Source organism: Zea mays, chromosome 4 (genome assembly GCF_902167145.1).
Source record: "Zea mays cultivar B73 chromosome 4, Zm-B73-REFERENCE-NAM-5.0, whole genome shotgun sequence".
Taxonomy (NCBI): domain Eukaryota; kingdom Viridiplantae; phylum Streptophyta; class Magnoliopsida; order Poales; family Poaceae; genus Zea; species Zea mays.
This window is the reverse complement of record NC_050099.1, coordinates 120,534,944-120,679,122: the sequence shown is the minus strand read 5'-3', so window position 1 is coordinate 120,679,122 and position 144,179 is coordinate 120,534,944.

The following is a 144,179-nucleotide window of genomic DNA, read 5'->3' as shown; positions in this document are numbered from 1 at the left end:
CAGATATCAAAGTAGAAACATTTCCGGCCTGAGATTCTGAAGGTGGTGGTGCCTTCTCTTCGGTCACTTCGATCTCTTCTTCGTTTTCTAAATATAACCATATAGGTATATATATAAGAATGAATGCCATGTAATGCTCATGAGAATGCAAAGATAATAAGAATTTATTATCTAAGTCTTGAATACAACTTTCCTTCACGGAACTCCGAGAACTTAGGGTTTTCGGAGTCAGTAAAGGAGTTCAAAGGGCAGGGGTGGGGGTTTTGGGTTCTAGTTATCAAACATGGTCCAAATCAAACCAAATTCTACCCATGGCTTCTAAGTAATGTTTTAAGTTCATATAAAAAGTTTGGGCTATTTTCTAAAAATCCAGAACCAATAGTTTAAGCTATTTTAAATACTCTAAAATTTCCTATTTGATCTAAAAATAATGAAACTATTTTTATTAAATACTATAGAAAATAGGAAGTCTAAAAAATTGGTTTTATAATTTTAGGATTTTTCTGCAATTTTATATAATTGTTGGAGTTCTGCTGGAAAAAGAAAAAGAATGAACAGTCCTGGGCCGATTTCAGCCCAGGCAGCCCAACACCAGAGGGAAAGCGCGCGCGCCAGCGGGGAAGACTTTGCAGAAGAGCCCTCAGGGTTTTGGCTAAGTGGAGATGGGTTCGGTCACTGTTGCACTGAGTCGCTGACGTGTTACAGAAAAGACCCCCGGTTTCTATTTCTTCGCAGGGGGAGGTCCCCGACGGCGTTGAATGCGGCCGAGCTCCGGCGAGCTTGCAGACCGACCGAACGAGGCCATGACCGGCGCTACCGAGCGGCGGACACGAAATTGGATCCACCCCGACCATTTCCCCCAACATAATTTCACTAATGGTCACACGGTTTGTTCTAGCCATGGTGACCGTGAACATGGCAGACTGATGAGCACGTTCCTGTGGATTGGTGATCCCCTTGTCCAAATTGGTGGTTCGGCAAGCATCATAGACATATGAGAAAGCTTAAACGAGGGAGAGGAGAAGATGAACTGACCGGAATGGCGCTGGCCGCGGTGAGGTGGGTTTCGGGGTGGCGGAGAACTGATTTGGGGCGAATTCAAAATTCGCGAGCTCTAGCAAACGATTGCTAGCGATTCACGGTGGCTGGGTGGGTGATGACCCTGCGGGGCTGGTGGGGGCTTCAATTTATAGGGCTCAACGGCGGTGGCCGGGAATTTTAATGGGGACACGCGGCGGTTGGAAAGGGCAGGGAGTTATTGGCGCGCATGAACCCGTGGCTATCGTCGTGGCGACCTCACCGGCGACGATGGGACGGCCACAGAGAGTCATGGCGACGCGGTGGAAAGGCAGAGCCACACGGCACAAGGCCGAGAGGCGGTGATCACCGGCGTACTTATCCAATTCCGCCGCGGTGAACGCTTGTACGGTGGCCGGAATATTTTACTGGCCGGAGTTATCCACGGCGATGATCTCCAAGTGCTATCCAGTTGATTTGGTCACGAGTCACGGCGGTGATGGCACGAATCTTTGCGCAGGGAGGTCGCCGGCGGTGAGTTTGCCGTGCTGGCGATCTGATCCACGGGACACTGTACCATGGAGAGCACCCATCAGATGAACTGACAGAGCGACTTGGAGCACGATTTTCTCTCAATTTTCAATGGTAACATACTCCATCCTCTGCAGCAAAATTGTAGAGCTATAGATCAGCTACAAGTTTGTCACAGCAGCCATGGGCAGATTCTTGCTGGATCATAGTTGAATTTATGCTCAAAGTCGTAGTGATTGCACGGTCTGTCTGAAAATTCAGACCCTAGTAACCTGATAGTCCAACTTTAGACTTAATTATCTCTAAATTCTTCTTAACAACTGAGCTCACATTCTTAAGCAAAGTTGTTCTCCTATGATTGGTCTACAACTTTGATGTGGTGACATAGGGCAAAGACCCTAGAGTTTGAAAGTTACAAGGCTCAAAAGTTGAGCCCACAAATCTGAAATTCAGACTTTGAGTGAAATCTCAATTGGGGTCCTTTTTGCAAATGAATCCAAACCTTAGGGTTTGGCTTGTAAATCTTCCCAAATGTGAACCAAAGGACTTAATATGCATTAATACTATTTTTGCACTTAAGTTTTTACACTTAAGTCCAAATGTGCACTATTTTTGCACATAGGCCCCTAGGGTTTGGACTTAGGGTTTTCCAGGGTTCCAATGGGGGTTTTTGGTATCTCAGGGGTATAAATGTGATTCAAGTTTATTCTTGGGAACATTTTATGACTATTCCCCTAAAGCTTTTAGGTTTTCTCAATTTGGGTTATGTTTTCCCCTTTAATCCCTATTTAGGGTTAAGTTCCCTATCCAGGGTTCTATTTGCAAAATGCTATAACAATACAACTTGTTTGAAATTTTTACGTAGTGAATGCACTCTAGGTGTGTCAAACATATGCAATGCCAATGTTTATGATGCCATGCTCAAGTTTTAGTTACAGTAACACCAGGGGTGTTACAGTCACCACTTTAAGCCAAAGCTATCGTCCTTCGGCCGTAGCTTCGACATTCATTGTTAACGCCCTTAGATGATGTAACACCCAGAATTTGGGGTATAAAATTTCTTCTCTAAATGCCTACCAAATTCAGGTGTTACCCTTTGTCTCTCTCTGTAGTCTCTCCCTTTCTCTCTTCCTTTTGAGTAGAGTTAGGTTAATTTAGAAAGGGGTTTATTATTTATTTTATCAAAACTTATGTGAGTCATGATTTGTTGCATCATGCTGAGCCTAAAATATTCTTTGAATTGATGCACATGTTTGATTTGGTTTGAATTTGAAACTTGGTTTGAATTTGATTTGGAAACCATAGAGAGAATAAAAAGAAAAACAATTAGAAATTCGAAGAAAAAGGGAAAACCCATTTCAGCCCAAGCCGGCCCAGTGCAGCCCAGCGGGGCCGCGCACGCGCCCGCGCCGCCTGATAGGTGGGCTCCACCTGTCAGCGGCGGTTTCCTTCCCCACTTGCTCCCTCTCCCCCTCCCTCTGCCCAGTGGGGCCAGCGTGTTGGCGCCAGTCGCCCTCGCCCGCACGCCCCCTTTCCGTCTCTGCCTCGTGGGCCTGTCTCGTCAGCGCGATGAGTCGTTTCCCCCGCGCACCCGCTCCCTCTCTCTACAACGTGGGACCGCTCTGTCAGCTCCGCCTTCCCCGCGAACCTCCGTGGACCACTGCGCACGCACGCCGAGAACCCCAGCCACGTCGCCTGGCCACGCACCCTAGCTCCCTTTTTGAGCACCGCCCACACCTGCTCTCTCTCCCCTACCTCATTTCGCGCAAGCTCACCCTCTCTCGTGCTCTGCTCTCATCGCTTGCGCTCGCCAGAGTTCCACGCCCATGGTGACGGCCATCCAGCCCGTCGAAAGGCACGCCAAGCCACCCCGAGCTCCGTCCCGAGGTGAGAAACCCATTCACGTGCTCAGTTTTCTTTATTCGCGTCTGACCTTAACCAATTCGGCCTTGCCGGAGTTTATCCGCACCGGTTCGTCGTGCCTCACGCAGTGTCCGGCCAATTCAGCCCCGTCCTGTGCCCCGGTGTTGGCCCATGGCACTCCCCTACCCTCGCTGGAGCTAGTCCGAGCCTTATCGCACCCGATCACCCTCCCCATGGCTGGGATTCTTCGCTGGAGTTACCCCGACCCGCCTGGAGCTCTCCCTCTGCCGTTATCCCATCTCTAGCCCTGGTCTCGTGCCTAGAACCCCACCAGTGTGTTTGCGGGGTTCTCCTCGTTGATCCTGACCAACCCCGGCGACCTCGGAACCCCTGTAGCCTACACCTGCCCTAGCTTCGGCGACTTCACCACCAAGGAGCAGGAGCGATGCCGCCCGCAGCGGAACCCCCCTGGCGTTGATCTCAATCGCCCGATCTTGATCACACGACACAGATCTCGGGATACTGCTTCGCGCACGCGCGCCTAGCGCCTGGACCCATCTGTCGGCCGCCTGTGCCCCTGGCACTGGGCCCGACCGGTCTGTCCATTTCCCCGCCCTCGGTCGCTGACCGCCCTGGCCCGCTGGTAAGGGTGCTGTTGGGGACTCGTTCTCAAATGCTATGAATCAAGAACAAGGCAACATGAAATGTTAAATATCAAAGCCATTCGTCTTTCAAATCATTATTTCCCTTCGGATATAATGAATTTAAGACGAAGGTCATGAAGGACATACCTCCAAGATCATAATAAAAGATAAAGAACATTTAAATAAAGTACAGAAAATAATGTATTTCGTGTAAACATTATTATTAATCCAGTTCTATTTATATTACTCATGCAAACAATAATAAATTACAAATGTACCTTCGGCTTGAAGGAAAGAGAATATAAGCGTGACGCAAAAGTGAATGCCAAGTCAGCGTGAACAGTACGGGAATACTGTTCACCTATTTATAGGCACGGGTCGCAGCCCATGCAAAACTACATTAATGCCCTTTACATTTATCAATAACTCTATAGTAATTCTTCGAGGTCTATTTTGGCTTTTCATCTTTAAGTCGGTTTCCCCTTCCCGCCGTGATGCCGAAGCTCTTTTGCATATAGCTTCGTGATCATCTTATCCTTCGTCGTGATCGACGTCCCAGTCAAGCTTCGTCTTGACCATGCTTCTGTATACCCGCAACCTGATTCCTGATTTCGAAGATACCTGCTCGCATACTTAGAAAACATTGTCAAATCATGTTTTTGAGGACCTTCGGAAGCCGAAGGCCCCCAACAGTAGCCCCTCGCAATATTAATTTGCTGTAAAGATAAATTTATATTGCGAAATGGACGAAGGCTATGAGCCGAAGGTCCGAAAAAACACCTTCCTTTTGCTAGAATAGCAACAGTCATTGACAAGCGGGACCCTCCAGTTTCCGACATAATGGGTGTATAAATAGGTGCTCGCTACAATTTATTTGGCACGCTCTCTTGCCAACTGTTTTGCCTGCTCAAACAACTTTCTGCCCACAAATATTTGGTTGCCTCCCTAGTTTTAAGCTTCGGAAGCGAGAGGCAGAAATTCCGAAGAGATGTCTGAGGAGAAGAAGGTTGCTGCCGAAATGAAGCTGAGCCTTTCTGAGGAGAAAAATCTGGGCTTCATTGAATCAATAGCAAAAACAAATACAGAGAAAATTACTAGGGAGATTTTGGAAGGCTTATCTGAAGATACTGGTGAAAGTGATAGTTATGATGCAGACAGTGGGGGTGAGGATTCCGAAGATCGACCATGGCGACCAAGCCATTCAGTCTTCGGAAAATCAATTATTGGGCAAAGTCACCTTGAAAACATGAGGGGGAGATATTTTCGAGATATGTCTATAGTGAGGGCAGATGACGGAGAGAGGACTGTGCCGACTCCCGAGGATAATGAAGTCGTTATCTTCCGAAGCTTTTTTAAAGCTGGGCTACGATTTCCTATAAGCAGGTTTGTGGTAGAAGTTCTGAAAATATATCAGGTTTACCTCCATCAACTTACCCCTGAAGCAATAATAAGAATGGGAATCTTCGTCTGGGATGTGAAGAGCCAGGGCCTAGAGCCAAGTGCGAAAAGCTTTTGCAATATACATGAATTATTATACGAAACGAAGCCCTGGGGTAAAGAGCAATATCATAACAACTTTGGTTGCTACAGCTTCGGTGCTCGCTCTGGATCAAGCTGTCCCGTGCCAACCTTTCGGAAGAGATGGCCGGGAGAGTGGATGAAAGAATGGTTCTATGTAAAAAATGATTTGAAGGTTCGAGAAGATATTAAGGATGTCATCATGTGCCCCATCTGGCAGCGCTTCGGACTCCGAAAACCGAAGGTAGAAATGGATGAAGTAGCCGAAGAATGCCAACGGGCCTTCGGCGTAGTCTGCTCTTTTATTGGGACAAGGGATTTAATACAAGAACACATTGCCTTCAGAGTGTGGCCTCTTGCAGATAATTGGGAAATGCCGAAAGAAACTGTTAAGGAAACTGACGAAGGTGGGCTAGTCAGGCTGAAGTATACATTCACGTACGGAGACAAGTTCTTTGAACCAGATGATGATTGGTTAAAGAGCATTGAGACTGTAAGTGATGAATTGCTTGGGGTATATTCGAAAGCCAAAGACACTGCATTGTCAGCGGCCTTCGGAGGCCGAAACAAGAAAAGACTCAACCGAGTGTTTGATGCAATCGGGTTTGTCTACCCCGACTATCGCTATCCAGTGCGGGGGCGAAAAAGAAAAGGCACAACTTCTGCGAAAGAAATTGCTGCAGCTGCCCCTAGCGAGCGAGCGCCGAAGAGAAAAAGGGTAAAGGTTCTCACACACCGGCCACGCTATATTGAACCAGCCACGGTGCCTGAGTTCGCCGGTGAGACCTCTTCAGCGACCGAAGCTAAAGAGCCAACCCTGCTGCCAGAAGTCAAAGAAATGGCCGAAGTGCCAGCAACAGAAAAGGTGGAAGAACCAAAGACAGAAGAAGCCAAAGCATCAGCTGAGGGAGTGAGAATATCAGAAATTTCAAGTCCTTCAGAAGAAATTGAAGCAGCAAAAATTAAAAAGGGGCCAACAGTGACCCCAAAAAGAAAAAGAATGGTTAATGTGTTAGATGTTCTGGAAACAATTAAACTTCCAAGCACAACCCCAAGGAAGACTGCTGAAACCTCTGAGGCGCTTGCTGAAGCCATTGGTGCTGAAGCTTCGAAGCAACAAATTAAAACTGAAGCTGGGCCTTCAGAGGCAGCCAAGGTAAAACCTTTTGAAACCGAAGAAACGAATATTGCAGAGGCAACCGAAGAAATAAAAATACCAGAACCAATTTTGGTTGAAGAAACTGACACTGGTGCCCCCGAAGCACCTTCCAAAATATGTGATTATATTGTACGGCACGCTTCGGGGAAGAAATTGTCCGAGGAAGAAATTTTTGAAGCTAATCACTATGCTAGAGAATTGAAATATCCGAAGGGGGCACTAGTGTTCAATGGGACAGACGAAGATGACTTCCTATACTGCCTCCCGGACAACAAAGAATTATCCGTCTACCGGGAAATGGGTAGAAGCATGGGGTTTCCGAAGCTTGAGGCTGGATTATGCGCTATGACGAAGGAGGATCTTGCGGATAGCCTTGCATATAATAGCCTTAAGGTATGAGAACTGTGTGTTTGGAAATTTTATAATTTGCAACTCATTCTTTTATTCTTATACCAACTCTTTTACATACAGGGTTTAATACTAAGCAACGCGTTAAGGGCGCAAAAGAATGCCAAAGACGAGAGCTATGAAATTGCTTTCAACAACCTACGATCAGAGGTTATTAAACTGAGAAACGAAGCTTTGGAAAAGGATAAAATTCTGGTTACATTGGTGGACAAGATAAAAGAAGACGAAGCTGCCTCAAAGGCCCAGACTGAAACCCAAAAGCGCGAAATTAAAGATCTCTAGAAACAGCTAGCTAGAGCTAAAGAAGAACGTATACTTGAAGAGACAAAACGAGAGCTTAGTGATCAATGGGCTGATCATTTGGAAATAAATGTTAAAGAGCTTCGTGCATCCCAGAGAAAATGCTATGTTGAATCCATAGAATGTGTTAAGAAGATAAAATCCAGCTTCGCCAGCGTTGGCGCATTTTCTAGCGAAGAGAATTTCTCAAGGGGCAATCCTGAAGGTCCGATTAAATGGATCAGTCACGAAGCTGAGGCCTTCGAGGAAATTGTGAATGGCCGCGGTGACATATGTGCTTTTTCGGGTGCTAGAGGAATTGCTACTGTTTTGGAGAAGAAAGGTTGCGAGCATGTAAAATCCTTAGCGCAGTCCGAAGCTACTTTGTCCTCTGAAGACATTAAAGACCCCTCAGCCGAAGCAAGCATGGTTGGCGGAAAATTCTTCGCCGACATCTGGGACAACGGCGGCCGAGAAATGGCGCAAGAAATTATTCAAAAGAGTGAAAAAGGCATCCACGATGCTAGAAAGGTAGCAGAAGCTGCCGAGAAAAGTACAGAGCCCGAAGGGCAAATAGGTATTAATTAGTGGTTTTTTATTATGTTGTAATTTTTAATTCCAGACTTTGTTCGCGGTTTGTAATAGTAATATAGCTGTATCTTCTCTTCCCTCAGAACCTGCTGAGGCATCTCCAGGTCCCCACCCGAAGGGGGACGATGAAATTAGAAAAATGGCCGAAGCCATTATGGACAAGGTTGTCGACCAGCTATTGAATGAAGCTGCAGAAAATAGTGCTTAAGGAGGATTGAACGTTATTGTAGAAACATTTGAAACATAACATGTATAATATATTGTAACTTTGAATGTAATATATAATCTATAGTTTAAGTCTTTACGATGCATGAAATTTTGCATACATACCATTTTTTGAGCCTTCGGCGAAAAAACACCTTCCCTTCTTTTCATGCTTCGTGAAGAAAATCCTTTCTATATCACAAGAATTTGCTTACTTCTCTGATGAAGAATATTCAAGCTTCGTGAAATATTCTCCGAAGCTAAAAAAAGTTTTGTGTTACCTCTCTACTGAAGGTGCACTTCGTGTCGATTTATCTTGTGCCTTAGCACGATTTTCTCTTTTCCAAAATATTCTCCGAAGATCAACACTATATCCCCTTCTTGTTCCACATGCAATATGTCGTATGATGCTTATGTTATGCAAAAATGATGTGATGATGTTATGTTATGCAAAATGATATTTGTGCCACAGATATAAGTCCCTGTAATAGAGCACACATACTTTTTATATCAGCGCTGACTTTTCGTTGTAAGCCTCCCTTAGGAGCTTCTTCACCTTTTACTTTCAGCGGAATCAGCGTTTATTTTTCGGGGGAGGGCTGTAACACCTCAGGTGTTACCATGGCTAGAGCACACCTTGGTGCTTAGGACTATGATCACATGTGGAAGAAACTTAAGGAGCAAAAGTGTAAGGGCTTTGGAAACTAGGTTTTAACCAAGAGATGTGAATGACCAAAAGCATTACCCTATTTGAGTGCAACTATCACTTTGGACAAGGGGGGAGAAAACCCTAGACCTCTCTTGAACCCTATCTCCCAAAGCCATGGATAAGAGGGGGGAGAGGGTGAGCAATTGTGCAAAACATGAGTAACCTTTAACCAAACCTTAAGTAACCTTATAACTAGCAATTAGGGGATGGAAATATTGCAAAAAGGCCCCTGGAGAAACCCCAAATCCATTCCCTAAGTAGAGAGAGAGCTAGAGCTCTCTAATTCTCTCTAAGTTAAAAACTACACCTACACTAAAGATCAGTCGTGTTCACCTCGAAGCTGGCACCAAATCCACCTATGTTCTATACCAAAAATGTGGCATACCACCTAGGGCACCCACTGGAAAAAACTGAGCCCGAGACCCTGACGTTTGACATGCCTTGGCATGGTTTTTGTCGCGAGGTGGGCAGTGTGACACACCCGATTTTGCGACCGAAGATCTCCCTACCTAGGCCATATCTGCCATGGCAGCTCACGGATGAGAGACAGCCCTAGGTTCTAGGAAAAGACTCGCGCCAGATTTTTGCCAAGATTCGCACGTTTGCGACTTGGGTGAGATGTGGAACACGGGCAGAAGGAAAGCTCCACGTGTTCGACGCGCTCTGTATGCGCCAGAGCACGCCCGCGCGCGCCCCGCGTCGCGCCAACGGCCAGCCGACGCCATGGCCCTCGCCCGCGCCTATAAAGCCCACTCAGGCGTCGACCACACTCTTCCGCGCACGCTCAAACCTCACCGGAGCTCAGTTCACCATCGTTTGCCCGTGCGCGACGTGTCCGCGGCCACCCGAGCCACTGCCGCCGTAGACCGGCCAGCCCAGCCCTTCCCAACCTTGTCCAACCCTCTGAGGCGAGTGTGCACGCCCCAGTGAAGCTCCCCGAGCAAGGAATCGAAGCCTGCTTCGCTGGAGAGGCCAGTCCGCGGTCGCCGGAGTTCACAACCCCGCCGGAGTGCGTGGACCGGGTAATCCACTAACCATTTTTCCGATTCCTTGTGCACACGGTCTCTACGTCACCCCGTGAAGCTCACCGTGCCCTTGGATTGAACCAGATCGCCGTGATTTAGCCGACACACCCGCCGCCGACGAGAACACCCGCCTGCGCACGAGGACCGAGCAATTCCGGCCATCCCCGTCGTCGAGCCGTACATCGCTGTGACCACCATAACCTCCCCGAGCCAACCCCGCCCCTCGCCGGACCTCTCTCGTCGCCGGTAAGCCGCGCCGCCCTTTTCTTTCCCACGGGTACTGTTTACATTAGGGGAAGGACCTCGCGGAAAAAGGGAAGGTCAGGGGGCTTTTTGAACTGTCAGCGACTCAGGGGAATAGTGGCGCAGGGGTAGATTTGAGTGGGTTGATTTAGTTTTAACCCAGGGACCTCGGTGTAAACTGTTTTTTCAGAAAACCTTATTAAACCTGATTTTAAACTTGAACAGAAACTTTGAAAATCCATAACTTCTGTTTAGTTCATCCAAATTTGGTCAAACAAATTTTGTCAGACTCTAAATAATGTAACCTACTTAAGAAAAATATGAAACCCCCTATGTACTATAGAAAACTTTAAGGTTCTGATTTAATTATAGTTTTGGCCAAAAGCTCAATAATAGAAAGAAAAATAGTTGTGCTATTTGGCTGCGGTTAGAAAAATTTGGAGAAGTTTATGTCCACCTACTGACCTAACTAAAAATGCTAAACCTCTGTCCACCCCATTAAGTTAGTTTTTACCCCTTATTTTACAATATGCTTAAGGTTAAGAAAAATAAAAAATGTGATTTAAATAATGAACCAGAGGGCACCCCTATTTTTGTTAGGATACTTATTCAATGTAGTTCACTGGAAAAATCTATCATACCCTGGTTTAGTATAAAATAAGTAAGATACCTTTTATTCTAATAAAACAAGGAAAACTTAGAAAAACCCTACAAAAATAACCCCAAGGTGAAAACACCCCAACCCTTCGGATAACTAATGTTTTGTTAATAAGAACTTAGGAAAAATATGAAATTTGCTGTTTCACATTTTTCAAATAACAATGTAGTAGAAAGTGCCTTTTTGGCATTTAACTTTAGAAAATCATAACTAAATGATCATTCCTTAGCTTTCTGTGATTTTTAACACAAAAGCCTATTATTACTGTTAGATGCCAACAAAAATAACCCTTAGGGCAGAACTCACCCCTAATTAAGAGATGTAGTGTAAAGTGGCCCATTTTACACCACTCTTGTTATTTTTGTCTAAAGCATAGCCTTTATATTTTAAGCCTCAAATTCTTAAAACAGGCTAGAATAGCAAATGGCAACCCACTGTAATTTTTACAGAATTTTTGGAAAATATTAAACCACTGTCGTAGTTCAAACCTACACTAGAAACCATAAGTAGAAAATAAAGGAAGGGAAAGGTGAATAATAGGAAATTAGTGTCATCCTAAAAACTCTTTATAACTTGTCCACTGAAGTATATAAAGGCAATACCAATTCCCTATGTTTATCCTCAACAAAAACCTAAACCTAAAAGTGATAAGCATAACCCACTAGAAGCCCCGCATGACCAAGAAACCCTAAGTTACTCCTTAACTTAGTTTTCTTCTTAGCAAAATGTTATTAAATCCTGCATAATCATGACATACCTGTTCATTGCATTCAATAGACTGTAACCTTGCTGACGGAGAGTACGTCCTCGTGCCGGAGCAAGGAGCTGCTCAGGAGGTGGCCCCAGATCCAGCACCAGAGCCTGCACCAGAGGACCTGCCTGCCACTGCTTTGGAAGGCAAGCCCCGGTTTATGCATAACCTGTTATTTATGCTATTTTACTATACTTAATGATTGTAGGATTGATTGTGCACTTAGGTGTAGGAGTTGTTTAAAACTCTAGTTGCATGATCTCAGGAATCCTTTTGAAATGGACACTAGTATGATAGGCCGAGTAGTTGCTTATTTAATTAGGATCTCGGTAGAAGACGAGTGATTTTTCCAGCACTCACGCGAGATCAGGAAATTGGTTGTACCCACTTTCATACTATCATGATTTTAGTTGTGGACAACAATCCATGGGGATTGGTTGTTTACGAGATGGGAAAATGGAATAATGATTAACGTGCAGATACCTGTGTCAAGCGTTTGAACGTACTAAACACATACCGAGAAATATGGTAAATCGGTAAGCCTAGTACCTGAGTGAACCTGCCCGCAGACATATCCCCTCACACGACCTGAGACGAGGTCTCCCATTCCGGTTATGGTGGGTACAAGTGCGGTCACTGCACGACAGCAGTCGGGGTCAGTGAGGCATTGTATGCCAAGGCGGTGAGCCCTGATCTGTTGCCAGGGAATCGATGGGGACGATTGATGTGTGTGGGGACGGAGTGCCTCGCCACGTCGTGTGTTTAGGTTTACCTTGCAAGGATAAAAACTCGATTCGAATCGTCTGCTTCTCGCAGCTAATGAGACTGCTTGATCCATTGTACTGCATTGAGTAACAAGTGGAAATATGATGAGTTGATATAAGAAGTTGATTGCTAATAATGTTTGCTACCATGTATGAGTAGATAGTACACATTTAGCCTTAAGAGAGTCACACTTAATTTGACAAGTTAAAACTGACTTAGAAACTCAGCTAGTGCTTTTGGCAACCAAACCCCACAGCCAAACAGCTGCATGTCTAGAGGTAGAGGAGTAGACTCCTCACACCGGGTAAGTCTAGCTGAGTATTAGTATACTCACCCTTGCTTGTGGCATAATTTTTTACAGGTTCTCTGGAGGACATGGTTGCTGGAGTGACTTGGCCGTCCATCTTGCCACCGGGTTGGACTGTCGAGTGGGACCCTACCTCGGCTGAGGAGGAGCATGAGGAGTGATGGGACAGGCTTCCCCATCTCTCTGTTTATTTACCGTTAGTTTAATTCCGCTGCACTTCGAACAATGATGACTACTTTTGCGAAACTCCGATGATGATGTAATAATTTAATACTCTTTAATGCATGGTTTTATGCTTTATTGTATTTGCTCTGTGACTGACCATCGAGTGAGATTGTGGTACTTGATCCTGTCAGTGGCCGTGTCGGACTAGATCCGAGGGATTGACGGGTTATTCCCATTTATGTGTGGCCTAGCCTCTAAGGCGGGACTTAGGCACTTAAGTTGGAATAATTCGGGCAGTTCCGCCACAGCTAGTATCGGAGCTTGTACCACCACAGAGGAATCAATAAAATGTGAATACCATCATTTTCCAAAATAAAACTTGATAGAAACAATGTTCGATAGATAGTAGGACGAGCAGGATAGACCTAGGACGTGAAGCCTTAGGGTGATAGAAGGGTAGCTAGGTGGCTACGTAATTAGGCCCTATAGGCCACCTTAAGGTATGGGAGTTCTTCCCTATCCCCTTATATTGGTGAGGTCGTTCAGGACGAGCATGCATGCATTGCTAAATTAAACAAATGGATAATTGAGTAAAGACTTAAAAACAAGATGATAACCAACTAAGTCCCCAGTACCATTTTATTTAACTAGAGAAAGGCTGAGTTTTATTTTTCTTGTTCTTTTTTTAAAATTCTTTTTCTTTTACTTATGCTTAACCGTACACAGATGACTTCCCACGGATCCTCAGAGGACGGAAATGCACTGTCCCACAATGACGGGCTTACACGAGAGGGCTTTCCCCGCATTTTGTGGGAGGTACTTCAGGGGGCCGGATACACGACACCCCCTCAGTACACGATGCAACAGTTCGAGAAGCACCGAGTGCCCCGCTGTAGGGTGAGGATGACCTTGGAGCCTCATCCCCTGCAGCCAGGCTGGTGCTCATTGGACTCCGAGTCTTTTGGATACCGAGCTGAGGACACGATCGAGGCGATCGCTCTGCACGGGTTGACCACTTTCTGCGGATTCCATCCTTTGGAGCTGGCTACCCACCCCATTGGTTTGTTCCCCGCCGAAAGGGAGGACGACCCAATGTGGAAGGATCGGGTGGAGCATGCGAAGGATATCTGGGCCATCTACCCAGGACAGACTGCGCACTTGACCGTACGGTGCATGAATGCTCTGTACCGTCTGCAAGTGATGCGCCAAATTAATCCTAGAATGCCCTGGAAAAAGTTGACACCTACCCTAAGACGTTTGACACAACTTGGCACCATTTTTGTCTCGGTTTGGACATCTCTGACATAGCCGACTTCCCACCCCCATATCTCTCTAACCCGACCACATCTACCCTTGGAACTCACATGAACTAGGTAGCTCTAGGTGCAGGGAAGAGATCTCTCACAAGCTCTAGGGCAAGATTCGTACGTTTTGGCCGCTCAGCAGAGGGAAGAACACAGGCAGAAGCAAAGAGCCACGTGTTCGACGCGCTCTGGGCTCGCCAGAGCACGCCCGCGCGCGCCCCCGCGTGCCCCGCGTCGCGCCAAAGCCAAGCCAGGGCCATGGCCCGCGCCTATAAAGCACCTAGGGACCTTGACCGTACCTCTCCGCACGCGCTTGACCTCACCGGAGTCCAAAACCACCGGCGTTTGCCCGTGCACGGCGAGTCCGCGGCCGCCCGATCCTCCTGCCACCGTAGACCGGCCAGCAAGGACCTTCCCAACCCCGTCCAGCCCTCGGAGAAGACTGAGCACACCTCGGTGAAGCTCCCCGAGCGAGGAATCGGAGTTTGCTTCGCCGGAGAGGCCAGTCCACGGTCGCCGAACTCCACCCGACCGCCGGCGAGCGTAGACCGGGTAATCCTCTGCTCCATTCTTCGATTCCTTGGGCACACAGCCTCTACGTCACCCCGTGAAGCTCACTGTGCCATTGGATTGAACTAGGTCGCCGTAGTTTGGCCGGCACACCCGCCGCCGATGAGAGCACCCGCCTGCGCACGTGGACCGGACGATTCCGGCCACCCCTGTCGTCGAGTCGTACACCGTTGTGACCGCCAGAGCCTCCTGGAGCCAACCCCGTCCCTCGCCGGACCTCTCTCACCGCCGGTAAGCCGCGCCGCCCTTTTCTTTCTCGCGGGTACTGTTTAAACCTAGGGAGGGACCGCGGGGGAGAAGAAGAGAAAGCTAGGGGGTTTTGCTCAATGTCAGTGACTCGGATGAATAGTAGCGTGAGGGTATAACTGAGAGAGTTAGTTTGGAAATAACCCAAGGACCTCGGTGCAAAGTGGTTTTCCAGGAAACCTTTAATTAAATCTGATTTAAAATTTAAGCAGCACTTGAATAATTTATATCTTCTGTTTTATTCATCCAAATTGAGTAAAACCAATTATGTCAGATCTTAAATAATATAAACTACTGAAGAAAAATATAAAACCCCTATGTGCTACAGAAAACTTTAGGGTTCTAAATTAAATACTGATTTGGCCAAAAGCTAAATAATAGGAAGGAAAATAGTTGCACTATTTAACTGAGGTTAAGAAAATTTGGAGAAGTACATGACCACCTACTGACCTATTTAAAAATGCTAAACCCCTCTATACACCCCATTAAGGTAGAGTTTGCCATTTATTTCACATTGTGCTTAAAGTTAAAGAAAATAAGAAAGGTGATTTAATTAAGAAACCAGAGGGCACCCTTATTTTTGTTAGTCTACTTATTCAATATAGTTCACTAGAAAAATCTATTATACTCTGGTTTAGTACAAAATAAACGGGATACCTTTTATTTTAAGAAAATAAGGAAAATTTAGAAAAACCCTAGAAAAATAACCCCAAGGTGAAAACACCCCAAACCTTGGGATAATTAATGTTTTATTATTAAGAACTTAGGAAAAATAGGAAATCTGCTATTTGACATTTTTCAAATAGCAAGGTAGTAGAAAGTGCCTTTTTGGCATTACACTTTGGAAAATCACAACTAAATAACCATCCCTTAGCTTTCTATGATTTTTGGCACAGAAGCTTATTATTACTGTTAGATGCCAACAAAAAATAACCCTTAGGACAGAACCCACCCCTAGTTAAGAGTTGTAGTACAAAGTGGCCCATTTACACAACTTTTGTTATTTTTGTCTAAAGCATAGCCTTTTTATTTTTGAACCTCAAATTCCTAGAACAGGCTATATTGACCAATGGCAAGCCACTGCAATTTTTACAAGATTTTTGGAAAAAGTTAATTCACTGTTGTAGTTCAAACCTACGCTAGAATTCCTAAATAGAAAATAAAGAAGGGGAAAATGAATAATGGAAATTAGTGCTATCCTAAAACCCTTTTGTAAATTGTCCACTGAAATATATAAAGGGAATACCAATCCACTATGCTTATCCTTAACAAAACCTAAACCTAGAGTGATAAGCATAAACCGCTAAAAGCCACGTACGACCAATGAACCCTAAGTTGCCAACTAACTTAGTTTTTCTTCCTTTAGCATAATGTTATTAAATCCTGCATATTCATGACATACATATTCATTGCATCTCGATAGATTGTAACCTCGCTGACGGAGAGTACGTCCTCGTGCCGGAGCAAGGAGCTGCTCAGGAGGTAGCCCCGGATCCAGCACCAGAGCCTGCACCAGAGGATCTGCCTGCCACTGCTTTGGAAGGCAAGCCCCGGTTTATGCATAACCTGTTATTTATGCTATTTTACTACATTTAATGATTGTAGGATTGATTGTGCACTTAGGTGTAGGAGTTGTTTGAAACCCTAGTTGCATGATCTCAGGAATCCTTTTCAGATGAATACTAGTATGCTAGGTCGAGGTAGCTGCTTTATTAATCAGGATCTCGGTAGAAGTCGAGTGATTTTTCTAGCACTCGCGCGAGGTCAGGAAATTGGTTGTATCCACTTTCTTCTCATAATGATGCTGGTTGTGGACAACAATCCATGGGGATTGGTTGTCCACGGGATAAAAATTTGAATAAGGATTAAGGTGTGGTACCGTGAGTCAAGCTTTTGAACGTACTAAACACATACCGAGAAATATGGTAAATCAGTAAGCCTAGTACCTGAGTGAACCTTCCCACAGACTTTACCCCTCACGCGACCTGAGACGTGGTCTCCCATTCCGGTTATGGTGGGTACAAGTGCGGTCACTGCACGACGGCAGTCGGGGTCAGTGAGGCATTGTACGCCAAGGCGGTGAGCCCTGATCTGTTGCCAGGGAATCGATGGGGACGGTTGATGTGTGTGGGGACGGAGTGCCCCTACATGTCGTGTGTTTAGGTTTGCCTTGCAAGGATAAAAACTCGATTCGAATCGTCTGCTTCTCGCATCTAATGAGACTGCTTGATCCATGCTGCTACATTGAGTAACAAGTGGAAATATGATGAGTTGATACAAGATGTTGATTGCTAAAAATGTTTGCTACTATGTATGAGTAGTTAGTACATATTTAGCCTTAAGAGAGTCACACTTAAATTTGACAAAGTTAAAACTTGATTTAGAAACTCAGCTAGTGCTTTTGGCAACCAAACCCCACAGCCAAACAACTGCATGTCTAGAGGTAGAGGAGTAGACTCCTCACACCGGGTAAGTCTAGCTGAGTATTAGTATACTCAGCCTTGCTTGTGGCATAATTTTATAGGTTCTTTAGAGGACATGGTTGCTGGAGTGACTTGGCTGTCCATCTTGCCACCAGGTTGGACTATCGAGTGGGACCCCGCCTCGGCCGAGGAGGAGCATGAGGAGTGATGGGACAGGCTTCCCCATCCCTCCATTTATCTATCGTTAGTTTTATTCCACTGCACTTCGAACAATGATGACTACTTTTGCAAAACTCCGATGGTGATGTAATAATTTAATACTCCTTAATGTATGGTTTTATGCTTTATTGTATTTGCTCTGTGACTCACCTTCGAGTGAGATTATGGTACTTGATCCTGTCAGTGGCCTCGTCGGACTAGATCCGAGGGATTGACGGGTTATTCCCATTTAAGTGTGGTCTAGCCTCTAAGGCGGGACTTAGGCACTTAAGTCGGAATAATTCGGGCAGTTCCGCCACACTTGTCCTTTCTTCCATTCTTTTATTATAAACTTCGTCATCCGAGAGGCATTTACCCTGGAGGAAAGATATGATTTCAGTCATCCAATCTTCACTATGCATAGGTGATATTGCAAGCACTACTCTTTCGAGAAATTCGACCGAAGGTGCTTTTATTGTCTCAAAGAATACTTCCGAAGGTAGAGGGAGCCCCTGTGCTGCTGACTTGGCTAGCAAATCTGCATGCACATTTTCCCCTCTTGGAATGTTTTTTACAGAAAACCTTCGAAAGAAGCCTCCAACCTCCGGACTGTGTCCAAATATTTTTCAAGCTTCGGATCCCTTGCCTTGTTGCTTTTGTCTAAATGGCCAGAGATAACTTGGGAGTCAGTTTTGAGGATCGCCCTTCTTATTCCCATTGCTTTTAGCTTCCGAAGCCCCAACAGGAGTGCTTCGTATTCAGTAATGTTATTTGTACAACTAAAGTCCAGCCTTGCTGCATAGCATGTTCTGACCTTAGAGGGCACAACTAGAACAGTGGACGCTCCTGCGCTGAAGGTTCCCCAAGAACCATCACAGAAGACTGTCCAGGCTTCAGCGTCTTTTGTTACTTCTTCTTCCTGAGCCCCTAGCGTCCAATCAGCAATGAAGTCTGCTAAGGCCTGAGACTGAATTGAGGATCTGTGCACATAATCAATAGAGAATTCATTGAGCTCAGCAGCCCTGTTGGTACCCTGAAACAGGGGTACCCCTTACTACAGTGTGAAGGCACGGTGCCCGCGCGGCTATCTCTAGTCGCGTGGAGAACAGCACCCGACCCCACCACATGGATGGCTCCAGGGCCGCCACGTGGCCAGAGAAGACAATATCCTCCAAGGTATCAATGGTGGGTCCGGACCCCCATGGGAAAGTGCCAGACCCCTGCATATACGGACCGGACCTTGGGGCAGGGTCCAGGACCTCTACGGGTACAGACCGGACCCCCGAGACGGGTCCCAGACCTCTCTGTGTGGGGTCTAGGCCACTCTCAGTAGGGTCCCGGGATTTTGGGACAAAGAGTACCCGGACCTTAGTCAAGGCCAGGTGGGGGTCCGGAGCCGACACATGTTCGGACCATACCATGTACGCTTCTGCTCCCCGCTCAGGCGGAGACCCGATGCTGCCACGTGGCCCACTGCCCGTGACGTAAGCCAGCGGGCGGAGCCTGACGTAAGGCCTCTAGGCCACACATCCTCTGCATTTATTGCGGATAATGTGGCAGAACCACCCGAATTATTCCAGCTTAAGTGCCTAAGTCACGCCTCAGGGGCCGTAACACACTTAAATCGGAATAACCCGTCAGTCCCTCAGATCTAGTCTGATAGAGCCACTTAACCAGGATCAAATTCCACAATCTCACTCGAAGGTGAGTCACAGAAGAAATACAATAAAACAGGAAGCCTCAAATTAAGTGCTGGATTATTACATAGATCGGAGTTTTTTTGAGTAGCAAATAAAGTTCACAAAATAAAGTGCAGCGGATAATCGATGTCGTCGGTATCGAGGAATTGGGCAAGGCCTAGCCCACTACTCCTCGTGCTCCTCTTCTGCCGGAGCAACATCCCACTCGATCGTCCAACCCGGTGGCAGGGTGGTAGGCCAAGTCACACCATCAACCATTTCCTGAATGGTACATGCAAAAATTGTGCCACAAGCAAGGCTGAGTATACTAATACTCAGCTAGACTTAACCGGTGTGAGGAGTCTACTCCTCTACCTCTAGACTATGCAGCGGTTTGGCTGAGGGGTTTGGTTTGCCAAAAGCACTAGCTGTTTCTAAAATCAATTTCTAGCTTTTCAAATTCTATCATCATTAACTTAGCTAGATTTGCTCCTTCTAAGCATACATGGTGACAAGAATTTAGTTCAATCAACAAGTTATCTCATGTAACCTCATTTCACTTCTTACTCGATGCAGTACAAGGGGTCAAGCAGTCTCATTAGCTGCGAGAAGCAGACGATTCGAATCGAGTTTTAACCTTGCAAGGTAAACCTAAACACACGGCATGTCAGGGTACTCCGACCCCACACATGACAACCGTCCCCATCGATTCCCCATTCACGTCCAGGCCTCACCGCCTTGGCATACAATGCTCCACTGACCCCGGCTGCCGCCGTGCAGTGACCGCACTTGTACCCACCATAGCTAGCATGGGAGACCCAGTCTCAGGTCGCATGAGGGATAAAGTCCGCGCCCGGCTTCAATCAGGTACTAGGTTTACTGGTTACCATTTTTCCCGGCATGTGCTTAGTACGTTCAAAAGCTTGACTCAGGTATCCACACATTAATCCTTAATTCCTTTTCCCATCTCATGGACAAGGCATCCTCCCTGGATCCAAGTCCATAGACTAACATATATCCCGTTATCAAGATGAATACAATCAATTCCTGACCTCGCGCGAGTGCTAGAAAAATCACTCGACTTCTACCGAGATCCTGATTAGCAAGCAGCTACTCGACCTAGCATACTAGTATTCATCTCAAAAAGGAATCCTAAGTTCATGCAACTAGAGGTTTCAAGCAACTCCTACACTTAAGTGCACATTACAATCCTACAAGCATTAAGTGTAGTAAAGTAGCATATAATAATACAGTTATGCATAAAACCGGGGCTTGCCTTCAATTGCTGGGGCTGCGGGGAGATCCTCAATAGTAGCCTCTGAAGCCTGCTCCTGGTCCTCCTCTTGGACAGGTCCTTGCTCGGGGATGAGCACGTACTCTCCGTCGGCAAGATTACAATCTAATGAATGCAACGCGTAAGATATATGCATGATATGATATGTGCTTTTAGAAATTACAACTTTGGAGGTGTATGATCTACTTGAGTTAAACAAGGTTAACTTTACTTATGTAAGACCCTTGGGTGGTATACTTGGTAAATTGGGTTAAACTTAGCTAAGGTAAGTGGTAGGTTTATTTTTGGGGTTCCACTGAGTTCCTTTTAAGTCTTAGTGAGAGTTGATAAGTATTCAAGTTAGACTTATTGGTGTGGGGTTTATTTCTTCGTCCCTTTTCTTTTACTCTCTTAAATGTTTTGGAGTGGGTTTGAACTACAAGTTGCTTTTATAAAATTCTAAAAATTCTGCAGAAATTACAGTGGCTTGGTACTGGTGTATGTTTCTCTGTCTCAAAATTTGGTGATCAGAAAGGGAATAGTTTTCTCTGGACAAAATTATTCAACTCTAGGGCAGAAGGGGTGCTTTGAACTACAACTATTATTTAACAGTGGGTAGTTCTCTAAAACTTATTTTTGCTGGCTTTTAGGTGTTATAACATGACTTGATACAAAGTTCTAGTCATTAATACCTTTTAATTATTTTTCTATGGTTTTCTCAAGTTTCTAGCCAAATGGGTGTTTTCTACTACCACTATATTTGAAAAATATCAAACAACAGAGTTCTTATTTTTCTTAGTTATTATTTTGCGCAAGAGCAATCATTCTGAAGTTTGACCTCTTTTTGCTCAAGGGAAGGGGTGGTATGCATTATTTGAATTAAGTGGCCTTTCTCATAAAACACTAGTAATAGGTAGGAGTTTGCTTCTTTTTCATAGGTTTGCATTTTTCTCTGGTGGTTTATCTCATTATGGACTTAGATAATTTTTGGTTGCCCATTATCACATTATTAGGGGTTGTTCATGATTTATTTGGAAAATGCCTCATTAGCATTTTATATTTATTTTCCTTACTTAAAAAGTTGGGCTGAGGTGTTCTTTATTTTTGTAGTGGGGCTCTGGTGGTTGTAAGTCCACTGGATTTTTATTATCCATTTTTGGTATAGTTTTGTAATTCCAATAATTGATTCTCAGTTCAAATAAGGCTAAATAAAGCATTTTAATTTAAAATTGATCTGGACTAATGGTCTCTTTATTTTTCCTAGGTTCTCTGTTACATAAGCAAACGAGGAAAAATAATTTTACTCACTGTTCATCAATTTCTAATGCATTTCTGGTTTTTTCTAAGTTTTGGGCAAAATAGCTTTAAATGAATATCTACATCATATTTTCCAATGCTGGGGTTCCTACTATTTTTAAACAGTGTCTAAATGAGGTTTGAAAACCACAAATTTTCTTAAGTTCAGCACAGAAGAAAAACTAGTTTTCCTTAATTAAACTAGGTTTGGTAAGTTTCTGTTTTTAATTTTAAACTCTAAAATTTAGAACAGAAAGCATAGGGTTTATCATTTTTAAATGATAGTTCATAATATTTAGGATTTAGCAAAATTAGTTTGACAACTTTTTATTAAGAATTCATCAAGTTATGGGTTTTCTAAGTTCTCTGGTTATTTTAAAAAGATTAACAGAATTGATTTAATGGAAAACCACTTTGCACGGGGGTCCCTGGCGGGTATTTTAAGTTTTCCTCGCGGATCAGTCCTTAGGCTACTATTCACATGGGTCACTGACGTTACAGAAAACCCCTCGGGTTCTTCTAATCCTAACCCGAGGTCCTTCTCCTAACTTAAACAGTAACCGCGGCGGAACAAAGGGCGGAGGGGCTTACCGGCGGCGAGATTGCTCTAGTGAAGTGGTCGAGGACGTAGGGGAGGTCTCGGGGATCACAACGGTGTGTGGGTCGCCGTCGGGGATGGTCGGAGTTGGCCGGTCCACGTGCGCAGGCGGGGATGCTCGTCGGCGGCGAGGAGTCCGGCCTGCTCACGGCGAGATAGTTCAATTGGACGGGTCAGAAAGATTCACGGGGTGCCAGAGAAGATATGGGTGCAAGGAATTAGACGGAGACTCACCGGTTAGCTCTGTCCACGCGCGGCGGCGAAAGACCGAAGTCCGGTGAGGTCGATCTCGGGCCTCCGGTGAAGTCCGGCCTGGTCCGAGGGCTTGGAAAGCTTCACGGGCCACTGGCGGAGCTAGCCGAGGCACTGGCTCGACTTGGGGGTGGCTGGAGTGGGCTGGCCACGGTGGCCGAAGCTCTGGCGGCAATGGCGGGCGGAAATGAGCTCGCCGGAGCTAAGGAGAGGGGGCTGGCCGGTGAAGGTGAGCGCGGGGTGAAGTGGGGCGCGCCCGGGGAGGCTTTATAGGCGCGGGCGAGCACGGCCGAGGGCGGGGCTCTGACATGCGCCCGGGGCGTGCGCGGCGAACGCCAGTGCGCGCTCTGGCGCCTGGCACACCGTCGAGCACGAGGCAGCGCAGAGAGAGGTCAAGTTCAAACGCGGATTAGGCCCAAATCTTTGAGATTAAGGCCACGATCCCGTTGAAAGATATCTTCCTCTCAGGTCCCTTTGTCGTTTGTGTGTGGAGGCTAGCAAGTTTCGCTGACTGGATTAAGAGACAGAGAGGGGAGAAATCATGTTTGTCTCACTGCCACACACAGGGAGAAAATCTCTGGTTTGACGTGTCTGAGGCACGCGTCCCAATGCCATCTCCTGGCACATGACAGAGGGGTTAATTAGGCACATTTTTGTTAATGGGTCCATTTGGATTCGAGTTAGGGATCAAGGTGAACATCCCTGATCTTTGGCTCAAGGTCTGAATTTCAGAATTCTGAAATTCAGAATTCCCATTAAGTCCCCACATGAGAAGCTTGATTTGGGGTTTTATTTGAGTTATTTTGGCCAAGCTTTCTGAACCTTTCTTGTTGCTTATTTAATATACTTCAATTTTTATAATTGGCTCAAGTCATAATTTTAAATTTTCCATACCCTTTTCCTTATTTTCTTGAATTTTGCTCATGGGGCTTACTTAGGGTTTTTATTAGGGTTACAACATTATTACCTTTTTGAAAGACCCATTTGCTTTGATCATGATACTTTTAAGTATATGCTTGGTGAATTCTTTATTACTTAAGTTAATTTGATGCTCATGCTTACTTTGGTTCACATAAAATGATGGCTCTTGGTTTGGCATTTTGAGAGAAACCCTAGGTGACACTGGGGTGTCACAGCCTTCCCCCCTTAAGGGAATCTCGTCCCGAGATTCGGGCCAGAGTCCTCCCAGGGTGAAGCGAAGGGTGAGACTTATAGGAAATGGGTGATTATTGTTATTATTAGGGTGAAACTGCTCTTCGAATGTCATTCTCTTTGCAACTTCAGAAGGAAGCCCTTTTTAAGTTTTACTTCATAGTTACTTCATTCTGAATTAAGATCATATTTTTGGAAATTAGATTCGAAGGGCAGGAGGAGGGGTTGGGTGTGGTTACGTACCAGCTTCCTTAGGTAGGCAATCGGGGAAGTTGGATCTCAGGAATTCCTCGGTTTCCCAAGTAGCTTCCTCCTCTGAGTGATTACTCCACTGGACCTTGTACATCTTGATCGATTTAGCCCGAGTTGATCTTTCTTTGCAATCCAAAATCTTGGAGGGGTACTCTTGGTACGATAGATCTGGCTCTATCTCCAATTCTGGCTCTGCTATGATCTCGGTCGGCAATCGAACACACTTCTTCAGCTGAGATACATGGAATACACTGTGAATGGCAGACATTTTTGAAGGTAACTTCAGCTTGTATGCCACGGGTCCACATGCTTCTATGATCTCATAAGGTCCAATGTAATGAGGGGCTAGCTTGCCTTTGATCCCAAACCTCTGCACTCCCTTGGTGGGTGATACCTTGAGGTATACAAAACTTCCCACCTCGAACTGGAGAGGTTTCCTTCTTCTATCATGGTAACTCTTCTGCCTGGCCTGAGCAGCTTCTAGATTCTTCCTGATTAGTTTGACCTTCCTTTCGGCTTCAGTCACTAAGTCAGGTCCAAAAACTTCTCTTTCTCCAGGTTGAGACCAATTGAGTGGTGTCCTACACCTTCTTCCATAGAGAGCTTCAAAAGGTGCCATCTTTAGGCTGGATTGATAACTATTGTTATAAGCAAACTCTGCCAAGGAGAGGTGCTTATCCTAGTTCTTGCCACAATCGATTGCACAAGCTCTCAGCATATCCTCCAGGATTTGGTTTACCCTTTCTGTCTGACTATCAGTCTGTGGGTGGTAAGCTGAACTCATGATTAGCTTGGTTCCCAAAGACTCTTGCAATTGTTCCCAAAATCTGGCAACAAATTGGGCTCCTCGATCAGAAACAATGGTCCGAGGTAATCCGTGCAAACACACGATCCGGTCAATATACAATTCTGCATACTTCTGAGCCTTATCAGTGGTGTGCACAGGAAGAAAATGTGCCACTTTCGTCAGTCGGTCCACAATAACCCAAATCGAATCATGATGACGAGAGGTGTTGGGCAGACCCACAATGAAATCCATGCTGATGTCATCCCACTTCCACGAAGGTATGGACAGGGGTTGCAAAGCTCCAGCTGACTTCAAGTGGCTTGCCTTTATCCTCTGACAGGTGTCACATTCTGATACATACTGGGCTATCTCCCTCTTCATTCTGGTCCACCAGTACAAAGGCTTCAGATCATGGTACATCTTGGTGCTTCCTGGATGCATAGAGAATTTGGAGAGATGAGACTCATCCAAGATTTTCCTTTTGAGGTCCTGATCTTTAGGAATCACCAATCTGCTTTTGAACCATAACACACCATTTTCATCCTGGCGGAAACAATTATACTTCTCAACCTTCTGATGGAGATTCTTCTTGATAATTTGCACTCCCTTGTAACTGAGCTGGGCCATGATAATCTGGTCTTGCAAAGCTGGCTCAACAGAAATGTGAGACAAAGAACCAGAAGGAATCACTTCAATTTGCATCTTGGTCAACTCATCACACAAGGTGTTAATGCGAGAATCCATCAGAATACAGTTGCATTGCAACTTCCGACTCAAGGCATCTGCTACCACATTAGCTTTTCCTGGGTGATAATGTACCTCCAGGTCATAATCCTTGATCAGCTCTAGCCATCTTCTCTGCCTCATGTTGAGATCAGCCTGAGTAAAAATGTACTTAAGGCTCTTATGATCAGTGAAGATGTTGCAGTGGGTTCCCCTTAGATAGTGCCTCCACATTTTTAATGCATGAACCACTGCTGCCAACTCGAGGTCATGAGTGGGATAGTTCTGCTCATGAGGCCTGAGTGCTCTTGAGGCATAAGCAATGACTCGGTTGTCTTGCATCAAGACACAACCAAGCCCGGTGCCAGAGGCATCGCAATATACATCAAAAGGCTTGCTGTTATCGAGTTGCGCCAATACTGGTGCTGTGGTCAGATGCTGCCTCAATGCATGGAAGGCATCTTCGCACTTCTGACTCCAAACAAATTTGACTTCTTTCTTCAGCAACTCAGTTATAGGCTTCGCAATTCGAGAGAAGTCCGGAATAAATCTTCGGTAGTAACCAGCTAATCCTAGAAAACTCCGAATCTGACGAACAGTTGTTGGTGGCTTCCAGTTCATCATCTCTTGCACTTTATCAGGATCAACAGCTATTCCAGCCTGAGAGATAGTGTGACCCAAGAATTTGATTTCCTTTAGCCAAAAATCACACTTGGATAACTTGGCATAAAGGTGGTGCTCTCGCAGACGTTGAAGCACTACATGCAAATGCCCGGCATGTTCTTCTTCGTTCTTTGAGTACACCAAAATATCATCGATGAAAACCACTACGAACTTGTCCAATTCCGGCATGAAAATAGAATTCATCAGATACATGAAATATGCTGGTGCATTTGTCAGCCCGAATGACATCACCAAGAATTCATATAGCCCATATCTGGTTGAGAATGTCGTCTTCGGAATATCACTCACTCGTATCTTGATCTGATGGTAGCCAGAGCGAAGGTCTATCTTGGAAAACACCTTGGCCCCGACCAATTGGTCAAAAAGAACACCAATACGAGGCAAAGGATACTTGTTCTTGATAGTTACCGCATTAAGAGGGCGGTAATCTATACATAGCCTCAAGCTTTCATCCTTCTTCTTTACAAACAGTGCTGGACATCCCCAAGGCGAAGTGCTTGGGCGAATAAATCCCTTATCCAGCAACTCTTGCAATTGCTTCTTCAATTCTGCCAACTCGGCGGGCGGCATTCGGTAGGGACTCTTGGAAATTGGGGCCGTTCCCGGTTGCAACTCGATGGCGAATTCAATATCCCGGTCTGGTGGCATTCCTGGCAATTCATCAGGGAAGACATATGCATACTCACAGACCACTGGGATCTTCTTCAGAGGTAACTCCGTCATAGAGAAAGCACATGACTGAGTAGAACCCTGACTAGGCAGAATTAAGGTGAAGTTCCCACAGAACGGAGAATTAACTTCCACGGTACGGCTGGCTATATCAAGCACAACTTGGTGCAAGGTCATCCAATTAGCTCCCAGAATAATGTCCACATTTTCCAATCCCAACACAAGAAGAGTGGTTTTGACAATGTGGCTTCCCAGTTGAATAGGCACACTTTGGTTTAATTGATTAGTTGCAATTTTACCCCCAGGTGTGACTATCATGAATGACCCTTTTGAGTGAGAGAATGGCAGTTTACATCTAGCACTGAACTTTTGGCTAATGAAACTATGAGATGCACCAGAATCAAACAGAATTAAAGCAGGTTGATTATAAACTGAAAAGATACCGGTCATGATAGGAGCTCCTTCAGGTACTTTCTCCAGAGTAGTGAAGTTGAGCTTCCCTTGCCTGACTTGCACCTTCTGCTTTCTTCCCTTGTCTTGATTTGGTGCTGGCATCTGCCTCTGCTGGTTCTTGGGACAATTCTTGGCATAGTGGCCCACATTGCCACAAGTGAAACACTTGTTCCCATTGCCCTGGCGGAACTACTGCTGCTGCGGAGGCTGATTGTTCCTTAGGGCGGGAGCTGGAAAGCGGTTGGGTGCCGGCTGCTGCTGCTGAGGTGGCCTGATCACCCATCTGCTTGCCTGCTGCTGAAAGCCCCTGCTCTGATTGTGAGAAACAATCCGGAACCTCTGAGCCTGAGCGGATGGTGCTTCCATTGGTGCCTTTCTCTTCTTCTCTGCCCGGTGAGCAACAATGCAATCCTCCTGGGAGATGGCCATGTTGACCAACTCATTGAAGCTATCAGCCCGGACAGTGTTGAGTCGTTCCCGCAGCTTGGTATTGAGACCCCTGCAGAAGCGATCCCTCTTCTTTTCATCAGAATCAGCATGGTACCCTGCATACTGGGATAAGTCATTGAAGGCTTGCGCATACTGCAGTACCGTGCGGGTTCCTTGATTAAGGGCCAGAAATTCATTCAACTTCCGATCAAGAATGTCAGCTGGGATGTGGTGTCCTCTGAAGGCAGTCTTGAATTCCTCCCAAGATACTTCACGATCAGCGGGGAGCATAGCACGGAAGTGGTCCCACCAAGTCTGAGCAGGGCCGCGAAGCTGCTGTGCGGCGAAGCGAGCCTTGGCCTCAACAGGGCAGTCTCCTGTGAGGAGGGGAAACTTGGACTCAACGACGCGAAGCCATACGTCGGCGTCCAACGGATCCTCTTCCTTGGTGCGTGCTCAGAAACTCCTGGTAAGTTGCCATAGCCGGAGGTCGCTGATGCTGGCCTCCACCATGCTGCTGAGGGTGGGGCTGGCGCTGCAAGAGCTGTCGCAGAATCTCATTCTGCTGGGCCATCAGCTCCTGCAGTGTGGGAGCTGGAGGAGGTGGCGGGGGAACCTGCTCGTTATGCCCGCGACGTGCCTAGCTGCCATCTGAAAACAGAGATTGTCGCCATTGTTATCCCAACTCACAGTTTCGAACGACAAGATATCATCTCATATGGAAGGAAAAATGCCATAATCATAATATTAGGTTCGAAATGAAGATAACATGGTGACAAATATCCCACAGATTTCAAAAGTTCACAGGGTTACATCAATCAGGGGAAAGTACCCATAAGCCTAGTCCAAAATCCGACATTAACTAAGCTCGCATAGGTTTCTATCCGCCTAAAAGTGTCGAAGCGACTACTTAACCCTGAGCGGTGGAAGCGACACTGGATACGGGTGAAGGAGGCATCGCGGAGGTAGTCCCATTGGCACCAGGGGCTGGTCCTAGCTCCTCGGGAGCCTCTTCTCCCTCGCTTCCTGCTTCATTGGCCTCCATCTCCAGGAGGTGCATGTCCAAGTGGTCGTTTGCTTCTTCGAGTTCCCTCTGCACATCGTGAAGCTGGTTCTCCAAGACATCAATAGTGTTGTCTCGGATCTCCACCTGCTGCTCCAAGGTGGTGATGCGCTGGCTCAGCCTCTCCACCTGCAGATCCTTCTCTACCAACTCGGTGGATAGATCGACCACAAAATCTTCCCGACTGTCGAGAGTGAGCTTGGCAGTTTGAGCGGTGTTAGCAAGGAGTGCCATAGCATCGCTCTGAAGGGCCTGAAGGCGGTACAGCGCACTCATGCAATGAACAGTGACCCTCCCAACCAAGTCAGGATACATCGCCCACACATCCTTCACATGGCTCATGCGGTTACACCACATGGGATCATCCTTCTTCTCAGTAGGGAAGAGTCCCAAGGGGTGCATCACCATCTCCAGGGGATGGTAGCCACAGAAAGTCGTCAGAGTCTTCATGGCTGCTGCTTCGACGGTGTCGTCCGTCCTGAGTCCAATCGTCTCAGAATCAAGAGAACGCCAACCCGGCTGAAGGGGATGAGCCTCCAAAGTCAGCCAGACCCGACAACGAGGTACCCGATGCTCCTCATACAACTGCACCGTGTACAAAGGGGGCATAGGGTAACCGGCGGAGTTAAGCACTTCCCACAAGATGGAAGGAAAACCATCGCGAGAAAGGAAGTCAGAACTGAAACGAGAGTCTCCTCCACTGGCGGGGGTGGGTGAATTCATCTGCGGAAGGGAATCAATGGTAAAGATTATGGTGGAAGGAAAAAAAGAAAAAGAGAGCCCGAATGGTTCTAAAGAAAGTGGGTTAGCTCAATTTTTAATTCCTCTTTGTGTTTTATAATGCATGCATGCTGGAAGTAACGTTGCCTCTCAAAAGAAAATAGGGTGCTTTTTAGGGCATCCTTAAAAATATAAGTACTGGCCCACGGGGCCTAATTAATTAGCCACCTATTTCTCCCTCTATGCCTAAGGCCTTTCGTCCTAGGTCTAGCAGTCTAGTCCTGACGATCTGTAGCAGTTTCTAGGCAAGTTTTAGATTTTAAAAATTGGTATTCATGGTTTATTGTCCTTCTCTGTGGTGGAATTTGCTCCGATACCAGCTGTGGCAGAACCACCCGAATTATTCCAGCTTAAGTGCCTAAGTCACGCCTCAGGGGCCGTAACACACTTAAATCAGAATAACCCGTCAGTCCCTCAGATCTAGTCTGATAGAGCCACTTAACCAGGATCAAATTCCACAATCTCACTCGAAGGTGAGTCACAGAAGAAATACAATAAAACGGGAAGCCTCAAATTAAGTGCTAGATTATTACATAGATCGGTGTTTTTTTGAGTAGCAAATAAAGTTCACAAAATAAAGTGCAGCGGATAATCGATGTCGTCGGTATCGAGGAATTGGGCAAGGCCTAGCCCACTACTCCTCGTGCTCCTCTCCTGCTGGAGCAACATCCCACTCGACCGTCCAACCCGGTGGCAGGGTGGTAGGCCAAGTCACACCATCAACCATTTCCTAAATGGTACCTGCAAAAATTGTGCCACAAGCAAGGCTGAGTATACTAATACTCAGCTAGACTTAACCGGTGTGAGGAGTCTACTCCTCTACCTCTAGACTATGCAGCTGTTTGGCTGAGGGGTTTGTTTTGCCAAAAGCACTAGTTGTTTCTAAAATCAATTTCTAGCTTTTCAAATTCTATCATCATTAACTTAGCTAGATTTGCTCCTTCTAAGCATACATGGTGACAAGCATTTAGTTCAATCAACAAGTTATCTCATGTAACCTCATTTCACTTCGTACTCGATGCAGTACAAGGGGTCAAGCAGTCTCATTAGCTGCGAGAAGCAGACAATTCGAATCGAGTTTTAACCTGGCAAGGTAAACCTAAACACACGGCATGTCAGGGTACTCCGACCCCACACATGACAACCGTCTCCATCGATTCCCCGTTCGCGTCCAGGCCTCACCGCCTTGGCATACAATGCTCCACTGACCCCGGCTACCGCCGTGCAGTGACCGCACTTGTACCCACCATAGCTAGCATGGGAGACCCAGTCTCAGGTCGCATGAGGGATAAAGTCCGCGCCCGGCTTCAATCAGGTACTAGGTTTACCGGTTACCATTTTTCCCGGCATGTGCTTAGTACGTTCAAAAGCTTGACTCAGGTATCCACACATTAATCCTTAATTCCTTTTCCCATCTCATGGACAAGGCATCCTCCCTGGATCCAAGTCCATAGACTAACATATATCCCGTTATCAAGATGAATACAATCAATTCCTGACCTCGCGCGAGTGCTAGAAAAATCACTCGACTTCTACCGAGATTCTGATTAGCAAGCAGCTACTCGACCTAGCATACTAGTATTCATCTCAAAAAGGAATCCTAAGTTCATGCAACTAGAGGTTTCAAGCAACTCCTACACTTAAGTGCACATTACAATCCTACAAGCATTAAGTGTAGTAAAGTAGCATATAATAATACGGTTATGCATAAAACCGGGGCTTGCCTTCAATTGCTGGGGCTGCGGGGAGATCCTCAATAGTAGCCTCTGAAGCCTGCTCCTGGTCCTCCTCTTGGACAGGTCCTTGCTCGGGGATGAGCACGTACTCTCCGTCGGCAAGATTACAATCTAATGAATGCAATGCGTAAGATATATGCATGATATGATATGTGCTTTTAGAAATTACAACTTTGGAGGTGTATGATCTACTTGAGTTAAACAAGGTTAACTTTACTTATGTAAGACCCTTGGGTGGTATACTTGGTAAATTGGGTTAAACTTAGCTAAGGTAAGTGGTAGGTTTATTTTTGGGGTTCCACTGAGTTCCTTTTAAGTATTAGTGAGAGTTGATAAGTATTCAAGTTAGACTTATTGGGGTGGGGTTTATTTCTTCTTCCCTTTTCTTTTACTCTCTTAAATGTTTTGGAGTGGATTTGAACTACAAGTTGCTTTTATAAAATTCTAAAAATTCTGCAAAAATTACAGTGGCTTGGTACTGGTGTATGTTTCTCTGTCTCAAAATTTGGGCATCAGAAAGTGAATAGTTTTTTCTGGACAAAATTATTAAATTCTAGGGCAGAAGGGGTGCTTTGAACTACAACTAATATTTAACAGTGGGTAGTTCTCTAAAACTTATTTTTGCAGGCTTTTAGGTGTTATAACAGGACTTGATACAAATTTCTAGTCATTAATACCTTTTAATTATTTTTCTATGGTTTTCTCAAGTTTCTAGCCAAATGGGTGCTTTCTACTACCACTATATTTGAAAAATATCAAACAACAGAGTTCTACTACCACTAAGTTTGACCTCTTTTTGCTTAAGGGAATGGGTGGTATGCATTATTTGAATTAAGTGGCCTTTCTCATTGTTCTAAATTTTAGAGTTTAAAATTAAAAACAGAAACTTACCAAACCTAGTTTAATTAAGGAAAACTAGTTTTTCTTCTGTGCTGAACTTAAGAAAATTTGTGGGTATTCAAACCTCATTTAGACACTGTTTAAAAATAGTAGGAACCCCAGCATTGGAAAATATGATGTAGATATTCATTTAAAGCTATTTTGCCCAAAACTTAGAAAAAACCAGAAAGGCATTAGAAATTGATGAACAGTGAGTAAAATTATTTTTCCTAGTTTGCTTATGTAACAGAGAACCTAGGAAAAATAAAGAGACCATTAGTCCAGATCAGTTTTAAATTAAAATGCTTTATTTAGCCTTATTTGAACTTAGAATCAATTATTGGAATTATAAAACTATACCCAAAATGGATAATAAAAATCCAGTGGACTTACAACCACCAGAGCCCCACTACAAAAATAAAGAACACCTCAGCCCAACTTTTTAAGTAAGGAAAATAAATATAAAATGCTAATGAGGCATTTTCCAAATAAATCATGAACAACCCCTAATAATGTGATAATGGGCAACCAAAAATTAGCTAAGTCCATAATGAGATAAACCACCAGAGAAAAATGCAAACCGCAAACCCATGAAAAAGAAGCAAACTCCTACCTATTGCTAGTGTTATATGAGAAAGGCCACTTAATTCAAATAATGCATAACACCCATTCCCTTAAGCAAAAAGAGGTCAAACTTAGTGGTAGTAGAACTCTGTTGTTTGATATTTTTCAAATATAGTGGTAGTAGAAAGCACCCATTTGGCTAGAAACTTGAGAAAACCATAGAAAAATAATTAAAAACTTGAGAAAGCACCCATTCGTCACAGTCATGCTCCTCATCGTGTATGCTTTTAACCTGAGTCCGAAGGTACCTGTCCATAAACCATGCTTGGAAGACATTGTTAAATTACGTTTTTGAGTACCTTCGGAGGATGAAGGCCCCCAACAGTAGCCCCTCGCAGTATTAATTTGTTTAAGATAACAAATTTAGACTGCAATATGGACGAAGGCCTTAAGCCAAAGGTCCGAAAAAACACCTTCCTTTTGCTAGAATAGCAACAGTCAAGGATAGACGGGACCGTCCAATTTGGGGCGTGTCGAGCGTATAAATAAGAACTTGCACCAACCACATTTGGTATGCTGCTTGTGCCATTTGCTTTGTTTTCTCAATTTTACAGCTCTTGCTCACTAACGCTTGCTAGTTTCTCAAGCTTTCTAAGCTTCGGTTTGAAGGACACATTATCGTCATTTCTGAAGGAAAAATGTCTCAAGACAAGAAGGTTGTTGCTGAGACGAAGCTGTCTGAAGAGGAGAAGCTCTTTGAAGAGAAGAAGGCTGCAAATCCTTACATAGCTGGGTTTATCGAGTCAATGGCAACGTCAAATACAGAGAAGATTACTATGGAGATCGTGGAAGGCCTGTCTGAAGATACCGGTGATAGTGATGATTATGATGCTGAAAGCGGGGGAGAAGATTCTGAGGATCGGCCGTGGAGGCCAAGTCATACAATTTTTGGGAAATCGACAATTAAACAGAGTCATCTTGACAATATGAGAGGAAGGTACTTTCGAGATATGTCTATTGTAAGAGTTGGTGGAGACAACAATGTCCCTGCCCCTGAAGAAGACGAAGTTGTGATTTACCGAAGTTTCTTCAAAGCTAGGCTTCGATTTCCATTGAGCAGGTTTGTGGTTGAAGTGTTGAAAATTTATCAGATTTACCTTCATCAGATAACCCCCGAAGCTATTATCAAAATGGGGATTTTTGTTTGGGATGTGAGGAGCCAAGGGCTGGAGCCAAGCGCGAAATGCTTTTGCAGCATGCATGAACTTGTATATGAGACGAAGGCCATGGGCAAGGAACAATATCATAATAATTTTGGCTGTTATGGATTTATCGCCCGCCCCAATGCAAGCTACCCGGTGCCAACATACCTGAAAAGGTGGCCCGGGGCCTGGAATGGTTTTACGTGAGGAATGGTTTTACGTGAAGAATGACTTGAAGGCAAGAGAAGATATTAAGGAAGTTATTATGCGCCCCATTTGGTCCCGCTTCGGCCTCTGAAGGCCGAAGGTTGAAATTGACGAAGCCGCCGAAGCATGTCAGAAGGCATTTGGTACTGTCTACTTCTTTATTGGTACAAGAGATTTGGTTCAAGAGCACATAGCGTATAGAGTATGGCCGCTTATAGAGAGCTAGGAAATGCCGAAGGAGACCATCACCGAATCTAGTGAAGGTGAACTGGTCCGACTGAAGTACGCATTCAGATATGGAGATAAATTCGTCTGGCTAAAATGCATCGAAGTTACCAGTGATGAACTGCTTGGATCATAATCCAAGGCGGAAGACAATGCACTATCCACAGCCTTTGGAGATCGGGGAAAAAAGAGATTGAATAGAGTTTTTGATGCCATTGGTTTTGTCTACCCCGACTACCGCTATCCACTGCGAGGCCAGGGAAAGAAGGGGAAAACTGCTGCTTCGGCCACTCTTGTCGAGCCTGCGCATAAGGGCAAAAAGTTGAAGGTCCTTACCCACCGGCCACACTATATTGAACTGGCCGTGGTGCCTAAGTTTGGCGGGGAGACTTCTTCAGCTGCTGAACCGAGAGAGCCCATTCCTCCTACGCAGAAGGCTAGAGAGCCGGCTACAATGCCGAAGGAAGCTTCGGTTGATCTAGCTGAGTCGAAAACTGAGGAAGATAAAGCTGAAAAGCCAAATATTGAAGAAACAAAAGCGCTAGAAATTTTAGGCCCTTCATCAGAAGTAACAGTGCCGAAGGTACAAAAAAGTTCTGCCGCAACTCCTAAGAGGAGAAGGATGGCAAATGTACTAGATGTGCTAGAAACAATAAAGACTTTGAGCTCTACTCCTTTAAGGAAAATCGCCAAAGTTTCAAAAGCGCAAACCGAAGCTGAAACAAAGCCGGCCGAAATTGAAGCTGCAGTAATCCAAGCTGGTACCGAAGATGGGCCTTCAGAGCTCGCTGAGAAAAAGCCTTCGGAAATTGAAGAAAGGGCCACAGAGCAAATTTTGCCTGAAAAGGTTGCTACTCCTGCTCCCGAAGCTTTAAAAGAGAGCATTGATTACATCATCCGCCATGCTTTGGGAAAAGGACTCTCTAAGGAAGAAAAACGAGAAGCTCAACATTATGCTCAAAAACTAAAATACCCGAAGGGGGCATTAGTGTTCAATGGCAGCGGGGAGGAAGATTTTTTGTACTGTCTCCCGGACAGTAAAGAGATATCCGTCTGCCGGGAGATGGGTAGAAGCTTCGGATTTCCAAAGCTAGAAGATTGGCTCTCAGTATTATCAAAGGATGAATTGGCTGATAGTTTAGCATATAATAGCATAAAGTATAAAAGTTAATTTTGTATTTTGAAAGCGAGTTGTTTTATTTGCTTATATTTAACCCTATCCTCCTCTTGTAGGGCTTAATCCTTAGCAATGCTCTTAGAGCACAGAAAAACATTGAAGATGAAGGGTAAACGATGGCTCTGAACAACCTTCGTTCGGAGGTGATTGAACTAAGGAACGAAGGTCTTGAGAAAGACAAGATATTAATTTCATTGGTAAACAAAATAAAAGAAGACGAAGCTAGTTCCAAAGCTCAAGCTGAGGCCCAAAAGAATGAAATTGAAGACCTTCAGAAACAATTAGCAGAGGCCAAAGAAAAATGCGCTGTCACTAAAGCTAACCGAGATGCCAGCGAATATTGGAAAAACTATTTAGAAAAGACAGTTGAAGAGCTTCGCGCATCAAAGGAAAGATGTTTTGAAAAATCTCTGGACTGCGTGAAGAAGAAGATAAAGACTAGCTTCACCAACATGGGCGCCTATTCAAACGAAGATAACTTCATACGAGGCGACCCTGAGGGTGTTATTGAGTGGATCAGCGGAGAAGCCAAAGCTTTTGAGGAAATTTTAAGTGATCGTGGGGATGTATGTGCGTTCTCTGGTGCAAGAGGAGTTTCAGCTATCTTGGATAAGGCGGGTTGCAATCATGTTAAAACCTTAGCCCAGGCCGAAGCTGCCTTCTCCGTGGATGACACAAAGGATCTGTCGGCCAAAGCAAGTTTAATGGGCGGCAAATTCTTCACTAACATTTGGGAAAATGGCGGCCGAGAAATGACTCATGAAATAATGAAGAAGAGCGAAAAAGATATTCATGACGCTCGAGAAGCAGCGAAAAAAGCTGAGAAAGTTGCAGAACTCGAGAGATGGATAGGTATTGTTTAATGGCTTTTAGCTTCATCATTTGTTTTCGTGGCTTTGAACTGATTGATTTTTTCTATTACAGCTGAGTTACCTCCTCCACCGGAGCCATTCGACCCTCTGGCCGATCCAAACACAAAGAAAGCAATAGAAATTATCAACATAGTCGAATCTATTGTTGACAAAGTCGTCAACAAACTGCTTAACGAGGTTGCAGAGAAAGTTCTGAAGGAAGAATAGTAGTTACTGTAAAAACATTCTTAGCTGATTAATGTAACATTTGTCGAACTAAGTCTGTAATATTTGATGTGTATAGTTTTGGATCTAATATGTAAACTATTTTGCAATTCACTTATTTGCGATGCATGAAACTTTTATATACATACCATTTTTGAGCCTTCGGCGAAAAAACACCTTCCCTTCTTTTCATGCTTCGTAAAGAAGAATATTTATGATTCGATAGAATATCCATACTTGGTAAAGAACATCCGAGCTTCGTAAAAACATCAATGCTTCGTAAACAATAGATCTCTTCTTCCATATCAGAGCTGATGAAGCTGTAATTCTCAGTTTTGTGCGTTAGCACCTTTTCATTTTTGTAAAGCATTTTCCAAAGATCGACTTCGTTTCCACTTCGTGTCATTGGTGTGATATGATGTATGATGTGATGCTATGCGATATGATGCGATGATATGATGCAAAAAATGATGCAAACGTCGAAGGCACACACCCACGCTGAAACACACAATCTTTACGTCCCCTTGGGAACGATCAAAATCTCTTTGCCGTTTATTTTTCGGCTTCACCGCTTATTTTTCGGTGTAAGTTTTGCATCCCCTTAGAAACGTCTTTTGAACTTCTTCGCCTTCTATTTCGGCGGTATTTTTTGCGTTGACTTTTCACGCTTTGCCTTATATTTCGGCGGTATTTGGCTCTGCATTCCCTTTGGAACGACTTTTGAGCAGAAAACTTACACTGCGCTCCCTTAGGAACGACTTTTTTGTAGTTTCGACAAACTTATGCTGCGCTCCTTAGGAACGACTTTTTGTAGCTTCGGTGAAACTTGCACTGCGATTTTTTGCTCTGCATTCCTTTAGGAACGTCTTTTGAGCTTCAACAATTTTTGAGCTTCGTAAGTCTGGGAAGAAGATATATTTCATTCTGATAAGAGCGAAGCTATTACAAGAAATTAAAAGTAGGTTTACATTGATCGTTCCTTATTGAAAACAAAATAGCAATGAATGTAAAAATGTTTCAGAGGTAGGATATCTCTCAATAGATGTGCTTTGATTCTGGCACAGTACTGTTGACTGTGCGAGCTTCGGATTCCTCCCTGAATTCCCGTTGCTGTTGAGAGTGCTGACGCCCTTCTGGCTACTGGCTCCGAGAATAGGTCCGTTGTAGTGGTGGCGGAGGCAGGAGTTGTGGCCAGGGAGCCTGTGAATGGCTAGCCGAAGCGACAGAAGCTGCAGGATGATTGTTCACATACTCTGGTATGTAAGGAGAGTGACACGAAGCAGTGTGTAGGACCTGCTTCGGTTGGTTCTGCCGGGCTTCAGCTTCTGCTATTTCCTTTTGTTTCTGAATGGTGACATGGCACATTCTTGTAGTATGGCCCTTGTCCTCACCATAGAATAAGCAGTAAATCTTTCTAGGCTGATCCCCAAACCTTCCTCCGAAGCCCCTGGCGCCTCTGCCCCTTGAAGCTCGTGGCCTGAAGGAGCTTTGTTGTTGCCTCGAAGATTGTGAGGTATATTGTGACCTCTGAGACTGACTTCCTTTGTCATCACTTTGAGTGGAGTTATGGATTGACCTAACATGCCTCGGATGGATTCTTCCTCCGAAGCCCCTGGTCATTTTGGAGAATCTGTCAGCTTCCTCCCTTCTTTGGCGGAAGTCGTTATCAGCTCGGATGTACTCATCCATCTTCTGAAGCAGCTTCTCCAGAGTTTGCGGGGGCTTCCTTGCAAAGTACTGAGCCGTAGGTCCTGGCCGAAGGCCCTTAATCATGGCCTCAATGACAATCTTATTGGGCACTGTAGGCGCTTGTGCCCTTAGTCGCAAGAACCTTCGTACATATGCCTGAAGGTATTCTTTGTGGTCTTGCGTACATTGGAACAGAGCCTGGGCTGTGACTGGCTTCGTTTGAAAGCCTTGGAAGCTGGTAACCAACGTGTCCTTAAGCTTCTGCCACGACATGATGGTACCTGACCGAAGAGAAGAATACCATGTTTGGGCTACATTCCGGACGGCCATGACGAAGGACTTCGCCATGACTGCAGTGTTGCCCCCATACAAAGATATAGTTGCTTCGTAGCTCATCAGAAACTGCTTTGGATCTGAGTGCCCATCATACATGGGGAGCTGAGGTGGCTTGTATGATGGGGGCCATGGGGTAGCCTGCAGTTCTGCTGCCAAGGGAGAAGCATCATCAAAAGTAAAGGCATCATGATTAAAATCATCATACCATGCATCCTCATTGAATAGGCCTTCTTGACGAAGCTCCCTGTGTTGGGGCCTTCGATCTTGTTCATCTTGAACAAGATGACGCACTTCTTCAATGGCTTTGTCGATGTTCCTTTGAAGATCAGCCAGTCCGTCATCTTCTCCTTCTTCCTTTATACCTGCTGATGAATGATCTCCATATCCCTGATCTCTTGGTCCAACTCCTCCTCCTGGAGTGTTGGACTGGTGGCTTTCCTCTTCTGGCTTCGAGCCTCTCGAAGAGAAAGAGTTTCTTGGTTTGGGTCCAGCGGCTGCAGTGCAGCGGTCCCTGGTGCTGAAGCTTTCTTCGGCGGCATGCCGAAGGTGGTCGAAAAGGGTTCACCGAAGGTGGGCGCCAATGTTGGGGACTTGTTCTCAAGTGCTATGAGTTAAGAACAAGGCAACACAAAAATATTAAATGTTAATGCCCTTCGTCCTTCGAAACATTATTTCCCTTAGGATATAATGATCTTCAGACGAAGGTCATGAAGGACATACCTTCATCATCGCAATATATGTTAATAGAAGGAGAAGCATATGAAATGTACGAGATAATATGAACAATTATATAGCATTATCAACTCATTCCCATTTTATTATCATGGAAAAATAGAAATGATATTGAATTACAAATGTACCTTCGGCTTGACAGAAGGTAAAAGTACAAACATGACGCACGAGCAAGTACAAGTCAGCGTGAACAGTACGGGGGTACTGTTCATCTATTTATAGGCACAGGACACAGCCTGTGAGAAATTACATCCATGCCCTTTACATTTATTATTAAATTATATACAAATCTATGGGGACTAAACAACCTTTTCCCTTTTAAGTCGGTTCCTTTTTTCTGCCATTTACCCGAAGCTCCCCTTCGCGTAGCTTCGGAGCAATTCCATCCTTTGTCACAGTCATGCTCCTCATCGTGTATGCTTTTAACCTGAGTCCGAAGGTACCTGTCCATAAACCATGCTTGGAAGACATTGTTAAATTACGTTTTTGAGGACCTTCGGAGGACGAAGGCCCCCAACATGACCCATCCGTCAAAACAAATTCTCCCCACCACCAAGTATAGATGGTCCAATGAGTATAAAACAAGTGTTGAATAGCCTGGCATGAGATGAAGTATATATCGTACTTGCTCTATATTCTTCCTTCCTTGCAAAACTGGGTGATCTGCTAGCTTTCTGCACCTAACTGATTTTAGAAACTAATTGCTCCCTCAAGCTTTTCAGTTTTTCTAATGACAGCAAGAACCAGCACAATAATTAGGTTACTAACTGAACAAAGAAATTAAATTACCTTCTATGTTTGTTTATCTCCCATAGATTACTTAAATTGTTCTATATTGTGACTATTGTTTGTGACTGTTCTGTTTTATTTTCATATGCTAGGTGTTCCTGTAGATGGACTACCACCATTGGGGATAGGGTGTGGCTATGGAAAGTGAGCATCATAGGATTCACAGGGATCTATTCGTTCAGTTCGTGGACGTGGGCGTGGCCATGCTTCGAGCTCACAATCCTACAACCCTCCACGTTCTACTTCGCTCGATGTGGATCTGAACCTTAACTCCGAGCCCACCGCTGATGATGATGTCGAAGAAATGATTCATAGCACCATGGTATATGCTTGTACAATTGGTTTTTATTCCATCATGAATTGCTATAGTTACTATTTAGTATTCTAAATCATTATTTACATATATGTTTTATGAATGAATAGAAACAAATTTATGACAAAGCTGCTTGGACATTCGACAATAGTAGAATTTTTGTGAAATATGCATCCAAGAAATCAATGCTAGGAATAGGTCTAATGGTATCATGACTTCCCGAGGTTACGACAACATAGCTGAGAAGTATAAGATAGCAACTGGGCTGCGTCATTCAAAAGTGCAATTGAAGAACAAGTGGGATTTACTTAAAGGCTTGTATGGGTTCTGGTTACAACTGCATAAAGATACTGGACTTGGGTGGAATGCAACCTTGGGAACATATTCTGCATCCGATGAGTACTGGAATAGGTTGACAAAGGTATGCATCATTTTGTTCCTTATTTTCAATGTTTTCTTAATGAGTTCAGTTTAACTAACCATTCTTTTACTTGCATGCAGGGTCATTCAAACTGGAAAAAATTAAAGAAAGGCCCACCAGAGCATGAAGAATTGTTACATGAAATGTTTGGTGGCATTGTTGTGGATTGATCTAGTGCATGCACACCTGGTGAAGTGCTTGGAGGGAATGATGAAGAAGATGTTGCTATTGATGGATGCTATGGTAGAGATGACAGTAATACATTTGCATCACCTGCTACTAGTTCCTATGCTCCAAAAGGAAGCTTCCCCCGAAATTGAGCAACTGCTAGTACTGCTACAAGTCCATTGAAGCCCAAGAACCAAATGGTCAAAGTGATGCAGAATATTCATGCCACTCTAAAAGAAAATTGTAAAATTGCAAACAAAGTCGTGCTAGGTGAGCATCTAGATGAAGTAATTAGGGAAGTTCAGTCTATGGCGGTTCGATGTGGGGCAAAGGAAGGATCAGCTGAACACTTCATGGCAACTGAACTTTTTTGGAAAGCTGAGAATCGGTCCTCCTTTAAGGCATTTGAGACAGATGAAGGAAGGCTTCCTTGGTTGAAGCGACACTATGCACGTGCAGGACTCATGTAGAAGAGCTTACTATGCTAGTTATAATTGTCATAAACCTTATTATGATCAGCTGAATATTAGCATCCTACTTCTTGCTTAATGAACTTTTTATTTCTTGATTAGGATGTCCTTTATGTTGAATTGAACCATATTACAGATAATGTCATTTATAGTATACAATGGTTTCCTTGTAGATGGATGTTTGTTCAAGTGATGATGATGATGATGATGATGATATGTCCATGACTGTTGCTCTCAACTGAGTTGAGACTTTGAGGAATTTTGAAGCAGTTGTTGCAGGAATAGGTATGTTCTATACTGAAAATTACTTGAACAAGACCATTAGAAGACAACCTATTATGTGTGGCTTTGATTGGGTTATGAGAACACTAAGCGATCCTACCGAATGTTATGAGATGTTTAGGATGAGTAGACCATTATTTGATAGATTACATGACTTGTTAGTGTCATCTTATGGCTTGGCATCTAGTGGTAAAATGACATCTATTGAAGCCTTGGCAATGTTTCTATGACTATTGGTGCACCTCAATCATTTGTTGAAGTGAAGAATCGATTTCAAAGGTCAAAAGAAACCATTAGTAGGAAATTCAATGAAGTGTTGGATTGTGTATATCAAATGGCCAAAGAGATTGTGAAGCCTAAAGATCCAAACTTCATAACAACGCATCAAAACTTGCTAAGTGATCGGTATGTGCCTCATTTTAATAATTGTATAGGGGCAATAGACGGTACTCACATTCCAGTTGTTGTACCCGCATCAAAGGTTGTTCAACATGTGGGTCGTCATGGATATCCAACTCAAAATGTTTTAGACATATGTGATTTTGATATGAGGTTCACCTTTGTTGTTGCAGGATGGCCCGGATCGGTGCATGATATGAGAGTATTCAATGATGCTTTGCGCAAGTATGGCACTATTTTCCCTCATCCTCCACCTGGTACAATTATTTTAATGCAATTTAATTTTGTGTTGTTCATAATTAAAAATTGAGTGTCTCATATTTGTTTGAAATTTTTTAGGAAAATTTTACCTTGTGGATTCGGGGTATCCAAACCAAAAGGGATATCTTGCTCCATACAAAGGAGTGAAGTACCATTTACCAGAGTTTAGAGCAGGACCACGTGCAACTGGGAAAAGGAGGTATTCAACCAATTGCACTCTTCTCTTCATAATCACATTGAGCGTTCTTTCGGTGTTTTGAAGATGAAGTGGAGAATTTTGTTGAACTTGCCAAGTTATCCGATATTGAAGCAATAAAAAATAATACATGCATGCATGGCTCTACATAATTTCATTCGAGATAGTAAAATGGCCGATGATGAGTTTGATCGTTGTTATCAAGACGAGAACTATATGCCGATTCCTCCAAGTCATCACAATGCTGAAGGCCAATTGGGAGACGAGGTGGGAGACATGAATAACTTTCGAGATCAAATTGCCAATGCACTATTTGATATGAGAATGTAATTTTATATTGAGTACTTTGGTTTGGACAAAACATGTATGAATTATTTGTCTTTTTTTTAATTTCGCATTAATCAATTGTTGGACAAAACGTGTATGAGCTATTTGGAAAAAGCATGTATAAACATGTATAAATTGTTGTGTATAAACTGATGTAGTGCCAACAGATGAAACCAGACAAGTAAAACAACCAACGGTATTGTTGTATTTGTATGCATATGAATAATAGGCCGAGTCCAAATAAACTAAGCTAACAAACAGTAGCACCTAGCTTATTTAATCCAGAGCAAATAATCCAGATTATATAATCTAGATTATAATTTAGATTATATAATCTATAAGTTGAAACAAACAGGGCCTAAATGACTATGTTATGTTAAAGACTTTGTGGATGTCTTGGACATCTTGATGTAATAAAGTATCCTTTCTGCTATTTACCTTGAGCAATGTGTTATAATATCCAATTATGTAATCATTGTGTACGTGAGTTTCTGATCCTGGCACGTACATAGTTCGCATTCGGTTTGCCTTCCAAAACCGGGTGTGACAAATGACATCTTCGTCTTAAGGACCTCCAGCAGGGAAGAGGATCCTCAACATCTCTTTGCCAATGACACCTTCGTCTTGAGGACCTTCGGCGGAAATGAAGACCCCCAATAAGAGCGGCCCGAGCCAGTGGGGAAGGAGGCTTTACCGTCTCCTTTTGGCTCTACATGTCCGTCTTCGCCAGGCCGTCCTCAGTGATCCTCCACCAGATCACAGCGGGAGATGACACCAAGTTGTTGTTTCATGCTTTGGGTGAAGGAAACAAACTGCTTCTCTTCCCGTTGATGAGTTTGCACTGGGTAGGCCACCGCTTTTGACCCAATTGCTCACCGGAGCATGGAACCTGCCATCTGGCGGCAAGAACTCATGGGCGAGGCCACTGCTGCCACCATGTCCGGTAAGGGTTCCCTCGCTTGCTTCGTTGACTTCCTCACTACGTCTAGCTCTTGTCCGTTTGTGCGTTGGAGGGTTGGGTTGCCGGATCACCTAAACGCCGGCGTGGTGGCTTCCGTCGTGGGGGTTGCTCGCACCACTGTGTTTTTCTTGGATGAAGAAGATGGGTACTTGACCATTGATCGGCGAGCCAGTGGATGAGATTAAATCCCTAGCATACCCTTTTGGCATGGTAATCCTGACCGTTTGATTTGATCGATCGGATCGGAATGAATCTCAGGTGCTTAAAATCTAAGCCGTTGGTAATTAATCTATGGGTTCCTGGTGTGTACTCGTTCAGTGTGTGAATCGATTTAATCTGGGCCACCCAGAACCAATCTATCGGCCCATATCCAACGATACCCCTTCGCTGATCTCATTTTTGCAAATGAGCCCTCGGGGTATTAATAAATCAACCCGCCATCCTCTTTTTGTGTAAGAATATTATAGGAGTGTCCTTGGACTTTGCAAATAAACCCATGGACTTTCTAAATAGACCCCTAGGATCTATTTGAAGGTATAAAATTAATGTAAAAATGAATAGAAACTTGCAAAATTCCGTAACCTACTCATTTTAACTCTGATTTGACCCACTCGAGTTGTGTAATGATTTTGCCTACACTTTAGTATCTCAATTTTTGTCATGAAACATTCGCAAAAATAAACAATTAATTTGTTTAACCTCTAGTTATCAAATAAACTTTTCTAATGCAAGTTAATTGTGATATTGTAATTGATTCCTCGATAATTGACTAAAATATGATTTCTAATCAAGTTATAATCCGGATTAAAGTTAAATTTAATTATTTAGAGTATACTTTCTCATATGATTTATATTAATCAATTTATAATATAGTTTAATATTTAATCACATAGATCTTCCACAAACCATATCTTTTAAACCGTAACTCAGAATTTAGTGATTCTCGAACCTACGGTCTCGTAGCAACGCATAAAATATTCTTACGATGTTTGTTCTCATGTTTGGTGTACTATTATTTTTATATACTTCTTGTTATTTGTATGTATTGCTACGAGAAGCAGTGAGGTCACGAGAAATTTGAAGACTAATTTGGTGAAGTACCTGAGAGTCTCAAGTCTAAAGCAAGTTGTGCCCTTGATCACTCTTCTTTACCTATAAATGTCCCTGTTAATCACTGTGACATGCTCAGGTTAATTTGATGGGACCCAATAGGTTTATCTAGCATTGTTTATCCCACACCTTGCAAACAAAAGAACTATTGGGTAGATTTTCTATTGCTCTATCTGGTTTTGGGAAATTAATGTTATATTATGATCATGTTCCAATTTTGGTATTGTTTTAATTATTGTTCATGACAAGATTAATTTGTTAATTGGAACATGGAGTGACCACTTGGGAAAACAGTGCTACCACAAGGGTGGTATGGGATGCCCTTGGCCAAGTAATTAGGAAAACTAGGGAGAGATTAGCTTATCCGAAAGGGGCAAGCGGGGAGTAGTCGCTGCAGAGAATAGGGAGGTTCTCGTGTCGAACTGTTGCGATGGCATTTCAGACGAGGGATTCATATGCTTCCTTCTTCCTGAAACCGTAGTGGGTTTTCTCGAACTAGTGGAACTTTGGAAAGGCCTCGTAGTGCTACTGTCACACCCGGTTTGGGAAGGTAAACCGAATGCGAACCATGTACGTGCCCGGATCAGAACTCACGTTCACAACGATTACATAATTGAACATCATCACACAATGCTTGAATTAAATAGCAGAAAGGTACTTAGTTGCATCAAGATGTCTGAGACATGCACATAGTCTAATACATATATATAGTGTGCAACAATAATATCAAAGTGCGGAGTAATAAAACGTAGAAGATAAGCCTACACAGGCAGCTGACTGGGGGTTTGCCACTAAAGTAAACTAGAACTCGTCGTAGTCCTGGAACTCCTCAAAGTCCTCCATGTTGCCAGCTTCACCTCCTGAGCACTGAGTACAATGGGGACAACCTGGGGTGGGGTGGTTTGTAAAGCAAGGGTGAGTACACTTCAACGTACTCAGCAAATGTCCGGTTTGGCTAAAGTGGACTAACTGTATGTGGAGTTAAGGTTAAGCAGTTGCTTTTAGTTGGCCAAGTTTTATTACTATAAGTAGAGCCAAATTTTAGTAATAACCTAGTTATTACCCAGATGTACTCCCTCCAAGAGGAAATACCAGAGATCAGAATTATAATCATCATTGCTAATCATCATCATTGAAGTAATCAAAGTTCTTCTAATCAAAGAGGATCCCAAGGCTACTCTTAACCATGAGCACGGCTGATATACCAGTTTCTAACACTCTACAGAGGTTGCACACTTTACCCACAAGACGTGATTCCCATTCTGCCCGGGGTTCTAGCCTCCCCATTGATCAGTACCAAGGTGACCTAGCAAGGTCTCACTACGTAGCCTTTACAAAGATTCCCCAAAGGCCATAGTCACCTCTTAGGTTTCTCCAGTTTGATAAACATAGTACATCTCCCCAAATGAAGGGTGACTAACAAAACCAAATCAAAGAACCTCTGCAACCAGCCTCGGCAGAGCATGTACTGTGCCCGAACCCCATTGACGGCCCTACGGTGAAGCCAACTACTCCTCTAGTTCCTCTAATTAATCAGCTAAGGGTGTCCCATTCCACCCTCATGGTTGCACTGTTATCCCGGGTTGTCACTCCCCAAACAGGTCCTTACGGAGAGGTACTCAGGAAACAGCCTGAGCCCACTAAAGTAATCACAAGGATCTCATCAGGATAACATCATGTTCATTGATTAAGTTAAAGCAATAGCATAAGCTAACCATGATTAACCCAAAAAGGTAAACAAGGGTAAGGGAAATACAGACTAGTCAAACCTTAAGTTTCAATAATGTAATGCAGGACAGTGAATTATAAAGTAAAGTAGGGCATGATAGGTTTGAGGACACTTGCCTTCACTAGGATGTTGCTCAGCGGGATCTTTGGCAACACACTCAGGAACCACGAGCTGCTTGTTGTCTCAATAAAGTGAGCATACATTCAATACATTTGGAAGGTAAAAATGAACATCACATCAAACATGTACAAACATTGGCACACAACTCAAAAAGGTATAGTATTAAGTACAGGGGAATGAGATCAAGTTATAAAATGGACTAATCTTAATTGGGGATTGATTACTCTCTAAGTGTTGAAACATAATTCAAAGAAAAGTTTAGTAATTATACTAAGAAAAGATTAAATTATAAGATGAACTACTCTCATTTAGTAATTTGTTTATCCTTTAAGTGTTATCCATAATTACATACCTAATTCTATTTATCTCATTAAGGCCTAAAGGTTAAACCAAAAATGAATCCATGTAATGCATAACACTAATCTCACAAGCTTAAATATACTTTAACTCCTAGGATTCTCCTTTTATTTATTTCATTAAATGAATAAATCAACATATACTTTAATCCTATATTCTAAGTGTAAAATTAAAGTATACAGATTACAGTTGGTCATATTTTATTTGAACAGAGAATAATTTTGTGAACATTTTTCAATTTGAACCACTAAATTTGGAGTTCATATGAAAAAGATATGAAATAAACAAGTTTTAAAGTTTGAAATATGAAATTAGGGCTAAATCTGTGATTAAATAAAAGTATAGGGGGCTATTCAAAAAGAAACCAGGGGCCTACACGCTAAAACAGAGGACGGCGGGTTGATTTATTAAAACCAAGGGGGTTCTTAAGCAAAACTCACACGCGAAGGGGTACGGGGTAATCTCGGCCATCGGATCAGAGATCAGCGGCCCAGATTAGATCGCGCGGGCGCAGGTGCGCGGACGCGGCTGACAAGCGGGGCCAGGGCGTCAGCGGGTCAGGGCGGACCGACTAGCTGGTCCCAGAGGTAGAGACACGGGGGAGGCGGAAGAGAGAGAGGCGTTTGGATCCAGATCGAAGGGCTGGGATTAGATCCACTCGGGTTAAATCTAAACTATCCGATCTCGGACGAACGACCGGGATTTAACGGTCAGGGGTGGACTTGGGCGCGGTGGCGCCGCTCGGTCCCACGGCGAGAGATCGCCGGAGACGAGAAGGCTGGCCACGGCGGGGCACTAGAGGCTCGGGGTTTAGCCTAAGCATGATCGGGGCTGTCTGGCGGGTTCGGCCAAGGCCCTCACGCTTGCGCAGGGGCACCAGAGAGCGCAGACCACGTCAAGGCGGGCTAACGGCGGCGCTGAATTGCTCCGGCGAGCAATCGCGCGAGCAACAAAGCGGGGATGACCAAATGAATGGTACGGGCAGGTTGCTCATCTTGAGGGGAAGCGCTGGTGTCGCGAAGCAACGACGGAGGCGCAGAGACTCGACGGGGCGACGGCGGCGGGGCTCCGGCTGCGCGAAGATTGCTCCGGTGAGCGCGGATCGGACTAAACAGAGAGGTAGAGGGCACACCGAAGGGTGTCCCAAGCAGCTGACAGCGAGGCGGAGCTCACCGTGGCACTGGACGGGGCGCGGACACGATGGTGGCCGCACAACAGGCAGCGATCGACGGCGGGCGGTGGCGGAGCTCCCTGCACGCGTGGGCAGAGCGAGAGAGAGGGCGAGAGGATTTGGCAGAGGGCGCAAATGAGCGAGGGGACGTGGGCGAGCAGGGCGTGCGGCTCAAAAGGGGCGCGGGCTCAAGGACGTGGCCGAAGAAAACGCGGTTGTGGGCGCGTCCACGGCGGGGAGATCGTGGGCGAGAGGTTAGGGACGGCTGACAGGTAGGGACGGAGGGACAGAGAGAGAGAGCGGGCGCGCGAAGGAAACAGCGCCGACAGGTTGGCCCCACAGAGCAGCGAGAGAGAGAGAAGTGAGCACCGCTCAGGTTTGCGCCGACAGGCGGGGCCCGCCTGTCAGGCACAGGGGGAGTTCGGGCGTGCACGCGGGCTGGGCTTATTGGGCTTGCTTGGGCCGAAATGGCCTTTTCCTTTTTCCTAGAATTTCTATTTCCTATTCTATTTATTTTCTTTAGGGTTTTCAATTAAATTCAAATCAAGTTTCAAATTAAAACCAAATCAAATATGTGCAACAATTCAAAGAATATTTAGGCTCAATATGATGCAACATTCCATGACTCATATGTTTTGCGAAAAATAAAATAAATAATCCTTCACTAATTCAACTAACCCTAATTAAAAGAAGAAGAGAGGGAGAAAACTAGAGAGAGAGAAACTAGAGTGAGATAGAGAAGAGTAACACCTAAATTTGGATGATCATAAGAAAGAAATTTTATACTCCCAAATTCAGGGTGTTACAGCTACCTTGCCTCGCTTCCTCGGTAGAGGTGTATGGGGTCTGTACAACCATGTGGCAAATGAGTAACACGACTTCTGGATAAAGATGCACAACCTCTGCAGAGTGTAAAACTAGTATATCAGCCACGCTCACGGTCATGAGCAGTTCGGATCCTCACATGATTAATTTATGGAATTAAATTTAATTTGTCATTTGCATTGCATTGTGGGTGTTATTATTAATTGTGATCTCTTATTTATTTTGGTTGGTATCTACTTATACTCAGTAACTGCTAATAAAATTTTGACCAACTTTAAAAAGAAATGCTCAGCTTTAACCATCCTCTTTGTAAGCCTTACACTTCATATGAGCCCCACCGTAAGAGAGCTCATGCACATTATTCCCCACAACCTGTTGAGCGATGAACGTGTGTGAGCTCACCCTTGTTGTACTCGCATCCCCCTAGGTCAAGAACAGGTACCACATGATGAGTTCGTGAGAGGTCTAGACCGACGTCTCCTAGTCAACTATGGGTGCTGGGTCGTTGTCTTCGTATGATGTAAGTATTTAACTATTTTGTACAGAACTCCATTATATATTAAAGATGTGACATTCGTTTTTGTACCATGAAGTCATCATATGTGTGAGACTTGATCGGAGCACACATTTGATTCGCGCCCGGGTTTGCCCCTTAAATCCGGGTGTGACAGAAGTGGTATCAGAGGAATATTGACTGTAGGACATAACCTAGATAGAACTGGACAACCCTACCTACTTACCTTTTGTACGTTGATTCTTTATAAACTTACCTTAATCTTTTCTCATCTATTGGTGCTTTACTCAAATTACTCTTACCTTTCCTCTTCTAAAGACAAAAGTGGATTTCACACTTTGAAATCATGTACCTAAAGTGACCTTTAGGAATAGGAGACCTAATCTTAGGAGCAAAAACAAAACTATTTTTGTATATGCTTGAAAGTTTGTTCTTGTGATACCTGTTGGATTTGGTAGTTTGATTGACTGTGCTGAGTTGTGGAGTAATGTCCACAATTGCATCTATGTATAAATCAACAAAAAATGGATATTCAACTTAAAATTATTCCAATTAGAAGGAGATAGATAAAAAATGACTTATCTTAATAGATCACCGTATCATAATAGATCTATCTTATCTTAATAGATCCATCTTATCTTAAAAGATTCTCTCTTTTCTTAATAGATTCATCTTATCCTAACCACTTTGCTTATCTCATCCTAGAGTAACAACCATGATCTGATCCCAAAAATAATTAGATCTTATCTAGTCTAATCTAGTCATACCAATTTAATCTAGATCTTATCTAATCAAATCAGATTTAATCTAATGCGAGTTACTTAAACATGTTAGACAATACTGGTAAAATAGATTAGACCCTACTCCTATATATATGTTTTAACCTAAATTGGTGCCTTAGATCAACTCGACCATACACAACAACCTGACCTACATAATAGGTTACATAACCTATCCAACCAATCCAGAAGAAAACAACCAAACCAGATTCTGACTAATCTGATTTAACTCATAGCCACATATTAAACTAGCTACTCTACCTACTAAGTTGTTACCTACGAAGTTGTCTTAACCACATGTCCCTAACTCGAATGGAAGCACCATGACCTGAGAGAAGATAGATCAATCCCGTCAGCAAAGGATGGAAGTCAGATCAGATCTCCAAGGAATCAGGATCAACAATCCGGAATGGAGCCTTTCCTTACCATAATCTTTCTTACCACAAGCGATTCTTGCCCTAACCTACCCATCTTTCATCCTACAAAAAAGGGTTATACATATATATAAACCCATGCCTTCATAATCACCTACTAATTTGTGTTAAAGACATGAGCAAAAAAATCTTTTGGTAATGAAACCAATTGGAAACTAAAACATAGACTGCAAACCAATCTTTTTGCATCCCTTTTCTACTAATCTCGAGGACGAGATTATTTTTAAGGGGGCAGAAATTGTAATACCTAAAATCATATTTTGGTGGTTTAGAAAACTCTCCAAAAAGGTTTGAGTTAAAAACAACATTTAATAATGATTTCTTATCTTTATAGAGTGTGCTTCCCAAAAAATACATAAATTTTGGTAGTTCAAAAGTTAGAGATAAATCTTGAAACTAGAGTTTTAATTACGAAGTTCATAAAATAATAAAACATTTAGACTTTCAATTGTTTATATGAATGAATTGTTTTGTTCATGGATTTTATACACTAGAGATGATTTTCCTCAAAAATTTCTATTTTTGACTATAGGAATTGCACATTTAAAGCATTTGCTTAAACATAGGTAATGAATAAATAAAATTAATTAAAGTAATTTTTCATTTCATACTGGAGTTTCTTGTGTATTGAGACAGAACCTCCCAAGTCATTAGGCCCACCTACAGTTGTCCTTGTCCATCGGACCTCAAACAACCCATCAGGTGCACCTGATCACTGGACAAGTTTGGTATCTGAATTCTTTACCTTGCCCAAGAGCGTTTCACCCGTCACGTAGATATTACAACACATCGGAGGTACGAGTATGCGGAAGCAGTTACAACAACTTATTTTATATTAAAGTATAGAACGAGTAGTATTATTACAGACCAGTAAAATATAAGAGTGCTGGAGTAATATTATTACAATCCTGGGAGGCAAAAACCGCTCCCGATTAACAGTAAAAAGTTTTTAAAGGAGGACACTTCCTCCCGAGGATTCAGTCTTGGTTTTCTTCCTTAGGCACTACCTTGGAACAAAAGCAACAAAATTTTGTTGCTTCCTCACCTACAACAACATGGGTTCGAAAACCCTGAGTACGGAGTGTACTTTCGCAAGTCTTACCCGTCAAAATAAAAGACTCTCAAGGATATGCTGGCTTTTGGGAATCAAGGTATGCCTTATCAAGAATCAAAGACTTTGTTTGCAGAAATGCTTACTAATAGTGGATCCTTAAAAATCCAGTTTTACTTGTCAGGTTAAGTAAAGTTACCTGCATCTGGAGTTCTTTCTACCCTAGTTCAAGCACTTGACCTATACTAGCCAATTTCTTATCAACCCTTCTTATTCACTGGAATGCTACATGTAGGGCAGTGACCAAGTCTTCATGTCCGAGAAGTAACGGCGATCCGAATCGATTAATACTCAACTGAGGATCTCCAATCACATGACATATGTAGCACTTAACCCTTACATATGTCAACTCGCCACCGGGGTTCTTAAGACCAGATCAGGTTCACGCCAACCAAGAGCACAGATACACCACCGTCTAGCCTCTTGCCACGGAGGGTACACGCTACTCTCACCATCTCTCCACTCCCATTGTGTGTTATCTTATTCTGGTATCAGTCTGCCCGAGGCAAAACTTACCCATGATGAGGCATGTGACCAATTAAAGGGTACTCGATCATCAAGCCTACATCGACAAGGTCCTTAATCGACTCAGACGGAGACACTACACTGAGACTCCCCTCTCATGCAAGTCAACCGCCCGGTCTCAGCTTTATTATTTTCAACCCAAAGTTTGGTAACTGGCAGAGGTACATCTTTTCCGATGTTGAACCCATCACGGCCATGATGGATCCATCATCAAGTTTTATTTTGAAATCATCCCACCCACTTGAAGCAGCATCTTTTGTCAAAACAAAACATTTTGTTTTTCTAGAGCAAGGCTAAGCATAAGAAAAACCTTTTTTGTAAAACAGGGGATCAAGGAAAGGTAATCAAATTCTCAAGGAAGGAAATGCAGCAATTTGTTTAGCACACAACTCCTATCACCTAATGCATCAAACAAGTGAGAAAAATTTTAAATTAGCAAGGAGGTGGCAAATGCACCGGGGCTTGCCTTGTGTGACGGGTGAGTCAGGCTCTGCTCCACAGATGTCAAAGTAATAGCAGTTCCTAGCCTAGGGTTCTTCAGGTGGTGGTGGTGTAGTCCTTGCTTCTTCAACTTCTATCTCTTCTTCGTTTTCTATATATAGCCATATATAACCATGAATGCTCATGAAATGCAAAGATAATAAAAGTACATTATCTTAGGTCTTGAATACAATTTTCCTTCACGGATCTCCAGGAAACTAGGGTCTTTGGAGTCAATGGTGGTGTTCATAGGGCAGGCTTTATTAGAAGACTAGGGTTTTGGGTTCTAGGTACCAAACATGATCCAAATCATACCAAACTTTACCCAAGGCTTCGAAATAATATTAAAAGCTTTTCTCAAAAGTTTGATGATTTTTGGCATTATTAATTAATTTCTAAAATTCCACGGGTATGGGTTTTGGCTATTTTAAATACTCCATAATTCCCTATTTGGAATAAAAATCATAAAACTGTTTTTATTAAATACTATAGAAAATTAGGAACCTAGCAAAATTGGTCTTGCATTTTTAGCATTGTTCTACAATTTTCTAGGAATTCTCTAGTCCTGGCAGAAAAAGAAAAAGAGAAAGATTCTACAGTATTGGGTTGAAACCGGCCCAATACAGCCCATGCCCAGGCGAAACGCGCGCGCCCGTGCCCGCACGGCGGTTTTGCACCGAAGCCCTCGAAGGTTTGAAAATCTAGCAAGGAAGCCACGCACTATTTGCTTGGGTCACTGACAAATGCAAATAAGCCCTCACACTTCTATTTCTTCACACCCCGAGGTCCACGACGGGGAGTGGCAGAGAACCGAGCTCCTGCGTGCCTACACCGGCCAGATTACTCAACTACCGGTGCTCCCATGTGGCAGACACCAATTTGAACCCTTAACAAACATTTCCCCTCGCTTAATTGCTGGATTTGAGCTCTACATCACCCTATCCACGGTGACAGCAGGCACAATGGACAACATGGAGTGTTCCAGGTGATCTAAGGGGTCCTAGCCTAATCGGTCGAGTCGAGAAGCATCAGGGGCAGGTAGGGGTGCTGAAACAAGAGGGCAGAGGACATGAACGGACCTGAAGTGCACTGACCACGGTGAGATCCTTTCTACGGCGGCGGAGAACCGATTTGGGGGAAATCATGAATTGGTGAGCCCTTGTGGATGATTTGAGGCACGAGTTGCAGGATTAGGTGCTTGACTACCTAGCGGAGCCGAGGGTGTGCTCAATTTATAACGTGCTTGAGCGGTGGCCAGTGAATTCGATGGAGACGCGCGGCGGTCGGAAAGAAGAGATGAGTCACCGGTGTGGTTTACCGTGGCACTCACCGACTGAGGGGCTACGACGGTCATTGGCGAGCTGTTGCGATTAGTAGCGACGTGGTTAAAGGCCTAGGGCATGGCACAATCGCGGTGAAGGACGCCAACTCCGGTGACGGCCGTTAGGCCACGTCGCCGACGCAAATGGTCGAGGGACAGCGTGACCACAATGTCCCGAACACATCCACGACAAGATCTTTATACGGCCAAACGCAATCCACCTCCAGGCGACACGAATCACGGCGATCGACACGAATCTGATCGCACGGTTAACCGGCAGCGAGGTGCACTGCACTTGATCTCCTTCAGTGCACTGTACCATTAGAGGCTTCATCAGTTGGTCTGACAAAGCTGGTTTGGGGCGAATTTTCTCCAGATTTTGTTTGGTGACTAGATTGATACTCTACATCAAAGTTGTAGCTTATCAATCCAGCTTGAACTTTGTCACAGGGGTTTTTGCCAAACATCCATTAAACCAAGCTCCACAAGGTCCCAAAGTTGATCCTACACACTGTTAATCAGTCTTCAGACTTTGACAGCCTAACTTTGAGCCAAATTATCTTCAAAATTTTCATGACACCAAAGCTTAACCCCTATAGCAAAATTGTACTCCTATAGTAGCTTTACAAGTTTGGTGTGTTGACCCTAGGCACAATCTTTGTATTTTTAGATCTACAAAGCTCCAAAGCTAGTCATATTGACTGATTTTTATACTTAACCATACATGAGCACTAGAGTGGCCTTTTTGCAATTAGGCCCAAATCTCATGGTTTCATTTGCAAATCTTTAAATACGTGAACCATATGACTTAAGGTACCCTAACTTAGGTTTTTGCACTTAGGTCCAAAAGTGTGCATATATAACCCCCTAGGGTTTCAGTCCAGGGTTTTAAGTGGTCCCTTTTAGGGTTTCTGGCACTTCTAGAGTTTGGATGCTATCAATTCTTATTAGAGTTGATATCTTATGACCATTTTTAATAAGTTTTGAGAATTTTAACTCATTTGGGCTTTATTGACACCCTAAGCTTAATTTAAGGTTAAGTACTCTACCCTTGGGTTTCACCCATGACTAGTCACATCAATAGAACTTATTTGAAATTTTTGTCTATTGAATGTATTCTAAGTGTAACAATCACATGATATGCTATTGCTTATGATGTTATGCTCAAGTTTTTGTGATAGTAACACTAGGGTTGTTACATCCTTCCACCCATAAAAGAATCTCGTCCCGAGATTTAAAAGTCCTAGGGCAAGTAATGGAAAAGGAAACGTGTCACATTTTTCTTTCCTTATTTTTGGTACAAGGCAGGGGTGTTATGGGGTTCATTCTTTTGTTACAACAAGTGTACATATTTTACAATTTACATGAAGCTAAAAAGCCTGGGAAATTCTTTTCTAAAAAGTCTTGAGTTTCCCATGTAGCTTCATCTTCCGTGTGTTGGTTCCATTGTATCATATAAAACATGAGAGTTCTCCTTCGGGTAATCCTGTCCTTTTGATCCAAGACTCGAATAGGATGTTCTGAATATGTCAAGTCTGGTTCTAAGGCAACATCCATCATTTCAACGGTTTGATCTGGAACCCGAAGATACTTCTTCAATTAAGATACGTGGAACACATTGTGCACCGCAGACAATGTATCGGTAATTGGAGTCAGTATGCCACTGGTCCACATTGTTCAAGAATAGGAAAAGGACCAACGTACCGAGGTGCAAGCTTTCCTTTTACCCCGAAACGTGATACACCCTTCATTGGTGAGACTTTCAGGTAGACATAATCTTTAACTTGAAAGTACAAGGGTTTGCGTCGCTTGTCTGCATAACTCTTTTGGCGAGCTTGGGCTTCTTTCAAATTATGTATTATTCGTTGAACCTTCTCTTCTGTTTCTTTTACCATATCAGGCCTGAAAAACCATCTTTCTCCTGGTTCAGACCAGTTTAACGGAGTACGACACCGTCGTCCATACAAAGCTTCAAAGGGTGCCATTTTGATGCTCTCTTGATAGCTGTTATTGTATGAGAACTCCGCTAATGGTAAGCAATCATCCCATTTCTGTGGGAATTCCAGAACACACGTTCGCAACATATCTTCAAGTATCTTATTTACTCCCTCAGTTTGCCCACTAGTTTGAGGATGATAGGCCGAACTGTGGAGCAACTTAGTACCCAAGGATTTGTGATGTTCTTTCTAGAATTTGGATACAAATTGAGGTCCACGATCCGACACTATTGTCTTCGGAACACCGTGCAAACTAAGAATGCGAGCGATATACAGTTCCGCATATGTGATTACTGGATACTTTACTTTGACTGGGAGAAAGTGGGCGAGCTTCATAAGTCAATCAATGATAACCCAAATAGATTCAAATCCTTTTGATGTCCTGGGCAATCCCACAATAAAGTCCATGCTTATATCCTCCCATTTCCAAGTTGGAATCGGTAAGGATTGCAATGGACCAGCAGTTTTCATATGTATGGCCTTGACATGTTTGCAAGTGTCGCATCTCGCCACATAGCGTGCAATTTCAATCTTCATCTTCGTCCACCAATAATGCTGCTTTAGATCATGATACATCTTAGTGCTTCCGGGATGAATAGAATAGCGACTAAGATGTGCTTCGTCTAAAATTTGCTGGCGGATCTCATCATTCTTGGGCACAACTATGCGATTGTTAAACCATACAATGCCTTGATCATCTTCTCTAAAACAGTTTGCCTTACCGGCCTTTATTTTCTCATGAATGTGTTTCATACCCTCATCATTTCTTTGTGCATCAATTATTCTCTGCAGAAGAACCGACTCAAGCTTCAGGTGATTGAAAGTTCCATGTTGAATCATTCCCAGGTTCAACTTCTCCATTTCTTGGCATAATGTAATGTCAGAAGCCTTCATCGTAAGACAATGACAGGAAGCCTTGCGACATAGTGCATCTGCCACTACATTAGCCTTGCCTAGGTGATAGTGAATTTCCAATTCATAATCCTTAATCAGCTCAAGCCATCTCCTCTGCCTCATATTCAGTTCTGACAGAGTAAAGATGTACTTCAAGCTTTTATGATCTTTATAGATATGACAGATATTCTCCAGCAGATAATGACACCATATTTTCAGGGCATGAACCACAGCAGCTAATTCCAGGCCATGAGTTGGATAATGTTCCTCATGCCGGCTTAACTGTCTTGAGGCGTATGCTACAACTCGGCCTTCTTGCATCAAGACACAACCTAAGCCACTGCCTGATGCGTCACAATACACATCAAATGGCTTTTCAATGTCCAGTTGAGCTAATACCGGAGCAGTGGTTAATAACACCTTGAGCTGCTCGAAGGCTTCATTGCATCTTGAAGACCAATTAAATTTGGTATCGTTCTTTAATAAACTTGTGATTGGTTTCAGAAGCTTAGAAAAATCTGGAATAAAATCGGCGGTAATAACCAGCCAGTCCAAGGAAACTTCAGACTTTATGTACAGTGGTTGGTGGTTTTCACTCCAAAATATCCTTGACCTTGCTGGGATCAACCGCAATCCCCTTGGCAGACAATACATGTCCCAAAAATTGGATCTCCTCCAGCCAAAACGTGCATTTACTGAATTTAGCATATAATTGATGCTCCCTTAGGCACGTTAATACGATCCGTAAATGACGAGCATGCTCCTCTTCATTCTTGGAATATATCAAGATATCATCAATGAAGACTACCACGAATTTATCCAACTCGGGCATGAATACCGAGTTCATAAGATATGTGAAGTGGACAGGAGCATTTGTTAATCCGAAGGACATAACTAGATATTCAAATAATTCATACCGCGTAGTGAATGCGGTCTTGGGTATATCTTCGGGTCGGATACAGATCTGATGGTAACCCGACCTGAGGTCAATTTTGGAAAATACCCGAGCTCCGGTAAACTGATCAAATAAGATATCAATCCTGGGAAGAGGGTACTTATTCTTAATTGTGACCTCATTAAGGGGTCTGTAATCCACGCACATCCGAAGCATTTGGTCCTTCTTCTTGACAAAGATGGCTGGACAACCCCATGGCGACGAACTTGGTCGGATGAATCCCTTTTCTAGCAGATCTTGTAATTGTGTCTTGAGCTCTGCCAACTCATTCGGAGGCATTCGGTACGACCTTCTAGAAATAGGAGTCGTACCGGGCTTCAACTCAATCACAAATTCTACATCTCTCTATGGAGGCAATCCAGGCAGATCTTCCGGAAAGACGTCTGGGAATTCACATACAACCGAAATATCTTGGATCTCCGGTATGATGGCTTCATGTACTATGCCAAATGGTTTAGCTGTAGTAGCCACGGGAATGGACAAGAGAACCTCTTCCTGTCCATAGCTCAACCTGATGGTTCTCAGATCAGTGTTGAGGATAGCTTTGTGTTGGGCTAACCAATTCATGCCTAGAATTATATCTATATCTTGGCCTTTTAGAACAATCATATTTGTGGGAAAGTCCCGTTCAGCCAATGTTATGGGCACATGGAAAGCCACTTCTTTAGTGAATATTTGTCCCCCATGCGAATGAATAATGAACCCTTCCCTTGATTCAATGCATGGAATGCAATATTTCTCCACAAACTTCTTGCTTATGAATGTATGTGAAGCACCAGAATCCAAGAGAATGACTGCAGGGTGATTGGCCACGAGAAACGTACCAATCATGACTGGCTCTCCCTCCGGTGTAGTGGCCACTTGTGTATAATAGATTCGCCCAGTCTTCTTCATATTCTTGCCCGCTGCATTATTTGTCGTGTTTCCCTTGCCTTGGCTGGAACTCTCGGGGTTCTGCTGATTATTAGAGTTGTTCCGCCTCGGATATGGGCAGTCTTTGATAAAATCTCCAGACTTCCCACTATTGAAGCAACCAGTTGATGAACTCGGGAGTGCGGGGAAACGAGTACCAGGGGCACTCGGCTGAGTTGTTGAGGTGGGGCAGTAGCAGGGCGAATAAATACAGGCTGTTTAAAGGGGTAGGAGGGTGGACGAGGTGAAGAACGGTTTTGATTGAAAGGTCGGATCACCAACCTTTGTCGCTTTTGAGGCCCCTAGTTGGACCTGTCACCTCCAAAGCCCTTTGACTTCCCTGGGCCTGCATACTTGGCTTCAACTGCCAGCCGTGCTGACAGCCCTGCTGTAGGAGAGGTCGAGGTAGGTGGTCATCTTCCGGTGTAGCCGGTCATTAAGGCCTCTCATAAAACAATTCCTCTTTTTCAGGTCAGTGTTGACCTGGTCAATGACATACTGAGACAAATGATTGAACTTGTTGAGATACTGTGTATGAATTCTTCTTGCTTCATATGGAGCACTCCTTCAGGAATGTAGTGCTCCCGAAATGCCAATTTAAATTCGTCCCAGGTGACTTGATGGCCGGCAGGCTGGATGGCCACATAATTTCCCCACCAGGTGCTGGCAGGGCCTCTTAACTGTTGCGCCGCAAATAATGGGTTCTAGGTCTCCGTGCATCGGAGGAGCCCAAATTTCTGTACAATGACTCGAATCCATTCATCAGCTTCAATGGGATCTTCAGCCTTGACAAATAGTGGGGGACATGTTTCCAAGAAATCCAAATATGAAGTTTCACGAGGTCCTTGCGGATAAGCCCTCCCGCCTTGCTATTGAAGTTGTTGTCCCACCATTTCACGAAGGAAGCGGGTGTTGTCAGCGGTCGTGGTGACTAAGGCGGCGATAGCCTCGGCCAGCGTGGGTGGAACCGGCGGTGGATTGGGGGTATCATCTTGACCACGGGATGTTCCCGCGCCGTCATGTGCACGAGTTTGAGATGGCATCTGAAGCAAAGAAATATTTGGAAAATATCACATGCTGATACATACCATCATTTTACATTACTTAAGATGTAATGCTACAAACTCATAGTACAATATGACTACATTACCTATTCTATATTAACACTATTTCTACACTATACTGCTACTAGCATTTGTTATCCTTAGCAGCTTCGTTGTCGGGTGTAGGGGTCCATTCATCAGCCAGGTTCATTGAAGGAGGGGGCTTGAAAAGATCCAGTTCCCACCAAAAGCTTCACCTGTTATTCCAGAAGGTCCAGCTCCCATTCCGACAGGATCTGCAGGTACGTCAGGTTGCAGTCGCAAATACAATTCATGAACTTCCTCATGTAATGTATTGCAGTACACCTGCAAGTTATCAACGATCGTGCTAAGCTCCTCCACATGGGCTCGAGCTTTGGCCTCTTGGTCCCAAGCAATGGAACGCGAGTTGACGGCCCAATCGAGTGCCAAATCTCGTTCGGCAAGCTCATCTTGCAGATGTCGGATGTCAGTTCTTAACTCATTTATGTGCTGACCATCCTCGACCCACACACTGTTCCTGTAACGGAGCTCCGTTCGAAGCTGCTCTACCTGAGCATCTAGATCTCTAATGGCATCATTGCTGCCGCTGCTACTATCCTCATGCCTTGGAGCTAGCTGATGGCGTGGCACGCCAATTGATCCAGTGGACTTGCGCGCGGTTTTCCTTGTGCGCGGCGGCATATCTCCATAAGGGGGAAAACTTTTATTAGTATAGTTTTCATCATGATGCATGCATAATTACAGAATCAACCTTAGTTGATTCACAACCTTCTATACATCACACTCTACTATCTGGTCTTAATATAAGTATTTCAGAAGGTAGTTAGATAAGAAGGAAAGAATTTTTTTTCTTAGGTAAGTCTTTGAAAATTCTTTTTTTCTTGAAAATGCCTCATAACATCTACAGAGATGGGCTTCGCTCCGATACCAGCTGAGACAGAACCTCCCAAGTCATTAGGCCAACCTACAGTTGTCCTTGTCCATCGGACCTTAGACAACCCTGCAGGTGCACCTGATCACTGGACAAGTTTGGTATCTGAATTCTTTACCTTGCCCAAGAGCGTTTCACCCATCACGCAGAAATTACAACACATCGAAGGTACGAGTATGCGGAAGCAGTTACAATAACTTATTTTATATTAAAGTATAGAAAGAGTAGTATTATTATAGACCAGTAAAATATAAGAGTGCTGGAGTAATATTATTACAATCCTGGGAGGCAAAAACCCCTCCCGTTTAACAGTAAAAAGTTTTTAAAGGAGGACACTTCCTCCCGAGGCTTCAGTCTTGGTTTTCTTCCTTAGGCACCACCTTGGAACAAAAGCAACAAAAATTTGCTGCTTCCTCACCTACAACAACATGGGTTCGAAAACCCTGAGTACGGAGTGTACTTTCGCAAGTCTTACCCGTCAAAATAAAAGACTCTCAAGGATATGCTGGCTTTTGGGAATCAAGGTATGGCTTATCAAGAATCAAAGACTCTGTTTGCAGAAATGCTTACTAATAGTGGATCGTTAAAAATACAGTTTTACTTGTCAGGTTAAGTAAAGTTACCTGCATCTATAGTTCTTTCTACCCTAGTTCAAGCACTTGACCTATACTAGTCAATTTCTTATCAACCCTTCTTATTCACTGGAATGCTACATGTAGGGCAGTGACCAAGTCTTCATGTCCAAGAAGTAACGGCGATCCGAATCGATTAATACTCAGCTGAGGATCTCCAATCACACGACATATGTAGCACTTAACCCTTGCATATGTCAACTCGCCACCGGGGTTCTTAAGACCAGATCAGGTTCACGCCAACCGAGAGCACAGATACACCACCGTCCAGCCTCTTGCAACGGAGGGTACACGCTACTCACGCCATCTCTCCACTCCCATTGTGTGTTATCTTATTCTGGTATTAGTCTGCCCGAGGCAAAACTTACCCATGATGAGGCATGTGACCAGTTAAAGGGTACTCGATCATCAAGCCTACATCGACAAGGTCCTTAATCGACTCAGACGGAGACACTACACCAAGACTCCCCTCTCGTGCAAGTCAACCACCCGGTCTCAACTTTATTATTTTCAACCCAAAGTTTGGTACCTGGCAGAGGTACATCTTTTCCGATGTTGAACCCATCACGGCCATGATGGATCCACCATCAAGTTTTATTTTGAAAACATCCCACCCACTTGAAGCATCATCTTTTGTCAAAACAAAACATTTTGTTTTTCTAGAGCAAGGCTAAGCATAAGAAAACCCTTTTTTGTAAAATAGGGCATCAAGGAAAGGTAATCAAATTCTCAAGGAAGGAAATGCAGTAATTTGTTTAGCACACAACTCCTATCACCTAATGCATCAAGCAAGTTAGAAAAATTTTAAATTAGCAAGGAGGTGGCAAATGCACCGGGGCTTGCCTTGTGTTACGGGTGAGTCAGGCTCTACTCCACAGATGTGAAAATAAAAGCAGTTCCCGGCCTAGGGTTCTTCAGGTGGTGGTGGTGTAGTCCTTGCTTCTTCAACTTCTAACTCTTCTTTGTTTTCTATATATAGCCATATATAATCATGAATGCTCATGTAATGCTCATGAATTGCAAAGATATTAAAAGTACATTATCTTAGGTATTGAATACAATTTTCCTTCACGGATCTCCAGGAAACTAGGGTCTTTGGAGTCATTCGTGAAGTTCATAGGGCAGGCTTTATTAGAAGACTAGGGTTTTGGGTTCTAGGTACCAAACATGATCCAAATCATACCAAACTTTACCCAAGGCTTCTAAATAATATTTAAAGCTTTTCTCAAAAGTTTGATGATTTTTGGGATTATTAATTAATTTCTAAAATTCCAGGGGTATGGGTTTTGGCTATTTTAAATACTCCATAATTCCCTATTTGGAATAAAAATCATAAAACTATTTTTATTAAATACTATAGAAAAATTGGAACCTAGGAAAATTGGTCTTGCATTTTTAGCATTTTTCTATAATTTTCTAGGAATTCTCTAGTCCTGGTAGAAAAAGAAAAAGAGAAAGATTCTACAGTGTTAGGTTGAAACCGGCCCAATACAGCCCACACCCAGGTGAAACGCGTGCGCCCGTGCCCGCGCGACGGTTTTGCACCAAAGCCCTCAAAGGTTTGAAAATCTAGCAAGGAACCTGCGCACTATTTGCTTGGGTCACTGACAAATGCAAATAAGCCCTCACACTTCTATTTCTTCACACCCCCAGGTCCACGACGGGGAGCGGCGAAGAACCGAGCTCTGGCAAGCCTACACCGGCCGGATTACTCAACTACCGGTGCTCCCGTGTGGCAGACACCAAATTGAACCCTTAACAAACATTTCCCTTCGCTTAATTGCTGGATTTGAGCTCTACATCACCCTGTCCACGGTGACAGCGGGCATAATGGACAGCATGGTGTGTTCCCGGCGATCTAAGGGGTCCTAGCCTAATCAGTTGGGTCGAGAGGCATCAGGGGCAGATAGGGGTGCTGAAACAAGAGGGCAGAGGACATGAACGGACCTGAAGTGCACTGGCCACGGTGAGATCCTTTCTACGGTGGCGGAGAACCGATTTGGGGGAAATCACGAATTGGCGAGCTTTTGTGGATGATTGGAGGCACGAGTTGCTGGATTAGGTGCTTGACTACCTAGCGGAGTTGAGGGTGTGCTCAATTTATAGCGTGCTTGAGCGGTGGCCAGTGAATTCGATGGAGATGCGCGGCGGCCGAAAAGAAGAGATGAGTCACCGGCGTGGTTTACCGTGGCACTCACCAGCTGAGGGGCTACGGTGGTCATTGGCGAGCTGTTGCGGCTAGTAGCGATGTGGTTAAAGGCCTGGGGCGTGGCACAATCGCAGTGAAGGACGCCAACTCCGGTGACGGCCGTTAGGCCACGTCGCTGGTGCAAATGGTCGAGGGACAGCGTGGCCATAGTGTCCCGAACACATCCGCGACGAGATCTTTATACGGCCGAACGCAATCCACCTCCAGGCGGCACGAATCACGGCGATCGACGCGAATCTGATCACACGGTTAACCGGCCGCGAGGTGCACTGCACTTGATCTCCTTCAGTGCACTGTACCATCAGAGGCTTCATCAGTTGGTCCGATAGAGCTGGTTTGGGGCGAATTTTCTCTAGATTTTGTGTGGTGACTAGATCGATACTCTGCATCAAAGTTGTAGCTTAGCAATCCAACTTGAACTTTGTCACAAGGGTTTTTGCCAAACATCCATTAAACCGAGCTCCACATGGTCCCAAAGTTGATCCTACAAACTGTTAATCAGTGTTCAGACTTTGACAGCCTAACTTTGGGCCGAATTATCTTCAAAATTTTCATGACACCAAGGCTTAACCCCTATAGCAAAATTGTACTCCTATAGTAGCTTTACAAGTTTGGTGTGTTGACCCTAGGCACAATATTTGTATTTTTAGATCTACAAAGCTCCAAAGCTAGTCATATTGACTGATTTTTATACTTAACCATACATGAGCACTAGAGTGGCCTTTTTGCAATTAGGCCCAAATCTCATGGTTTCATTTGCAAATCTTTAAATATGTGAACCATATGACTTAAGGTACCCTAACTTCATGGTTTTTGCACTTAGGTCCAAAAGTGTGCATCATTTACCTATAACCCCCTAGGGTTTCAGTCCAGGGTTTTCAGTGGTCCTTTTAAGGTGTCTGGCACTTCTAGAGTTTGGATGCTATCAATTCTTATTAGAATTGATATCTTATGACCATTTTTAATAAGTTATGAGAATTTTAACTCATTTGGGCTTTATTGACACCCTAAGCTTAATTTAGGGTTTAGTACTCTACCCTATGGTTTCACCCATGACTAGTCACATCAATAAAACTTATTTGAAATTTTTGCCTATTGAATGTATTCTAAGTGTAACAATCACATGATATGCTAATGCTGATGATGTTATGCTCAATTTTTATTGATAGTAACACCAGGGGTGTTATATGTATGCATTAAGGACTGAATTTAAAAAAAATCAAAACAAATCTGATTTAAGGTTTGAATTGAATAGGAAACAAAACTGGAAAAATTAAAAAGGAAAATTTTTCCTGTGCTTTGGGCCAAAACTCTAGCTCTTCGGCCCATCCCCGCCTCACCCAGCATACCCCACGCGGCACAGCAACCCTCCGCACCAGCCCACCTTAGTATCCCCTTTTCTTTTTCCTAGTGTGGATGACACGTGGGGCCCTACTGTCAGTTGTTTCCCCTCCACAGTTGTCTATGGTTTGTTACCACCATCGCCGTGCACACCGGGTGCAGGCACGTTCTCCGCCGGTAGGTGGGGCCCGGACACCTGGTCCCTCTCCGCGCTGAAATCCCGCAACAGCTCGTGCTCGCCATGGTCGTTGTCGGGGATCTCAGGGTCTTCTTCCTCCCCCTGACCGCATGCTGCAATAAACTCCAGGCTAAATCCATCCAGATCATTCGCCTTGGATAAAGATTCACCAAATCAAACTCGATCTTTCCCCATTGGCGCCTATAAAACCGAGGCCATGAACCCCCCGGGCATCCGTACCATGTCGAACGATGGTCGACGGCTGAGGCAAAATCTTCACCTGCCTCCGTGGGGGCGAAGGCGGAGTCGGAATCGGAATGCGGCGGGAATGACGGCTATCGCGAGCTCTGCGGCGTGCGCGTCGACCCAGAAACGGGAGCGGCCTGAGCCGGCGAGGAAGGAGGCTTCGCTGTCTCCTTCTGGCTCTACCTGTCCATCTCTGCCAGGCCGTCCTCGGTGATCCTCCACCAGATCACAGCGGGAGATGACACCAAGTTGTCGTTTCCTGCTTTGGGTGAAAGAAACAAACTGCTTCTCTTCTCGTTGATGAGTCTAGACTGGGTAGACCACCGCTTTCGACCCAATTGCTCCCCAGAGCATGGAACCTGCCATCTGGTTGCAAGAACTCATGGGCGAGGCCACTGCTGCCACCACATGTTCGGTAAGGGCTCCCTCGCTAGCTTCGTTGACCTCCTCGCTACGTCTAGCTCTCATCCGTTTGTGCGTTGGAGGGTCGGGTTGCCGAATCACCTAAACGCTGTCATGGCCTCCATTGTGGGGGTTGCTCGCACCATTGTGTCCTGCTTGGATGAAGAAGATGGGTACTTGACCGTTGATCGGTGAGCCAGTGGATGAGATTAAATTCCTAGCATACCCTTTCGACCTAGTAATCCTGACCGTTTAATTTGATCGAACGGATCAGAATGAATCTCAGGTGCTTAAAATCTAAGTTATTGGTTATTAGTCTATGGGCTCCTAGCGCGTATCGGTTCAGTGTGTGGACCGGTTTAATCAAGACCGTCTAGAACCAATCTAACGGCCCATATCCAACGATACCCCTTCATTGATCTCATTTTTGCAAATGAGCCCTCAGGGTATTAATAAATCAACCCATCATCCTCCTTTTGTGTAAGAATATTACACTAGTGTCCCTGGAATTTGCAAATAAGCCCCCGGACCTTCTAAATAGACCCATATGATCTATTTGAAGGTATAAAATTAATGTAAAAATGAATAGAAACATGCAAAATTCCATAACCTACTCATTTTAACTCTAATTTGACCCACTTGAGTTGCGTAATGATTTTGCCTACACTTTAGTAACTCTATTTCTTCATGAAACATATTCGCAAAAATAAACATTTAATTTGTTTAACCTCTAGTTATCCAATAAACTTTCCTAATGCAAGTTAAATGTGATATTGTAACTGATTCCTCGATAATTGACTAAAATTTGATTTCTAATCAAGTTGTAATCTAGATTAAAGTTAAGTTTAATTATTTAGAGTATATTTTCTCATATGAGGTATATTAATCAATTTATAATATAGTTTAATATTTAATCACATAGATCTTCCACAAACCATATCTTTTTAACTGTAACTCAGAATTTAGTGATTCTCGAACCTACGGTCTCGTAGCAGCGTATAAAATATTCTTACACTATTTGTTCTCATGTTTGGTGTACTATTATTTTTATATACTTCTTGTTATTTGTATGTATTGCTACGAGTAGCAGTGAAGTCACGAGATAAATGAAGACTAATTTGGTGAGATAACTAGGAGTCTCAAGTCTAAGGCAAGTTGTGCCCTTGATCACTCTTCTTTACCTAATAATGTTCATGTTAATCAATGTGAGATGCTCAGGTTAATTTGATGGGACCTAATAGGTTTCCCTAGCATTGTTTATCCCACACCATGCAAACAAAAGAACTATTGGGTAGATTTGTTATTGCTCTACCTGGTTTTGGGAAATTAATTTTATATTATGATCATGTTCCAATTTTGGTATTTTTTAAATTATTGTTCATGATAAGATCATTATGTTAATTGGAACATGGAGTGACCACCCGGAAAAACATTGCTACCACAAGGGTGGTATGGGACGCCCTTGGCCAAGTAATTAGGAAAACTAGGGAGAGATTACCTTATTCGAAAGGGGCAAGCGGAGAGGCGTCGTTGTAGAGTATAGGGAGGTTCTCGGGTCGAACTGCTATGATGGCATTTTGGACGAAGGATTCCTATGCTTCCTTCTTCCTGAAACTGTAGTGAGTTTTCTCGAACTAGTGGAACTTTGGAAACGCCTCGTAGTGCTACCCTGCCTCGCTTCCTCGGTAGAGGTGTATGGGGTCCATATAACCCCATGACAAATGGGTAACATGATTTGTGAGTAAAGATGCACAACCTCTGCAGAGTGTAAAACTGGTATATCAGTCGTGCTCATGAGCAGTTCGAATCCTCACATGATTAATTTTTGGAATTAAATTTAATTTGTCATTTGCATTGCATTGTGAGTGTTATTATTAATTGTGATCTCTTATTTATTTGGGTTGGTATCTACTTATACTTAGTAACTGATAATAAATTTTTGACCAACTTTAAAAGAAATGCTCAGCTTTAACCATCCTCTTTGGTTAACCTTACACTTCACATGAGCCCCCCTGTAAGTGAGCTCATGCACATTATTCCCCACAATTTATTGAGTGATTAACGTATGTGATCTCACCCTTGCTATACTCACATCCCCTTAGGTCAAAAACAGATATCGCATGATAAGGAGCATGAAGGATACAATGATGAGTTCATGAGAGGTCTAGGTCGTCGTCTCCCAGTCAACTATGGGTGTCGGGTCGTTGTCTTCGTATGATGTAATTATTTAACTATTTTATATAAACTCAATTATATATTAAAGATGTGACATTCGTTTTAGTACCATGAAGTCATCATATGTGTGAGACTTGATCCTAGCACACATTTGATTCACGCCCGGGTTTGCCCCTTAAATTCCGGTGTGACAGAGACTAAGGAATATGACTATTCGTAGTGCTAGCTGAATACATATGAGTGAACTAATTATTTGGAAATATCTCAATTGATCCTTCGCTATTCTCCAATTTTTCTTCAATAGCTTGCTGGGATTATAAGGCGTAGGAGCAGGTTCACATTCTCTAAAGCTAAAGCGACTCAAAACCTTTTCCACATAATGGGACTGTACAAGTGTGATCCCACAATTGCCTTCTCTCAGTAGCCTAATCTTAAGAATAACATAAGCTTCTCCCAAATCTTTCATTTCAAAGTTATTGGCAAAAAGACTTTTGTTTCTTTAATCACATCAAGACTAGTCCCCAAGATTAGAATGTCATCAACATATAGACACAAAATTACTCCCTCGCCCCCACCATACCGATAATATACACATTTATCTGCTTCATTTAAAACAAAGCCTGCAAAAGTCAAAGTGTAACACCCTAATTCCATCAATTAAAGGTAACTTAGACTATATTATGAATTTCCAGTAGAAAGGAAAATATTTATGTTTTCAAAAAATGAAATGGTGATATAAATTGTCGGTGGGCAAATCCACCGGCCGGGTGGTGGAATGCACCCGCCCTAATCCTAAGATGAGGAGGGGGCCCAAGCGGTTGCCTATTTCGTGAATTTGGGATGAGCACAAGAGGACACGAGGGATTATAGTGGTTCAGGTCGCCGGAGCGTAACACCCTACCTCCACTATGTGTAAGTTGTATTGAGTATGTAGAGCATGTCCTTTGTAACGTTGTGTGCCTTCCCTTTTATAGTTTAAGGGAGGCACATACAAGGATGCTAAGCCCCGACATGCGGGCCTAGGAGCATAATGGAAGAAATACATTATGGGAATAACTAATGCTGATAGAGTAACGTATGAGTAATCAGCGGAAGTCATGATGGCTGCATTCCATGCAGCATTGATAGGCAGTAACTCGCACGAGTAATGGTGAGTCATTGCCCTCGATATGGTAACGTGTGAGTAATTGCGCGACCCACGTATCGTGGACTGGGCATGCCGCCTGTCAGTGGAATGGATAGGCGCACGCCTTATCTGTAATGAATGTGAAGGCGCGTGTAGCCCAGAGGCGTCATGCCAGGTTCCGCCCGTTGGCTTATCTCGCGCGTAGTATGCCACGTGGCAGCGTCGGGTCTCCGCCTGAGCGGGGAGTAGGAGTGTATGCGGATAGGTCCGGATCCCACCAGACCAGGTCTGGACACGTGTCGGCTCCGGACCCCCGTCTGGGTCCTGATTAAGGTCTGGGTATGTTCTGTCTTGGAACCCTGGGACCCCATTGTGGGCAGCTCGGACCCCATACGGGGGGTCCGGATCCCATTCTAGGGGTCTGGTTCGCACATGTGGAGGTCCTGGGCCAAGTCAAATTGGAGGCTTGGACCGTATGGGTCAGGCATGGGTCCGACACTCTCCCATGGGTGTCCAGACTCATTGTTGATGCCTTGGAGTATATCACTTTCTCTGGACACATGGTGGCCCCAGACCCGCCCATGTGGTGGGGTCAGGCGCTGTTGCTGGCCCAGAGTAGTCGCTCGAGGCTGGGGCGAGTCATGGCCTGGTCCCACATACAACTCTTTTACCATGTGACTAAAGATAGTCACGTGGGTACTGCGTCTTTATACGGTAGTAAGGGGTACCCTAGTTTCAGGGTACCGATAGTGGCCCCCAGGCCCACGTCAGGGGAGGATGCGAGCCTACAAGTGGGGCCAAAGCTTGTACTTTACCTCAACATGGCCTGATTAATGATTGGCGCGCAGTTTCAGCGTGTCTGCTAACGCACCCACCGTCAATCCACCTTCGGTCACGCCAACTGCCATATCTGTCCCCGCGGCTGACTGACCCACGAGCCCACGCCTGGTGGTTTCGCCAGGCCACGCGCGGGGCGCCTCGTTGCTGCTACATTGGTTTAAAAAATTAGCTTTTGTCTTCTGCAGCGGCCCCAAGGAGGCACACTACAAGCGCGCGTGATGGTTCGCTCTTTCCGCACCCAAAGTCCGGCACACAAACCATATGACTTGTGGACCTGGGCCCCCGTGACACGGACTGGGTTACCTTGGTCCTTGGTGCCCGTCGAACGAGATTTCCGGTGGCGATTCAAGGATGCTCGGAGGGGTTTCCCTGAACAAGGATTCAGGTTTCCTTGAAAAAAGGTTCACCCCGCGTGCAGCAGTTACCTTTTCGCATTCTCTCCCAATCGCTATGCCCCTTTGCCTTCATGCTTCCCTGCTCCACGCCCGCCCGCCGCACTCGCCATGGCTTCTCTTGGTCATCCTGACCGTTTTCAATCTGAGGAAGCGCTTAACCTGGTGCGCAGCCTGCTTGAGTGGAGCGCGTCGGGGCTCGCTGGAAGAATCCGTGTCAGCGCTGCCCCCTCGGCGATCTCGCCGCCGAGGAGTTCGTTCTGTTCACTTCCTACATCTCCTGCAGGTTGGCGCTGCCAATTTCGCCCTTATTTCTGCTGCTGCTGGAGGAGTTCATGCTTTAGCTTCAGCACCTCACACCCCACTCCGTCCTCCAGGCAGCCATCTTCGTCCACCTTTGCGAGATGTTCGTAGGTGTGGCCCCCTGCACTTCCCTCTTCCGTTACTTCTTCGTGCTGGTCAAGTTCGGGAAGACTAGGGACCACATTGGTGCCTACTACTTCTAGACAAGGCCAGATCCAGCCGTCGTCTATATCCCCACCTTTGGCGGCGCGAGGTGGGAAAATGGCGCAGCGACTAGGTGATTGCCAGCGTCGAGGCCAACGACCGCCTCGTCCTGCCGAGCGATGGACCAGCGCTCGACTGCAAGCAGTGGAGGTCCAAGCCGTCCCTTTCGCCAGAGTTCCTGCCTGTATTGGACAGGATCAAGGGCTTAGCTACGGGTGGCCTGATGTCGATGCACGTGGTCGGCGATCTCCTGAAGCGCCGGAACGCACCGCTGCAGAGGAGACCGCGCCTGTGCTGCTAGTTCACTGGCCCGAACGACATTGGCAGGATCCAGTGCGGGCCAGGCACCGACCTGTCCTAGGACGAGCTAGCAGTTCTGGTGGGAGGGATTACTGGGGAAACTTTCGTCCCTGAGTTCCTAATCCTCCCCCAGAACATCCTTGCACTCTGCGACGACCCAGGCCTGAGGACGGCGATCTTGGCCACACTTCTGACCCTCGACGAGAGCGGCGTGGCGGTTCGCCAGACCGGCGGCGGGACCCCCACCGCGAGATCTAGATCTCAGATGCACCAGCTGGAGGTCCCCAGCCCGTCGGTGTGGCTCCCAGTGCCAACCCCACCGTGGACCCCAGCCCCTTGGACAAGGGTAAAGGGGCTGCAAGCAGCGCCTCCGCCCTGGTGGCTCCGGGGGGTCAGAGGAGGAGAGGCAACGCAGGTTGCGTCGTGCTGACGGGTCGCTCGTTTCGGAGCCCCCTCAGAAGCGCTAGAGGACTGCAGGCGGGGCCGAGGAGGCTAGCTCTAGGGCCCACGGCGCGCAGAGGCGCGTGAGACCTCCGGTCCCACCGCCACCACCACCGTCTAGGGGTGATCACCCCCAGGGGCACCAGCAGTAGCCACAACAGTAGCAGCAGCAAGAGCAGCGATCGCCTCGCTTCCAGGGTCACTGGAAGGTCCAGGGCCCAAACTAAGTGTAGTCCCTTTTTCTTTGAACCTAATCATTATGCCAACGGGTCTTAACCCATCATCTGTTTGCCAAGGCTTCTCTCCCCCTCTGCTCCCAAGGCCACACCTCCTTCGCCAGATACCAGGCCCACCGACGGGTCTGACTCTAAGCAACATGCAACTGCTGGGAGTGGTGCCGCCGATCCACCCCCGGCTGCTGCCAAAACAGTGCCAGCAGCTTCCCATGCCCCAGCCGAGGATCCGATGACAGCAGCGCCAGCGTCGGGCGGCGTCACAGCGGCGGAGGAGGTCCTAGCTGGGGGATCCGCGCCCACTTTCGAAACTGGGGGTGACGAAGGAGGTTCATCTAGCTCTATCCCTCCGCCTGCTTCGGAGGAGATGGAGGTGGTGTTTGGGCGGCGCATCCAGTCGGGTGCCGAGCAAGAAGCGGCGCCAGTCCCCCTGCCTTGCATGTTGTCCCGTGCCCACCAGGTCCTTAGTGACACTGGGGCAGCGATCTTGCGGGAGTGGGAGGCGCTTGAGGCTAAGCACCAGCGCCTCAGTGACTGGCGCACCCAACTGGAGGAGCGCACCAAGATGGTGTCTCGCCAATTCATCTGCGAGCGGTCCCAACTCGAGCTGGACCGCAAGGAGTACAAGAGGGACCTCTAGAAGGTGTGCGCCAGGGAGCTAGAGGCGTCCCGGAGGGAAAAGAAGGTGGCCAGGAGGGAGGAGGCCGTGACTCAGCGAGAGGCTCTCACGACAGAGTATCAGGCCAAGTTGAGCGCCCTGGACCAGACTCTGGAAGCCCAGCGGGCCCACCAGGTCAAGGCTGTGGAGAGGCTGCAAAAGTGGCAGCAAGAGCTCGAGGGCAAGGCCAGCGACGCCACCCTTGCCGAGGAGAACCTTAAGGCGAAGGAGCAGTCCTTGGACAGGCGGGAGACAGACCTCGCCAGGCGAGAGACGGATCTCATCTTCAGGGAAGAAATGCTCACCCGGCGGGGCGAGTTGCTGGACGAGAATGAGCTCAAGGCAGAGGAGAAAGAGAGGAAGATGGAGGAGCAGATCCGCCAGTTCAACACAGCGCAGGTGGCGCCGGGTCTCTAGGCGGTGGAGGCCACCAGAAAGGCCCTTGAAGATCTCCAAGCGGAGCACCACGCCGGGGTCCAGCGTATTGCTGTGTGGGCCGGCGAGGCAAGCACGACACTGGTGCCGCTAGGGATGTGCCCCATCCCAGTGTCGGAGCTGCCAATGTCGATCTCCGATGCACTCCCGGTGCTGGACTCCGCCGCCGATCGCCTCCGATGCCTAGACCAGATCCTCGGGGCCCGCCTGGAGGCAGAGGGCGGCAAGCTCTGCCGGGCGGTGGTTGAATACATCTTGACGTGCTTCCGGAGTCAGCCATATCCTTGGCGTCGGTGATCGCTGGTCCGGTAGCCACCACAGAAGATGCCACCCGGGAGAGCGTACAAGACACTGTGGAGCTGGTGGCCGAGCGCTTCTATCGCAATCCTGCTGACGACCTATAGAGACAAAGCTAGGGTTCCGCTGGGAAGCAGCTGTAACAACTTTTGGTCTTGTGTAACATACTTTAAGAACCATCAATGGAGTTGAAACTAGAACTTATAGGTATGTTATTTGCCCTTACGATGTGTAGCACTATCAACTTCTCTCTAGTATTTGGCCCCCTAGTAGGTAGGCTTCACGTGTCGAGGCTGGATACCAGAATACCAAAGATAAAACTGGTGGTCCGGCCCCTAGGAGGTAGTCTCTACAGTTTGAGACTACCTACTACTGGACTGGGACCTGGACCTACACACAGCTTAGGCTTTTGAAGTTTTAGTTGCACACCCATAGGACCCATCGTCTGGTATCTGCCATCCTTTGATTCATGCAACAGGACCTGCAGGATTTAGCCTGGGAAGCCAAGCCATATGTCCAGACCCTCAGGATCACAGTTCCAAATACTAGGACACCCATTGCAGAGCGGTCGAGCGTGCAGACTTAGGGTACGGGACAAGGCTAACCAGCTACATGGCTCCGGACCACTCTAGGAGACGAGCATCCATTCTCTAGAGCTGGACCCCAGGTTGTCGAATCCCCTGCAGCAGTAGAGGGGTCCTGAACTGCAGGCTTGGCTACTCAATTCGGATGTCATCATAGCAGCAAGGGTGGGAAACTGTATGGGTGGGTTAGATAAAAAAGAAAGCTTGTAAACTGAAGTAGAATAAAACCATCACAAAAGCACATCTGGGGGGTAAATCATTTCCTTAGAACTTGATATACATGGGTGTAGACCAACAGACTGGGCTTACGAGGGCGGACCTCACTGGATTGACGTACACATATGCGCAACCTAGTTACAAAGAAAGAAATCTCAACCCTCCCAGTTTTGCTTTTATGGGTAGAACTTACGGAGATGCTCTATATTCCAAGGATTGGGAAGAGGTACTCCTTCTGTTGTTGCAAGGCGGACACACCCAGGCCAGCATATTTCCATCACCTTGAAGGGTCCTTCCCAACTGGGGGAGAGTTTGTGGAGCCCTTCTCGATTCAGTACTCACCTTAGGACTAGGTCCCCGACAATGAGCTCCCTACTATGCACAAACCGTTGGTGGTAGCGCCTGAGCGCTTAGTTTTAGTTATATCGTGCATTTTGGATCGTCGCTTGCCATCTGCGTTCATCGATGAAGTCCACGTCCTCACGCCATAGCTGTTCCTGCATAGACTCATCGAAAGACTGGACTTGTGGGGAGCCCATAATGATTTTCGAGGGAAGGCAGGCTTCGGCCCCGTAGACCAGGAAGAACGGGGTCTCCCCGGTAGCTCAGCTGGGTGTGGTCTGGTTCCCCCATAGTACGGACGGAAGCTCATTGACCCTATTTGCACCATGCTTTTTTAAACAGTCATAGGTGCGTGTCTTGAGTCCCCTAAGGATTTTTGCGTTTGCCCTCTTAGCCTGGTCATTGGTCCTGGGATGAGCCACAGATGCAAAGCGGAGCTGGGTGCCGATGCCCTCACAATACTCTTGGAAGAGCCGACTTTTGAACTGGTCCCGTTGTCCGTAATGATACGGCTTGGGACCCCAAATTTGTAGACAATCAACTTGAGGAAGGCAACAGCAGCACCTTCGGTGATACTGACCACAGGGGTAGCCTCTGGCCACTTTGTGAATTTGTCGATGGCGACGAAGAGAAAACGGTACCCGCCGATGGCCCTAGGGAATGGTCCCAGGATATCCACCCCCCATACAGCGAATGGCCAAGAGGGTGGAATCATTTGCAGAGCCTGAGCCGGTGTGTGTATCTGCTTTGCATGGAACTGACATGCTTCGCAGGACTTTACCAACTCAGTTGCATCCTGGAGAGCTGTTGGCCAGTAGAAGTCGTGCCGAAAGGCCTTAACAACCAGTGTGCAGGATGATGAATGACTTCCGCACTCTCCTCCATGGATCTCCGTGAGTAGCTCATGGCCCTTCTCCTGGGTGATGCACCGCATGAGAATGGCGTTGTAGCCACGGCGGTATAGATCCCCTTCTACCACCGTGTATCGTTTAGCCAACCGCACTATGCGCTCTGCGAACACATGATCTTCAGGAAGGATATTCTCTTTCAGGTAGTCCCGGATCTCGGAGATCCATGCATCGGGACTACTCTGAGATACTAGCTGTGGTGCTAAGAGGTTGGCAGGGCCCTCTATAGCACACAGAATCCTTGGTGGGTTCTACAGATGGAATGCCACCGGGACTGCTAGCTTCGAGGTACTAGTCTCGCCCCCTTCACCCGGTTTGGCAGGCTGGGCGGTAGGTCACAACAGCCGTCTTTCGAAGCCACCCTCGGGCATGGGTGCCCAAGTTGATGCCCTCGTGGAGAGTTCATCTGCCGCTGAGTTGTTAGCCCGAGGAACATGTTGCAGTTCCAGGGCAATGAAGTCCTTTTCCAGCTTCCTTATGTGGAGGAGATAAGTTGCGAGCCTGGGCTCGTTGCAGCTACATTCTCCGTGGACCTGCTTGATAATCAGCTGGGAGTCCCCCTTCACGAGGAGCTGGCGAATCCCTAGGGATAGGGCCGCAGACAAGCCGAAGATCAGTGCTTCATACTCCGCCATGTTGTTGGTGGCCTTGAACTCAAGGTGCACCATGTACTTCACTTGATCTCCGCTTGGGTCGATGAGGACAACTCCAGCACTGCCACCCTACTGGCAGGCGAATCCGTCGAAGAAGAGTGTCCAGTGGGGCTCGGTGAAGACCGAAGCCATGGGCTCCGCAGGTGTGGGATCCAAATCGAGATATGGACCCCCAAGAGCGCTCGAGGTCCACTCCATGATGAAGTCAGCCATGACCTGGCTCTTGATGGCGTGGCGAGGCTGGAACTCCAGTTGGAACTCAGCAAGCTCCACGGCCCACTTGGCAATGTTGCCTGTGCCGTTAGAGTTGTGGAGAATGGCCCTTAACGGGTAGGAGGTCACCACCACAACCTTGTGTGCCTAAAAATAGTGGCGCAACTTCCTGGACACAACAAGTACAGCATAGATAAGCTTGTGCATCTCCAGGTACCTGGCCTTTGCCTCATGGAGGACCTCGCTGACGTAGTAAACCGGCTTCTGGATGGTTCGTACCCCTGTGGTTGGTCCCGAGTCCTCAAACTCTTGGCCTTCCGTCAACATCATGGTGGTTGGACCACCACCTTCTCCTGGGGGAACTGGTTGACTCCCCTAGGGTTGTTGTGCCATCTTTTCGGCGACCAACACCATGCTCAACGCATCTGTAGCCGCTGCAATGTATAAGTACAACGGCTCCCCTACCTCTGGAGCTACCAGTATTGGTAGGGACACAAGGTGCTGCTTCAACTCTTGAAAGGCTCGTTCTGCCTCATCGGTCCAAGAGAATGCCCCGAACTTCCGCAATAGCTTGAAGAAGGGTAGCGCCCTCTCAGCCAGTCTTGAGATGAAGCGGCTAAGGGCGGCCAGTGACCCCGCAAGCTTCTGGACGTCCTTGATGCGGGCCGGAGGCCTCATTGTCTCAATTGCCTTGATCTTCTCTAGGTTTGCTTCAATGCCCCGGTGTGAAACCAAAAACCCCAGCAACTTCCCTGTAGAGACACCAAAGACGCACTTGTCCAGGTTCAGCTTCGCGCGTGTTGCACGTAGCTTGTCAAAGACCAGGGTTAAGTCTTCCACTAGGGTCGACCCTTTTTTAGTCTTAACCATGATGTCATCAACGTATACCTCTACCCTGTCCCTAATCAGGTTCCCGAAAGTCTTACTCATCGCCCATACAAATGTTGGCAAGGCGTTTTCAGACCGTAAGGCATTACAACATAATAGTAAAGCCCATCCACAATTACAAAAGCGGTATGCTTCCTATCTTGCCTAGACATCTGGATCTGATGGAAACCAGAGTATGCATCTACGAAGGATAGGAGGTCGCACCCGGAGGTAGAATCCACGATTTATTCTATTCGTGGAAGTGGATATGTGTCCTTGGGACAGGCCTTATTGAGGTTGGTGTAGTCGATGCACATCCAAAGCTTCCCGTTAGCCTTGGGAACGATGACTGGATTGGCCAACCATACTAGGTTATGGACCTCTTTGATGAAGCCAGCGTCTAGCAGCTTCCGGACCTCCTTACGGATGAAGTCCTGCCGCTCAATGGACTGTCTCCGAGGCTTCTGACTCACCGGTTTGGCGTCAGGGTGGATCTTCAGATGGTGCTCGATCACCTCCCTAGGGATCCTAGGCATCTGCGATGGTTCCCATGCGAATATGTCGGCATTTTCCTAGAGGAAGGTGATGAGCGCAATTTCCTATTTCTCCTCTAGATCACCCACTATGTGAGTGGTCTGGGAGGAATCCGCGCTGAGCCGGATGGTCATGATGGGGACGCTGTCTTCCCCAGATGGTTACACCTTAGGCACCTTGGTAGGCGTCTTGGTACAGGAAGTCGAGGGGTCCCTCCCTCCGTCATTTGGGCAAGCAGCTTCTGCTGCTAGGGCATGCAACTTCTCGACAACTGCAAGCGCAACGGGGTGGTCACCCCGCACGGTGAGGACCCAAGCAGGGGACGGCATCTTGAGGACCAAGTACCCATAATGGGCAATGGCCATGAACCGGAAAAGGGCCGGTCTGCCAATGATGGCATTAAAAGGGAGGTTAACCTCCACAACATCAAACTGGACGTTCTTAGTGCGGAAGTTTTCCTCAGTCCTGAATGTAACCGGGAGTGCGATGCTCACAAGGGGATACACCGGCTGAGGGCCCACTCCGGAGAATGGGCGAGAGGGTCCCAATCGGGATCCTGGGATCTGCAGCTGCTTGAACACAGCGTGGCTGATGACGTTGAGCCCAGCCCCACCATCAATCAGCACATGATGCAGCTTCATATTGGCGATGACAGGGGTGGTGATGAGTGATAGTATGCTAGCCCCTTCCATGTTTTCGGGGCAGTCGGATGCCCCGAAGGATATAGTAGTGCTCCGCCACCGCTGATGTGGGGCTGCCTTCGGGACCCCTGGGGTCGCCGAAAGGACCTCTCGGCGCAGGGACTTCACATTCCTACGGGAGGTAAGTTCCCAGCTTCCTCCATACATAACGTACAGCTTCTTGCGGCGGTCGTTGTCATCACTGGAGTCAGAGTCTCCAGTGAGGATTTCCTTGAGAACTTGCTCGGGAGCCTGATACCCGAGGTCCCATTCTCCCGTGGCCAGGTCACCTTCGTCGACCTTGTCCTTTACAGGCGGCGACGAGGCGGCGAGCCATGCTTGGAGGCCTGCTCGCGCCGCTCGCTGATGCGCTTCGCGAGCTTCAGGATCTCTCGGCATTCCGAGGCGCTATGGAGACTGTTGGGGTGGTTAGGGCATGACCCACTGTCACTTCCCTGTTGCCGTGGGCGCTTGCTGCGCTCATCCCGGCCCCCAGCCGTAGCTACGGCGATTGGAGCACCAGACTGTGGCGTATCGTGACCGCAGTTCTTCTTCTTTTTCTTGCCACCACCCTGGGCGGTGGCACCTGAGCTGCATGTCTGGGTAACTCCAGTTTGCGGCACCGAGTGCCATGCACGACCCTCGGTAGCTCTGGCACATTTGTCGACCAGAGTAAAGTGCGTGGTGACGGTTTCCATGTCATGCGTCGCCAATTTCTCCAACATCTTCTTATCACGCACCCCCTGTCGGAAAGTAGTGATAATGGAAGCATCAGAGATCTGAGGTATAGTCCCCTGTACCTTGGTGAAGCGGGAGATGAAAGCCGGGAGAGTTTCCCCGGGTTCCTGCCTCACTGCATGGAGGTGAGCCTCCATGCCATACTGTTGGTAAGCACTAGCAAAGTTCGTTGTGAACCGTACACAGAGCTCTTCCCATGAGTAGATTGACCCCGGGGTAAGGTTCATAAGCCAGGTCCGGGCCGGCCCGGTCAAGGCTACATGGAAGTAGCTTGCCATTACAACAGTGTTTCCACCAGCTGTCGTAATGGCGGTGACGTAGACCTGCAAGAATTCCGACGGATTTGTTTTACCATTGTACTTCTCCGACAGGTGTGGCCAGAACTTGGGTGGCCAGGTCGCCGTGCGGAGATCATCCGCTAGTGCGGCGCAGCCCACACCGACCAATGGGACACCCGCCTGGATTCGGAAATCCCTTGGAGTTTGTGGTGAAACTGGAGCGAAGTCTTGGTTGGGGTTACGACCCTTGAAGTTTTGCCGGCGCTCAAGCGCCCTATCCAGAGAGACTCGAGCATCCTCGCCCGCACGCCTATGGTTGAGTTCTGCCCGCAGGTCGTCAGCCCTCTCCAGAAAGATTCGAGCATCCTCACCCGCACACCGGTGGTTGAGCTCTGCCCGCAGGTCGTTAGTCCGTGCAGCCCTCACTGAGGGTGAGCGCATAGATGCCGACGCCTCGCGTTGACGCCGGAATGACCGAGGCCTGGACCTAGCCGAGCCAGAATGTGCCATGCCGAGGAGACGGTCGACATCTTCACGCCACTGTCTCATGGCCCTCGGCGAGGCTGTGGAACTTGGTGGGTTGCACAGCAACTCCCTAGCTGCAGACAACGCCCCATAATGACCAGCCCCCGACGGAGCCCTGGATGTCTGCGCGGGCGTGTGCTGCTGCGCAGTGTGCATAGCAGCAGCACCTGGCGCAGGGCGGTGAGAGCCCCGTGGCATAGAAGATGTTGCCCCTTCCTCCATCAAGAAGTCCTCGGGAGACAAGTCACGGTGCTCGACGATCTGAACCATCGTGTCGAGCAAGAAAACAGGCGAAAAACCTAAAGCCAAAGCCACCTACCTGGCGCGCCAAATGTCGGTGGGGAAATCCACTGGCCGGGTGGCAGAATGCACCCGCCCTAATCCTAAGATGAGGAGGGGGCCTAAGCGGTTTCCTGTTTCATGAATTCGGGATGAGCACAAGAGGACACGAGGGATTATAGTGGTTCAGGCCACCGGAGCGTAACACCCTACCTCCACTATGTGTAAGTTGTATTGAGTATGTAGAGCGTGTCCTTTGTAACGTTGTGTGCCTTCCCTTTTATAGTTTAAGGGAGGCCCATACAAGGATGCTGAGCCCCGACATGCGGGCCTAGGAGCATAATGGAAGAAATACATTATGGGAATAACTAATGCTGACAGAGTAACGTATGGGTAATCAACGGCAGTCATGATGGCTGCATTCCATGCAACATTGATAGGCAGTAACCCGCACGAGTAATGGTGAGTCATTGCCCTCGATATGGTAACGTGTGAGTAATTGCGCGGCCCACGTATCGTGGACTTGGCACGCCGCCTATCAGTGGAATGGACAGGTGCACGCCTTATCCGTAATGAATACGAAGGCGCGTGTAGCCCAGAGGCGTCATGCCAGGTTCCGCCCGTTGGCTTATCCCGCGTGCAGTATGCCACGTGGTAGCATCGGGTCTCCGCCTGAGCGGGGAGTAGGAGTGTATGCGGATAGGTCCGGATCCCACCAGACCAGGTCTGGACACGTGTCGGCTCCGGACCCCCTCCTGGGTCCTAATTAAGGTCCGGGTATGTTCTGCCTTGGAACCCTGGGACCCCACTGTGGGCGGCCTAGACCCCATACGGGGGGGGGGGGGGTCCGGATCCCATTCTAGGGGTCCGGTTCGCACACGTGGAGGTCCTGTGCCAAGTCAAACTTGGAGGCCTGGACTGTATGGGTCCAACACGGGTCCGGCACTCTCCCATGGGGGTCTAGACTCACTGTTGATGCCTTGGAGTATATCACTTTCTCTGGACACGTGGCGGCCTCAGACCCGCCCATGTGGTGGAGTCAGGCGCTGTTGCTGGCCTAGAGTAGTCGCCCGAGGCTAGGGCGTGTCATGGCCTGGTCCCACATACAGCTCTTTTACCACGTGACTAAAGATAGCCGCGTGGGTACTACGTCTTTATACGGTAGTAAGCGGTACCCTAGTTTCAGGGTACCGACATAAATAAACTGGAAAATTTCTTGATTAGATAAATGTTGGGGACTTGTTCTCAAATGCTACAAAATAAGAACAAGGCAACACAGAAAGAAGTTAATGGTTAATGCCCTTCGTCCTTCGAAGCACTATTTCCCTTAGCATATAACGATCTTTGGACGAAGGTCATGAAGGACATACCTTCATCATCACAATTTATATTGATGAAAGGAGAAGCATATGGAACATGAGAGGTGTAACACCCCAGGTGTTACCAAGGCCATGACTCCCTACTTGCACTCATGACATGTTATCTCATGTGGTTAAGTGGAGGAGAGGGAACCCCAACAACCTTGGAAAATCATCTATTAACTAAGAATGTTAATGACAAAAGCATTGCCCAAGCAGTTATGCAATTATCACCTTGGGCAAGAGAGGATTAAACCCTACACCCTTCTTGAGCCCTTAACTCCTAAAACCCTGGTTTATGGGAAAGGTTAAACAAATGTGCAAATCATGAGTTAACCCTTAACCAAAGTTTAAGTAACATGATAATCTACAAAATTCAGAGGGGAAACATTACAAAAAGGCCCCTCAAAGACCCCAAATCCATTCCCTAAGTAGCAAGCACACTAGAGCTCTCTAATCTTCTCTAAGTCAAAACTAAACCCTAGTTTAAAGATCAGACGTGTTCACTTAGTAAATGGCGCCAAAACCACTTGGTCTGAATACCAAAAAGGAGCCAAACTACCTAAGGAACCCACTGGAAAAGTTTGAACCTGAGCCAAATTCGTTGACATGATTTGACAACACTTTTGTCTCGGGGTGAACAGTGAGACAACCCAGATTTGGCGTCCGCATATCTCCCTACCTAGGGCGTATCTGCCATTGGAACTCACATACAAGAGACAGCCCTAGGTGCCAGGAAGAGGTCTACGCTGGATTTTTGCCAAGATTCGCACGTTTGCGATCTCAACAAGCTTTTGAACAAGGGCAGAAACACACCTCCATGTGTTCGACGCGCCCTGACCTCGCCAGAGCACGCCCGGCGCCTGACCCCGCGCGCCCCGCGTGGCGCCAAGCCGAGCCTGTGCCATTGCCCACGCCCGTGCCTATAAAGCCAGCCAAGGCTTCAACCGTACGCCCCCGCTCGCTCTCGACCTTGCCGGAGCGCAAGATCACCGGCGTTTGCCCAGCGCACAGCATGTCAGCGGCCACCCGAGCACCCACCACCATAGACCGGCCAACTGAGCTCTTCCCAGCCCCGTCCGACCCTCGAGAGAGACTCTGCGTGCCTCGGTGAAGCTCCCAGAGCGAGGAATCGAGCTCTGCTTCACCGGAGACACCAGATCAAGGTCACCAGACTTCACCCGACCACCGGTGAATGTGGATCGACCTCCACGGTGAGCCTTTCTTCAATTCCTTGCACGGGTAGACTCCTTAGCACCCCGTGAATCTACCCATGCCCTTGGATTGAACTATATCGTCGTGGATAGGCCGGAGCACCCGCCGCCGACGAGCTCGCCCGCCTACTCACGTGGACCGGCCGATTCTGGCCATCACCGTCGTCGAGCCGTACCTCGCCGTGACCGCAAAGACTTCCTAGAGCCAACCTCGCCCTTCACCGGACCTCCCTCACCGCCAGTAAGCCGCGCCGCCCTTTTTACTTCCGCGGGTACTGTTCAAAAGGCGGTAGGGACCTCGGGGAAGAAGGGATAGAAGTCAGGGGGGTTTTTGAATTGTCAGAGACTCAGGTGATTAGTTGCGCAGGGGTATAAGTTGAAGGATTGTTTTAGGAAAAGCCCAGGGTCCTCGGTGTAAACTGGTTTTCCAGAAAACCTTTTAAACATTTCTTATTTAAATACAAACAGAGCTTGTAAAATTCATAACTTCAGTTTTATTCAACCAAATTGAGTCAAACCAATTTTGCTAGGTTGTGAATAATGTGAACTACTTAGGAAAAATACAAAACCCCCTAAGTGTTGCAGAAGTATTTAAAGTTTTGAATTAAATAGTGGTCTGGCCAAAAGCTAAATAAAAGAGAGAAAAAAAGTTACACTATTAGACTGGAGTTAAGACAAATTAGAGAAGTACTTAATCGCTCCCTAATCTGTTTAAAAATAGTAAACCCCTCAGTGCACCAAAGTAAGCAAGGGTTTACCATTTAAAATCATTTTAGCCCAAAGTTAAAGGAAATAGAAAAGGTATTTTAAAATAAGAACCAGGGGGCAACCACATTTTTGCTAGCTCACTTATTCAGTATAGTTCACTGGAAAATTTTGTTAGACCCTTGTTTAGTACAGAAGCAATGCATTACCTTTTATTTTATAAGAACAATGAAAACTTAGGAAAATCTTAGAAAAATAATCCTAAGGAGAAAATACCCCAAACCTTGGGATAACTAATATTTTGTTGTTATGAATATAGGAAAAATATGAGTTGTGTTGTTTGATATTTTTCAAATAACAAGTTAGTTATAAGTACCTTTTTGGCATTGAATTTTAGAAAATCACAACTAAATATCCAGTAGGTCTTTTTCTGTGATTTTTAACACAGAGGCCTAATATCACCTATAAATCTTGACAAAAATAAATGTTGAACCAGAAACCCCACAGAATCTAGAACTATAGTGTAAAGTGTCCTTTTACCCTTACTTTTGTAAATTTTGCACAAGTAGTGTTTGAATTAATTTCAGCCACAAACTTCCAAAATAACCCACAATGGTAATGTTTACCCACTGTAATTTTTTATGTCATTTTTGAAAAATGTAATCTGACCATGATAGTTCAAAATGCTTATTTAAAAGCACAATGGAAAGTAAAAGGAAAAGGTTGGGATGATTAGATAATGTACAACCAAAACCTTTCAAGTACCTCATGGAACATAAACATATAATTAAAAAGTGTAACTTCATTCAAAATCTCAAAGGTGGAAGTATCAAGCCCTTAAGTATACCTAAAAGAAACCCTAGAACACCACTACACTTAGTACTATTTTACCAAGCATAATCTTTACAATTCATCATGTAATTAATAAGCATATATCTTATTCATTGCATTCGATAGACTGTAATCTCGCTGACGGGGAGTACATCCTCGTGCCGGAGCAAGGAGTTGCTCAGGAGGTAGCCTAGGATCCAGCACCAGAGCCTGCCATCGAGGACCTACCTGCCCCATCTTTGGAAGGCAAGCCCCGGTTTTATGCATAACCGTTTATATATGCTATTTTACTACATTTAATTTTTGTAGGTTTGTACTGTGCACTTAAGTGTAGGAGTTGACTGAAACCTTAGTTGCATGAACTCCAGATTCCTTTTGAGATGGATACTTGTATGCTAGGTCGAGTAGCTGCTTTACTAATCAGGGATCTTGATAGAAGTCGAGTGATTTTTCTAGCACTCGCGTGAGGTTAGGAATTGGGTGTATCCATTTTTTATATCGTATTGATGATGGTCTGTGGACAACGATCCATGGGGATTGGTTGTTTACGAGACGAAAATTGGAATAAGGATCAAGGTGAGGTACTAGGTGTCAAGCGTTTGAACGTACTAAGCACATGCCAAGAAATATGGTAAATCGGTAAGCCTAGTACCTAAGTGAACCTGGCAGCATACTTTTCCCCTCACGCGACCTGAGATGTGGTCTCCCATTCCGGTTATGGTGGGTACAAGTGCGGTCACTACACAACGACAGTCGGGGTCAGTGAGGCATTGTACGCCAAGGCGGTGAGCCCTGTTCTGTTGACGGGGAATCTATGGGGACGGTTGATGTGTGTGGGGACGGAGTGCCTCGCCACGTCGTGTGTTTAGGTTTACCTTGCAAGGATAAAAACTCGATTCGAATCGTCTGCTTCTCACAGCTAATGAGACTGCTTGATCCATGCTGCTTCATTGAGTAACAAGTGGAAATGTGTTGACTTGGCAAAGACATGTTGAATGCTAAATGCTTGATACCATGTATGATTAGATAGGTACACATTTAGTCTTAAGAGAGTCACACTAAAACTTGAAAAAGTTAAAACTGGATTTTAGACTCAGCTAGTGTTTTTTGGCAAACCAAACCCCTCAGCCAAACAGTTGCATGTCTAGAGGTAGAGGAGTAGACTCCTCACACTGGGTAAGTCTAGCTGAGTATTAGTATACTCAGCCTTGCTTGTGGCACAATTTTTTACAAGTTCTCTGGAGGACATGGTTGCTGGAGTGACTTGGCCGTCCATCTTGCCACCGGGCTGGACAGTCGAGTGGGACCCTACCTCGGGAGAGGAGGAGCATGAGGAGTGATGGGACAGGCTTCCCCATCTCTCCGTTTATTTATTGTTAGTTTTATTCCGCTGCATTTCGAACATCCTTTACTTAAAAATTGGGTAAGAACTTTAAAATACATGAAAATGAAAGATTAAGTACACTCTGTGACCTTATCGTAACCTCGGTAGGCCAAGCCTTGATTCCCTTTTATTTTTGTAATTCTTTTTCTTTTCGCTTACGCTTAACCATACACAGATGACTTCTCACGGATCCTCGGAAGGAGGGAACGCACATTCCCACACGAATGGACTTGCACGAGAGGGTTTTTCCCGCATTTTGTGGGAGGTACTGCATGGAGCTAGTTATGCGACGCTTCCCCAGTACATGGTGCAGCTGTTCAAGGAGCACCGGGTGCCCTGCTGTAGGGTGCAGATGACCTTGGAGCCTCATCCCTTACAGCCAGGCTGGCGTTCATTGGACTCCGAGTCTTTCGAACACCGGGCTGAAGACACTATCGAAGCCATTGCTCTCCACGGGCTGACGACCTTTTGTGGTTTTCACCCCTTAGAGCTGTCTACTCATCCCATTGGCTTGTTCCCCGCAGAGAAGGAGGACGACCCAATGTGGAAAGACCGAGTGGAGCATGCCAAAGATATATGGGCTCTTTACCCAGGGCAGACTGCTCACTTGACGGTGCGATGCATGAATGCCCTGTACCGCCTACCGCCTTCAAGCGGTGCGAGGAGAGGCAATGTCTCAGCTAATGGCCTTGGTGGAGGCTACCAAGATCACCTTAGATAATAGAGAGGAACTGGTGGTAGACCTATCCACAGAGATGGTGGAAAAGGACATATAGGTGGAACAGATGGCCAACCAGATCCAGGAGCTTGAGGAGCTAGTGGGAGCCAGGGAGAACACCATTGAGGTTCTCGAGGATCAGCTGATCAACACTCAACAACAACTCGAGGAGGCTAACCAGCACTTGGATATGCACCATCAGGAGATTCAGGACATGGAGGCCAACGAGGATGTTGACATCGAGGGAGGAGTGGAGCCGGAGCCCGCATCTAGCCTGGACACTGCTAGCTCAGGAAGACCCCCTTCCCCCGAGTCAAGCGTTGCCTCGTTTGTCCATTAAGTTACAGGGATAGGGTTAGAAGTGTGTGGCGGTAGAACTCCTCGAAGCTAGCTTAGCTTTTGCACCCTTGGGGTACTAGGCTAGACAGAGTTGAGTCCTTTGATCACTGATGTAACCAGTAGCAAACTCTTTTGGAATTATGCATGATGGATGATGTCAACCTTAATTTATGAAGGAAATTTTATGTCTTATGGTATCTTTTATTGAAGTATGCAAGGAAATATTGGCATTTTGCAAATCTTGTCCTTTCGAATCTTTTACCACATGTGAACCTTGACATCAGAAGTATGATATTGAGAGCATCCTAAATGTTCAGATAGCAGGAAGGGCGCGGCGTGGACAGAATGAGCGCATTCCTTCACCACCGCCATCGCCTCCTACCATGCTAGAGTTGATGGCTCAGCAGAATGAGATTCTGCGCCAGTTGGCTCAGCGTCAGCCGCCACCTCAGCATTATGGTGGTGGTGATCACCATCAGCGTCCCCCAGCAGCAGCCACTTATCAGGAGTTCGTCAGCACTCAGCCGTCGTTGTTCACTCGGGCAGAGGATCCACTTGATGCTGATGTATGGCTCGGGGTAGTGGAATCCAAATTCCCACTGCTTAATGGAGTTTGTTTAGATGTGGCTAAGGTCAGGTTCGCCACCCAGCAACTTCGCGGACCCGCGCGGACATGGTGGGACCACTTCCTCGCTATGCAGCCAGTTGACCACATGGTGGAATGGAGAGAGTTCAAGGCAGCCTTCATAGGGCATCACATACCGGCAGGCATTATGGACCGCAAGCTCAATGAGTTTTTGGCACTCACTCAGGGGAATCGGACAGTGTTGCAGTACGCTCAGGCTTTCAACGACCTGTGTCAGTATGCAGGCTATCATGTAGACACTGATGAGAAGAAAAGCGACAGGTTTAGGAGGGGCCTCAGTACTAAGCTCCGCGACCGTCTCAATACAGTCAGGGCCAACAGTTACAACGAGTTAGTCAACATGGCCATTTCCCAGGAAGACTGCATCACAGCCCGCCAGGCAGAAAAGAAAAGGAAGACCCCTGTGGCAGGACCTTCAGCTCAGCCTCAGCGCTTCAGGATTGTATCTGACACTCAGAACAGGGGCCCTCAGTAGCAGCAGGGACGTTGGGTGATCCGACCACAGCAGCAGCAAGCACCCAATCGCTCTCAGCCCCCAGTTCAGAGGAACAACAATCAGCCACAGCAGCAATACCGTCAAGCCAATGATAACAGATGTTTCACTTGTGGTAACACTGGACACTATGCCAAGAATTGCCCCAAGAATCAGCAGAGGCAGGGACAGAATTCCAATCAGAACCAAGGCAAGAGACAGAAGGTGCAAGTGAGACAAGGCAGGCTAAACTTCACCACCATGGCTGATATTCCAGAGGGAGCACCCGTCTTGACTGGTATCTTTTCGGTTTTGAATTATCCTGCAATCATTCTTTTTGGTTCTAGCGCATCACACAGTTTTATCAATACCAAATTTAGTGCCAAGTGCCAGTTACCTTTTCACCATACAAATGGGGGTATTACAATTTCTACACCAGGAGGCAAGGTTGCCACCTATCAGATCAACAGACACGTACCAATAAGGTTGGGTAGCTTCATATTTAAGACCACTCTCCTGATCATGGGATTGGATAGTGTGGATATCATCCTGGGGACTGATTGGTTATCGCGACACCATGCGGTAATTGATGTCGCAGCCAGAGCCATAGAAATTCACTCCCCACTAGATGGAGAAATCAACCTGTACCTACTCGACCAAGGTTGTCCCCGTTCCTGTGCCTTCACCATGATAGAATCACCTGTCGAGAGAACCTCGGTGGTCTGTGAGTACCCAGATGTTTTCCTAGATGAATTGCCAGGGATGCCACCTGACAGAGACATAGAGTTTGCAATTGAGTTGCAACCCGGGACTGCACCTATATCTAAGAGACCCTACAGGATGCCTCCCGCAGAATTGGCGAAATTGAAACAGCAACTACAAGAGTTGTTGGACAAGGGATTCATTCGCCCAAGTACTTCTCCATGGGGATGTCCCGCCTTGTTCGTGAAGAAAGATGAGAGTCTAAGATTGTGTGTGGACTACCGCCCTCTCAATGCGGTAACAATAAAAAATAAGTATCCATTGCCCCGCATTGACGTATTGTTTGACCAATTGGTGGGAGCCAAAGTATTCTCCAAGATAGACCTTCGCTCTAGCTATCATCAGATAAAAATCAGGGCCAGTGATATTCCGAAGACAACTTTCTCTACCAGATACGGGCTTTATGAGTACTTGGTGATGTCTTTCGGGCTGACCAATGCCCCGGCTTACTTCATGTATTTGATGAACTCAGTGTTTATGCCAGAGCTGGACAAATTTGTGGTGGTCTTCATTGATGATATTCTAGTTTATTCCAAGAATGAAGACGAGCATACAGAGCATCTACACATCGTACTTCAACGACTGCGCGATCATCGCTTATATGCTAAGTTGTCCAAATGTGATTTTTGGTTGAAGGAAATCAAATTTTTTGGGTCACACCATCTCTCAGGATGGGGTATCAGTTGATCCTGAGAAGGTACAAGAAGTGATGGATTGGAAACCTCCTACCACAGTACGACAGATCCGGAGTTTTCTGGGATTGGCAGGGTATTATCGGCAATTTATTCCGGATTTCTCCAGGATTGCCAAGCCAATGACTGAATTGTTGAAGAAGGGAGTACGGTACGAATGGAGTCAGAAATGTGAAGATGCCTTTCATGCATTGAGACAACATCTGACAACAGCACCCGTGTTAGCCCAGCCTGACAATACCAAACCCTTTGAGGTTTATTGCGATGCTTCAGGTACTGGATTGGGATGTGTCTTGATGCAAGACAACCGATTTATTGCCTATGCATCCAGGGCACTCCGGCCTCATGAGCAGAACTACCCCACCCATGATCTGGAGTTAGCAGCCATAGTTCATGCTCTGAAGATATGGAGGCATTACTTGATGGGAGCTCATTGTAATATCTATACTGATCACAAGAGTCTCAAATATAATTTCACTCAGGCTGATCTTAATATGAGGCAGAGAAGATGGTTGGAATTAATCAAGGACTATGATTTGGAGGTGCATTACCATCCTGGCAAGGCCAATGTTGTGGCAGATGCCTTAAGCCGGAAGGCCCAGTGCAACTGTGTGAGTATGGATTCCAAGATTGCCACCCTGTGTGATGAGTTGTGCAAGCTAAGCATAGAATTTGTTTCCTCAGGTGCCTTGAGTTATATTTCAGTGGAGCCCACTTTGCAGGAGCAAATAGTCATGGCTCAGATCGGTGACAAGGGTGTTCAAGTCATTAAGGAAATGATCGGACAGAAGGTGGACAAATACAAATGCTTCCGTCAGGACAGCAAGGGAATTCTATGGTTTGGAGACCGATTGGTTGTTCCTAAGAACCCCGAGCTCAAAAAGAAAATATTGGATGAAGCTCACCTTTCCAAATTTTCCATGCACCCCGGCAGTAACAAGATGTATCATGATCTCAGATCCTTGTACTGGTGGACCAGAATGAAGAGGGAAATTGTTAAGTATGTATCTGAATGCGACACTTGCCAAAGAGTCAAGACCAGTCATTTGAAGGTAGCAGACACCTTACAGCCCCTTCCCATACCATCTTGGAAATGGGAGGGTATTTGCATGGACTTTATCGTAGGATTGCCCAATACCTCCCGGCACCACGATTCTATTTGGGTCATTGTGGATAGGTTGACCAAGACAGCACATTTCTTGCCAGTTGTTGGGGGTATGCTTCGTAGCCGAAGATCCTGAAGTAAGATACACCTTCAGCGGATCTTCCCAAAAGCAATGCCAAAGCTATCGCCTACAAAGCTTCGGCTCAGTGACTTATCTCAAGACGAAGGAGTGAACCGACCTAAAGATGAAATGACCAATAAACCCTGGATATTTTTGTGTCATGAATGTAATCAATTGTGGAGGGTATAAATGTAATTTCACACAGGCTGCGCCCTGTGCCTATAAATAGATGAACAGTACCCCAGTACTGTTCACGCAATCTTGTAATCGCTTGCACGCGACACCTAGATTATTGCCTTCTGCCAAGACGAAGGTATAAATGTGATTAAATGTTATGTTTTGATATCTGAATTTATATAATAAAATATATGAATAAGTTTATGTGTTTTGACATATTATTCCTTCATGTCGTATATTTTATATTGCACCTTTTATTGTCTTACAATTTTGATTACGAAGGTATGACCTTCGTAATCTTTGCTCATGACCTTCGTCCGAAATGCATTGTGTCCCTAGGGAGATAATGTTTCAATGGACGAAGGTCATTAATGTAACACCCCAGGTGTTGCCATGGCTGGAACACACCTTGGCACTCAAGACTATGATCACATGTGGAAGAACTTAAGGAGCAAAAGTATAAGGGGCTTTGGAAACTAAGTTTTTACCAAGAGTTGGGAATGACCAAAGGCTTTACCCTAATTGTGTGCAACTATCACCTTGGGAGAGGGAGAAAGAACCCTAGGCCTCTCTTAAACCCTATCTCCCAAAACCATGGATAAGAGGGGAAAGAGAGTGAGCAAATGTGCAAAACATGGGTAATCTTTACCCAAACCCTAAGCAACATTATAACCATCAATTAGGGAGGGGAATAATTGCAAAAAGGCCCCTAGGGAAACCCCATTTCAAATCTCCAAGTGGAGAGAGAGCTAGAGCTCTCTAATTTCCCTCTAAGTCCCATTTTAGCCCTAAATCAAAGATCAACCGTTTTCACTTCAAAAATGGCGCCAAAACCACTTGGGTTCTATACCAAAAATGTGCAATACCACTTAGGGCACCCACTAGAAAAAGTTGAGCTCGAGACGCGGACGTTTGACATGCCATGGCATGGCTTTTGTCGTGTTATGCTCAGTATGACACACCTGTTTTGGCACTCGAAGATCTTCCTCCCTAGGCCGTATCTGCCCCGGCGTCTCACAGTCGAGTGACAGCCCTAGGTGCCAGGAAGAGGTCTGCGGCGGACTTTTGCAAAGATTCGCACGTATGCGACCTCTGGCGACATTTGAACACTGGAAGAAACAAACCGCCACGTGTTCGACGCCGTCTGCCGCGCCAGAGCACGCCCCCGCGCGCGCCCGCGCCGCGCCCAAGCCGAGCCAGCGCCCTGGTCCGCGTCCGCGGCTATAAAACGCCCAGGAGCCTCGGCCGTACCCCTCCGCACGCACTCAAGCCTCACCGGAGCTCAGTTCGCCGCCGGTTGCCCATACGCGACGCGCCCGCGGCCACCCGAGCCCCTGCCGCCGTAGACCGGCCAGCCCAGCCATTTCCCAGCCCCGTCCAGCCCTCGGAGAGGACTGTGCGCGTCTCCGTGAAGCTCCCCGAGCGAGGAATCGGGCTCTGCTTCACCGGAGAGGCCGGCCCAAGGTCACCGGACTTCAACCGACCGCCGGCAACCGTGGACCGAGGTACACCGTGCACCTCTCTTCGATTCCTTGCACGGTTAGACTCCTTAGACCTCCACGAAGCTCCCTATGCCCTTGGATTGAACTATGCCGCCGTGGATAGGCCGGAGCACACGCCGCCGACGAGCTCGCCCGCCTGCTCACGTGGACCGGGCGATTCCGGCCATCCCCGACGACGAGCCGTACCTCGACGTGATCGCCAGACCCTCCCCGAGCCAACCCTACACTTCGCCGGAACTCCCTCGCCGCCGGTAAGCCGCGCCGCCCTTTCTTTTTCCGCGGCTACTGTTTCAGTTGAGGGAGGGACTGCGGGTGAGAGGGAGAGAAACCCAGGGGGTTAAGTGAAAGGTCAGAGACTCAAGTGAATAGTGCCTTAAGGGTAGATCTGCGAGGTTTGAATTGTTTTAAACCCAGGGGCCTCGGCGCAAACTGTTTTTCCAGGAAAACTTAATTAAAACCTAATTTAAATTCAAACAGAAACTTTAAAAACCCATAATTTCTGTTTGGTTTATCCAATTTTGGTCAAACAAATTTTGCCAGACTCTAAATCATGTAACCTATTTAGGAAAAATATAAAACCCCTTGGTGCTGTGGAAAACTTAAAAGTTCTGATTTAATGTTAACTTTGGCCAAAAGCTAAATAATAGTAAGAAAAATAGTTAGGCTATTTGACTAAGGTTAGGAAAATTTGGAGAAGTTTATTTTCACCCACTAACTTGTTTAAAAATGTTAAACCCCTCTGTCCATTACATTAAGTTAGTTTTAACCCCTTATTCCAAATATGCTTAAAGTTTAATAAAAATAGGAAAAGTGACACAAATGTTGAACCAGAGGGCACCCCTATTTTTGTTAAGATACTTAGTTAATGTAGTTCACTAGAAAAATATATCATACCCTGTTTTAGTGTAAAATAATTAAGATCTCTTTTAAATTAATAAAACAAGGATAACTTAGAAAAACTCCACAAAAATAACCCCAAGGTGAAAACACCCCCACCCTTGGGATAACTATTGTTTTATTAGAAAGAACCTAAGAAAAATATGAAATCTGCTGTTTGACATTTTTCAAATAGTAAGGTAGTAGAAAGTGCCCTTTTGACATTAAACTTGGGAAAATCATAGCTAATTAACCACCCCTTAGTTTCCTGTGATTTTTAGCACAAAGACCTATCATTACCAGAGGATGCCAACAAAAATGACCTTTAGGACAGAACCTACCCCTAACTAGGAGGTGTAGTGTAAAGTGCCCCTTTTTGCCTAACTTTTGTTATTTTTGTTTAAGGCCTAACTTTTATACTTTAAGCCTCAAATTCTTAAAACAAGCTAAAATAGCCAGTGACAACCCACTGTAATTTTTACAGAATTTTTGGAAATTATTAAAACCCTGTTGTAGTTCAAACCTACCCTAGAAAACCTAAATGGAAATTAAGGGAAGAGAAATAAAAGATATGAATAAAGGTTGTCCCTAAAAACTTTATTGCTGTCCACTCAAATGTATCAAGGCAATACAAATCCACTATGTTATCCTAAAGGAAAACTTAAGTCCAAAGAGTAATAAGTCTATCTATGTACCACTAGAAGCCCCGCATAACTGAGAAAACCCTAAGTTAATTCTTAACTTAGTTTCTTTAACTTAATGTTCTTAAATCATGCATAATCATGACATACATGTTCATTGCATTTCGATAGACTGTAATCTTGCTGACGGAGAGTACATCCTCGTGCCGGAGCAAGGAGCTGCTCAGGAGGTAGCCCCAGATCCAGCACCAGAGCCAGCACCAGAGGACCTGCCTGCCACTGCTTTGGAAGGCAAGCCCCGGTTTTATGCATAACCTGTTATTTATGCTATTTTACTTCACTTAATGATTGTAGGATTGATTGTGCACTTAGGTGTAGGAATTGTTTGAAACCTTAGTTGCATGATCTCAGGAATCCTTTTTGAAATGAATACTAGTATGACAGGTCGAGTAGTTGCTTTAATTAAATAGGATCTCGGTAGAAGACAAGTGATTTTTCTAGCACTCGCGCGAGATCAGGAAATTGATTGTACCCACTTTCACACTATCATGATACTAGTTGGTGGACAACAATCCATGGGGATTGGTTGTTTACGAGATGGAAAATGGAATAAGGATTAACGTGCGGATACCTGTGTCAAGCGTTTGAATGTACTAAACACATACCGAGAAATATGGTAAATCGGTAAGCCTAGTACCTGATTGAACCTGGCAGTAGACTTTGCCCCTCACGCGACCTGAGACGAGGTCTCCCATTCCGGTTATGGTGGGTACAAGTGCGGTCACTGCACGACGGCCAGTCGGGGTCAGTGAGGCATTGTACGCCAAGGCGGTGAGCCCTGATCTGCTGACGGGGAATCGATGGGGACGGTTGATGTGTGTGGGGACGGAGTGCCCCTACATGTCGTGTGTTTAGGTTTACCTTGCAAGGATAAAAACTCGATTCGAATCGTCTGCTTCTCGCAGCTAATGAGACTGCTTGATCCATTGTACTGCATTGAGTAATAAGTGGAAGTACGATGAGTTGAGATAAGATGTTGATTGTTAATAATGCTTGCTACCATGTATGAGTAGATAGTTCACTTTTAGCCTTAAGAGAGTCAGACTTAACTTTGATTAAGTTAAAATCTTGATTTAGAAACTCAGCTAGTGCTTTTGGCAACCAAACCCCACAGCCAAACAGCTGCATGTCTAGAGGTAGAGGAGTAGACTCCTCACACCGGGTAAGTCTAGCTGAGTATTAGTATACTCAGCCTTGCTTGTGGCATAATTTTTACAGGTTCTCTGGAGGAGATGGTTGCTGGGATAACTTGGCCGACCACCCTGCCACCGGGTTGGACTGTCGAGTGGGACCCTGCCTCGGCTGAGGAGGAGCATGAGGAGTGATGGGACAGGCTTCCCCATCTCTCTGTTTATTTACCGTTAGTTCTATTCCGCTGCACTTCGAACAATGATGGTTACTTTTGCAAAAACTCCGATGATGATGATGGTGATGTAATAATTTAACATTGTAACATGTATGGTTTTATGCTTTATTGTATTTGCTCTGTGACTCACCTTCGAGTGAGGTTGTGGTACTTGATCCTGTCAGTGGCCGTGTCGGACTAGATCCGAGGGATTGACGGGTTATTCCCATTTAAGTGTGGTCTAGCCTCTAAGGCGGGACTTGGGCACTTAAGTTGGAATAATTCGGGCAGTTCCGCCACAGCTGGTATCGGAGCTTGTACCACCACAGAGGAATCAATAAAATGTAAATACCATCAATTTTCTAAATAAAACTTGATAGAAACAAGTTGGATAGATAGTAGGACGAGCAGGATAGACCTAGGACGTGAAGCCTTAGGTTAATAGAAGGGTAGCTAGGTGGCTAAGTAACTAGGCCCTACAGGCCACTTTTACAGGATGGGAGTTCCTCCCTATTCCTTTTATCTTGTTGTGAGGTCGTTCAGGACGAGCATGCATGCATTCATAATTAAGCAAATGGATAACTAAGTAAGGACTTAAAGACAAGATAACAACCAGCTAGGTCCTTAGTGCCTTTTTACTTAACTAGAGAAAGGCTGAGTTTTATTTTTCTTGTTCTTTTTATAATTCTTTTCTTTTACTTACGCTTAACCGTACACAGATGACTTCCCATGGATCCTCCGATGACGGAAATGCACTGACCCACACGGACGGACTTGCACGAGAGGGTTTTCCCCGCATTTTGTGGGAGGTACTTCAGGGGGCTGGATACACGACACCCCCTCAGTACGCGGTGCAGCAGTTCGAGAAGCACCGAGTGCCCCGCTGTAGGGTGAGGATGACCTTGGAGCCTCATCCCCTGCAGCCAGGCTGGCGCTCCTTGGACTCCGAGTCCTTCAGATACCGAGCGGAGGACACGATCGAGGCGATCGCGCTGCATGGATTGACTACCTTCTGCGGATTTCATCCCTTGGAGCTGGCTACCCACCCCATTGGCTTGTTCCCCGCTGAAAAGGAGGACGACCCAATGTGGAAGGATCGGGTGGAACATGCCAAGGACATCTGGGCCATCTACCCGGGTCAGACTGCGCACTTGACATTACGGTGCATGAATGCTCTGTACCGTCTGCAGGTAATGCGCGGTGAGGCCATGTCCCATCTGATGGCACTGCTGGAGGCCACCAAGATCACGTTGGATAACCGAGAGGAGCTTGTGGTTGACTTGTCTCAAGAAATGGTAGAGAAAGATTTGCAAGTGGAGCAGCTGTCTGGTGAGATTCATGAGTTGGAGGAGCTAGTGGGTACCCGGGAGAACACCATTGAGGTCCTAGAGGATCAGCTCCTCAACACTCAGCAGCAGCTGGCAGAAGCAAATGAGCACCTGGACATGCACCACCAGGAGATCCAGGACCAGGAGGACGACGAGGACGTCGACATTGAGGGAGGAGATGAGCCTGCCTCCAGTGTGGACACTGCTGGCTCGGGAAGACCACCTTCCCCCGAGTCAAGTGTTGCTTCGTTCGCTCACTAGGTGTCCAGGGTAGGTTTAGAAGTTGGGCAGTTGGACTCCTCGCCGCTAGCTTAGCTTTTGCACCCTTAGGGTACTAGGCTAGGTAGAGTTGAGTCATTTTGGAACAATTTGATGTAATCGTATTAAACTCTCTCGGGAGCTTGATGGATGGATGCTATTATTAGCTTAATCTTGGAAGGAAAAATTTATGCCTCTTAAAGAATCCCTTTTGTTGAAGTTAGATCTTTCATGATGTTTTCTTAACTTTTTCCCCGTGTTGAAATCTTGAAATTGGAACTGTGGTGTTAAGTAAGTATGTGATTTTTCAGATGGCCGGGAGGCAGCGTCGTGGCCAGAACGAGCACGTTCCACCACCACCCCCACCTCCCACTCTGCAGGAGCTCATGGCTCAGCAGAATGAGATTCTGAGGCAGCTGGCTCAACGTCAGCCACCACCCCAGCATTATGGTGGTGGAGACCACCAGCGTCACCCCGCGGTGGCCACCTATCAGGAATTCCTCAGCACCCAGCCTCCACTGTTCACAAGGGCGGAGGACCCACTTGACGCAGATGTATGGCTGCGAGTGGTGGAATCCAATTTTCCACTGCTCCATGGAGTTTGCTCAGAGGTCACCAAGGTCAGGTTCGCCACCCAGCAGCTTCGCGGGCCTGCAAGGACTTGGTGGGATCACTTTCTGGCTATGCAGCCAGAGGACCGAGAGGTGGAGTGGAGGGAGTTTAAGGCAGCTTTTAGAGGACACCATATTCCAGCCGGGATCATGGACAGGAAACTCAATGAGTTCTTGGCACTCACCCAGGGCAACAGGACAGTGTTGCAGTATGCCCAGGCTTTTAATGACTTGTGCCAGTATGCGGGATATCATGCGGATACAGATGAGAAGAAAAGGGACAGATTCAGAAGGGGGCTCAGCACTAAGCTCCGGGATCGTCTCAACACCGTCAGGGCCAACAGCTACAATGAGTTGGTCAACATGGCAATCTCCCAAGAGGACTGCATTACCGCTAGGCAGGCAGAGAAAAAGCGGAAGACCCCTGTGGCAGGACCCTCAGCTCAGCCACAGCGTTTCAGAATTGTGTCCGACACCCAGGGCAGGGGACCCCAGCAGCAGCAAGGGCGATGGGTAATCCGACCTCAGCAGCAGCAGCAGCAGGCACCCAACCGCAACCAGTTTCCAGCACAGCGGAATAATCAGCAGCAGCAGTACCGCCAAGCCAATGACAACAGATGTTTCACTTGTGGCAACACTGGGCATTATGCCAAGAATTGCCCCAGGAACCAGCAGGGGCAGAATGTCAACCAGAACCAAGGCAAGAGACAGAAGGTGCAAGTGAGGCAGGGCAGGCTGAACTTCACCACCATGGTTGATATCCCAGAGGGAGCACCCGTCTTGACTGGTATCTTTACAGTATTAAATTTTCCTGCTATTGTTCTTTTTGATTCCGGTGCTTCACATAGTTTTATCAGTACCAAATTTTGTTCCAAGTGCCAATTGCCTTTCCACCACACCAATGGGGGTATTACAATCTCAACACCAGGAGGCAGGGTTGCCTCCTATCAGATCTGTAGGCACGTACCAATTAAGCTGGGTAGTCTCATTTTCAAAACTACCCTAATGATAATGGGATTGGATAGTGTGGATATCATCTTAGGGACTGATTGGTTGTCACGACACCACGCAGTGATTGATGTCGCAGCTAGAGCCATAGAACTCCGCTCCCCTGTTGATGGTGAGATTACCTTATATCTACCCGACCAAGGATGCACCCGTTCTTGTGCTTTTGCTATGATAGAATCCCCAGTGGAAAAGATCCCAGTGGTCTGTGACTATCCAGATGTTTTTCCGGATGAATTGCCAGGAATGCCACCTGACCGAGACATTGAGTTTGCAATTGAGTTGCAACCCGGGACTGCTCCGATCTCCAAGAGACCGTATCGGATGCCTCCCGCGGAATTGGCAGAATTGAAGAAACAGTTACAAGAGTTGTTGGACAAGGGGTTTATTCGTCCAAGCACTTCACCATGGGGATGTCCAGCTTTATTTGTGAAGAAAAAGGATGAGAGTTTGAGGATGTGTGTTGACTACCGTCCTCTCAATGCGGTGACTATTAAGAACAAATACCCACTGCCCCGCATTGATGTTCTGTTTGATCAGTTGGTTGGAGCCAAGGTATTCTCCAAGATAGACCTTCGCTCAGGGTACCATCAGATAAAGATCCGTGCCAGTGACATTCCCAAGACGGCCTTCTCTACCAGATATGGACTGTATGAGTTTCTGGTGATGTCTTTTGGGCTGACCAATGCCCCGGCATATTTCATGTACCTGATGAATTCAGTGTTTATGCCAGAATTGGATAAGTTCGTGGTTGTCTTCATTGATGATATTCTGGTTTATTCCAAAAATGAAGACGAACATGCTGAGCACCTGCACATCGTGCTTCAACGGCTGCGCGATCATCATCTTTATGCTAAGTTGTCTAAGTGTGAGTTCTGGCTGAAGGAGATCAAATTCTTGGGTCACACAATTTCTCAAGATGGGGTATCAGTTGATCCTGAGAAGGTGCAAGAAGTGATGGATTGGAAACCCCCGACCACAGTAAAGCAAATTCGGAGTTTTCTGGGATTGGCAGGGTATTATCGACGATTTATTCCAGATTTCTCCAGAATTGCCAAACCAATGACCGAACTGTTGAAGAAGGGAGTCAAATTTGAGTGGAGCCAAAAGTGTGAAGATGCCTTTCATACCTTGAGACAGCATTTGACAACAGCCCCAGTGTTAGCTCAACCTGACAGCACCAAGCCATTTGAAGTTTATTGTGATGCTTCTGGTACTGGTTTGGGATGTGTCTTGATGCAAGAGAACAGAGTGATTGCTTATGCTTCTCGGGCACTCAGGCCCCATGAGCAGAACTACCCTACACATGATCTAGAGTTGGCAGCTGTAGTTCATGCTCTTAAGATTTGGAGGCACTACCTGATGGGAGCTCACTGTAACATCTACACCGATCACAAGAGCCTCAAATACATCTTCACTCAGGCAGATCTGAACATGAGGCAAAGGAGATGGTTAGAGTTGATTAAGGACTATGATCTGGAGGTGCATTACCACCCTGGCAAGGCCAATGTTGTGGCAGATGCCTTAAGCAGAAAGGCCCAGTGCTATTGCATGAGCATGGATGTGGGAGTGACCACCCTGTGTGATGAATTGTGCAAACTGAACCTGGAAGTTGTTTCTTCGGGTAACCTAAGCTATATCTCGGTGGAGCCCACATTGCAAGAACAGGTAGTCAGGGCACAGATTGAGGATAAGGGTGTTCAGGTTATCAAGGATATGATCAAGCAAAAGGCAGAAAAATACAAGTGTTTCCGACAGGACAGCAAGGGAATTCTATGGTTTGGAGATCGATTGGTTGTTCCTAAGGACCCTGAGCTCAGAAAGAAGATACTGGACGAAGCTCACCTTTCCAAATTCTCCATGCACCCTGGTAGCAACAAGATGTATCATGATCTCAGATCTTTATATTGGTGGACTAGAATGAAAAGGGAAATTGCCAAGTACATATCCGAGTGTGATACTTGTCAGAGGATAAAGGCTAGTCACTTGAAGGCAGCAGGCCCTTTGCAACCCCTTCCCATACCATCTTGGAAATGGGAGGACATTTGCATGGACTTCATAGTGGGATTACCCAATACCTCCAGACACCATGATTCTATTTGGGTTATCATGGACAGATTGACCAAGACGGCTCATTTCTTACCAGTGCACACCACCCACAAGACCGAGAAGTATGCTGAAATTTATGTTGATCAGATAGTGAGATTGCATGGTATTCCCAAGACCATTATATCTGACAGAGGAGCACTTTTTGTGGCACGCTTTTGGGAGAAACTGCAAGAATCACTTGGGACCCATGTCATCCGAAGCTCAGCATACCACCCACAAACCGATGGCCAGACAGAAAGGGTGAATCAAATTTTGGAAGATATGTTGCGAGCCTGTGCACTACATTATGGAAAGGATTGGGACAAGTGTCTGTCTTTGGCAGAGTTCTCTTACAACAATAGCTATCAGTCCAGTTTAAAGATGGCACCTTTTGAGGCATTGTATGGGAGAAGGTGTAGGACCCCACTAAATTGGTCTCAAGCAGGAGAAAGGGAAATTTTTGGACCAGACTTAGTACTCGAGGCAGAGGCAAAGGTCAGAGTCATTACCAAGAACTTGGAAGCTGCTCAGGCTAGGCAAAGGAGCTATCATGATAAGAGGCGGAAGCCTCTACAGTTTGAGGTGGGAGATCATGTCTATCTTAAGGTATCCCCCACCAAGGGTGTTCAGAGATTCGGGATCAAGGGCAAGTTAGCCCCTCGCTACATTGGACCCTATGAGATCAAGGCAAGTTGTGGACCCGTGGCCTATCAAGTGGAATTGCCACCTCACATGTCAGCAGTTCATAATGTGTTCCATGTATCTCAACTGCGGAAATGCGTTCGTCTACCCACTGAAGTACTCCCGGAACCAGACATTGAGATAGAACCAGACTTGTCCTATCAAGAGTACCCCGTCAAGGTATTAGATCAGAAGGAGAGATCAACTCGAGCAAGGTCGGTCAGAATGTATAAGGTTCAGTGGAGTCACCATTCAGCAGAAGAAGCTACATGGGAGACTGAGGATTTTCTACGCTCTCGCTTCCCCGACTTTCTACCCAAAGGAGTCGGTATGTAACCCCAGAACCCCACCCCCCCACCTGCCCTTTGAATCCAATTATAAGAAAAACTTAGATAATAAGGATGGTCTAAGTTGTGGATTTAACTTAAGAAGGGCTTCCTTCTGAAGTTGCAAAGAGAATGACATTCGAAGAGCAGTTAACAAGAGAAACTTGAGTATAAAGAAAGAGTAGCACCAACACACCTTCCAGCACCCTCCAAGGGACTCTACCTAAAATCTCGGGACGAGATTCTTTTAAGGGGGGACGGCTGTAACACCCCAGGTGTTGCCATGGCTGGAACACACCTTGGCACTCAAGACTATGATCACATGTGGAAGAACTTAAGGAGCAAAAGTATAAGGGGCTTTGGAAACTAAGTTTTTACCAAGAGTTGGGAATGACCAAAGGCTTTACCCTAATTGTGTGCAACTATCACCTTGGGAGAGGGAGAAAGAACCCTAGGCCTCTCTTAAACCCTATCTCCCAAAACCATGGATAAGAGGGGAAAGAGAGTGAGCAAATGTGCAAAACATGGGTAATCTTTACCCAAACCCTAAGCAACATTATAACCATCAATTAGGGAGGGGAATAATTGCAAAAAGGCCCCTAGGGAAACCCCATTTCAAATCTCCAAGTGGAGAGAGAGCTAGAGCTCTCTAATTTCCCTCTAAGTCCCATTTTAGCCCTAAATCAAAGATCAACCGTTTTCACTTCAAAAATGGCGCCAAAACCACTTGGGTTCTATACCAAAAATGTGCAATACCACTTAGGGCACCCACTGGAAAAAGTTGAGCTCGAGTCGCGGACGTTTGACATGCCATGGCATGGCTTTTGTCGTGTTATGCTCAGTATGACACACCTGTTTTGGCACTCGAAGATCTTCCTCCCTAGGCCGTATCTGCCCCGGCGTCTCACAGTCGAGTGACAGCCCTAGGTGCCAGGAAGAGGTCTGCGGCGGACTTTTGCAAAGATTCGCACGTATGCGACCTCTGGCGACATTTGAACACTGGAAGAAACAAACCGCCACGTGTTCGACGCCGTCTGCCGCGCCAGAGCACGCCCCCGCGCGCGCCCGCGCCGCGCCCAAGCCGAGCCAGCGCCCTGGTCCGCGTCCGCGGCTATAAAACGCCCAGGAGCCTCGGCCGTACCCCTCCGCACGCACTCAAGCCTCACCGGAGCTCAGTTCGCCGCCGGTTGCCCATACGCGACGCGCCCGCGGCCACCCGAGCCCCTGCCGCCGTAGACCGGCCAGCCCAGCCATTTCCCAGCCCCGTCCAGCCCTCGGAGAGGACTGTGCGCGTCTCCGTGAAGCTCCCCGAGCGAGGAATCGGGCTCTGCTTCACCGGAGAGGCCGGCCCAAGGTCACCGGACTTCAACCGACCGCCGGCAACCGTGGACCGAGGTACACCGTGCACCTCTCTTCGATTCCTTGCACGGTTAGACTCCTTAGACCTCCACGAAGCTCCCTATGCCCTTGGATTGAACTATGCCGCCGTGGATAGGCCGGAGCACACGCCGCCGACGAGCTCGCCCGCCTGCTCACGTGGACCGGGCGATTCCGGCCATCCCCGACGACGAGCCGTACCTCGACGTGATCGCCAGACCCTCCCCGAGCCAACCCTACACTTCGCCGGAACTCCCTCGCCGCCGGTAAGCCGCGCCGCCCTTTCTTTTTCCGCGGCTACTGTTTCAGTTGAGGGAGGGACTGCGGGTGAGAGGGAGAGAAACCCAGGGGGTTAAGTGAAAGGTCAGAGACTCAAGTGAATAGTGCCTTAAGGGTAGATCTGCGAGGTTTGAATTGTTTTAAACCCAGGGGCCTCGGCGCAAACTGTTTTTCCAGGAAAACTTAATTAAAACCTAATTTAAATTCAAACAGAAACTTTAAAACCCATAACTTCTGTTTGGTTTATCCAATTTTGGTCAAACAAATTTTGCCAGACTCTAAATCATGTAACCTATTTAGGAAAAATATAAAACCCCTTGGTGCTGTGGAAAACTTAAAAGTTCTGATTTAATGTTAACTTTGGCCAAAAGCTAAATAATAGTAAGAAAAATAGTTAGGCTATTTGACTAAGGTTAGGAAAATTTGGAGAAGTTTATTTTCACCCACTAACTTGTTTAAAAATGTTAAACCCCTCTGTCCATTACATTAAGTTAGTTTTAACCCCTTATTCCAAATATGCTTAAAGTTTAATAAAAATAGGAAAAGTGACACAAATGTTGAACCAGAGGGCACCCCTATTTTTGTTAAGATACTTAGTTAATGTAGTTCACTAGAAAAATATATCATACCCTGTTTTAGTGTAAAATAATTAAGATCTCTTTTAAATTAATAAAACAAGGATAACTTAGAAAAACTCCACAAAAATAACCCCAAGGTGAAAACACCCCCACCCTTGGGATAACTATTGTTTTATTAGAAAGAACCTAAGAAAAATATGAAATCTGCTGTTTGACATTTTTCAAATAGTAAGGTAGTAGAAAGTGCCCTTTTGACATTAAACTTGGGAAAATCATAGCTAATTAACCACCCCTTAGTTTCCTGTGATTTTTAGCACAAAGACCTATCATTACCAGAGGATGCCAACAAAAATGACCTTTAGGACAGAACCTACCCCTAACTAGGAAGTGTAGTGTAAAGTGCCCCTTTTTGCCTAACTTTTGTTATTTTTGTTTAAGGCCTAACTTTTATACTTTAAGCCTCAAATTCTTAAAACAAGCTAAAATAGCCAGTGACAACCCACTGTAATTTTTACAGAATTTTTGGAAATTATTAAAACCCTATTGTAGTTCAAACCTACCCTAGAAAACCTAAATGGAAATTAAGGGAAGAGAAATAAAAGATATGAATAAAGGTTGTCCCTAAAAACTTTATTGCTGTCCACTCAAATGTATCAAGGCAATACAAATCCACTATGTTATCCTAAAGGAAAACTTAAGTCCAAAGAGTAATAAGTCTATCTATGTACCACTAGAAGCCCCGCATAACTGAGAGAACCCTAAGTTAATTCTTAACTTAGTTTCTTTAACTTAATGTTCTTAAATCATGCATAATCATGACATACATGTTCATTGCATTTCGATAGACTGTAATCTTGCTGACGGAGAGTACATCCTCGTGCCGGAGCAAGGAGCTGCTCAGGAGGTAGCCCCAGATCCAGCACCAGAGCCAGCACCTGAGGACCTGCCTGCCACTGCTTTGGAAGGCAAGCCCCGGTTTTATGCATAACCTGTTATTTATGCTATTTTACTTCACTTAATGATTGTAGGATTGATTGTGCACTTAGGTGTAGGAATTGTTTGAAACCTTAGTTGCATGATCTCAGGAATCCTTTTTGAAATGAATACTAGTATGACAGGTCGAGTAGTTGCTTTAATTAAATAGGATCTCGGTAGAAGACGAGTGATTTTTCTAGCACTCGCGCGAGATCAGGAAATTGATTGTACCCACTTTCACACTATCATGATACTAGTTGGTGGACAACAATCCATGGGGATTGGTTGTTTACGAGATGGAAAATGGAATAAGGATTAACGTGCGGATACCTGTGTCAAGCGTTTGAATGTACTAAACACATACCGAGAAATATGGTAAATTGGTAAGCCTAGTACCTGATTGAACCTGGCAGTAGACTTTGCCCCTCACGCGACCTGAGACGAGGTCTCCCATTCCGGTTATGGTGGGTACAAGTGCGGTCACTGCACGACGGCCAGTCGGGGTCAGTGAGGCATTGTACGCCAAGGCGGTGAGCCCTGATCTGCTGACGGGGAATCGATGGGGACGGTTGATGTGTGTGGGGACGGAGTGCCCCTACATGTCGTGTGTTTAGGTTTACCTTGCAAGGATAAAAACTCGATTCGAATCGTCTGCTTCTCGCAGCTAATGAGACTGCTTGATCCATTGTACTGCATTGAGTAATAAGTGGAAGTACGATGAGTTGAGATAAGATGTTGATTGTTAATAATGCTTGCTACCATGTATGAGTAGATAGTTCACTTTTAGCCTTAAGAGAGTCACACTTAACTTTGATTAAGTTAAAATCTTGATTTAGAAACTCAGCTAGTGCTTTTGGCAACCAAACCCCACAGCCAAACAGCTGCATGTCTAGAGGTAGAGGAGTAGACTCCTCACACCGGGTAAGTCTAGCTGAGTATTAGTATACTCAGCCTTGCTTGTGGCATAATTTTTACAGGTTCTCTGGAGGAGATGGTTGCTGGGATAACTTGGCCGACCACCCTGCCACCGGGTTGGACTGTCGAGTGGGACCCTGCCTCGGCTGAGGAGGAGCATGAGGAGTGATGGGACAGGCTTCCCCATCTCTCTGTTTATTTACCGTTAGTTCTATTCCGCTGCACTTCGAACAATGATGGTTACTTTTGCAAAAACTCCGATGATGATGATGGTGATGTAATAATTTAACATTGTAACATGTATGGTTTTATGCTTTATTGTATTTGCTCTGTGACTCACCTTCGAGTGAGGTTGTGGTACTTGATCCTGTCAGTGGCCGTGTCGGACTAGATCCGAGGGATTGACGGGTTATTCCCATTTAAGTGTGGTCTAGCCTCTAAGGCGGGACTTGGGCACTTAAGTTGGAATAATTCGGGCAGTTCCGCCACAATTAACATTTAACATTTTATGTTGCCTTGTTCTTAATTTGAAGCATTTGAGAACAAGTCCCCAACATTGGCGCCCACCTCCGGTGAACTCACTTCCACTTTCTGAGCTGATGGCTTCGTTCAACAACCAAGCTGAAGCTGCTTCGGCTACGAAGCTGGTGCTCCCAATAACAGGCGGTTCATGCTGAGAGCCAGTCAACAAGAAGCAGAAGAAGGAGGCTCAGAGAAGGGTACAACATGTTGGGGTGCAGGGACCCTTCATCAAGTCAAAATGGTCCCACATCCCAATCACCTTGTCCCAGGAGGACCTTCAGCTCAAGGATTACCGTCACAATGATGCTATGGTCATTTCTTGTGTCATCAAGGGATTTCTGGTCCACAATGTTCTGGTTGATACAGGCAGTGCAGCAGATATTATATTTGCCAAGGCCTTCAGACAGATGCAAGAGCCAGAGGATACGATTCATGATGCTACACACCCTCTTTGTGGCTTCGGAGGAAGGCAAATCGTAGCACTTAGCAAGATCACGATGCCGGTGACCTTCGGATTTGTCAACAATACAAGGACTGAGCAAGTTGTGTTTGATATTGTCGACATGGAGTATCCTTACAATGCAATCATTGGTCGTGGGACACTCAATGCTTTCGAAGCAATTCTTCATCCAGCATATTTATGCGTGAAGATACCTTCAGATCAAGGGCCTATTGCTATTCACGGAAGTCAGGAAGCTGCCAGAAAGGCTGAAGGAAACTGGACAGATTCAAAAGCAATCCATAATATAGATGGAGCCGAAGCTTGTGAACAGTATAAGTACAGAAGGGAGAAGGCTGCTTCGGCTGATCAGCTGAAGCCCATGCTTCTATGTGAGGACATAGCAGAGTCGAAGGTATTGCTAGGATCTCAACTATCTGAAGAGCAGGAGAAAACCTTGTTAAGGTTTTTATTCAACAACAAAGATGTTTTTGCATGGTCAGCCAACGATCTCTGTGGTGTCAACAGGGACGTGATTGAACATTCGCTCAATGTCGATCCATTCTTCAGACCCAGAAAACAGAGGCTTTGGAAAATATCTGATGACAAGGCCGAAGGTGCTCGGAATGAAGTAAAAAGACTTCTTAGTGCTGGAGTCATCAGAGAAGTAAAATACCCAGAATGGCTAGCTAACACTGTTATGGTGAAAAAGGCCAATGGTAAATTGAGAATGTGCATTGATTTTACTGATCTCAATAAGGCTTGTCCAAAGGATGAGTTCCCATTACCAAGAATAGATTCTCTAGTGGATGCAGCAGCTTCGTCAGAGCTCATGAGTCTACTAGATTGTTATTCAGGTTACCATCAAATCTGGATGAAGAAGTAAGATAAGCCAAAAACCAGCTTCATAACCCCTAGTGGTACATATTGTTACCTTTGGATGCCTGAGGGGCTCAAGAATGCTGGAGGAAGCTTTAGTAGAATGACAGCCAAAGTCCTTCATTCTCAGATAGGCAGAAATGTACTAACATATGTTGATGATATCATAATAAAGAGCACGAAGCAGGAAAATCACATTGCTGATCTACAGGAAACATTTGCTAATTTTAGGCAAGCTGGCCTTAAATTAAATCCAGAAAAATGTGTCTTCAGAGTAAGGAAAGGAAAATTCCTTGGTTGTTTAGTTTCAACGAAGGGGATCGAAGCTAATCCGAACAAAATCAATGCTATTCTTCGGATGGAGCCGCCATGCACCAAGAAGGGGGCTCAACGGCTGACAGGAAGATTGGCATCTTTAAATCGATTGATATCTAGACCAGCATAGAGAAATTTACCATTCTTCGAAGTGCTAAGATCAGTCGAAGTCTTTCAATGGGGATCAGCTCAGCAGAAAGCCTTCGAAGAGCTGAAGCAATACCTGATAGATCTAACAAGGTTAACTCCACCCACGCCAGGGGCTCCTTTTCTATTGTATGTGGCAGCTTCGCACTCTGCAGTAAGTGCGGCGCTTGTGCAGGAGAAGCTTGAAGGACAAACTAAAAAGCAAGTTCGAGTGTATTTTCTCTCCGAAGTATTAAGCTTATCAAAGAAAAATTACATAGAATTGGAGAAAGTGTTATATGCTGTATTAATGGCCTCCAGGAAGCTTCGGCATTATTTTCAAGCTTACCATATAATTGTTCCCTCGTCACAACCTCTGAAGTATATTATGAGGAATAGAGAAGCAACTGGAAGGGTTGGAAAGTGGGCCACAGAGCTCAATGAATTCACCATTGATTACGTGCACATATCTTCAATTCAATCTCAGGCGCTAGCAGACTTCATAGCTGACTGGACGCCAGGGGCTCACGAAGAAGGGACAAGCAAAGATACCGAAGCTTGGACGGTGTTCTGTGATGGTTCTTGGGGAACCTTAAGTGCAGGAGCAGCTGCGGTCCTAGTGGCACCTTCAAAAGTCAAAACATGTTTTGCAGTCAAACTGGATTTCAGTTGCACAAATAATATTGCTGAGTACGAAACACTTCTTTTGGGGCTTCGGAAACTAAGGGCAATGGGAATAAGAAGGGCCATTTTAAAGACTGATTCTCAAGTTATTGCTGGTCATGTGGATAAAAGCAGCAAGGCACGAGATCCGAAGCTTGAGAAATATCTGGATGCAGTCCGAAGGATGGAAGCTTCCTTCGAAGGTTTTTCCGTCAGAAATATTCCAAGAGGTGAAAATGAGCATGCAGATTTGCTAGCCAAATCAGCGGCTCAAGGGCTTCCCCTTCCCTCCGAAGTATTTTTTGATGTAATAAAAGCACCTTCGGTCGAGCTCATGGAGAGAGCAGTGCTTACTATTTCTCTAGTACACAGTGAAGACTGGAAAACTGAAATAATATATTTCCTTCAAGACAATTGTCTTTCAAGTGACAAAGCTTATAATAAAAGAATGGAGGCAAGAACAAGACCATATGTGGTAATAGAAGGGGAATTGTATAAACATGGAGTTTGTTCACCACTCCTTAAATGTTTATCAAGAGCCGAAGGTATGGAATTAATGAAAGAAATACATGCAGGTCTGTGTGGATCCCACATTGAATCTATGCCCTTATTAGGAAAAGTTTTCCGATAAGGATTTTATTGGCTGAAAGCAGCTTCGGATGCGGCAGAATTAGTCCAAAAGTGTGAAGGTTGTCAAAAATGTGCAAGAGATCAGAAGCAACCTTCATCTCTCACTCAATTAATACAACCCACTTGGCAATTGCAAAGGTGGGGCCTCGATTTACTAGGCCCACTTCCACCAGCACAAGGAAATCTAAAATATGTTGTGGTGGCGGTAGAGTATTTTTCCATGTGGATATTGAGGCGAAGCCTTTAGCCACAATAACTTCGGTCACTGTCCCGAAATTTTTCTAGCAAAATATTGTTTGTCGCTTCGGAGTGCCGAAGGCTATTACTGTGGATAACGGAACACAGTTCGTGCTGAAGCTTTCAAAGAGTTCTGCGAACAAATTGGCACGAAGATTCATTTTGCATCAGTTAGGCATCTGGAGTCAAATGGATTTGTCGAAAGAGCTAATGCCATTATAATGATGGGGATAATGAAGTTAATCTACAATCAGCCCAAAGGAAAGTGGCCAGATGAATTGATCAAAGTGGTGTGGATCCACAATACAACAGTATCAAGGTCAACAGGTTTTACACCATTTAAACTATTGTTTGGTGACGAAGCAATAACAACCGGAAGAAGCTAAAGCAGGATCAATAAGAATAGTGGCTTCGGCAGAGGATGAAGTTGATTGTTCTATGGCAAAAGATGCTATAGAAGGGATTAGGCTTCAGGCCGTCGAGAACATCAATAAATATCAAGCCAAAACAATAAAGTGGCATGACAGAAATGTTCGGCTAAAGAACATCAAGCCAGGGCATTTGGTGCTTCGGAGAGTTGCCAACCTAGATACAATAGGCAAGCTACAGTTGAAGTGGGAAGGACCTTTTCTGGAAGTATCTTCATCAAGACCCGGTTCTTACAGACTAAAGGATATGGACGGCAACGACATTCCTAGATCTTGGAATGCAGATGTTGGGAACTTGTTCTCAAATGCTATGAATTAAGAACAAGGCAACATAAAATGTTAAATGTTAATGTCCTTCGTCCAACGAAGCATTATTCCCTTTGGGATTAATGGACCTTGGACGAAGGTTGATGACAATACGATTACGAAGGTTAAATCTTCGTAATTGAATTTTAATAGATTGTATAAGATAACATAAAATATAGAGTATCAAAGGTAAATGAATCATAAACGAACCATATTATATTTACTCAGTATATTTAATCATTGAATACAGTTATACCTCTGCCTTGGCAAAGATTGGTTCCCGAATGATGCGATTGCAAATACAGGAATGCGTGAACAGTAAAGGAATACTGTTCACTATTTATAGGCACAGGACACAGCCTGTGGGGAATTACAATTATGCCCCTTATAAGGGATTACAACAGCGACCCAAACATTTATGGACTAAAAGGTCATTCTACTTTTAAGTCGGTTTGTAATTCTGAAGCTTCATGAAGAGGATCCTTCGGTCATCTCATGCGGACAGCTTCAGCCGAAGCTGCTTCTTCCTACAAGACCTTCGGCGACGAAGCATAGTCCCAACAGTAGCCCCTTTCGCGGCGCTAGATCGTTTTTCGTAACGAGCTTGATCCGTGAAAAAGTCTCTTAAGCTTCGGGAAGCCGAAGGTCCAAAAAACACCTTCCCTGAGCTCGTTGTCGAGAAACGATTCAGTTTTCGAGCGCGTAGCGGTCCCACCTTGCAGAGCTACTGTTTGGTCTCTGCGGTCCACCGCGCAGCGAGTGCAAGCGGCTGTCCGCCTAGTGTAAAAATCCTGGCGATTCACCTTCTTACCTGCATCACTATATAAACACACGAGTAGGTGTGAAGTTACCACAACATTCATTGCTATTTGCACTGTTTTGCTGCCAAAATTTTTAACCATAGCCGAAGCTTGACTCTCAGAATCAGACGAAGCTCCAGTTTGAAGCCTACTTCGTCAGAAGAAAAAGCTTCGGAAGAAAAAGCATTTAGTTCCCAAAAAATTCAGAGTTAAATGGCCAGAGTGCGTTCTACCGCTAGGGTTGAGCGTGAGGGAGGCGAAGCTGAAGGATCGGAGACTGTTCCCATCTCCGAAGCGATGCAACGATCCGGACTGGTAACCCCGGAAGAAATCCCCACTGCTGAGACAGAACAGGCGACTGCCGAAGCGGAAGAAGGAAACATTGAGGAAACTGATTCCGAAGATGATTATCGTATTGCCATGCCAAGTAAGCCCAGCCACTTGGACTTCGGAAAGTCGACTGTTTCGAAGGCTGATCTCTCCAAGATGGTGAAGTTGGGTTATTTCAGTGAAAGTCAGAAGAAGCTACTACGCTTCGGGGGGGAAGAAACTACCCCGAAGCCAGAGAAGGATGAAATAGTCATTTTCAAGAGCTTTCTAAAGGCTGGGTTGAGATTCCCCCTGCATGGGATTATTGCAGATGTATTGAAGAGGTTTGGGATCTACTTTCATCAACTGACTCCTAACGCTATCGTTAGGCTTAGCGTCTATATCTGGGCCCTCCGAAGCCAGGCGGTGGAGCCGTTTGCTGACAGCTTTTGTCGAGTTCATGAGCTGCATTATCAGACGAAGGCTAGAAAAGATGGATTGCATGATAACTTTGGTTGCTATAATTTTGCCTATCGGAAAACCACAAAGTTTCCTGTCATCAGCTATCGAAGCAAGTGGCAGGCAGGCCGGAAATCGGAATGGTTCTACATCAAGGTTGATGACGACAAGGAGAAGCTTGTGCAGAGTCCGCTTGAACTAATCTTCGGAGAAACCCGACCTCATTGCAACATGACACCAGAAGGACCAACCCAAAAAGCGTTGGCTGAGTTTAAAATTATTTCAGAGCATATCAGCACAAGAGACCTGGTTCAAGAGTTTTTGGCTTTCAGGGTTTTTCCTACCTTAAAAGAATGGGAAATGCCGAAGCTAGAGGGGGAGAAGAAAGAAGGGGAACTTGTGCGGTTACCTTACTATTACAAGTTTAAGAAATATTTTAAAACACCTTGCCAAGAGTGGCTGGACACAATTGAAATAATGTGCAATGAAATACTCGGTAATTACTCCAAAAAAGAGGATCAGTTGATGACTGCGGCCTTCGGTACCCGTCCAAAGCGAAGACTGAATCGAGTGCTGGACGCCCTGGGTTTTGAATACCCTGACTACGAAAATCTGAATAAAGGTGTCGAAGGCCGGAAAAGGAAAAGGGTAGCCGAAGCTTTAAATGAAGATGAGAAAGAACCACCAAAAAAGAAGAATATTCCGAAGAAGAGGAAAGTATCATCTCCGAAGCAAAAAGTATCCGACGAAGAGGAGACTCCCGCATCACGCTCTGCCACTGACATGGAAGAGATTTTGAAGGTAATGACTGAATCCCTACCTGCGAAGCTAAGTCCATTGGGGCCTCAACTGACAGTTTTTTCAGAAGGAAAAGGAGCCCGAAAAAACGAAGAAAACAACTAAAACAAAGAGATAAAGAATCATCGCAGTGACAGAAGTCATTGACAAGACACCACCGAGAGCTTCAGCTCAGAAGATACCAGCGGCTGAGGAAATAACAAATATTGAAGTCACACCTTCGGAGGTCGCGGCTACCGAAGCTACCTCAACTGAAGATTTGAATTTGGCAAGCACAATCGAACACATCGACAAAATGCTGCTAAACATGGCCACAGAAGAAGCCACTACTGCCGCCGAAGAGGCCATGGCCGCAGTGTTTGAGAAAGAAAAGGAAATTGCTGACGAAGCTTCAGAGGACGAAGCCTTCATGTTTCAAAATTTAGTTGGACAAGAATTGTCAAAAACTGAAATAGAAGAGCTTAAAGAATATGCCAAATCTTGCGGATATAAACCAGGAGCACTCCTCTTCGGGGGTATTGACGATGAAAAATTAGACTGTATCCGGGATCAAACTGGAGCTAAGGTTATCGGTACTCTATCAAAGAGTATCGGTTTTCCGAAGCTGGAAACGGACATTAGCCGCTACCGACGACAACATATCGTTGGTAGTTTATTTTATTCCAATTTCAAGGTGAACTACTTTTCCCTTGACTTTTATTGTTTTTAATAATAAAGACATGTCTAACGAAGGTTCTTTACGTGCAGAGTATGCTGTTGAGCAAGGCTTTGAAAATGCAGCAAGATCTAGAAGACAAAAAACACGAGGTTATAATTGAAAATTTAGAGAGCAAAATAAAAGAGCAATCAGCTACTATTGAAAAGAAAAACTTTGAGCTTCAGACAACTGAAAGCTTATTGGCAGAAGCCGAAGCTAAAGTAGCAGAATTGAATACGAAGCTTCTCTGCCAATCTGAACAGTTTGAAAAAGAAAAGCAAGAACTTAATACGAAACTTGAAGCTGAAGTCCAACAAAATTCAGATTTGAAAAAATTATTGGCAAGTCTTCAAGACAAATGTTTGGAGTTTAGCAATAAATGTATTCAACGATTGAGAAAAATCTTCCACTCAGTCGGGGCCAGCAGTGGGAAGTTCACCCCGTCAACTGAAGATTTACCAAAGACCTTCGAACATATTGAGGGTGAAATTGATGAGCTTGACGAAGTTATAGCCGGGCACGGTGACTTCTGTGCCTGGGTAGCTTCTCGGGGCACTACTGCAGCTTTTCTGAAAGCTGGCTGCGACCATGGAAAAATTGTTAATAGGCCCAATTTCACTCTATCACCATCAATTTTAGATGATATTCCTGACCTCGCCCGAAGCATTTCTAATAGATTTGTAAAGATGATATGGACAAAAGGCGGGCGAGAAAAGGCTGGAGACGAAGCTCGGAGTCATCTTGAACCAGTAAGAAATCATACCTTGTGCTTACCTTTTCCTTCAAGCTTGGTTTTGACCCACAACAACTTAATTCATGTAGGATGACGAAGCTGAGACCGATGCTTAAAGAGTATGACGCCGAAGCTGAGGCCTCATGAAGATCAGTAGGAGTATTCTGTAGACAAACTCAAGAAACTTTTGAAATAACTTTTGTAAATATGACTAAACTGTTCTTAATGAATTCTGTTCATACCTTGTAATATGCTCTTACCCTTCCATTAATGTATGAGAGACGCTTTGATGTGGACGAAATTATCTTTTTGAGCCGAAGGCGAAAAAACACCTTCCCTTCTTTTCGTACACAGCGAAGCATAAAAAACAACTTTTCCTTTTTTCCGAAGCTCTTCTTTTCGTACACGACGAAATACAAAAGACAGTTTTTTCCTTTTTGCCGAAGCAACCACTTATGCTATGATGATGGTTATCCTACATATGCCTGGATGAATGTTTATGAATGCAAATGTTATGATGTAATGTGATGTGCAAATGAATGTCCAAACACATATCCGAAGCCATAATCACAACCGTTATTTCCTTAGAAACAATCACATATCAGCGCTGACTTTTCGCTGTAAGCCTCCCTTAGGAGCTTCTTCGCCTTTTACTTCAGCGGAATCAGCGTTGACTTTTCGCTGTAAGCTCTGCATTCCCTTAGGAACGTCTTTGGAGCTTCTTCGCCTTTTACTTTCGGCGGAATCAGCGTTTATTTTTCGCTGTAAGCTCTGCATTCCCTTAGGAACGACTTTGGAGCTTCTTCCCTGTTTCTTTCTGGCACTCGATGGTGCGTTCTCAGCTTTTACATTTACATCTTTGGGGGATTTTGCTCTTATAGAGCTAAAAAAGGAAATTACATGTGATGGCCCCATTAAAAACCTTTCTCCCCCTTCAGAAAGGAAAAGGGTGCCATGAAAGAAAAAATAAAAAATATAAAAAATTACATCAAGTTATACATAATATCGCCGAAGCTCATCCGCATTCCAAGATCTAGGAATGTCGTTGCCGTCCATATCCTTCAATCTGTATGAACCGGGTCTTGACGAAGATACTACCAAAAAAGGTCCCTCCCATTTCAACTGCAACTTGCCCACTGTATCTGGGTTAGCCACTCTCCGAAGCACCAAATGTCCTGGCTCAATATTCTTTAGCCGAACCTTTCTATCACGCCATTTGATTGTTTCGACTTGATATTTATTGATGTTCTCCACAGCTTGAAGCCTGATCCCTTCTATAGCATCTTTTTCCACAGAATGATCAGCTTCAGGATCTGATTCTACCGAAGCTACTACTCTTATTGATCCAGTTTTAGCTTCTTCCGGGGTTATTGCTTCGTCACCAAACAATAATTTGAATGGAGTAAAGCCTGTTGACCTTGATGTTGTTGTGTTGTGGCTCCATACCACTTTGATTAATTGATCTGGCCACTTTCCCCTGGGTTGATTGAAGATTAACTTCATTATTCCTGTCATTATGATGCCATTGGCTTTTTCAACGAGTCCATTTGACTCCGGATGCCTGACTGATGCAAAATGGATCTTCGTGCCAATTTGATCACAGAATTCTCTGAAAGCTTCGGAGTCGAACTGTGTTCCATTATCTACAGTGATGGCCTTTGGTACTCCGAAATGACAAACAATATTCTGCCAGAAAAACTTTTGAATGGTGGCCGAAGTTATTGTGGCTAAAGGCTTTGCCTCAATCCATTTAGAAAAATATTCCACAGCCACTACAACATATCTTAAGTTTCCTTGGGCCGGTGGTAACGGACCTAACAAGTCAAGGCCCCACCTTTGCAATGGCCAGATGGGTTGTATCAGCTGAGTTAGGGACGAAGGTTGTTTTTGATCTCTTGCACATTTCTGACAACCTTCGCACTTTTGAACTAATTCCGCTGCATCCGAAGCTGCCTTCGGCCAATAAAACCCTTGACAGAAAACTTTTCCAAGTAACGGCCTAGATCCAATGTGAGATCCACACAGGCCTGCATGTATTTCTTTCATCAATTCTATGCCTTCGGCTCTAGATAAACACTTGAGTAATGGAGCACAAACTCCATGCTTGTACAACTCCCCTTCTATCATGACATATGGACGAGCTCTTGCTTCTATCCTCCTGTTGTAAGTTTCGTCATCTGAAAGGAAATTACCCTGAAGGTAAGAGATAATCTCAGTTCTCCAATCTTCACTATAAACAGGAGATATATTGAGGACTGCTCTTTCAAGAAGTTCCACTGAAGGTGCTTTTATTGTTTCGAAGAACACATCCGAAGGTAAGGGCAGCCCCTGTGCTGCTGACTTAGCTAGCAAATCAGCATGCTCATTTTGTCCTCGAGGGATATTTTTGACAGAAAATCCTTTGAAGGAAGCTTCAATCCTTCGGACCGTGTCTAGATATTTTTCAAGCTTCGGATCTTTAGCCTTACAACTCTTGTCGATATGACCCGAAACAACCTGGGAATCAGTTTTAAGAATGGCCCTTCTGATTCCCATTGCTTTTAACTTCCGAAGGCCCAAAAGCAGGGCTTCGTACTCAGTAATATTGTTAGTACAACTAAAATCGAGTCTTGCTGCATAACAAGTTTTAACTTTGGATGGTGAGACCAACACAGCGGCTGCTCCTACTCCGAAGGTTCCCCAAGACCCATCGCAAAACACTGTCCATACCTCGACATCTTTATTTGTTTCTTCATCCTGAGCCCCTGGCGTCCAGTCAGCAATGAAATCTGCCAACGCTTGAGACTAGATCGAAGATCTATGCACATAATCAATGCAAAATTCATTGAGCTCTGCAGCCCATTTTCCAATCCGTCCAGTAGCTTCTCTATTTCTCATAATATCCTTCAACGGTTGTGAAGAAGGAACAACAATATTGTATGCTTTAAAGTAATGCCGAAGCTTCCTGGATGCCATCAAAACAGCATATAACACCTTCTCCAATTCTGTATAGTTTTTCTTTGATATACTAAGAACTTCAGATACAAAATACACTGGGACCTGCTTCTTGACTTGGCCATCAAGCTTCTCCTGGACAAGTGCTGCACTTACCGCTGAATGCGAAGCTGCCACATATAATAACAAAGGAGCCCCTGGCGTTGGTGGAGTTAATGTTGTTAAATCTATCAAATATTGCTTCAGTTCCTCGAAGGCTTTTTGTTGGCTTGGTCCCCATTGAAAGACTTCGGCTGATTTCAGCACTTCGAAGAATGGTAAATTTCTCTCTGCTGATCTGGATATGAATCTATTGAGAGATGCCAGCCTCCCTGTCAATCTTTGGGCCCCCTTTTTTGTAGTTGGTGGCTCCATTCGAAGTATAGCTTCAATTTTACTTGGATTAGCTTCAATTCCCTTTGTTGAAACCAAGCATCCAAGAAATTTCCCCTTCTTTACTCCGAAGACACATTTTTCTGGATTCAACTTTAGACCAGCTTGTCTAAAACTGGCGAAGGTCTCCTGCAAATCAGCAATGTGATTTTCCTGTTTCGTGCTTTTTACAATGATATCATCAACATAAGTTAACACATTTCTGCCTATCTGAGACTGGAGAACCTTCGCAGTCATTCTGCTGAAACTTCCTCCAGTGTTCTTGAGCCCCTCAGGCATCCGAAGGTAACAATATGTTCCACTAGGGGTTATGAAACTGGTCTTCGGCTCATCCTCCTTCGTCATCCAAATTTGATGATAGCCTGAATAACAATCGAGAAGACTCATAAGCTCTGACGAAGCTGCTGCGTCAACTAAGGAGTCTATCCTTGGCAATGGGAATTCGTCCTTCGGACAGGCCTTGTTGAGATCCGTAAAATCGATACACATTCGCCATTTGCCATTGGCCTTTTTTACCATAACAGTGTTAGCTAGCCATTCTGGGTACTTTACTTCTCTGATAACTCCTGCACTGAGGAGTCTTTTGACTTCATTCCGAGCGCCTTCGGCCTTGTCATCAGACATTTTCCGAAGCCTCTGCTTTCTGGGTCTGAAAGATGGGTCAACATTGAGCGAGTGTTCAATAACATCCCTGTTAACTCCGCAAAGATCATTGGCTGACCATGCAAAAACATCTTTGTTGTTGAACAAAAACCTTATCAAGGTTTTCTCCTGTTCTTCGGATAATTGAGAGCCCAACAGCACCTTCTGCTCTGCTATGTCCTCACATAAGAGCATGGGCTTCGGCTGATCTGCTGAAGCTGCTTTCTCCCTTCTGAATTTGTACTGTTCACAAGCTTCAGCTCCATCTAGGTTATGGATTGCTTTTGAGTCAGTCCAGTTTCCCTCGGCCCTTCTGGCAGCTTTCTGACTTCCATGAATAGCAATGGGTCCTTGATCCGAAGGTATCTTCATGCAAAGGTAAGCAGGATGAAGAATTGCTTCGAAAGAATTGAGGGTGCCACGACCAATAATTGCATTGTAAGGGTATTCCATGTCAACAATGTCAAACACAACTTGCTCGGTTCTGGTGTTGTTGATGAAGCCGAAGGTCACTGGCATGGTGATCTTGCCCAGTGCTACAATCTGTCTTCCTCCGAAGCCACAGAGAGGGTGTGTAGCATCATGAATCTTGTCTTCTGGCTCTTGCATTTGTCTGAAGGCCTTAGCAAATATAATATCAGCTGCACTGCCTGTATCAACCAAAACATTGTGGACCAGAAATCCTTTGATAACGCAAGAAATAACCATAGCATCGTTATGAGGAAAATCCTTGAGCTGAAGATCCTCTTGGGAGAAGGTGATTGGAATGTGTGACCATCTTGACTTGATGAAGGGTCCCTGCACTCCAACATGTTGTACCCTTCTCTGCGCCTCTTTCTTCTGCTTTTTGTTGGCTGGTTCTGAGCACGAACCACCTGTTATCGGGAACACCAGCTTCGGGACCGAAGCAGCTCTAGCTTGATCGTTAATCGAAGCCATTAGCTCAAAAAGTGGAAGTGAGTTGACCGGAGGTGGGCGCCAATGTTGGGAACTTGTTCTCAAATGCTATGAATTAAGAACAAGGCAACATAAAATGTTAAATGTTAATGTCCTTCGTCCAACGAAGCATTATTCCCTTTGGGATTAATGGACCTTGGACGAAGGTTGATGACAATACGATTACGAAGGTTAAATCTTCGTAATTGAATTTTAATAGATTGTATAAGATAACATAAAATATAGAGTATCAAAGGTAAATGAATCATAAACGAACCATATTATATTTACTCAGTATATTTAATCATTGAATACAGTTATACCTCTGCCTTGGCAAAGATTGGTTCCCGAATGATGCGATTGCAAATACAGGAATGCGTGAACAGTAAAGGAATACTGTTCACTATTTATAGGCACAGGACACAGCCTGTGGGGAATTACAATTATGCCCCTTATAAGGGATTACAACAGCGACCCAAACATTTATGGACTAAAAGGTCATTCTACTTTTAAGTCGGTTTGTAATTCCGAAGCTTCATGAAGAGGATCCTTCGGTCATCTCATGCGGACAGCTTCAGCCGAAGCTGCTTCTTCCTACAAGACCTTCGGCGACGAAGCATAGTCCCAACAGTAGATAAGCTTCGGCGATATTATGTTTAGCTTGATGCATTTTTATTTTTTCTATGGCACTCTTTTCCTTTCCGAAGGGGGAGAAAGGTTTTTAATGGGGCCATAGCATGTAATTTCTCTTTTTCTTATTCAGCTCTACGAGAGCAAAATCCCCCAAAATGTAAATGTAAAAACTAGGCATGCACCATAGAGTGCAGGCAAAAAGGAAAAAACAGGGAGAAGCTTGAAAGTCGTCCCTAAGGGGATGCAGAGCACGACGAAGCTACAAAAAGCCGTTCCTAAGGGAGCGCAGCGTAAGTTTTCTGCTCAAAAGTCGTTTCAAAGGGAATGCAGAGCTTATAGCGAAAAGTCAACGCTGATTCCACCGAAATATAAGGCGAAGCGCGAAAAGTCAACGCGATACCGTCGTAATAGAAGGCGCAGAAGTTCAAAAGACGTTCCTAAGGGGATGCAGAACTTACAGCGAAAAGTCAGCGCTGATACACCGAAAAATAAGCGGTGAAGCCGAAAAATAAGCGGCAAAGTCATTTGCATGACACATTACATCATACATTTGCATTCATAAACATTCATTTAGACATACATAGGGTCATCATCATCATAACATACAGACTAAGACGGATGCTTCGGCTTTAAAAATATGGCTTCGGCAAAAAGAGAAAAAGAAGTGATTTTATGCTTCATTGTGTACGAAAAGAAGGTGTTTTTCGCCTTCGGCTCAAAAAATGCTAGTTTCGTTCACAGCAAAGCAAATCAATGCAAGTACAAGTGTTGTTCACATCGAAGCACTTCATACGTTGATAGAAAGGTAAAAATATATTACAAGGTATGGACAAAGTTTACAGAGTAAAATCTAATTTTCAAGTTACAATATTTTTCACAAAGGTTATTACAAAGAATTCTTAGTCCTTTCCACAGCTATCTATTTCAGCTTCATCATTATCTATTAAGCTTCGACTTCGCGCTCTTCAGCCTTGTCGACTTGCTCTTCAGCTTCATCAATTTGCTCTTCAGCTTCGTCATCCTGTACATATTTAAGTATGGTAAGAATTATTCAAGTTTGAAGGGAGAGGTAAGCACAAGGTATGATTTGGTTACCGGCTTAAGATGACTTCGAGCATCGTCACCAGCCATGCTTCGTCCACCCTTAGTCCATATCAGTTTTATAAACCTGTTTCATATGGTTCGGGCAAGATTGGGGATATCAATTAGATCTGCTGGTGACAAACTAAAGTTAGGCCTGTTAACAATATTTCCATGTGTAGAACCAGATTTCAGGAAGGCGACAGTTGTGCCCCGAGAAGCTACCAGGGCACAGAAATCACCATGTCCGGCTACAATTTCATCAAGGTCATCAATTTCACCCTCGATATGTTCGAATGCTCCTAGCAAGTCTTCAGTCGAAGGATTAAATTTTTTACAGCTGGCTCCAACCGAATTGAAGACTTGCTTCAGCCGTTGTACACATCGGCTACTGAACTCCAGACATTTGTTCTGAAGCTCTATCAATGATTTTTGCAGATTCGAACTTTTCTCGACCTCAGTCTTAAATTTGGCATTTAACTTATGCTTCTCCTGTTCGAAGCTTTCTGATTTCGAGAGAAGCTCCGTATTTAACTTTGCAATTTTTGCTTCGGCTTCCACCAATAAACCTTCTGTTGTCTGAAGCTCGAAATCCTTCTTTTCAAGAGCAGCTGCTTGATCTTTTAATTTGCTTTCTAAACCCTCAATTATAACTTCATGTTTTTTATCTTCGAGATCTTGTTGCATTCTCAAAGCTTTACTCAGCAGCATACTCTGTGCACAAGCAACTTTCGTTAGAAAACACCTTCATTGTTTGAAACAAATAAAAAGTCGAAGAAAAGTTTTTACCTTGAAATTAGAATAGAATAAGCTACCGACAAGATGCTGTCGTCGGTAGCGGCTTATGTCGGTCTCAAGCTTCGGGAAACCAATACTCTTTGATAGAGTACCGATAACCTTTGCTCCGGTTTGATCTTGGACGCAGCCTAACTTTTCATCGTCAACACCACCGAAGAGTAGTGCCCCTGGTTGATATCCACAGGATATCGCATATTCTTTTAATTCTTCTTTCTCAGCCTTCGTCAACTCTTGTCCAACTTAGTTTTGAAAGTTGAAAATTTCCTCTTCCGAAGCATCTTCCGAAGCTATTTTCTTTCCCTTCCCAGGTACTGTAGCCATGGTTTCTTCAGTGGCTGCGGCAGCTTCTTCTGTGGCCATATCCAGAAGTATCTTATCAATGTCTGAAATTATGCTTTCTAAATGTAAATCTTCGGCCACAACAGCTTCGGCATCTGCAGCTTCAGCAGGTACAGCTTCGGTCGCTGTTATGCTCTCAACAACTGGTGTCTTCGAAGCCGAAGCTGTTGGTGGTGTCCTTTCAATAACTTCTGTCACTGTAACAATTCTTCGTTTTTTTGGCCCGGTTACCTTCTTCGTTATTGAGGGCTCCTTTTCCTTCTAAAAAAGCTTCGTCAGATGCGGCCCCAGTGGACTTAGCTTGATAGGCAAAGATTCAGTCATTACCTTCAAGATTTCCTCCACGTCGGTGGCAGAAGGTGTTGCAGAAGTTTCTTCTTCTATATCAGTTGCCTTCTGCTTCGGAGCTGTAGCTTTTCTTTACTTCGAAGCATCTGTCTTCGGCTTAGGCTTCAACTTTTTCATTTTCAATTTTTCTTCATCGTCTTTCATCGATTTAGTAGCTTCTTTATTCAGAACACTGGCCACTCTCTTTCTCTTCTGCCCTTCGGCATCCTTGTCTAGTCGCTCGTAGTCGGGGTACTCAAAGTCCAGAGCATCCATTACTCGGTTTAACCTTCGCTTCGGACGAGAGCCGAAGGCTGCAGTCATTAGTTGATCTTCTTTTTTAAAGTAATTGTCGAGAATTTCGTTGCACATTACTTCAATCGTGTCTAACCACTCTTGGCAAGGCACTTTGAAATGTTTCTTGAATTTATAATCATAGGGTAGCCGAATAAGTTCCCCCTTTTTCTTTTCTCCCTTTAGCTTCGGCACGTCCCACTCTTTCAAAGTTGGGAACACTCTGAAAGCCAAGAATTCTTGCACTAAGTCCCTAGTGCCAATATGCTCCGCAATAACTCGAAATTCGGCTAGAGCAATTTGGCTTGGACTCCCTGGTGTCATGTTGCACTGGGGTCTGGTTTCTCCGAAGATTAATTCTAGCGGACTTTGGACCAGCTTCTCCTTTTCTTCATCAACTTTAACGTAAATCCATTCGGTTTTCTAGCCAGCTGTCCATTTGGTACGATAGCTAATAACTGGAAACTTTGTATTTTTTCGATAGGCAAAGTTGTAGCAGCCGAAGTTTTCATGCAGCCCATCTTCTCTTGCCTTTGTTTGATAATGAAGCTCGTGCACTTGGCAGAAACCTTTGGCAAATGGTTCTACCCCCTGGCTTCGCAGGGCCCAAATATAGACACTAAGCCTAACGATGGTGTTAGGCGTTAGTTGATGAAGATAAATCCCAAACTTCTTCAAAACATCAGCAATCATTCCATTCAAAGGAAATCTTAGTCCTGCCTTAAAGAAACTTTTGAACACTACCACTTCATCCTTTTCCGGCTTCGGAGTAATCTCTTCTCCGCCAAAATGAACCAGCTCCTTTTTGCTTCACTGAAATAGCCTAGCTTCATCAGCTTAGACATATCACCTTCGGTAACGGTGGATTTCCAAAATTTCAAGTGACTGGGTTTAGATGGCACGGCGTTGTAATCATCTTCAGATCCAAATTCCTCAGCATCAACCTGCTCAGCTTCAGCGGCAGGTGCATCCTCTGATACTACCAGCCCTGATCGTTGCATCACTTCAGAGATTGGAGCGGTTTCGGCACCTTCGGCTTCCTCTCCGTCGCGAGTAACCCTAGCTGTTGAGCGTACCCTAGCCATCTGATGATTGAATTTCTTGTTTTTTGATGAAATTGAAAATTTTTTAACTTTGCCGAAGCTCTTTCTTGTTACGAAGCTTGAGCAAAATGAATAGCTTTGGTTGACGATGCAGTAAACAAGCTTCGGCTATGGTCAAATTTTTGGCAGCAAAACAGTGCAATAGCAATGAATACTGTGGTAACTTCACACCTACCCGTCTGTTTATATAGTGCCGCAGGTGGGAAGGTAAATCGTCAACTCTTTCGCACCGGATAAACAGCCGCCCGCACCCACTGAACGGTGGACCACATAGCCCGAGAAGGTGAACCGCCAGGACGCGTGTAACTGCTGCATGGTGGGGCCACCTCGCGCTCAGATTATTTTAATCGTTTCTCGGCAACGAGCTCAGGGAAGGTGTTTTTCGGATCTTCGGCATCCCGAAGCCTAAGAGACTTGTTCACGGATCAAGCTCGTTACGAAAAACGATCTAGCACCGCGAAGGGGCTACTGTTGGGGGTATGCTTCATAGCCGAAGATACTGAAGAAAGATACACCTTCAGCGGATCTTCCCAAAAGCAATGCCGAAGCTATCGCCTACAAAGCATCGGCTCAGTGACTTATCTCAAGACGAAGGAGTGAACCGACCTAAATTTGAAATGACCAATAAACCCTGGATATTTTTGTGTCATGAATGTAATCGATTGTAGAGGGTATAAATGTAATTTCACATAGGCTGCGCCCTATGCCTATAAATTGATGAACAGTACCTCTGTACTGTTCACGCAATCTTGTAATTGCTTGCACGCGACACCTGGATTATTGCCTTCTGCCAAGACGAAGGTATAAATGTGATTAAATGTTATGTTTTGATATCTGAATTTATATAATAAAATATATGAATAAGTTTATGTGTTTTGACATATTATTCCTTCATGTCGTATATTTTATATTGCACCTTTTATTGTCTTACAATTTTGATTACGAAGGTATGACCTTCGTAATCTTTGCTCATGACCTTCGTCCGGAATGCATTGTGTCCCTGGGGAGATAATGTTTCAATGGACGAAGGTCATTAATATTTAACATTTTATGTTGCCTTGTTCTTAATTTTAGCATTTGAGAACAAGTCCCCAACACCAGTACATACCACCCACCGGACAGAAAAGTATGCAGAAATTTATATTGACCAGATAGTTCGTTTGCATGGAATACCAAGGACTATTGTGTCAGACAGAGGAGCACCATTTGTGGCACGTTTCAGGGAGCAATTGCAAGAATCACTTGGGACCCATGTAATAAGAAGCTCGGCATACCATCCTCAAACAGATGGTCAGACAGAAAGGGTGAATCAGATTTTGGAAGACATGTTGAGGGCATGTGTGCTACACTATGGTAAGGATTGGGACAAGTGTCTTTCATTGGCAGAGTTCTCTTACAATAACAGCTACCAGTCTAGCCTAAAGATGGCACCTTTTGATGCCTTGTATGGGAGAAGGTGTAGGACACCGCTAAATTGGTCACAAGCTGGAGAGAGGGAAATATTTGGACCTGACCTGGTTCATGAAGCAGAGGAGAAAGTCAGAGTCATTAAGAAGAATTTAGAGGCTGCTTAGGCCAGGCAAAAGAGCTATCATGACAAGAGGAGGAAGCCTCTACAGTTTGAAGTGGGAGATCATGTTTATTTTAAGGTGTCACCCACCAAAGGTGTTTAGAGATTTGGAATCAAGGGCAAGTTAGCTCCTCGCTACATTGGGCCCTATGAGATCAAAGAGATTTGTGGACCTGTAGCATATCAATTGAAGTTGCCACCCCATATGTCAGCAGTTCATGATGTGTTCCACGTATCTCAGCTACGAAAGTGTGTCCGCTTACCCACGGAAGTGCTACCGGAACCAGAATTGAAGATAGAACCAGACTTATCTTATCAAGAGCACCCCATCAAGGTATTGGACCAAAAGGAGAGATTAACACGGGCAAGGTCGATCTGGATGTATAAGGTTCAGTGGAGTCACCATTTAGTAGAAGAGGCTACATGGGAGACTGAGGATTTTCTACATTCTCGCTTCCCCGACTTCTGCCCAAGGGAGGCGGTACGTAATCCAAAACCCCACCCCCACCTGCCCTTTGAATCTAAATATAAGAAAAAGTTTGTTGTTAAGGGTAAAGTAAGTTTTGAAAATAACTTTAAAAGGACTTCCTTCTGAAGTTGCAAAGAGAATGACATTCGAAAAGCAGTTAATTAGAACAACTTGAACAAGAGGATCTACAGCACCCAAGCACCCCCTTCTTGGTACCCTCTAAGGGATCCCTACCCAAATCTCGGGACGAGATTCCTTTAAGGGGGAGGGTTGTAACACCCCAGGTGTTACCAAGGCCATATGACTCCCTACTTGCACTCATGACATGTTATCTCATGTGGTTAAGTGGAGGAGAGGGAACCCCAACAACCTTGGAAAATCATGTATTAACTAAGAATGTTAATGACAAAAGCATTGCCCAAGCAGTTATGCAATTATCACCTTGGGCAAGAGAGGATTAAACCCTAGACCCTTCTTGAGCCCTTAACTCCCAAAACCCTGGTTTAAGGGAAAGGTTAAGCAAATGTGCAAATCGTAGTTAACCCTTAACCAAAGTTTAAGTACCATGATAATCTACAAATTTAGAGGGGAAACATTACAAAAAGGCCCCTTAAAGACCCCAAATCCATTCACTAAGTAGCAAGCACACTAGAGCTCTCTAATATTCTCTAAGTCAAAACTAAACCCTAGTTTAAAGATCAGATGTGTTCACTTAGTAAATGGCACCAAAACCACTTGGTATGAATACCAAAAAGGAGCCAAACTACCTAAGGAACCCACTGGAAAAGTTTGAAACCGAGCCAAATTCGTTTGACATGATTTGATAGGACTTTTGTCTCGGGGTGAACAGTGAGACAACCCAGATTTGGCGTCCGCATATCTCCCTACCTAGGGCATATCTGCCATTGGAACTCACATACAAGAGACATACCAAGGTGCCATCGGCCGCACGAGCACCCACCACCGTAGACCGGCCAACTGAGCTCTTCCCAGCCCCGTCCGACCCTCGAGAGAGACTTTGCGTGCCTCGGTGAAGCTCCTAGAGCGAGGAATCGAGCTCTGCCTCGCCGGAGACACCAGATCAAGGTCACCGGACTTCACCCGACCGCCGGCGAACGTGGACCGACCTCCACGGTGAGCCTTTCTTCAATTCCTTGCACGGGTAGACTCCTTAGCACCCCGTGAAGCTTCCCGTGCCCTTGGATTGAACTATATCGCCGTGGATAGGCCGGAGCACCCGCCGCCAACGAGCTCGCCCGCCTGCGCACGTGGACCGGCCGATTCCGGCCATCACCGTCGTCGAGCCGTACCTCGCCGTGACCGCAAAGACTTCCCGGAGCCAACCCCGCCTTCGTCGGACCTCCCTTGCCGCCGGTAAGCCACGCCGCCCTTTTTACTTCCGCGGGTACTGCTCAAAAGGGGGGAGGGACCTCGGGGAAGAAGGGATAGAAGTCAGGGGGGTTTTTGAATTGTCAGAGACTCAGGTGAATAGTTGCGCAGGGGTATAAGTTGAAGGATTGTTTTAGGAAAAGCCCAGGGTCCTCGGTGTAAACTGGTTTTCCAGAAAACCTTTTAAACATTTCTTATTTAAATACAAACATAGCTTGTAAAATTCATAACTTCAGTTTTATTCAACCAAATTGAGTCAAACCAATTTTGCTAGGTTGTGAATAATGTGAACTACTTAGGAAAAATACAAAACCCCCTAAGTGTTGCAGAAGAATTTAAAGTTTTGAATTAAATAGTGTTCTGGCCAAAAGCTAAATAAAAGAGGGAAAAATAGTTACATTGTTAGACTGGGGTTAAGAAAAATCAGAGAAGTACTTAATCACTCCCTAATCTGTTTAAAAATAATAAACCCCTCAGTGCACCAAAGTAAGGAAGGGTTTACCATTTAAAATCATTTTAGCCCAAAGTTAAAGGAAATAGAAAAGGTATTTTAAAATAAGAACCAGGGGGCAACCATATTTTTGCTAGCTCACTTATTCAGTATAGTTCACTGGAAAATTTTGTTAGACCCTTGTTTAGTACAGAAGAAATGTATTACTTTTTATTTTATAAGAACAATGAAAACTTAGGAAAATCTTAGAAAAATAATCCTAAAGAGAAAACACACCAAACCTTGGGATAACTAATATTTTGTTGTTATGAATATAGGAAAAATATGAGTTCTGTTGTTTGATATTTTTCAAATAACAAGTTAGTTATAAGTACCTTTTTGGCATTAAACTTTAGAAAATCACAACTAAATATCCAGTAGGTCTTTTTCTGTGATTTTTAACACAGAGGCCTAATAGCACCTATGAATCTTGTAAATGTTGAACCAGAAACCCCACAGAAACTAGAACTGTAGTGTAAAGTGTCCTTTTACCCTTACTTTTGTAAATTTTGCACAAGTAGTATCTGAATTTTTTATGACATTTTTGAAAAATGTAATCTGACCATGATAGTTCAAAATGCTTATTTAAAAGCACAATGGAAAGTAAAAGGAAAAGGTTGGGATGATTAGATAATGTACAACCAAAACCTTTCAAGTACCTCATGGGACATAAACATATAATTAAAAAGTGTAACTTCATTCAAAATCTCAAAGGTGGAAGTATCAAGCCCTTAAGTATACCCAAAAGAAACCCTAGAACACCACTACAATTATTACTATTTTACCAAGCATAAGCTTTACAATTCATCATGTCATTAATAAGCATATATCTTATTCATTGCATTCGATAGACTGTAATCTCGCTGATGGGGAGTACATCCTCGTGCCGGAGCAAGGAGTTGCTCAGGAGGTAGCCCAGGATCCAGCACCAGAGCCTGCCATCGAGGACCTGCCTGGCCCAGCTTTGGAAGGCAAGCCCCGGTTTTATGCATAACCGTTTATATATGCTATTTTACTATACTTAATGTTTGTAGGTTTGTACTGTGCACTTAAGTGTAGGAGTTGACTGAAACCTTAGTTGCATGAACTTCGGATTCCTTTTGAGATGGATACTTGTTTGCTAGGTCGAGTAGCTGCTTTACTAATCAGGGATCTCAGTAGAAGTCGAGTGATTTTTCTAGCACTCGCGCGAGGTTAGGAATTGGGTGTATCCATTTTTTATATCGTATTGATGATGGTCTGTGGACAACGATCCATGGGGATTGGTTGTCTACGAGACGAAAATTGGAATAAGGATCAAGGTGAGGTATCGTGTGTCAAGCGTTTGAACGTACTAAGCACATGCCGAGAAATATGGTAAATCGGTAAGCCTAGTACCTGAGTGAACCTGGCAGCAGACTTTGCCCCTCACGTGACCTGAGACGTGGTCTCCCATTCCGGTTATGGTGGGTACAAGTGCGGTCACTGCACGACGGCAGTCGGGGTCAGTGAGGCATTGTACGCCAAGGCGGTGAGCCCTGTTCTGTTGACGGGGAATCAATGGGGACGGTTGATGTGTGTGGGGACGGAGTGCCTCGCCATGTCGTGTGTTTAGGTTTACCTTGCAAGGATAAAAACTCGATTTGAATCGTCTGCTTCTCGCAGCTAATGAGACTGCTTGATCCATGCTGCTTCATTGAGTAATAAGTGGAAATGTGTTGACTTGGCAAAGACATGTTGAATGCTAAATGCTTGATACCATGTATGATTAGATAGGTACACATTTAGTCTTAAGAGAGTCACACTAAAACTTGAAAAAGTTAAAACTGGATTTTAGACTCAGCTAGTGCTTTTTGGCAAACCAAACCCCTCAGCCAAACAGCTGCATGTCTAGAGGTAGAGGAGTAGACTCCTCACACCGGGTAAGTCTAGCTGAGTATTAGTATACTCTGCCTTGCTTGTGGCATAATTTTTTACAGGTTCTCTAGAGGACATGGTTGCTGGAGTGACTTGGTCGTCCATCTTGCCATCAGGCTGGACAGTCGAGTGGGACCCTACCTCGGGAGAGGAGGAGCATGAGGAGTGATGGGACAGGCTTCCCCATCTCTCCGTTTATTTATCGTTAGTTTTATTTCGCTGCATTTCGAATAATGATCACTGTTTTCGTTAACACTCCGATGATGATGTAATAAATTTAATACACCTTAATGTTGGGTTTTATGTTTTATTGTATTTGCTCTATGCCTCACCATCGAGTGAGTACATGGTACTTGATCCTGTTAGTGGCCTCGTCGGACTAGATCCGAGGGACTGACGTTTTATTCCTATTTAAGTGTGGTCTAGCCTCTAAGGTGGGACTTAGGCACTTAAGTTGGAATAATTCGGGCGGTTCCGCCACAAGAGGATAACATGAATAATCATATAACATTATTTACATGTCCCTATTATATAATCTTGGATGAATAAGAATAATATTGAATTACATTTGTACCTTCGGCTTGACAGAAGGCAAAAGTACAAGCGTGACGCACGAGCGAGTACAAGTCAGCGTGAACAGTACGGGGGTACTGTTCATCTATTTATAGGCACAGGGCGTAGCCTGTGTGAAATTACATTCATGTCCTTCATGTTCACTATTGGCTTAAGAACAATCTATTGAGGACAAAATAGCATTTTGCTCCTTAAGTCAGTTCTCTTTTCTGCTACTGAGCCAAAGCTCCCTTTCGCGCAGCTTCAGCACCGGTTCAACCTTCGTCCCGACCCTGCTTTCCACATTGCGTACTGCTTCATCCCGAGTCCGAAGATTCCTGTACATATATTACACTTGGGAAACATTGTTAAATCATGTTTTTGAGGACCTTCGGAAGACGAAGGCCCCCAACAGTAGCCCCTCGCAGTATTAATTTGTTATAACAACAAATTCAGACTGCGACATGAACGAAGTCCTTAAGCCGAAGGTCCGAAAAAACACCTTCCTGTTGGGGACTTGTTCTCAAATGCTATGAATTAAGAATAAGGCAACATAAAATGTTAGATGTTAACGTCCTTCGTCTTTCGAAGCATTATTTCCCTTGGGATATAATGATCTTCAGACGAAGGTTATGAAGGACATACCTTCATCAATGCTTTATGTGTTAATAAAAGAAGAAGTATATGAAATATAAGAGACAAGATAAGCGATCATATAACATTATCAATTCATTATCATTATCTTATCCTAAAAAGATAGAGACAATATCGAATTACAAATGTACCCTTCACTTGATAGAATGCAAAAGGTACAAGCGTGGCGCAAAAGCAAGTACAAGTCAGCGTGAACAGTATGGGGGTACTGTTCATCTATTTATAGGCACAGGACGCAGCCTGTGAGAAATTACAGTCATGCCCTTTACATTTACTATTGACTTATAGATAAATCTAGGAGGACTAGATAGCCTTTTCCCCTTTAAGTCGGTTCCTTTTTTCATGATTGAGCCAAAGCTCCCTTGCGCGTAGCTTCGGAGCAACGACAACCTTCATCATGATCATGCTCTTCTCATCGTGTATGCTTTTAACCTGAGTCCAAAGGTACCTGTCCATAACCCATGCTTGGAAGACATTGTTAAATTACGTTTTTGAGGACCTTCGGAGGACGAAGGCCCCCAATAGTAGCCCCTCACAGTATTAATTTGTTTAGAGTAACGAATTCAGACTCCGACATGAACGAAGGCTTTAAGCCGAAGGTCCGAAAAAACACCTTCCCTTTGCTAGAATAGCAATAGTCAATGACAGACGGGACCCTCCAATTTAGAGCGTGTCGAGCGTATAAATAAGAACTCGCACCAACCACATTTGGTACGCTGCTTGTGCCATTTGATTTGTTTTCTCAATTTTATAGCTCTTGCTCGCTAACGCTTGCTAGTTTTTCAAGCTTCCTGAGCTTCGGTTTAAAAGACACATTTTCGTCATTTCCGAAGGAAAAAATGTCTCAAGACAAGAAGACTGCTACTGAGACGAAGCTGACTGAAGTGGAGAAGCTCTTTGAAGAGAAGAAGGATGCAAATCCTTATATAGCTGGGTTTATCGAGTCAATGGAAAAATCAAATACAGAGAAGATTACTAAGGAAATACTGGAAGGCCTGTCTGAAGATACCGGTGACAGTGATGATTATGACGCTGAAAGCGGGAGAGAAGATTCTGAGGATCGGCCGTGGAGACCGAGTCATACAATTTTTGGGAAGTGAATGATTAAACAGAGTCATCTTGACAATATGAGAGGGAGGTACTTTTGGGATATGTCTATTGTGAGAGTTGGTGGAGACAACAACGTCCCTGCCCCCGAGGAAGACGAAGTTGTGATTTACCGAAGCTTCTTCAAAGCTGGGCTTCGGTTTCCATTGAGCAGGTTTGTGGTCGAAGTGCTGAAAATTTATCAGATTTACCTCCATCAGATAACCCCCGAAGCTATTATTAGAATGGGGATTTTTGTTTGGGCTGTGAGAAGCCAGGGACTAGAGCCAAGCGCAAAATGCTTTTGCAGTATGCACGAGCTTGTATACGAGACGAAGGCCATGGGCAAAGAACAATATCATAACAATTTTGGCTGTTATGGATTTATCGCCCACCCCAACGCAAGCTATCCGGTGCCAACATACCGGAAAAGGTGGTCCGGGGCCTTTATGGAGGAATGGTTTTACGTGAAGAATGACTTGAAGGCAAGAAAAGATATTAAGGAAGTTATTATGCGCCCCATTTGGTCCCGCTTCGGCCTCTGAAGGCCGAAGGTTGAAATTGGCGAAGCCGCCGAAGCATGTCAGAAGGCATTTGGTATTGTCTGCTTCTTTATTGGTACGAGAGATTTGGTTCAAGAGCACATAGCATACAGAGTATGGCCGCTTATAGAGAGCTGGAAATGCCGAAGGAGACCATCACCGAATCTAGTGAAGGTGAACTGGTCCGGCTGAAGTACACATTCAGATACGGGGATAAATTCGATGAACCGAACGATGACTGGCTAAAATGCATCGAAGTTACCAGTGATGAACTGCTTGGGTCATATTCCAAGGCGGAAGACAATGCATTATCCACAACCTTCGGAGGCTGGGGAAAAAAGAGATTGAACAGAGTTTTTGATGCCATTGGTTTCGTCTACCCCTACTACCGCTATCCGCTGCGAGGTCAGGGAAAGAAGCGGAAAACTGCTGCTTCGGCCACTCCAGATGAGCCTGCCCCGAAGGGCAAAAAGTTGAAGGTCCTTACCCACCGGCCACGCTATATTGAACCAGCCGTGGTGCCTGAGTTTGGCGAGGAGGCTTCTTCAGCTGCTGAACCAAGAGAACTCATTCCTCCTACGCGGAAGGCTGAAGAGCCGGCTATAATGCCGAAGGCACCTTCGGTTGAACTAGCTGAGTCGAAGTCTGATAAGGATAAGGCTGAAGAGTCAAATATTGGAGAAACAAAAGTGTTAGAAATTTTAAGCCCTTCATCAGAAGTAACAGCGCCGAAGGCACAAAAAAGTTATGTCGCAACTCCCAAGAGGAGAATGATGGCTAATGTACTAGATGTGTTAGAAACGGTAAAGACTTTGAACTCTACTCCTTCAAGGAAAACTACCGAAGCCTTAAAAGCGCAAACCGAAGCTGAAACAAAGCCGGCCGAAATTGAAGCTGCAGTAATCCAAGCTGGTACCGAAGCTGGGCCTTCAGAGCCCGCTGAGAAAAAGCCTACGGAAATTGAAGAAAAGGCAACAGAAGAAAAGGCCACAGAGCAAAATTCGCCTAAAAAGGTTGCCACTCCTACTCCCGAAGCTTTGAAAGAGAGTATTGATTACATTATCCGTCATGCTTCGGGAAAAGGACTCTCTAAGGAAGAAGAAATAGAAGCTCAACATTATGCCCAAAAATTGAAATATCCGAAGGGGGCATTGGTGTTTAATGGCAGCGGGGAGGAAGATTTTTTGTACTGTCTCCCGGATAGTAAAGAGATATCCGTCTGCCAGGAGATGGGTAGAAGCTTCAGATTTTCAAAGCTGGAAGATGGCCTTTCAATACTATCAAAGGATGAACTGGCTGATAGCTTAGCATATAATAGCATAAAGGTATAAAAGTCAATTTTGTATTTGAAAATGAACTACTTCATTTGTTTATACTTAATCTTGTCCTCCTATTGCAGGGCTTAATCCTTAGCAATGCCCTTAGAGCACAGAAAAATATTGAAGATGAAGGGTATACAATGGCTCTGAACAACCTTCGTTCAGAGGTGATTGAACTAAGGAACGAAGGCCTTGAAAAAGACAAGATGTTAATTTCATTGGTAAACAAAGTAAAAGAAGACGAAGCTAGTTCCAAAGCTCAAGCTGAGGTCCAGAAGAATGAGATCGAAGAGCTTCGGAAACAATTAGCGGAGGCCAAAGAAAAATGTGTTGTTGCGGAAGCTAACCGAGAGGCCAGTGAATATTGGAAAAATTATTTAGAAAAACAGTTGAAGAACTTCGCGCATCCAAGGAAAGATGTTTTGAAAAATCTTTGGGTTGCGTGAAGAAGATAAAGGCTAGCTTCGCCAACGTGGGCGCCTATTCAAACGAAGATAACTTCATACGAGGCGACCCTGAGGGTGTTATCGAGTGGATAAGCGTAGAAGCCGAAGCTTTTGAGGAAATTTTAAGTGATCGCGGGGATGTCTGCGCGTTCTCAGGTGCGAGAGGAGTTTCAGCCATCTTGGAGAAGGCGAGTTGCAATCATGTTAAAACCTTGGCCCAGGCCAAAGCTGCCCTCTCCGTGGATGACACAAAGGATCCCTCGGCCGAATCAAGTTTAATGGGCGGAAAATTTTTCACTGACATTTGGGAAAATGGCGGTCTAGAAATGGCTCACAAAATAATGAAGAAAAGTGAAAAAGATATTCATGACGCTCGAGAAGCAGCGAAAAAAGCTGAGGAAGCTGCAGAACGCGAGAGACAGATAGGTATCGTTTAATGGCCTTTAGCTTCGTCGTTTGTTTTTGTGACTTCGAACTAATTGATGTTTTCTACCGTAGCTGAATTACCTCCTCCACCGGAGCCGTTCGACCCACTGGCCGACCCAGAAACAAAGAAAGCAATAGAAATCATCAATATGGCCGAAGCTATTGTTGACGAAGTTGTTAACAAATTGCTTAACGAGATTGCAGAGAAGGTTCTAAAGGAAGAATAGTAGTTATTGTAAAAACACTTTTAGGCTATTAATGTAACATTTGCTGAACTAAGTCTGTAATATTTGATGTGTATAGTTTTGATTCTAATATGTAAATTATTTGTAATTCAGTTCTTTACGATGCATGAAACTTTATGTACATACCGTTTTTGTGCCTTCGGCGAAAAAACACCTTCCCTTCTTTTCATGCTTCACAAAGAAGAAAATCTGTGCTTCATGAAAATATCCATGCTTCGTAAATACCTCCCAGCTTCATAAACAAAAGGATCTCTTCTTTTGCAATAGAGCTGACGAAGCTGTATTTCTCAGCTTACTTTGTGCCTTAGCACCTTTTCATTTTTGTAAAGCATTCTCCGAAGATTGACTTCATTTTCAATTCGTGTCATTGGTGCGATATGATGTATGATGTGATGCTATGAGAGATGATGCGATGATATGATGCAAAGAATGATGCTAGTGCCGAAGACACACACCCACGCTGGAACACGCAATCTCTGCGTCCCCTTAGGAACGATCAAAATCTCTTTGTTGTTTATTTTTCGGCTTCACCGCTTATTTTTCGGTGTAAGTTCTGCATCCCCTTAGGAACATCTTTTGAACTTCTTCGCCTTCTATTTTGGCGGTATTTTTCGCGTTGACTTTTCGCTCTTCGCCTTATATTTCGGCGGTATTTGGCTCTGCATTCCCTTTGGAACGACTTTGGAGCAGAAAACTTACAATGTGCTCCCTTAGGAACGACTTTTTGTGGCTTCGGCAAACTTATGCTGCGCTCCTTAGGAATGAATTTTTGTAGCTTCAATCAAACTTGCACTGCGATTTTTAGCTCTGCATTCCCTTAGGAACGTCTTTTGAGCTTCAGCAATTTTTGAGCTTGACGAAGATATATTTCATTCTGACAGGAGCGAAGCTATTACAAGAAATTAAGACTAAGTTTACATTGATTGTTCCTTATTAGAAACAAAACGACAATGAACGTAAAAATGTTTCAGAGGTAGGATATCTCTCAATAGATGTGCTTTGATTCTAGCACAATACTGTTGACTGTGCGAGCTTCGGATTCCTCCCTGAATTCCCATTGCTGTTGAGAGTGCTGGCGCCCTTCTGGCTGCTGGCTTCGGGATTAGGTCGGTTGTAGTGGTGGTGGATGCGGGAGTTGTGGCCAGGAAGCCTGTGAATGGCTAGCCGAAGCGATAGAAGCTACGGGATGATTGTTCACATACTCTGGTATGTAAGGGGAGTGACACGAAGCAGTGTGCAAGACCTGCTTTGGCTGATTCTGCCGAGCTTCGGCTTCTGCTATCTCTTTTTGCGTCTGAATGGTGACGTGGCACATTCTTGTAGTATGGCCCTTGTCCTCACCACAGAATAAGCAGTAGATCTTTCTAGGTTGATCCTCATATCTTCCTCTGAAGCCCCTGGCGCCTCTGGCCCTTGGAGCTGGTGCCTGAAAGAGCTTTGTTGTTGCCCCGAAGATTGTGAGGTATATTGTGACCTCTGAGACTGACTTCCTTTGTCGTCACTCTGAGTGGAGTTATGGATTGACCTGACGTGCCTCGGATGGATTCTTCCTCCAAAGCCCCTGGTCATTTCGGAGAATCTGTAAGCTTCCTCCCTTCTTTGACGAAAATCATTATCAGCCCGGATGTACTCATCCATCTTCTGAAGCAGCTTCTCGAGAGTTTGTGGGGGCTTCCTAGAGAAATATTGGGCGGTAGGTCCTAGATGAAGACCTTTGATCATGGCCTCAATGACAATCTCATTGGGCACCGTAGGCACTTGTGCCCTCAATCGCAAGAACCTTCGTACATATGCTTGAAGGTATTCTTCGTGATCTTGTGTGCATTGGAACAGAGCCTGAGCTGTGACCGGCTTCGTTTGAAAGCCTTGGAAGCTAGTAACCAACATGTCCTTAAGCTTCTGCCACGACGTGATAGTCCCTGGCCGAAGAGAAGAATACCATGTTTGGGCTACATTCTGGACTGCCATGACGAAGGACTTTGCCATGACTGCAGTATTGCCCCCATACGAAGATATAGTTGCTTCGTAGCTCATCAGAAACTGCTTTGGATCTGAGTGCCCATCATACATGGGGAGCTGAGGTGGCTTGTATGATGGGGGCTATGGGGTAGCCTGCAGTTCTGCTGCCAAGGGAGAAGCATCATCAAAAGTAAAGGCATCATGATTAAAATCATCATACCATCCATCCTCGTTGAATAAGCCTTCTTGACAAAGCTCCCTATGTTGGGGCCTTCAAGCTTGTTCATCTTGAACAAGATGACGCACTTCTTCAGTGGCTTCATCGATCTTTCTTTGGAGATCAGCCAGTCGCACCATCTTCTCCTTCTTTCTTTGTACTTGCTGATGGATGATCTCCATGTCCCTGATCTCTTGATCCAACTCCTCCTCGTGGAATGTTGGACTGGTGGCTTTCCTCTTCTGGCTTCAAGCCTCTCGAAGAGAAAGAGTTTCTTGGTTTGGGTCCAGCAGCTGCAGTGCAGCGGTCCCTGGTGCTGAAGCTTTTTTCGGCGGCATGACGAAGGTCAGTGCTTGCCGAAGATGGTCGAAAAGGGTTCACTGGAGGTGGGCGCCAATGTTGGGGACTTGTTCTCAAATGCTATGAATTAAGAACAAGGCAACATAAAATGTTAGATGTTAACGTCCTTCGTCTTTCGAAGCATTATTTCCCTTGAGATATAATGATCTTCAGACGAAGGTTATGAAGGACATACCTTCATCAATGCTTTATGTGTTAATAAAAGAAGTATATGAAATATAAGAGACAAGATAAGCGATCATATAACATTATCAATTCATTATCATTATCTTATCCTAAAAAGATAGAGACAATATCGAATTACAAATGTACCTTTAACTTGATAGAAGGAAAAAAGTACAAGCGTGGCGCAAAAGCAAGTACAAGTCAGCGTGAACAGTACGGGGTACTGTTCATCTATTTATAGGCACAGGACGCAGCCTGTGAGAAATTACAGTCATGCCCTTTACATTTACTATTGACTTATAGATAAATCTATGAGGACTAGATAGCCTTTTCCCCTTTAAGTCGGTTCCTTTTTCCACGATTGAGCCGAAGCTCCCTTGCGCGTAGCTTCGGTGCAACGACAACCTTCGTCACGATCATGCTCTTCTCATTGTGTATGCTTTTAACCTGAGTCCAAAGGTACATGTCCATAAGCCATGCTTGGAAGACATTGTTAAATTACGTTTTTGAGGACCTTCGGAGGACGAAGGCCCACAACACTTCCCTTTGCTAGAATAGCAACAATCAATGATAGACGGAGGCCTCCAAGTTGCAGTGTGCTAGGTGTATAAATATGAACTTACACCGGCAGCATTTGATACGTTGTTTCTACCATTTGCATTGTTTTCTCAAACTTTTAGCTCTTGATCACTAGCGGTCGCTAGATTTTCAAGTTTTTGAGCTTCGGTTTAATAGACGCGTTTTCACCATGTCTGGGGAAAAAATGAATGAGAAGGTGAAACTGACTGAAGAAACGAAGCTGTTTGAGGAGAAGAAGGTTGCAGATCCTTATATTGCTGGATTCATTGAGTCCATGGCAAAAACAAACATAGAGATTACTATAGAGATACTGGAAGGTTTTTCTGAAGATACTGGTGACAGAGATAGCTATGATGTGGAAAGTGGGGATGAAGATTCTAAAGATCGGCCCTGGCGACCAAGCCATGCTGCCTTCAGAAAATCGACCATTAAACAGAGTGATCTTGAGAACATGAGAGGAAGGTACTTTCGGGACATGTCTATCATGAGAGCTGGCAGAGACAACAACGTCCCTGCTCCTGAGGAAGACGAAGTTGTTATCTACCGAAGCTTTTTTAAGGCTGGACTTCGGTTTCCTTTGAACAAGTTTGTAGTTGAAGTGCTAAAGATCTACCAGATCTTCCTTCATTAGATCACCCCCGAAGCTATAATGAGGATGGGGATTTTTGTCTGGGCTGTAAGGAGTCAGGGGCTAGAGCCAAGCGCGGAGTGCTTCTGCAGTATACACGAGCTCTTATATGAGACGAAGGCTACTGGCAAAAAACAATACCACAACAACTTCGGTTGTTATGGATTTATTGCTCGCCCCAACGCAAGCCACCTGGTGCCAACTTTTCGGAAGAGATGGCTTGGGGCCTGGATGGAAGAGTGGTTTTATGTGAAGAATGATTTAAAGGCAAGGGAAGACATTAAAGAAATCATCCAGCGCCCCATCTGGTCCCGCTTCGGCCTCCGAAGGCCGAAGGTGGAAATTGATGACGTTGTCGAAGCGTGTCATAGGGATTTTAGCACTGTTTGCTCCTTCATTGGCACAAGAGATTTGATTCAAGAACATATAGCCTTCAGGGTATGGCCGCTTGTGGAAAGCTGGGAAATGCTGAAGGAGACCACCACTGATTCTAGTGATGGTGGTCTGGTCCGACTGAAATATACCTTCAGATTTAGGGAGAAGTTTGATGAGCCAAACGACGATTGGCTGAAGTGTATTGAAGCTACCAGCGATGAGCTGCTTGGAGCCTACTCCAAGACTGAAGATAATGCTCTGTCCGCAGCCTTCGGAGGTCGGGGGAAGAAAAGACTGAACAAGGTTTTTGATGCAATCGGCTTCATATACCCCGATTATCACTACCCGCTGCGAGGTCAACAAAAAAGAGGAAGATTGCTGCTTTGGTCATCCCAGCTGAGCCTGCGCCAAAGAGCAAAAAGGTGAAGGTACTGACCCACTGGCCACGTTATATTGAACCGGCCGTAGTGCCTGAATTCGGTGCAGGGTCCTCCTCGGCAGCCGAAGCAACAGAAACTGCTCCGATTGCACAGAGCACTGAAGAGGCGATCGTAATGTCGAAGGTACCCATAGCCGATCCAATCAAATATAAGGTTGATAAGGCTGAAGAGTCAAAGCTTGAACAAATAATGCAAGTGCCAAAATTCTGAGCCCTCCGACAGAGGCAACACTGCCAAAGGTGCAAAAGGCTTCTACTGCAACTCCCAGGAGGAGGAGAATGGCCAACGTGCTGGATGCTATGCTGGAAACTACAAAGGTTTTAAGCCCTGCTGCTACAAAGAAAGTTGCTAAAACTACAAAAACGCAGGCCGAAGCCAAAACTAGGCAAGCAGAAGCTGAAGCCGCGCAAGCTCAAACTGAAGCCGAAGTTGGGCCTTCAGTGCCCACCAAGATGGAGCCTACTAATCCTAAGGAAAAAACGACAGAGCAGATTGCATCTGAAAAGATCAAAGCTCCTGCTCCTGAAGCTTCGAACAAAAGCACTGACTACATCATTCGACATGCTTCAGGAAAAGAACTATCCCAAGAAGAAATGCTAGAAGCACGACACTATGCCCAAAAATTGAAATATCCTAAGGGGGCGTTAGTGTTCAATGGTAGCAACAAAGAAGATTTTCTGTACTGTATCCCGGATAACAAAGAAATATCCGTTAGCCGGGAGATAAGTAAGATAGGATTCCTGAAGCTGAAAGACGACCTTTCGATTTTATCGAAGGATGAACTTGCTGACAGCCTAGCATACAATAGCATAAAGGTATAAAAGTTTACTTTTAAGTTAGAAACTAGCATATTTCAATGTCATACTTAGTTCTTTCTTCTTTTTACAGGGCTTGATCCTCAGTAATGCCCTGAGGGCACAAAAGAATATTGAAGACGAAAGCTATACAATGGCTCTGAATAACCTTCGTTCAGAAGTTATTGAATTGAGAAACGAAGGTCTGGAAAAAGACAAAATCTTAATTTCATTGCTAAATAAAGTAAAGGAAGATGAATCTAACTATAAAGCTCAAGCCGAAGCCCAGAAAACGAAAATTAAAGATCTTCGGAGGCAACTGGCCGAAGCTAAGGAAAACTGCGCAGTCGCTCAAACTAATCAAGAAATCAGCGAATATTGGAAAAATCATCTAGAGAAAAATGTTGAAGAACTTCGCACATCTAAGGAAAGGTGCTTTGAAAAATCCTTGGATTGTGTGAAGAAAATAAAAGCTAGTTTTGCCAAAGTGGGTGCCTATTCTGCCAAAGAAAACTTCATACGAGGCGACCCCGAAGGCGTTATTGAATGGATAAGTGGAGAGGCCGAGACCTTCGAAGAAATTTTAAGTGATCGCGGGGATGTTTGCGCGTTTTCCGGTGCGCGGGGAATTTCAGCCATCTTGGAGAAGGCGGGATGCGACCATATTAAAACCATGGCCCAGACCAAAGCTACCTTCTCCATAGATGATACGAAGGATCCTTCATCCGAAGCAACCTTGATGGGCGGAAAATTCTATAATGATGTCTCGGTGAATGGTGGCCGAGAGATGGCCCATGAAATTATAAAGAAACATGAAAAAGACACCCATGACGCCCGAGTAGAAGCAAGACAAGCTGAAGAAGCTGCAGAGCACGAAAACCGTATAGGTATTATTTTTTGGTTTTCAGTTTTGGCATTTGTTTTCGTGGCTTCGGACTAACTAATTTTTCCTACTTCAGCTGAATTATCTCCTCCGCCGAAACCGTTCGATCCTCTAGCCGATCCAGAAATGAAGGAAGCGCTGGACATTATAAACATGGTTGAATCCATTGTCGATGAATTCGTCAATAAATTGCTGAACAAAGTTGCAGAGAAAGTCCTTAAAGAGGAATAGCACTTATTGTAGAAACATTTTGAAATGGTCAATGTAAGGGACACTAGAATGATCATTGTGCTTTTATTGTAACCAAACTATAATATTTGATGTGTGTAACTTTGAATCGAATATGTAAATTATTGTAATTTATTTCTTTGCGATGCATGAAACTTACATACATACCGTTTTTGAGTCTTCGGCGAAAAAACACCTTCCCTTCTTTTCATGCTTCGTAAAGAAAAAGGTCCATGCTTCGTAACAAAAAAGATATCCATTCTTTGCAAAGAAAGATCCCCTCTTTGTGACCAGGCTGATGAAGTTGTAATTCCTGAAGCTTACTTCGTGCCCTAGCACTTTTTCATTTTGACGAAGCATTTGCCGAAAATCAGCTCTGAATTCAATTCTCGTGTCATTGATGCAATATGATGTATGATGTGATGTTATGCGAAATGATGTGATGATATGATGCAAAATGATGATGATGATGATGATGATGATGAAGCCGCACATCCACACACCCACACTGGAACACACAAGCTCTGCATCCCCTTATGAACGACTTTAGAGCTTCTTCACCTTCTATTTCGGTGATATAAGTTCTGCATCCCCTTAGGAACGTCTTTTGAACTTCTTCGCCTTCTATTTCGGTGGTATAAGTTCTGCATCCCCTTAGGAACGACTTTTAAACTTCTTCGCCTTATATTTCGGCGGTATTTGGCTGTGCATTCCCTTTGTAACGACTTTTGAGCAGAAAACTTACGCTGCACTCCCTTAGGAACGAATTTTTGTAGCTTCGACAATTTTAGCTCTGCATTCCCTTAGGAACGACTTTTGAGCAAAAAACTTACGCTACGCTCCCTTAGGAACGACTTTTATAGCTTCGTTTATGTTGGCTCTGCATTCCCTTAAGAACGACTTTTGAGCTTCATAAATTTTTTAGCTTCGTAACTTTTGAGCTTCGTAAGTCTGTGAAGAAGATATATTTCATTCTGATAGAAGCAAAGTCATTACAAAAATAAAACTAAGTTTTCATTGCTTGTTACTTATTCAAAAACAAAATAACCTAGAATATAAAAGCATTTAGGAAGTAGGATATTGCTCAGTATATGTGCTTTGATTCTGGTATAGTACTATTGACTGTATGAGCTTTGGATTCCTCCCTGATGTCACGTTGTTGTTGGGAGTGCTGGCGCCCTTCTGGCTGCTGGCTTCGAGAATATGTAGGTTGTAGTGGTGGTGGCGGTGGGAGCTGAGGCCAAGAAGCCTGTGAATGGCTTGTCGAAGCAACAGAAGCTGCAGGTTCATTGCCCACATATTCCGGTATGTAAGGAGAGTGGCACGAAGCAGTATGTAGGACTTGCTTCGGCTGATTCTGCCGAGCGTCTACTTCAGCAATCTCCTTTTGCTTCAAGATGGTGATCTGGCAGGTTCTCGTAGTGTGACCTTTGTCCTCTCCACAGAATAAGCAATAGATTTTCCTAGGCTGATCCCCATATCTTCCTCCGAAGCCCCATGGCGCCACTGCTCCTTGGAGCTGGTGGCCTGAAGGAGCTTTACTGCTGTCCCAAAGACTGTGAGGTGTGCTGTGGCCTCTGAAGCTGGCTTCCTTTGTCATCATTCTGACTGGAGCTATGGATTGATCTGACATGCCTAGGGTGGACTCTCCCTCCGAAGCCCCTAGTCATCTCAGAAAATCTGTAAGCTTCCTCCCTTCTTTGTCGGAAGTCATTGTCAGCCCGGATGTAATCATCCATTTTCTAAAGCAAATTCTCCAGAGTTTGGGGAGGTATCCTGGCAAAGTATTGGGCTATGGGTCCTGGCCGAAGACCCTTGATCATGGCCTCAATGACAATTTCATTGGGCACTATGGGCGCTTGTGCTCTCAGTCGCAAGAACCTTCAGACATACGCCTACAGGTATTCCTCATGGTCTTGTGTGCACTGGAACAAGGTTTGAGCTGTGACTGGCTTCGTCTGAAAGCCCTAAAAACTGGTAACCAGCATGTCCTTATGCTTCTGTCATGATGTGATTGTCCCTAGCCGAAGAGAAGAGTACCATGTCTGGGCCACGTTTCAGACCGCCATGACGAAGGACTTTGCCATAACAGCTGCATTGCCTCCATATGAGGATATTGTTGCCTCATAGCTCATCAAAAATTGCTTTGGGTCCGAGTGCCCATCATACATGAGTAGCTGAGGTGGCTTGTAGGATTGTGGCCATGGGATAGCCTGCAATTCTGCTGCAGGGGAGAAGCATCATCAAAAGCAAAGGTGCGATGATTAAAATCATCGTACCATTCATCTTCGTTGAATGAGCCCTCTTGACGTTGCTCCCGGTATTGGGGCCTTCGGTCGTGATCATCTTGAGTAAGATGACGTAATTCTTCAGTTGCTTCGTCGATCTTCTTCTGAAGGTCGGTCAGCCGAGCCATCTTCTCCTTTTTCCTTTGCACCTGCTGGTGAATGATTTCTAGATCTCTGATCTCCTGGTCCAACTCCTCCTCTTGAAGTGTTGGACTGGTGGCATTCCTCTTTTGGCTTCTGGCCTCTCGGAGAGAGAGAGTGTGTCTTGGTTTGTGTCCAGTGGCTGCAGTGCAGCCCCTGGCGCTGTTATCTTCTTCGGCGGCATGACGAAGGTTGATGCTTTGCCGAAGGTTGTGGAAGTGAGTTCACTGGAGGTGGGCGCCAATGTTGGGGA